At 47.0% G+C, this 144,179-nt stretch overlaps 1 protein-coding gene across 9 annotated transcripts; it reads right to left on the reverse strand.

Moving 5' to 3' along the window:
* Nucleotides 1-1,264: 1,264 nt before the first annotated feature.
* Nucleotides 1,265-84,668, reverse strand: TACC1 (transforming acidic coiled-coil containing protein 1). Of its 9 annotated transcripts, none has more exons than XM_012762996.3 (14): nucleotides 54,808-55,315; nucleotides 53,745-53,860; nucleotides 33,125-34,196; nucleotides 29,563-29,598; nucleotides 28,226-28,286; nucleotides 26,071-26,278; nucleotides 22,661-22,707; nucleotides 16,463-16,618; nucleotides 15,007-15,083; nucleotides 13,585-13,628; nucleotides 11,737-11,897; nucleotides 10,453-10,559; nucleotides 7,238-7,358; nucleotides 1,265-6,086 (listed from the first exon to the last, which is right to left on the reverse strand). In XM_012762996.3, the coding sequence occupies exons 1-14, from the start codon at nucleotides 54,966-54,968 to the stop codon at nucleotides 6,018-6,020; spliced, it is 2,436 nt and encodes an 811-aa protein (XP_012618450.2). In that variant the 5' UTR covers nucleotides 54,969-55,315; the 3' UTR covers nucleotides 1,265-6,017. The 9 variants fall into 9 exon arrangements, with proteins under 9 accessions (XP_012618450.2, XP_075853229.1, XP_075853230.1 ...); XM_075997114.1 differs by having other exon boundaries at nucleotides 26,158-26,278; nucleotides 54,808-55,314; XM_075997115.1 differs by lacking the exons at nucleotides 29,563-29,598; nucleotides 54,808-55,315 and adding an exon at nucleotides 84,438-84,668.
* Nucleotides 84,669-144,179: the final 59,511 nt, after the last annotated feature.

A 144,179-nucleotide genomic window follows, 5' to 3' on the forward strand; every position in this document is an offset into this window, starting at 1 on the left:
ACACAGTCTTGGCGCCATCACTGCTCTACGACTCAGTTTCCATTGTAAAAGGACTTAAGTTGGCTAGATCAGGTTTGTTCATACTTTGACCCCCAGCCACAGCAAGAAATTCATTTTTTGTCATGACCTAACAGGACACATGTTTATATCTGAAACAAATTTCATGAAGCAATACTTATGCTTAACTTGTGCAGGGCCCTCTGATATTTGCTGTCAGTTTGTCTTATTAAAATATTTTTTTTTCCCTTCTCTCATATTTTTTTTTTATTTTGGCATATTATGGGGGTACAGATTTTAAGGTTTCAATAAATGCCCATTTCCCCCCTCCCTTATTAAAATATTGATTGCTACTAACTAAACGGATGCCATGATCCCCTATTTGTGTAAAAAGCCTGAAAAACACTGGTGCTTTTAAATTCTCTAAGAATAAAATTCTCCAAGAGAGTAGCAAGCAAGGTAAATTTCCACCTTATTCTTCCTGACGATTCTCTGAAAGAGATTTCGACTATCTTTAGCATTTTGCAAATGTCAGTGCGACCTCCATTGTGATTTCATAAGATTGTCTCTTGGCAGTTCAGCAGCACACGGGTGACAAGTATTCCTTTCAGGAACTTTGTAGGCTGCAATGTCTTATGATGCAGCAAATAGCAATCATGCCCTGATTTGCCATCCACTTAGCAGATGAGCACCTAAGTTGTAAAACGGAATCTTAACTATCCTCTTATGATATGACCCATGAAATTTCCTGCCGGCTCCCCTACCCCTTTAAGTGGAGAGTTGGCCTGGCCAGTGTTGAAAAAGTTTTTCTCGGTACTGTATTAACCTGGAAGAAACATAAAACGTCAACTATTTTCTGTGGGCTGCTCTGCAGTGTTTACACAGTACTGGCTTATCCTGTGTCCTTCAATGAGTCAGAAAGCTTGGGGTGACTTACATTCTTATGACTTACTTGAAATTTGCCAGGGCAGACAACCAGTCTCTAAGCAAAACCAAGGAGCACCAAGCTAAAAACTTTGTTTGCACAGATGTAAAGGCCTGGAAATTTGGATGGCTAGGTCTGAATTTCAAAGTTTGTTTGTTTTAATTACACACTCAACCACATGCATAAAACCCCATGAAATGAGTGTGGAGAAAATGTCATCTTTTCTATTTTTAGGCTGAAATAGGGAGCTCATGGAAGTGAGGCTGCCATAAATTTTCACACTCGGGGATAAAACGACTTATATAACCAGGAAAACTACCGACACCACACACACCCTGAATCTAACAGTGGTAAACAGTTTTTATTCAGGCAATGAAACATGGAAAAAAATATATTAGTAATCATTATAATAATTTGTGTGAGTATAACTTTTACAAATATTTACTTGACATATAAAAAGGGAAATTACTGTGCATAAAAAATCTATGTAGATGACTGTTCCACACGCCGCACTCCTGACCGCAGAGGCCAGTGCAGCGCCGTCTCTGCGGACGGGAGGCTCCTCACTCGCTCCGCGGCGCCCGCGGGGCACGGTGGAAGCAGATGTGCAATGGACAGTGACTCGTTGGCACGCGGTACAAGGGGATCTATTGGCAAACACACACTCGCTAACAGCAACACTGAGAAGTTGGCTGCCGCCTCTGGGGTGGAAAGGAAACGCTCGGATCCTCTCCCGACGCGGGGAAGGGCTGAGGCTGTGGCGTGGCTACCTACACGCTGCCCTGTGTCTGGACTGGGGGCGCTTTCAGAGTCCGAAACTTCCGTATGTCCATTTGAAAATCCTTTCATGAATATAGATTATCGGTTAACGATGTGATTAGGAAATACTTTTCTGGAGTCTGTTTCAGACACCACTGAAAGGCAGGGGGCAGAAAGAGGCCTCTTGCGGGCTCTAAAGTGAAGGACCGACACAGGGAAGGTTCGGTTCGGGCCACTCCTCAGCTCTGAGCCTGCCTCCTGTGCGCGCTGAAGCCCGGTACACACGCCACAGCCAGCACTGCACGCAATGTCTCCGTGTCAGGACTGTAACCAGAATATACATTTATATAACAGCTGTAACCATATTACAGTTAATAAAGTCATTCCTTAGGAATCTTTTTTGTCCAAATCTAACTGCATGCTAAGAGGCACAGAAATGGGATTGCATTTGGACGAAAAAACTATGAAAAGTGCAATCTTTAGTCTCCCGAATGCAAGCTCTGGCGCCAGGGAGTGGGTCTTCACTGGGGAACGCTCCCATCTGCATTAGCTTCCAGAGGACAGCCTTGGAGATAAGACTCAGTCTCTTTAACTTGACTACACGGGAGACTCAAGGATTTAGTGGTAAATTGCTTTTTAAAAATAACTGGAATCTGGAGGCCAGTCAAACCTTTTTGGATAGATGTCTCCTCAAAATACTTCTTTATTAAAATATTTGAAGATGACTTCTTAGACCTTTGGCTTGACATTCTGGGATTCCCAGACTATATTTGTTCTTTAATAAGCAAATAATGTTATCTTTTCAATTCTTCAGAATATATACATCTTTACTTTAAAATCCTTTTCGTGAATCATTTAATATCTTTCAACACCTCATTTCTCTTTTCCCAAGAGAATACGGTCGGAAACACAGGTCTGAGGGCAAGCTCACAGTCCCACAACTACAAAGAGACAACAGGCATGAACAATTCATGAGACGGCTACCAATTCAAGTGAAAAACCAAAAGGAAATAAAGGGGAGCTTTGGAACTTTTACTCCACTAAAAATGGATGTGCTGAATCACGTCCAACTCAGTGTACACAGGACTTACCAATGCTTTGCTCTTAAAAAAAACCCCTTTGTGAGCTTTAGAGCCACCGCCGAGCCCTTTGCTACCTTGACTGAAAGTAAGTGCTTCAATCTGGCCACTTCAGTCAGCCCAGGCACGCTGGGGGCCGTTATTCTCCCTGTTTATAGTTAGAACTAACTCAAGCTGTCTAACAAATATCTAAGTATCTGTGTGGAGTTACACAAAGTATGGGACAGGCAGAAAGGGGAACTGGCGGGAGAGGAAATTCAATGTGCGCTTTCCTCCAAAACCAAACACAAGCCTCCCTTAGATTCCACACCATCGGGAAGGCTGCCAAATCCTCAGTTTCTCACCGCCATGGGCTTCTGTGCTTCCTAATTTGGGCTGAGTCTGAAGGAGCTAGAAGCCACGTGAGAAAACTAGGCTTCTCAATATTTCCAGAACAGTCTGACAGAACGAAAGGTTTGGGTAGGTCACCGGCTTCAGGGAGCTTCTCCAAATAAAGTCAGTCTCGGGAGCTCTGACTGTAGCTGACAGTCGAGCCAGGCCAATGGGAAACTGCAGTCTGACTCCCAGCAAATCCTCCAACTGAAGCACTGTCAGACAAAGGCCGTCTATGCTTTGGCAAAGTCAAAAGCTAGAGAGATGCCTCCGAATCCTGACCAGAGTCTCAGAAAAAACACCTAATATTCCCAAATCGCTGCCCCAGCCAGCAGCTTCCTGCCATTTCCCTTTTTGGAACAGGGTTTTTATTGCCTCGCAAACTAAGTGGCCGTCACATGTGTTAAAGCAAATTCTATATTATAATCTTACTCTCCGGAGTTCTAAAAAGGTTTTTTTTTCCATTTTTTAAGAAAAACACACACGTTTCATACTGCCCAGTGCTTAATCTTGACTTACCAGCTGTAAAAGCTGCATTTCTTCCCTAACTGGAGAGTGTCCATTTATTAAGTTAGAACGGTGGACCTTTCCTTGTAACGGTCGTGGCCGAGGAGCTGGCGGCAGACACAACTTAGCAAGGGCCTTGGTACACCTCGTGTGTCAGCTCCCCTCAGTAAGGTGGAGTTTTTAAGGTGTCTTTTCTACCAGTATGCTGGGGAAGGATTGTTGTTACTCTGTTTTAACACATGGCTACTTTCTTTATACACAATAAACTTAAAAAGAGGACTAAGGATTTATAGTGGAGACCACTACATGCCTTTCATACTTAAAGCAGATCAGTATAAAACAAGTAAACATGGACATGTCACCAAAATACAGCAGCAAAAAGGTTTAGCAATCAAGGTTTCTTTTTGCAAAACACAAGATTAATTTCCTTAGTAGTAGAGGACTTAGAAAAGAAATCAGTTACACCAGCAGGAGACACTTGTACTTGATACTATGACTATTAGTACAGCATTCACATTAAACCACAGTGAACTGCTTTCAAAGCCCAAATGATTGTCAAGCCAATTCTCAAACCACAGATACTTTCTGTTGTTCTTTTTTGTACAAAATGTTAAGACAATAGGCTTTAAAATACAGCCTAAGCACCAATTATGATAAATGCATATTGGTAAAACGTGACTTCTGGCTTTAAAAGACATTATTGACCTCCCTGGGGCTAAAGATTGCACCCATGTGAATAATACACTGCTAAAGAAAAATTCATTTTTTAAGATCTATAGAGGTTCTCCACTAGGCACAATTCATTGCTGAAGTTGGATCATGCAACAGTTTTACAAGAAGAGTAGGAAAACATACATGTACTGAATATAGTGCATATCACTTTATGGAGGACTTTCAGGGTGTAAGATTAAGACAAAAGAGTGCTTTAGAACACTTGCATGGATTTGGTTTTGCCTGTCAAATGGAAGGGAATTCACTGGCATTACATGGAAAATTTTCATTTTAGGGTTAATGTCCCACCACTCTGAAATGAGTCCAGTAAGAGTCGAGGAATTTGGTTTTGTTAGTAAAGGCCTTCTCCCTGCACTCCCCTCCCCAGTATTCAAATTGTGTTTTGTTCAAAAATACTCAAAATGAGCTGATTTCTGGAGTGGTTCACATCATTTTTTACTGCCTGCTTTGTTAAAAATTCTATCTTAAATTGGAAAGGATATTTTTGCTTTTTTTTTTTAAATACCTGAAGAATAATGCATCACACTTATTAAAAAAACAACTGTTCTTTCACCTTATAATTGGTAATAGGGCTACAGTTACCTTTTCGTTAAGATCACCTTTTACTAGTAGACTTTCTTTGCCTATTTAAAACAGAAAGATAACAAAGATTAAATGTTGATTTTGCATCAACAAATGGAAGCGGAGGAGACTAAATGACGGAAGGGCAGATTCAGCAAACCCCAGTACTGAGGGAGTCCCATACTGCTGTTCATGCAGAAAGGAGACACCGCGACTCCCAGTCTGGGGACTAAGCCCAAAGGGCTGTGGCCATCAAGGCCGGGGAATGTCCCAATACCAGAGCAAAAAAATGTCCTGGCAAAGTCCTCCCCAGATGTGAAAGCCTAAGTCTTCGGTCTTCACATCCTTAATCCCCCCAAAGTCTTAAGCTGGCATTCTGAGCCAGGACTCTATTTAGTTCTGGCTCAGAATTCAAGGAAACACGGTCTTCTGTAGGGAAGTTCTTATTTGACTATGCTTCAGGGGAAAAAGCAGCAGCATATGCAAATATATACGTCTGTGTGTGAGCGTGTGGACGTAAAAGGGCAACCAGAGCCCCTTCTTGTTTATAGACTGGAAGTAACAACAGGCCAAACTATCTGCTTAAATAAAACCACTGATACTGAGAATTAAAAGATTATTCTGAGAGTATGTATCTGAGTGAAGAATAAAATAAAAAAAAGAAAATGAAAAGATTAAACAAATAGGTCACAAAAATAATCAGACGGGTGGTAGAGAAAGTTGATCCCAAACAGGAGCCACAGAACCATAAATTTAACATACTTGGAAAAGTAAAGATGACTTTAAAACAAACTGAAGGTAGAGAAATCACAAACCCAAACCCAGCAGCCTGTCTCACTGAGCCTGCAGACAGGGAACTGAGACCATAGCATTGTCGGACCACGCTCCTCGCGAGACTGTGCAACACTCTAGGGTTCCTTCCAGGCTATTGCATCGGCAGCAAAGCAGGACAGGCAGCAGTAGGCATGTGCTTTTTTTAGTTTTTTTTTTCTCTGCAAAGGGACAATTATTCCTGGATAAGGCAAGATAATTGTGGTCACGAGAGAAGCAGCCAAATGCAGATCTGTTGAGCTAACAGGGGAATGTCAGTCAGTCTTTCCCAGCTTTGCGATCAGCTCGTCACAGATTTTTGTCAGTTCTTCGATTTCTTGGTTCTGAAAGACAAATGATATGATTATGCAAGGCCACTCTGTATTCTGAGACAACAGCAACTGTAGCGAAATAGTCCCAACACTGGCTATGTCCCACCTAGACAATCTAATTCAGTGATTTTTAACTTTTCTACATCAAGGATCCTTTATAGAAAGGAAAGCTACCTCCTCCCCTGGAAAATATTCTTTTACTCACCAAATTATGCTTAAATTGAGGACATGGTGAGGACAGTCACAGACCTCAGGAGCTTACCCATGAACCTCTTAGATCCCATATTTTCTTGTTATCATAGGAATTACCTGGGGTACTTGCTAAAAACACCAGTATCTGGGTCTCACTCAACCCACCAGCATCTCCAGGGACCTGAGATTCTGGAGTCTGCATATCCCAGGGAACACTGCTTTAGGGGCTATCAGACCCCATGATAAAAACTGCCGCTCTTGCTGAATGGATGTCACAGGCATGAGTACATAATTGGAGACATTAGTAAGAAACACTGGAGACATATAAAAAAAGAAGACTGCTGAGTAGTGAAAAATAGGGATTATTGCTACCACTGATTTTCATTTATCTATAGCAGTTTTGCAACGTGCAGCACTACTGATGTTTTGGGATGGGTATGTCTTTGTTGGGAAGCGGGTGTCCCGTATGTTGCAGGATGTTTAACAAGACCCCTGGTCTCCCCACTAGATGCTAGTAGCATCTCCCAGTTGTGACAATCAAAGAAATAAATATTCAGATATTGCCTAATGTCTCCTGGAGGGCAAACCTGCCCCCAACTGAGAACCACTGGCTGAAACCAATGAAGGAGGAAGATGGTTTCATATACTGCTTAAAGAACAAAAAGAAAGAAAAGCAGCCTCATGACCCTAATCAAGAAGTGTGGGATGCCCTGGACTTCAGTTACAACGCAACTTCCTCTCTGTACCTGCCAGGGACGATCCCCACACAGTAGGCCTGGATGTTTACTGATTGGACTTGTCTCCACCGAATCAGTTCAGAGGAGCTAGACTGAAGTGTCCGAGTAAAAAGGCAAGGCCTCTTGCATCAGGATCACAAGCTAAGTACACTAAGGACCGAAGCTAGCCTAGTCCCTGCTGAAGAGGAAAAGCAAGCGTCTCTGCGGCCGTCCAGACCAAAGCCCTTTCTGTACCTTCTGCTGAAGGGCCCTTTCCAGGGACTCCACCTTCATCTGCTCTTTCCGGAGTCCAGCGTGGAGAGCTGCACTCTCAGCCTTTGCTTTTGTCCGAACCTGAGCAATCTCTTCATTGGCTCTGTGTGTGGTTGTGTTGGTAGATAAAGAGACAAAAAGCACATGGTTATCATCACAGCTGGAGTCAGGACACTAACCGCTGACACCTGTGAGGCACAGGCCCAAAAGCGCTGACAGCACGATTAAGAGAACATGAATTGGTGACCTAAGTATTAATAATTAAATTTTCATTTATAAAAGTTCAGTTTGCAGACAACTGCCAAGGAAGTCTCCATGGCACGAACCGATGGCAGAATCAATCTCAAGGGTTACAATGGCTTCTAAAAGCCACATTTCACTAAAATGGAATCGCAGAACAGCTCCTAAAACAACCAGATTTTTTTAACCCAGTACAATAATGGGCTGGATCATTTCAGGATTATCACAGTTAAGGTGTCAGGATACTAACCACTGATGTCTGTGAGGCAGACCTAAAAGAAGTGACTTTATTAATGAGATGCAAAGGAAATCTTAAAAACCATAAATACCAGTTGATAAACAGCCAGTTAACTGATGAAAGGACACTAAAACCTCACTGGTAATCAGTGGCATGTAAATTAAAATGATAAACTTTTAAAATTTATCCAATTGGCAGAAATTAACGGAGGTCTTCTTGCCCTGTGTTGGCCAAAATACAAGAAAACAGGCCATATGCCGACAGGAGGGATGAAAACTGGCACTGCCTTTGGGGAGGGCGACGTGATGGAGACTAGGACAATTTAAAATGGACACAGTCTCCGACCAGCAACTCCATTTCAGTTATTGTTTCATAGGAATACACCCACCTGGCACAACAGTGAGTGCATAAGAATGTTCACTGCAAACTGGTTTGCAATGGAAAAAATGTTTGAAACTATCTAAATGCCCATCAATAAAGAAATGCTATAGTCCTATGCCCTAATAAAAACATTTAGATTGAGTTGTGTGTTCTAACATGAAAAAATGGCTATGTTATAATATTAAGGAAATTTATATGACTTCAATATAATATTTTTTTCAAGTAAAAAACAAAATGTTTGGCCGGGCGCTGTGGCTCACGCCTGTAATCCTAGCTCTTGGGAGGCCGAGGCGGGCGGATTGCTCAAGGTCAGGAGTTCAAAACCAGCCTGAGCAAGAGCGAGACCCCGTCTCTACTATAAATAGAAAGAAATTAATTGGCCAACTGATATATATATAAAAAAAAAATTAGCCGGGCATGGTGGCGCATGCCTGTAGTCCCAGCTACCCAGGAGGCTGAGGCAGAAGGATCACTTGAGCCCAGGAGTTTGAGGTTGCTGTGAGCTAGGCTGACGCCACGGCACTCACTCTAGCCTGGGCAACAAAGCGAGACTCTGTCTCAAAAAAAAAAAAAAACAAAAAACAAAAAACAAAAAAAAAACAAAATGTTTGAAACCATCTTGGAGTATTGTAAAGACACAAAGAAAACACCAGAGGGATATACAATAACCTGTGTATAGTGTGTAGAAGGACATACATCACCTCTGTAGAAATATACAATGAACCTAATTACACTATTATGGGAGTGGGAAGGGGAAAGGGGACTTAAGAGTTTTTACAAATAGAAATACAGGCCCAGCGTGGTGGCTCATGCCTGTAATCCCAGTGCTCTGGGAGGCCAAGGCGGGAGGATCATTTGAACTCAGGAGTTCAAGACCAGCCTGAACAAGAGTGAGATCCCGTCTCTACTAAAAATAGAAAGAAATTAGCTGGACAACTAAAAATATATAGGAGAAAAAAATTAGCCGGGCATGGTGGCGCATGCCTGTAGTCCCAGCTACTCGGGAGGCTGAGGCAGGAGGATTGCTTGAGCACTCAGGAGTTTGAGGTTGCTGTGAGCTAGGCTGACGCCACGGCACTTTAGCCAGGGCAACAGAGTGAGACTATGTCTCAAAAAACAAAGCAAAACAAATAGAAATATAGGCAGTAAAATGTACAAGTTGTGTATTTTACTTAAACAATAAAATTGGATACCATTCCCTAGGATAAATTCCAAATGTACTGAAATTAAAGATTAATAAAATTAAGCCATAAGGAAAAGCTGGGAGAACATTTTCTATCTAGCATGGGAAGATTCTGTAGAAGAAATGACTAATAAATCTCAGTGCATAAAAATAAATTTCTGCATACTAAAAAACACCATGGGCAGAGCCAAAAGATAAGTGATGAAAACTGGAAAAATTATTCAAAATTCGTATCACAAAGGGCTGGTTTCCCTAATATATAAACCGACAATAGAAAAATGGGCAAAGAATAGTCATTCACAGTAAAGCAAATATATGAATAAATAAATGTTGAAATTTTTTCAATTTCACTCATAAATTCAAATCAACATTTATCAAAATGTCAAATAAAATAATGCTCTGTTGCTTGCCAGAAATAAATAAACAAACAAACAAAAGCCTACACTGAAATACCATTTTTATTTAAGATTTGCAGAAAACCAAAAAGTTGATCTATTGGCAAGGCTGTAGGGAAAAGAGATGCTTTCATACGTTGTGTGGGGGGTCTATATTTATAAAGGTTCGATGAGGCCAATTTGACAATATTTACCATAATTATAAATTCATATATTCTTTGGTCAAGCAATTCCTTTTCTATCACATAGATCATAAAGACAAATCACGTGCATACAAAATGATTACCAAGGTTATTTACTGCAGTGTTGTCTGTGGCAGCAAAAGATTTTAATTGACCTTGGTTAAAGAAACAATAAATTCAAACACTGGAATACCATGTGGCTACTGAAAAAATGAGGAAGATCCTCATGGATTGACATGGAAACATTTTCAAAATTATATTGTTAAGCAAAAGAAGTGAGGCATGCTGTCATATGTATAAAAAAGAAAAGGAAAGAGGAAGGAAAAACAGAGATCAACGACAGTGATTACTTGAGGTGTGGAGAGAGGTAGGAGCCTAGTGAAGGGTGAGGGGTGGGAGAGAGATATCATATGCCTTTTGATACTTTTTTAACGTTGCAACCACGTAAAGATGGTTCAAACAATGAAATAAAACATACGCATACAAATACAACCCAGACTTGCAAACAATGAATTTTTTTTGCCTTTGTCAATCTGCCTACATCATGAAAAGTGAAATGCCAGTGTATAAGCTCATACTTGTCTAGTTTTTCTTCAGCATGGATTTTGAGGGCCTGATACCGCTGTTCCTCTTGTTTAACTCTGGCCAAGTAATCCTGAGCACATTTTTTCAAGGCTTCTTCATTCTGTTCCAAAGTAAAAATTTAAATTAAACAGGTCATTTTGTTTCTTGTACTAGCAATCTACCATGCATCAGAGTTTTCATTTTTTAAAAACTGGGTAAACCAAATTAATTCAGATGCCTTTAATTTACACTATGTGGGAAGCTGAAATAAGCACATGTAATTCTCACTGCAGAAATTCCACATAGTTTCTTCACATATTAATTTTCAATACCTTGCAGTAAGTTCAGTCATATCCATACACCTACTTTAGGAAAGCAGTTATTCAAAAGTAAATGACAGGCCGGGCTCAGTGGCTCAAGCCTGTAATCCTAGCACTCTGGGAGGCCAAGGTGGGAGGACTGCTCAAGGTCAAGAGTTTGAAATCAGGCAGAGTAAGAGCGAGATCCCATCTCTACTATAAATAGAAAGAAATTAATTGATCAACTAAAAATATATATACAAAAAAAAAAAAATTAGCCAGGCATGGTGGCGTATGCCTGTAGTCTTAGCTACTTGGGAGGCTAAGGCAGGAGGATAGCTTGAGCCCAGGAGATTGAGGTTGCTGTGAGCTAGGCTGACAGCCATGGCACTCTAGCCCGGGCAACAGAGTGAGACTCTGTCTCAAAAAAAAAAAAAAAAGTAAATGACATTTTTGACTCCATATTAGACAAACTGGCCAGTCTCATTTTAATTTTAATATGAATATAAAGAAATTTCACTGCTATAAATGTCATATTGATACTGTGCAATTAAACTAAATCAATATGCTTATATTTAAGTTTGAAATATTATACTTAATTTCTTCTAGAATATGCACCTTGAATTTTTCAGCGATATGGAATCCCTTCTACTTCTACTAATACTCGAAAGGAGAACATTTCTAGAATGTTCTAGAAATGAACATTTCTAGAATTCTACATCCTGAGGGTTCTAGCCCTTGCACCCCACATCGCACTCTGGTTGCATCTGGGGTTACTGCCTTGACTCGCTAGAGGAACGACCAAGACATACCACCCAGTAGGCCAGACGCCTGGAAACAGAAAAAATCCAGCTTCCCTGGAATAGAAGACACAGGCTGGCAGGGCCCAGAACTCTGTTTAAAAGCACCCCTACCCCCACCTCTGGCATCTGTGTTTGATGATCCATCACCAAAAAAATACACTACTGGCCAGGAGGTAGAAGGAAACAAACACACTACCTTCTTGAACCCTTCCAGAACGCCTTTCAGGTTCTCGTATCTCCTGAAGAGATCAGAAAGGGACCTTTCCACAGAGTTGAGGTCAGCCAGGGCCTGTTCCTTCTCCATGGTCAGCTGCTGGAAGCTCTTCTGAGAGGTCATATTTGTCCTTTGTTCATCTTCTGGGAATCACAAGTCAGAAGTAATGGCATGTTTATTCAATGAATGGTTAACAGCTGCTCTCCGCGAGCCGAGCAGTGCTGTCCCAGTGGGGACACAGCCCTGGACGGAACAAAGTTCCCACTCTCAAGGACTAACACACTAGGGGGGGAGAAGCATGGTGACAAATGACGGGGAAAAACAAGCCAGGGCAAGAGGGGGGTGCTATTTATGGAGTGGCCTCTCTCAGGGTAGACACTTGAGGAGAGGCGAGAAAGAACGGAGGGTGGGATCCACGCAGCCACCTGGGAGGAGAACGTTACACAGACAGGGAACAGAGTGGCAGAGACTGGGAAGGCCCAGCTGAGGTGGGTGGCAGCAAACAGCACTGCAGGGCTCAAGCGCAGAAAGACCAGACTTCGATTCAGGGAGGCAGTTCTCACAACACAGACTAAAAGAGGCTCTGCACCGAACGCAGGAGGACTAGTCAGCACTGATCTGGTGCGCCGCGAATCTGATGCAGGGAAACTGCAACGTGCGGTAGGGCAAGGCCGTGCACCGGAACAAAGGACCCCTTTTCCCCGAGCGGGCCTGAGCGACATGGCAAGGTGACCGACACGCAGTACTGCATGAGGGCTTGTCACGTGATACAGGTGTCTGCTAGCTCTAAAGTAAACCTAACGACAGTTGGTTCTCATTATTTGCAGTCTGTATTTGCGATTTTGCCTACTTGCTAAAATTTATTTGTAACCCCAAAATCAATACTCGTGGGCTCATGCAGTCATTCGTGGACCTACACAGAGCAGAGAAGATATTTAGTCACCTGACGTGCACATTCTCAGATGAGGTGATGTTCTCCCTTGTTTCATGTTATAACAAGTGTCCTTTTTGTGGTCTATGCAGTGCCACATTTTTTGCATTTTTATTGTTTTGGTCGGTAATCTAACCGTTGATGCCCCTAAGAGTAGTGCTGAAGTGCTGTCCAGTGTTCCTAAGCACAAGAAGGCTCCATAATGTGTCTTAAAATACATGTGTTAGAAGGCTTTGTTCAGACATGACTTAGAGTGCTGCTGACTGTTAATGAATCAAAAATATGCACCAATTAAGGTGTTTCTAAACAGAAACACACATAGGACAAGGTTATATACTGATCAACCTGATGAAGATGTTGTGACCAGAGGCTCACGACATAACCCTGTACTTCCCCCAGGAGAAATGGTTCAGTATTTGCTAATTCAGTGTTTGTAGCAACTTCAGAGAACATACCATGGATAATGAGACTTGACTATATCTAAGTGACAAACTGAATTTTGTATTTTGATTTGAAAATCACCCACAGATCTCCCTATGTTCTGAATGTTTATGTTCCTCCCCCCAAATTTCTATGTTGACACCTAATCCTCATGTACTAGTGTTAAGGGGGGGGGACTTTGGGGAGGTGATTAAGTCATGAGGGCTCTGCTACCTTTTATAAGGATTAGCACCCTTATAAAAGGGACCCCAAGAGCTAGCTACCCCTTCTAAGAGGAATGGGCCCTCCCCAGACACCAAACCTGCTAGTGCCTTGATCTGGAACTTCCCAGCCTCCAGAACTGTGAGAAATAAACGTTTATTGTTTATAAGCCACCCAGTTTATAGCATTTTCTTATAGCAGCCCACACAGACTAAGACAGATTCTACAGTTCATATCCTAGAAACTTTTCTCCTTACCAATCATTTGAGCAATAGTCTTTTCATATTCAGCTACAATTTTCCTAAATAAGAAAAAAAAGAATTTATTAGAAGAGAATTTTTAGACAATTGAAGTTAGAGAAATGCTGCCCCAAACAATTAAACACATTGACATATACTGACAAATTTATATAACCCATTTATCTGCTTTGGAGGTGCTCTCTCTCTCTTTTCACATCATATACGGTTTATTAAAGTTCAAAAAGGTTTTTCTTAAGATTTTATGTTTAATAAGTCTTTTACTCTATTTATAGAAACTGCTTCCACTTTCTCCTTGCACCTATTTGTTTGATTATCTCGACAGCTTAATTCCACTTAGACTAATCAATTGTTAACAAATTAAGTTAAAGACATTATTTCAGGCTCTTCCTAAGAGATCTGATCTGACTTCAGGCTTTCCTGGCCCCAGTCCACCTTTCGGGTTCTCTGTCCCCTCTGATTCAGTAATGTTTTATTTTATATCCTAATTCTAAGTCTTTCACTTATTCAATGACTTTAAAGATCACCCTCATGTTAACCTTTCTCCTAGTGAAGCACAACAACGCCCTTCTGATCTTGTCCAGTGCTGGGCGCTTCCTGGTGGCCCTGCAGTGAGACGTGTCACCCCCTCGCCCAGCCCTCGCTGCTGGTGCCCACCCCTGCCATGCAGCATCCAGCCACTTACGAGGGATGGCTACCGTAAGCTAAGGGCCGGGGATGTCCCTTCCTCTCCAAGCCCAGCACAGGCCTTATGCACAGGAAATGTGTAAAAACTAAATAATACAAGAGCCAAAATTTAGAGTAGACATATTTAAAATGTGTCTTAATCATTCAAGTGCTGACTATAAAGTGTGTGAGCTCTCTAAGCTCTTTTTCCTTCTCTTCTTCGATGCCATCTTTTGTCACTGCACAGCTCATAACTCTAGGGAGTGAGCAGGAAAAATAAAAAGATTTCCATTTAAAGTCCATCAGTTTTGTTTCTTGTTAACAAGCTTTTTATTATATAATCTATTTGGTGGTTATATCATTTGAAGCTACCAAATATAATTAATTTTTTAAAAGTATTATGGATTTCAATGCCTCTATCATTGAACACATCAATAAATCTTATTATTTTGTATTCCAAATGGATATTTTTGTATAAATTTCTGCCAATTCTTTTAAGAAGACCAGAATTATGTGGTTTCTGCTTATATGCAATGTTCTGAACAACCCAAGATAAACTACACTATTTTATTATAATAATGGATGGGTAAATAACTCATGAAATGATATTCTCAATCATAAAGTAAGGTGTAAACAGCAAAACCCTCAGGGTCAACAGCTGGTTCTGTGGTAAGCAAACATTTTCATCACATTGTCTGCATTAAATAAGACAATGCATAAAAGTATCCAACCCCTCCCCCAAACTTCCGTTCTAACCTCATCTCCAAGACTTCTTGTCGGGTCTCTTCATACTTTTTCTTCCATTCATTTGCTTCAATCTCTTTAGTGATGATCTAGAGTATAATACAGCTTGGTTTTACCTAATCGATCCATTATAGTTTGAATTTAAGATTGAGACAGAAATCAGCACACCACCGGGTCTAAGGCTGACAGTCTACATTAGGAGTACAAAACCTCAACGCTGTTCTCATTCACAAGATTCTGGTGGCCTCCTTACCATTGCTCCAAGTTCTGACGACAGGACTAGCTGACATCCAACCTGATGCTATTTCATAAAGCTTTGAAAGCCCTAGAGTCGAGTGCTTAATCACTCTCACCATATTGTAAAAGTAAAATTGCCACCCCGTCTAAAAAAAAAAGGTGGAATCATTAAGAAACACACAAACACATAAAATACAGCACAGAAATATGACAGAAGAGGGAGGTAACACAATAGTACACAGTCATGCTAGCACATAACAATGCCTTTCATAGTTTTCAGATCACTCAGGAATGGCTAAGGAGTGATATATTTTGAACAGAGGCTGTTTAAAAGATTCACAATACAGGAATTTGAGAGTTGAACTGTTTAACCCTTTGCACTTGGATGTCAAGTGTGACGACATGGTCAGCAAAAATTGGAGAGATTAAAATTACTCTTTGAGAAACCAGCCTGAGCAAGAGCAAGACCCCATCTCTGCTATAAATAGAAAGAAATTAATTGGCCAACTAATATATATAGAAAAAGAAATTAGCCGGGCATGGTGGCGCATGCCTGTAGTCCCAGCTACTCGGGAGGCTGAGGCAGTAGGATTGCTTGAGCCCAGGAGTTTGAGGTTACTGTGAGCTAGGCTGACGCCAGGGCACTCACTCTAGCCTGGGCAACAAAGTGAGACTCTGTCTCAAAAAAAAAAAAAATTACTCTTTGAATGTATCAATAATTTGAAATATAAAAAAATCCAAATAAATAAGTTTATATGAAAAGAAACTCCAGTTTTTTATTCTACTGCCGCACTTTGTAAAATCTGGGGTATTTAAAAAATTAAATCCCGAGTAGAATAAAGGAATCGAGTAAAAAGCTAGCGAATGCAAAGGGTTAATTAAAGAATAGATAAAAGGAGGAAATGACTTCATATCACTGCAAAGAATTTAAGGAATTTGGGGACATAAGCATATATTCTCTATAAATAAAATAAAAGCACATGTCAAGGCTGAAAGATAAAGAAGGTACAAATATTCTTAAGAGTATTTTAGATTGTCAACTCTCTTCCCCGGACACGAGAGTCAGGGCTCCGGCATGGAGGCTGGGCTTCACAGGGAGCCCTTTGTAAGAGAGCGGAGGAGACTCGCATGCCTGGCCTGGCCGACAGGGCCCACAGAGATGGGATCTGCCTGCTGGCACGCGGGCCTCACAAAGAAACGTGCTGATAAGCAGACCGACAAGGACCTTTACCTCCTCTCTGATCAAGGTGAGCACAGCCGTCTTATCGGACTCGCTGAGGCAGATCCCGCCCAGGGGGCTCTCCCCGCCACACGACACCGACACCGGAGACACCGGAGACACGGGAGCGGGAGCCTTCTCCGCGGTGGTGGCGGACTCCAGCTGTCCCTGTGGGGAAAGGGTCACATTTAGTACACCAGCCCCAAACTCCTTTCACTACCTTCGTCAGTACTAAATTGATCACACCCTTTAAAAATATTTTTGAAGGAAAAAAAAAATAGCAGGGGGGAAGCTTTAGAGAAAAACCACATCTAATTACAGCACTACACAGAGAAAACTATTAGAATGAGTTTCAGGGGGGTCCTAACTTCTATTGAACAGATAACCTGGAGACGTTTTCTTCGAATCCAAACAGGAGAAAGTTCCCTTATCACAGTGGTCAGTCACCAAAGAATCACATGCATAAAATATAAAAACATCCACGGTTAATGTCTCATTTTCTGGGAGTTTCTAGGGGTGATGTCTTTCATGTAAATGGAACTTTAAAAAAAAAAAAGCAGCAGCTGTCCCTTTTACATATGGATGCTTTGTATGTATCTTTATTTAGCTGCTTTGGATGGAAACGTCTCTAAAATGTATTAATAGCTTTTAGGCCTTAAGAGGCAGAAACGGCAAAGATACCTGAACTCTGACCCCAGCCTTGCCCCAGATGATTCGGATCACTGTGAACTTGACTGCTCTGCAGCGACGTCCTGCTGCCACCAGGTGTACGCCAGGCCAGCGTTTGCCCGCACGCAAACGGCCAGCGGCACAAGGCCTGGGCCTGGTTTGTTTGTGGTCCTTCCTTGCTAGTAAGTTTCCCGCTCCCCTGGCAGCACTTAGTCTTCTGATGTGCCGGCTCACTTCTGTCCTAAACTCGGCTTCCAGAGGGCCGTCTGGCAAGCATTTTGTTTTGCACGAGAACGTGGACTCTGTACTATTTTCCTTTCTAAAAGGCATTTTTGGTGGCTATTTCCTCCCATGTCTGAGAAGTAAACTTTTTGCATAGATACGTGATCTAGTTGTTTGGGAACATTCAAAATGCCAACAACAGTGTCCTGGGAATAAACTTAATAATCTTAAATATGGGCATAACTGATCAATTAATTATTGATTATAATCAATCAGTTCTCTGGTATCTTGCTTGACCAGTCCAAAGTCAACCGAACAATGGCTTTTAAACTTTTCAGGGTCATTAAAGCCTCACCCTCTCTCTAGAAAGTGCTCAGAAACATACATATCATTTTAGCACAGACCTTAGCCATGGGCCTAATATAGAAACCCATCTTAGGCCACGGCAAAGGGACACACAAAAGCCACAAGCTGGCAGTGCCCAAGTTCCAGTAGCATTTGGGAGAGGGCAGCCCACTGCGCTGACAGAAGTCCAAGGTCCCCCCCCCCCCAACCTCCACCTTGGGACAGATCACTGGAACCAGAAGGCTCTCGTGGCGGGCAGCCTTTACAACAGATCCCACTACCCCTATGTCCAGTCCCTCTTGTGTAATCTCCTCCCTTTGGGTGTGGGCTGGACCTAGCGGCTCTCTAGAATGTGGCCTGAGTCACAGGATGTCACTTCTGAGATGAGTTACTCAAAGACTCAGCTTCCATGTTTGAGAAGCTGTGTGGAAAGGCCCACGTGCAAGGAACGGATGTCTCTGCCAGCAGCCAGTGAGGACCCAAGGCCGCAACAACCTTACGAGTCTGGCACTGCATCCACCCTGAGTCAGACCTGGAGACGACTGCAGCCCTGGTCAATACCCTGACTGCAGCCTGGGAGAGACGCTGAGTCAGAGGCACCCGGCAAGGTCCCAGTGTTCCTGACCCTCAGAAACAATGAGATGACAGAGTTGTTCTCCGGGTTTTAGAGTAGTTTGTTACATAGCAATAGATAGCTGACGTACGCCTGGACATTCGAATCATCTCATTAACTTCCTGAGCCTTGTTTCTTACCAAGACACTGGAACTGGCCTAAAGGCAAATGATACAGTAGGTCAAGACGACACATTTATTCACCCTGTCGTTACGTTTCTGACGCTAAAAAAAAATTAACACATTTCACAGTCTTTTGTGAGTTGTTTTAAGCCAGAGTCCCTGAGTTGAGTCAACTCTAGGAAACGGCCTCTCAGTGCTTCCCATGGCTGTTGTGTGAGTGAGAATTTGGGAAATTAGGCCCCCAACAATCTTCTTAGTAAGGAAAAGATCAATGTCTGTTATAAGGTTTAGCATTCACTCATTTGTTGAGTGGATAAATGAACTCAGTCCACCTGCTCGTTTAACAGCTTGACACTAACAGAGGTGGCGTCCAGAAGAGGCCAGCTCTGAGCTGCAGGTGGGGACCAGGCCGTGCACAGTGCTGGACGCATCCAGGCGAGTGGGCTCTTCGGTGTGCTGGCTCCCCGCTGTCACTCCCCCTGCCTGGCACATGCCACAAGCCCCACCACTCATAACACAACAGCTCCTATGAGGTGTAAGGGCAGGAAGTTGTGCCAAAGCCTATTTTAGCCACCTTTTCCTGTTTCCTGGGACTTAACTTTTCTATGTTCCTTAGTCCTCATACTGCTTATCAAACAGTGTAGAAAGTCTGCAGACTCTACCATCACAAAGAATCGGCCAGATGATCTCTCTAAGGGCTGGGAAATCTTTAATAAAGATGCTAAGTCCATCAATAATGTCCTTCCAAATGGGTCCCGTTTTGTGTCCCCTGGTCCTTCTCTCAGTTCCTCAAAACATTCACAATCGAGAACCAAGAAAGACTATAGACAACAGACATCAATGGATTCCTGGGTGCAAATTTACAATGAACGCAGACACTACAAAGTAATTCCCCTTGCTCCTGTCCTTGCAGCGGGAGAATGAGCATCACCTCATCACCTCACAATCTATCTGTGCCGAGTGTGGTTGTCCTGTCACTAGTCCTTGAACCCACTGGAACAGCACCAGCCCCAGCCACTCTAACAGGCTCGCTTGAAAAGCCAAATGAACTCAACTTTCAAGAAGTGTGAGATATCTTAAAAACATAATAAGCAGACTCCTAAGTGAAAAACATTGCAGACCAACAGCTGAAAAGCAAGATGAGACTTAATCTCCATCCCTGACTATTCTAACCATGGTCATTTTGTCCCAGCCCCACCCACCGCTGGGCATGAGACTACAGCAGGCATGCACTTCAGAGCTCACAGAGAGGCTTAAAGTAAATGCCAGATTAAACAGGTTTCTTTATTCAACATTTTGCATGTTGAAATTTCTTTTTCTTTTTCTTTTTTTTTTTTTTTTTGAGACAGAGTCTCACTTTGTTGCCCAGGCTAGAGTGAGTGCCATGGTGTCAGCCTAGCTCACAGCAACCTCAGACTCCTGGGCTCAAGCGATCCTCCTGCCTCAGCCTCCCGAGTAGCTGGGACTACAGGCATGCGCCACCATGCCTGCCTAATTTTTTTGTACATATATTTTAAGTTGGCCAATTAATTTATTTCTATTTATAGTAGAGATGGGGTCTTGCTCTTGCTCAGGCTGGTTTCGAACTCCTGACCTCGAGCAATCCGCCTGCCTCGGCCTCCCAGAGTGCTAGGATTACAGGCGTGAGCCACCATGCCTAGCCTGAAATTTCTTTATACAGTTATTCAATGTTCTAAGGAAGCAGGATTAATCTATCAGGAAGTTCAAATTAGGGTTACTTTTAAAAGATCACAGTATGCGATATGTTCCTTACCAGCTGACTCTAGGGACAAGTATCCTCCATTTGTTTTCACTTTCTTTCCCACCCATTTCCTATCAACACCCTGATAGCAGCCTAGTACTTTACAGCATGAATCTTTCATGTTATCATTTCATTCTATCCTCACAACCACTCTGATGAGGCAGATGGGTACTGCTCATTTTATGGATGAATTAAGTTGTGAATCAGGAACTTGAAACAGTTTGTTTTAAGAACCAAGTAAACCATCTGAATCTGTAGCCATGTAGATCAATGTTCTGTCTACTCAAAACACCCTTCTTAGGCTGGGCACGGTGGCTCACGCCTGTAATCCTAGCACTCTGGGAGGCCGAGGCGGGAGGATTGTTTGAGCTCAGGAGTTCGAGACCAGCCTGAGCAAGAGAGAGACCCAGTCTCTACCAAAAATAGAAAAAATTAGCCGGGCATGGTGGCGCATGCCTCTAGTCCCAGCTACTCGGGGGGCTGAGGCAGAAGGATCGCTTGAGCCCAGGAGTTTGAGGTTGCTGTGAGCTAGGCTGATGCCACGGCACTCTAGCCAGGGCAACAGAGTAAGACTGTCTCAAAAAACAAAAAAAACCAACACCCTTCTTCAATCATCCTGTGCTATTTTTACACACTGAAAATACTAGGAAGTACTCCTATAGTACCCAGAAAACTTCAAAAGAACTGGTTTCACAAAGCACACAACCAGGCTGTTTTGGTGTGGAATGTGGAGTTTCATCCTCTCGTGACAGCTGCGCTGGGATTAGATGACCTGACTTCCAAGAAGCTGAGATCCATTGAGTTTCTAGGCAAAAGTGATTCTGCCTGGAAACAAGTGTCACTGCTGTGTGAGGCCCTGAGGGGCAACGCTCTTGGTTCCCTACGTGGATGGGTGTGTTCTTCCTTTTGATGCCTTCCTCAGGCTGCCACCGGCTCCTTCCCGACCCAGCCCAAGAGGTTAGACCTCAACCTTCACATTGTGCCCACTCTCTATTCTCTAGAGAAATACTGTGGGTCATGGCCCAATAGTGAATCATGAAAACTATTTGGTGGCATAAGCAACCTGCATTAAAAAAATGAAACAGGCCGGGCGCGGTGGCTCACGCCTGTAATCCTAGCACTTTGGGAGGCCGAGGCGGGCGGATTGCTCAAGGTCAGGAGTTCGAAACCAGCCTGAGCGAGACCCCGTCTCTACCAAAAATAGAAAGAAATTAATTGACCAACTAAAAATATATATACAAAAAATTAGCCAGGCATGGTGGCGCGTGCCTGTGGTCCCAGCTACTCGGGAGGCTGAGGCAGTAGGATCGCTGAGCCCCGGAGATTGAGGTTGCTGTGAGCTAGGCTGACGCCACGGCACTCACTCTAGCCTGGGCAACAAAGTGAGACTCTGTCTCAAAAAAAAAAAAAAAAAAAAAAAAAAAAAAAAGAAACAATAGGAAATATGAGAGTGAATCACACGAAAAAAGGTAAATACCTGTTTTGTGCAATTCATTCTGTAAATATACAAGTACGTATGTTGTGACCTGTCATAGTGTGAGCTCCAGAAAAGTCTGGGATGGCTTTAATAGACTTGGGGACACAGGTGATAGTGGATCCTATGGGAGCCGGTTGTGATTGAAACACTTTACCTTGATCCACAGCAAAAACACATTTCATGTCTTGACCAATATATACAAGGCACCAGAAAAAGGACATCAGTGGGATAAATGATAAAATTTGAATAAGGTTAATATATTAAATAATAGGACTATATCACTGTTAAGTGTATTAGTGATTTGGATAACTGTCCTGTGACCATATAAAATGTTAATATTTGAGGAATATGGGTCAAAGATGTAAAAGAATTCTTTGTCCTATTTTTACAAATCTAAAACTAGTTGAAAATGAAATATTAATAAAAAATGTTTTGAATTAGCTCAGAATTGGCCTTCCCTAGTTCCCACAGCCCCTGAAACACATTCTACTACAACATTCACCACAAGGTATTATTGGTTTGCATTTTGTATTTACTATCAGTAGTTGTTCAACAGAAATATATTGGAAGCCATATATAATTGTAAATATTTCAGTAGCAATAAAAAAGTAAAATGAAAGAGGTAAAATTAATTTTGATAATAGTTTAGTTAACCCAATATATCCAAAATATTACCATATCAACATGTAGTCAATATAAAAAGTTACTGAGACATTTTATAGTCCTTTGTTATTTTTGTACTAAGTCTTCAAAAACTGGCTGTATGTGACATGTAAAGGACGCCTCAATTCAGACCAGCCACAGCTCAAGTGCTGAACAGCCACACGTGGCCAGTGTCTCCCATACAGAGCGCTGTGTAGACTCAGCTCCGCAAGTGAAGAAACTGTTTTATTTGTATTTTATCCCCATCACCTCACACTGACTAGAATTTATTTAATGAATTAACGTGGGATTCAAAACAAACGTGAGCTCCACACCACCCTCCGCATCCAGGACTCACGAGCACGGCAGCTCCGTCTTCCTCCGTCTTCTGGCTCGTCTCCATACCTAAAACACAGAAAGTCATTTTTACAGTTACCCTAAGAAGCTGGCTCCTTTCTTCTCTAGGGAAAGACTCTTGGAAACCCCGGCACAGGCTCAGAATGACTACGGACATACGAACAGCATTTTAGGATCTTAAAAGTTGTGCTGGCATTCTGCTGAGCACTGCGCAGCTCCGTGTTAAAAGTCCGTAATACTCAGAAGAAAGAACAGTGTCCGGTTAGTCAGCCATGAACAGACTGTCACTCTTCCACAGCGAGGCTGCCCCCGTCTGTCCACAAAAAGTTTGGCAAAGGGGTTGTACTAACCATGGGGTTGTATCAAGAGGAGGAAACCATCACACTGAATGCTATTTTATTATCGAGTCTGAGTGAATGTTAATTCCAGCCTGAAGGGTGCCCTCAATCTAATTACTATAGGAGACAGGATAATAAGCTTTACATTTCAAGCCTGCAAAACTACATGCATGATCCTCTCTACACCCTCCAAACCGGTCTCCTTGTCTCGGATCTATTTTCCACTCTACTAGGGTAGAAGGTAACATTTAAAATAACCAGAATATGCACTCAATAAGGAAAATGTAAAAATACAGAAAAACATACAAAACTTTAAAAGCTTCAATCCTCCATGTAGCAATAACTAATTACTACTTTAGTCAATAGCTAATTATTTAAAACATAAATGCGACCATCTCTCCCCTGCTCAAAAACTTTCAAAACCTTCCCCCTCTGCCACACCGACAGGATCAAGCCCAAATTCCTCAGTACGACCTTGCTTCCCACGTGCCCTATACTCACAGAAGGCTACTGGGCATGTTACTAACACGGCAGGCTCCTTCCCATTGCTGGGTGAGATCCTCCCTTCCTGGAGAACACCTACGTGTGTATCCATCAAGACCCAGCTCCAAGGTGACTCTCCCCAGGAAACGGTCTCTGATTCACTGAACAGAGCCAGTCAGGACCAGTTGCCGCCTGCACACCCCTGGGACCACAGCCTCTGCTCATTCTTGCAGTGCAGCTGGTAGGCTACAGTGTAACCGCTTGCTTCAATCTGTTCCGCTTTTTACTTTGAGGATAGCACTGTATCTAATTGAGCCCCGGCTCTCTACATAAATTTCTGTTGAGGGAATTTCTTCCAGTGAGGAAGAATATTAATTCAACAAATATTTATCATGTTCTTGTATCAGAGCCAATTCAAAGATGAACCTCTCTTAGTCTCTAACCTCAAGCAGCTTATTATAATCGTTATCTTTCTATAACCAACATGCTGCGCTGGGGGCTGTACAACAGGAAGGCTAAGGTGAAATGCGGCGGGGCTTAAAGCTCGCTTCGCAGGCCTGAAAGGACAGGCGGGATTTGCATTGGGCGTGGCAAAGAGATTTCAAATGGGAGAAATGAGTGCAGGTCTGAGTATCAGGATTGACCCGAGTAAGTGGGTAATAGGGCATCAAGTAGAATAGTCAACAAGGCCTTTGGGAAAGATGTCAGCACCAAGTTGCCTTGGAAGAATCAGGAACAATGCCTGGCACATTTATTTTACATCTGGAAGACTGAGACCTGGGGTGGGGGAGGAGGTGGAGGAGTGCAGAAAATAATTTGCTCAAAGTCCTGGCTTTCTACCTCCTTCCCTGGTTTGATTTCAGATCGTGACTTTTAAAATTTTAGACATAAAAATCCCACAAACTAAATTATGTGGCTTAAGAAGATCTAAGTTTTTAGTAACGTTCAATGTAGTCAGGAACAAAGTTCTCAACTTATTCATAAGTAACGTTTAAGGCCACAGGTGTAACTTGGGACTCAGAAGAAGGCCTTAGCTCTAGAATAATCTGAAGAGTCCTAAAGTAAGAGGCTTCAGGCCAGGCTAGTCCAGGTTCTCCATTAGAACGTTAAGAAGGATTTTACGGTGCACTGGTCAACTTCAACCTACCACCTCCATGACAGGAAAATCTGTAGCAGCCTAGTGTAATGAAAATAATCTCTTCACACTTTGGCACTGTGGTAAAAAGGCCATGGAACCAGACCTGTTTAGATTCAAACCCAGTTCTATCACTTACTAGTGATGGGGTTCAGAACACACTACCCCAAAATATGGCGTCTTGACATTTGAAGAAACAGCAGAAGAAGGAAGGTCTATTTGCTCTTTTCCTGACCTCCCCGCTAGAGCTAGAGCAGGCCATAAAGGAATCCTCTGACCTTCCTCTGAAAATAGGTAATAAGACCTTCATTCCAGAGGGCTCCTTCCTCCCTATAGGCAGAGGAAAAGAATGTCCTTATCCTGTCTGGGCACAGTGGCTCATGCCTGTAATCCTGGCTCTGGGAGGCCAAGGTGGGAGGATTGGCTGAGCACCGGAGTTGGAGACCAGCCTAGGCAAGAGTGAAACTCCATCTCTACTAAAAATAGAAAAACTAGTCGAGCATCATAGTGTGTGCCTGTAATCCCAGCTACTTGGGAGGCTGAGGAAGGAGGATTCCTTGAGCCCATGAGTTTGAAGTTGCTGTGAGCTACAATGATGCCATTGTACTCTACCCATCGACAAAGTGACTCTGTCTCACAAAAAAAAAAAAAAAAAAAGGAATGTCCTTATCTTGGAAGACAAAGAGACCAAACAGTAATCTGAACAGATAGGCCTTGCTAAACTCCCCCCAGTTCATTACCATTAGATCATACCCTTCTGTCCTCCAACTACACTTCTACACAACTGTCTCTTGGGGTCTTCATTTCCGAAGGTTCTCATGTCACATAGAACACATTAAATAAATCTGCATGATTTTCTCTTGTAGATCTGTCTTTGGTTATAGAGGTCTCAGCCAGTAAGCTTGCAATGGGTGAGGAAAACGATATCCCTCTCTTCTACCAGCCCAGTGGCCTTGATCATGCTACTTAACTTCTGTGCCTCACTTTGCTTCTCTGAAGAATGCAGAAAAGAGGACCCAGTGAGGACCAGTGAGTTAATAGATGCAAAACACTCAGAACAAAGACCTGCACAAAGTAAGGCACTATACATGCTAGTTATTATTATTATTTCTGTAAGTTAAACAAGTGTAATAATTATCACAAAAAAGTCAAATGTGTGACATATTTATAGGCCCCTATACTTTAAGATATGGCCCTATTAATATAAATTGATAAAGAAACACAAGTAGTTGCTCACATCCGTGTCTCCTGTACATCCTGCCACACTTATCCCAATGTCCCTGGTACTTTTTGCATCTCTTTTCTAGGTAAAGAAGCAAAGCGTAGATGAGCACCCTAAATCCATCCTGCAAGTGACCCAATTCTGTAATCTCTCTAAGGCGCCTGCTGCTGTATTAGGCTTTCAGGCATTTCCACGCTTATGTACATTAGAAGGATGAAGATGTGCTTCCATACCTGCTTCTGAGGATGAAAACGCATGACTTATGGCAGACACGGGAACATTGGAACATTCAAAGTACTCCAGGTCTTCCTCTGGCTCACCTTTCACCTCGGCCCCAGCCGGTTTCTGACCACATGACGTGGACGCCAGTTTCTCCTCGTCAGTAGCATGGCCGTCCCTATTAGAAATGTCTGAAATCTGGGAGATCACTGCTCCTTCATCCTGGGAAATGCAACAAAGATGCTGCCTTTAGGAAGGCGAACCATGGGGGAAAGTGACATGTCAGGAAGGGAGCAGAGCGGTCACAGTCCTGTACCGATATAGTTACCCACAGATCTGGTTATGAAGCGAGGATGAAGCTGGAGTCTTTCAACCATGAGGTGCTGTGTTTTGTAGAGCCTAACTTCTGTGATTTGGGTCTGAGATTTTAAAAAATGAGTTTTTCTAGCCTAAATTTATAAGCAGGCAGTTTAAATGGTACAAGACTGCGATTTTCAAATTTATTTGCTCATATATCTCCCAATTTTTTTTGAAAAATCCATGTACCCTGTTGTATTTTCAAATGACATCTAAGAACTTTTCGGTATAAGTTTAAATAATCACAAAGGATGTAATATCTGGCATATCCTAAATATTGAACTTGCTTAATGCAATTTAGTTACTCCAGTGATTTGATACACTGTGATCCATTTTAAAACTACGTGGGCTGAGCATGGTGGCTCATGGCTGTAATCCCACCCCTTTGGGAGGCCAAGGTGGGAGAATCACTTGAGGCCAGGAGTTCAAGACCACCCTGGGCAACAAAGAGAGATCCTATCTCTACAAAAACAACAACAACAACAACAAAACACATTAGCCAGGAGTGGTGGTGCATGCCTGTAGTCCCAGCTACTCAGGAGGCTGAGCTGGGAGGATCACTTGAACCCAGGAGTAGGAGGTTGCGGTGAGCTGTGATTGTGCCACTGCACTTCAGCCTGGGCAACAGAATGAGATCTTGTCTCAAAAAATAAACAAATAAAATAAAACCACACAAACAAGTTCTTTAATAGTCAGAAGTTTACATTATTCCTTTTTCTGTCTGAATTTGTATTTCTACTCCACTTCCATCAATAAATTAATCCAATCAAATATCTTTGTATGGCTGAAAGTCATTTTTTTTTTTTTTTTGAGACAGGGTCTCACTGTTGCCTGGGCTAGAAAGCTGTGGCCATTATCATAGCTCACAGCAAACTCAAATTCCTGGGCTCAAATAATCCTCCTCCTGCCTCAGCCTCCCAAGTACCTGTGACTACAGGCATACACTACTACATCCGGCTAATATTTCTATTTTTTATAGAGACAGGGTCTCACTGTGTTGCCCAGTCTGGTCTGGAACTTCTGGTCTCAAGTGATCCTCCCATCTCAGCCTCCCAAAGTGCTGGGATTGCAAGAGTGAGCCACTGCGCCCAGCCTGAAAGTCTTTTGAAGGTCTTTCTATCCTATTCTCTGTTAAAAAATTTTAAAAAAAAATTTTTTTTCTTTGACCATAAGTCTCAAGGTGTTAAAATTTTTCTTCTGGAGAGTTATTACATTTACTATTGCACAATTTATTTTCAAAATGTTACAAGTTTTTAGGTGGGCATGGTGGCATGTGCCTATCTCTTTTGAACCTCTTTTTAAGTAATATGCCAAAAAGTTCTATCATCAAAAATTATTTTTAATGACCTATCAGCCAATAACTCAGATCCTCCTATTTTGTTGAAAGCAATAAAAACTATCCGACTTTTAAAAAATGTATTCTCCAGGAAGCATGTGTGCCTGGCTTTCAGCCAGGGCTCTGCTTCCCAACCCCCCCAACCCTCCCAACCACCCATCCCCGCCAAAAAAAGCATTCTCCAGTTATTAGTGTCAATTACCTTCTCAGAACCCTTTGTTTGGTGCCACAGAGGTTTTCACACCCTGCAGTGATGCATCTTTGTAAGATTTAGAGTAGAAATTTTACAAAAAGAAAAGTGAAGAAAGGATCATTGTGAAAGGGCTCCCTTGTCTTCAGGGGCCTTCTTGGATGGTTTTAGGACATTAAGATACAAACATCCATTGGAAAGTCTAGAACCACCCTCTAGAGGGATGCAAACTCCAACTGGGGGACCACTGGTCTACGTGACATTCTGGTGACAGGCACAGACTTACCTGAGAACATGTATCCAAAGCAAGAGATGGAGTTTCATATTTCTTCACCTTACAGCCACTCCTGTAAAGAGGAAAAAAAAAAAAAACAAGCCAGTTTGGAATCACATCGACCACTTTCAAGGTATGAGATGGAGCAGACAGCAGTGTGTGCAGATAGAAGCCAAAGCATACAGCACGACACAAATCATACATCTACACGTCAGGGAGGCAGAGACACCTTTTATGCCTCTGAATCATCTCTCAAGAGATGGGTAAGCAAAGAACTACAGCTGGGCTCATTCTCGGAAAAGACCACCTTGCTTGCTTCTATGGGTAGTCAAACACCAGTATGCTAACGTCCACGTTTTTTTAATTACACACCATCAAAAGCCGTTCAGACACCATAACCTTAGCAGCTAGTCACATTCAGTTCTTCTGATCCTTGCTCAATTGGTTTTGATGTTCATTAGAAAAATCATCACGCTGGACCATTCTTTAAAAATTCTTTATTGCACTGAAAGCCACAGAAGTTGCATAAGACAGCTCCAGTCTAGACCTGTGTGCTAACAGAAAGAACTGTGGTCAACAGAAAGTATAAAAGTACAAGTATCTGAGTAAATCATTACCATTCCTATTAGATAGTAGATGAAAGGTGAACACCACGTACTGTGCAAAACCTAAAACTGGGCAAGCTTCGACCACCTGTTAGTTTTAGACTAGCACATAATTTGTGGTCATAGGACTAATTCGGATTCTGTTCTGTCTTAATAAACTTGAAATTTCCAGCAAAAATGCCACTTTGACCAAAAAAAGGGAAAAAATTACTTGCAAAATTTTTTCTTTTGTGAAAAAAAAATTAAAAGGCAAGCACATAAGTCACCAGAATGTGCATATGATCACCAGTTCATGCTCCCCTTTCCCTAATGCTCTTGCATAATGCCATCCTCTGCCACCAAGCTTGAATTGACTCAGTATTATTTATCACCTATTCCAAGTCACCAGTCTTATCCTATCAAAAAAGTCAATGATATCCAGTATTAAATAGCAGAGCAGTCCCTCAAACCACTGCTGTGTGATGATGTCGGGGCCAAGCCAGCTCTTGGTACTGTCAAAGCGCTACATGACACCCGCCAAGCCAGGGAGCGAGAGCTCTTGCACCTAAGGCGGGAAGGCGGAGCCCCACTCCTTCAGGTGCAGGCAATTGCAAGGCTAAGCTGACTCATGAAGTGGCAGATGAGATGCAAAAAATCATCAGAAAATTAAACTCAGAAATAGAAGCCAACATGCTATGGAGAGATGGCTGGGAGAGGAAACTGCCAGCAGTCCCAGGGACAAACAGAAACAGCAGGAGTACTTACAACAGAAAACAGAGAAATTTCACTTGTTCAGTAGTCCTGATGCACCAACAAAATTAGAGACAGGAAAGAGACAGACAGATGGAGAAAAAAATCATGTAAAGACTGGTTTATTTATCTCTAGTCTGGTAGATGCAAAAGCTGCACAGTTCTCTCTATGAGGTGAGATACAAACTAAAAATGTCATATTTATGAATGTTATCACTGGTGAGTGAATGATTAACAGGACCTCAACTATAATGGAGCGAGAGAGTGGTAGAAACACTCAGAAATGCCACCAATTCACATTTGTAGATGAAAAGTATCCTTCCAAATATCTGTGACTGAATAAAAACATTATTTCACTGCTGAGCATGCTTACTCTAAAATGTCTAGTCACCCATATCAAAGGCAGCGCATGAATAAAAACATAGCAGAAAATATATCTGGATGTCTCTACAATAGGTAGGTATCACTAAGAAGCATAAAATTATTTCACATAATTTATCTTATTTGGTATGCAAAATCTCAATCATACGCATCTTTTTTGAATCTCACGCAAAACTCCTAATTCTCCACTAGATTCCACCACCAAGTATGGGTGTTTTCAGTCTTTCCGATGCATGAAGGGATTTGCTAATCAAAATCCCAGCATTACACAAGAAGTCTAGAATTCCTTTCCTGTAGAAAGAACAAGGTGGACAAGAATTTTCATTGTGTGCCTAAAAAAAAAAAAAACCCTATGAAGTATACTAGATCAAAAAGTTCACTGGACAAAAATAGAATAGGAGGCAAATGCTGCTGAACATAAAGTACAGAGTAAACTTCCCTCTCTTTGGCCCAGATTGAATCTTACCTAACATGAATGCAGGGCTGCATGCAGAGGGAAGGAAGGCTCCCAAATGACTCACAATTCTGGCAGGCAGAAGCACCCCAGGTTTAGAGGGGGAAGGACCCGGCAGTGATGTGCCCACTACATACCCCACGCACTCTCTAGACAACATAGGTAACTAACTTTAAAGGACACAAAATAAGACCCCATTCGACAATATTTTTCAACAAACATTTAACTGTTCATATATAATCAAAGAACAGATCAAGCGCCACTAATGACACTTCATTCCCTTCAGAAATTTTGGGGGAATGTTCTGAGTCTGCCAAAGAACTGATTAGCATATGGTTCAACTTTCTTGGTCCTGAAATCCATCCTTCTGCTCTTTAAAACTCTGGGTATTTTCCTTTCCGCTGTCATTCACCTGCCATCTGGAGCTTTTCCCTAAGCCATAGTAATGCTGAAAAGTATTTCCCTGATTGATCTACAGTGACGCCTACAAAGGTGGTACATCTCATACTCCCTTTTCCTACTTCATCCTCCATGTCATTGGTTCTTCTTCATATCTAATTTTTAGTAAAAATGCCACCGGGTTGCGAAGGTATATACCATCATGTGCCACATAATGATGTTTCAGTCAATGACAATCTACATATACGTTGGGGGCAATAAGATTATAATGGAGTTGAAAAATTCCTATCACCTCGTGATATCTCGATGATCCTGACTCTGTGTAGGCCTATGCTAATGTGTGTGTGTCTTAGGTTTTAACAAAAAAGTTTAAAAAGTAAAAAAATAAGTAAAAAATTTTTAAAATACATAAAAGCTTATAGAATAAGGATATAAAAATATTTTTGTACAATGTGTTTGTGTTTTAAGCTAAATGTTATCACAAAAGTAAAAAAGTTTTTAAAGAAAATTTTATATAGTAAAAAAGCTATAATAATAGCCAGGCACAGTGGCCCACACTCGGAATCCCAGCACTACGGGAGGCCAAGGCAGGTTCACTTGAGGCCAGGAGTTTGAGACCAGCCTGGGCAACATAGCCAGACCCTGTCTCCAAAAAAAAAAAAAAAGAGTTATGATAAGCTAAAGTTAATTCATTAAAGAAAGACAAATTAAAAAAAAAATAAACAAATTTAGTGTAGCCTAAGTGTCCAGAGTTTGTAAAGTCTACAGTAGTGCACAGTACCATCCTAGGCTTCACATTCACTCGCTACTCACTAACTGACTCACCCAGAGCAACTTCCAGTCCTGCAAACTCCATTCATGGTTAAGTGCCCTATACAGGTACATCATTTTTTATTTTTCTTACCACATTTTATTGTACCTGTTCTACATTTAGATATGTTTAGATACACAAATGCTTACACTGTGGTACAACTGCCTACAGAACTCAGTGCAGTGACTTGCCGCACAGGTGCGGGGCCTGGGAGCAACAGGCTGCACTGTCTAGGTTTGTGTGAGTGCACCCTGTGAGGTTCGCACAGCCACAAAATCACCTCGCGACGCATTTCCCAGAACTATGCCCCGTTGCTAAACGGTCAACGACTGTATTGCAACCTACTCCACTTAAATTTTGTGATAAAGTAATCTTGTAACAAAGTTAAACTGAAACTTAACACGGAATGTGGCCCAAGGTGATCACCTGAGAACTCCAAGGACCTTGCAAAAGTCTATCTAGGTTTCCCAGGAGAAATGGGGGAGGGAGAGGAGACGGCACTTGACAAAAGACTAACCAACCAATTTAGTCAGATTTAACTATTTAAATTATTTTCGATCCTATTGAAAATTCACCTCCTTCCTGATCAGCCAGAAGATACACACAGAGATAAGAATTCTCATCAACTTTTAGTCAGAGGTTTGTTTCCAACAAAAATCACAGCTTTCTGTTTAAGTAAAAAGACTTCTCCTAGACCTTTTTGGTGCCAGGCGCACTGGCTCATGCCTGTAATCCTAGCACTCTGGGAGGCCGAGGTGGGCGGATTGCTCGAGATCAGGAGTTCAAAACTAGCCTGAGCGAGACCCCATCTCTACTAAAAATAGAAAGAAATTAATTGACCAACTAAAAATATACATACAAAAAATATGCCGGGCATGGTAGCACATGCCTGTAGTCCCAGCTACTCGAGACGCTGAGGCAGTAGGATTGCTTGAGCCCAGGAGTTTGAGGCTGCTGTGAGCTAGGCTGATGCCACGGCACTCACTCTAGCCTGGGCAACAAAGTGAGACTCTGTCTCAAAAAAAAAAAAAAAAAAAAAAGACCTTTTTAGAACATTTCCCACACATTATTGACACTAGACAGGTAATTTTTAGTCCTGGGATTTTTGTTTTATCCATAGAGAATATGAAGAAGGTGGTTAGCACTGACACTTGAATTCTGTATATAAAGTGTGATTCCTGAAAGCACAGCTAGGATTTCTGGAAACTATCAAATCTCTACTTGCCTATCTCATGCTACTTTTAAAAATAAAAACAAACCAAAAACAAACAAACAAACTTAAAAAACCCCACGCTAAACAGAATAAGCCAAGGATTCAGAAATAAGGCAGAAATCTCAAAAGGAAATCTCTGGTGTTTCTGATTCCACATAAGAGTTAAGCAAAATAGTGAAGACCGAAGTAAAAAGTCATGAGCTTTGCATCTGCCCCGCTGCTCTTCAAAGATCAAGTCAGTTCACCAAAACCAAAGCAGCAGGCTGCCAAACTCACATGGACCCACAGAGCACAATACCCAGCACCCTTCATCACTCACGTTATTAAACGCGACTTTGCCTTCTTGGGTGAGTCTAAGATTTCATTAACGTGATTACCAGTGGTAGAACAAAAGTCACTGCTTGTTAGAGTTGTAGTTGGCTTAAAGGGATCCATGGATTCGTCAAAGTTATCTGGGTCAAAGTGGTAGGAACCCTTAGAGGAGACGGGAGGGGAGTTCTGCAGGATGGAGCGGCTCCCAAAGGGATCAAAGCTGGGGTTGTCCCACTGACTGGGATCTAGTTTAGAAGACGCCTGAGAGACAGGTACTTCTCTTGGTGGGTCTGCAGGCTGCTCTACACCTGCTGGCTTACTGATGCCATCTTTTGGTATCTTGGGAGTCAGTTTGTTACCAAGTTTCCTGCCAAGTTTCCTTGGAAGGGCTTTCCTGGCCTCTGCATTTTCCACATCTTCTGTGTAATCAAACTCAAGCTTCAGAGGTGAGCTCCTTGCCTCCTCCGGTAGCTCGACCCCCAAATCACTGGTATCACTACTGAGGGAGCCTGAGATTTCTCCTAGCAAAGAAGGATCTGTGTTCCCATCCAGTTCTCCGGGATATTGGCAGGATGCCTTGGAGAGATGCGTGCCTTCCAAAGCAGTTTCAGGGTCTGAGAACTCTCCTCCAATTGTTTTCTTCCTTAGAGAGATGGGTTTGGGCTTTCTTAGTTTGCTTCTGCAGGGCACGGGCTCGGGACAGGAGCTTCCGGCCTTGAGATCAGCTTCTGTGGGTGCCTCAAGCGTAACCCCCATGCTGCCTTCTGTCATTGCCTGGTCCTGGATGGCGCCGGCTGCACTGGGGGGCAAGGCCTCACCTGAGACTGCAGTCACACAGCCATGAGCAGCTTTTGTTCCCTGAGCTGCCGGGAGGTCTGTGGAATTCTTGGTTTCTATTGAAAATGGCCTCACGACCAAAATTTTGCTAGTATCGTGTTCAGGTTCTTCTTTGAAATCCTTGACTAAGTGAGAACCAGCAGCCTGCTGAGATACCTCATTTTCTGAAGGTCTAGAACAATTCTCAGATGAACATTTTCCAACCACTTCAGCTACCAGTCGTTCATCAGCTTCTTGTGATTCTAAAACAAAACACAAAAGCCTTCTATGAAAGAATTATCTTTCTGGCATTCGTAAATATTCTCTACCACCTGAATTCACATAAACAAACAGCAAATCCTCCCCTTTTTGCTTTTACTAAGCACCTCCAAAATTCAGCAAGGATGGTGGCACAGGCTGAAAGAGAACAGCTGGCATATAGCCTAAAATCAATTTTCCTACCCCAAATTGTACATGTGCACTATTGAAGGGATGTGAATAACAAGTATGCCAGCAGAGCTATTTAGAAAAAGGCTAAATAGATCAAGAGTCTATTGCAGGCCAGGTGTGGTGGCTCACGCCTGTAATCCTAGTACTCTGGGAGGCCAAGGTGGGCGGATTTCTCGAAGTCAGGAGTTCAAAACCAGCTTGAGCAAGAGAGAGACCCTGTCTCTACTATAAATAGAAATTAATTGGCCGACTAATATATATAGAAAACATAGGCAGGCATGGTGGCACATGCCTGTAGTCCCAGCTACTGGGGAGGCTGAGGCAGTAGGATCGCTTGAGCCCAGGAGTTTGAGGCTGCTGTGAGCTAGGCTGACGCCACGGCACTCACTCTAGCCTGGGCAACAAAGCAAGACTCTGTCTCAAAAAAAAAAAAAAAAAAAGTCTATTGCAATGTATATAATATAGGTTAAACCTGGTCAGGAGGAATCTTTAGACACCAACAGCTTAGCTAGCTGTGGGGATGCTCATCGGCACAGAAACAAAAGGTTCCCAGGAATGGCTCAATAGCTTCAGGGTCAGAATTTTATGCAGTGAGCAGATCTGAGTCTTTGGATGTTAAATACACAACTTGAAGAAAGGGTTATGGGAACCCCCAATTTAAGGTCAGAGGTACCGAGGTACCGAGACTTGTGACTGGCTTCTGAAGTGGGGGCAGTCATGTGGGACTGAGCCCTTAACTTGTGGGGTCTATGCTAAAAACAGATGGTGTCAGAACTCAACTGCTGGACACTCGGTTGGTGTTGGAGAATCTGAAAACAAACGAAACAGGAAATCTGCTTTGAAACAATCACTACTTAATAAATAGGGTCACTGAAGTGTCTGAGCTTTTTTTTAAAAATGATATTTTTAAATATTTCAGTGTTATATTTTCTACCAAAAAGATTTAAACTTATGAGAGAAACCATTTTATGTACTTTTTCATGTCTAAAAACTTAATAAATTAAATCAATCATTAGATATTGTTAGTAACAGACCAGGGGTGGTGGCTCATGCCTGTAATCCTAACACTCTGGGAGGCCAAGGAGGAAGGATCGTTTGAGCTCAGGAGTTCGAGACTGGCCTAAGCAAGAGCAAGACCCTGTCTCTACTAAAAAAATGGAAAGAAGTTAGCTGGACAACTAAAAAAACTCATATATATATAAGTTAGCTGGGCATGGTGGCACGTGCCTGTAGTCCCAGCTACTCGGGAGGCTGAGGCAGAAGGATCGCTTGAGCCCAGGACTTTGAAATTGCTGTGAGCTAGGCTGATGCCAAGGCACTCTAGCTAGGGCAACAGAGTGAGACTGTTTCAAAAAAAAAGATATTGTTAGTAACAATTCTGAAACACGAACTCCCTTCTGCTCTTCTTTAAGACATCTGGAACACCAGCCTGAGAATGAGCAAGAGCAAGACCCCCGTGTCTCTTCTAAAAATAGAAATAAATTAACTGACCAACTAAGAATATATAGAAAAAATTAGCAGGGCATGGTGGTGCATGCTGTAGTCCCAGCTACTCAGGAGGCTGAGGCAGGAGGATTACTAAACCCAGGAGTTTGAGGTTGCTGTAAGCTAGTCTGATGCCACGGCACTCTAGCCGGGGCAACAGAGTGAGACTCTGTCTCAAAAAATAAAAATAAAAAAAGTAGGACATCTGGAATAGTTTAATTAAAGCATACACTCAGGTACTAAGCTGAACTGTTTAAAAATTTATTATTTGTAACTACTGACTTACATAAATCAAGGTTCTTTCAATAACATGTAACCCAAACACTATTGAAAAATAGATTTTAAGTAGACTCTAATTTAGTTATTTTGTATGTTTTAATCACATAAATCCCATTGTTTTTATTTTTATTTATTTTTTTTGAGACAGAGTCTCTCTTTGTTGCCCAGGCTAGAGTGCCGTGGCATCAGCCTAGCTCACAGCAACCTCAAACTCCTGGGCTCAAGCGATCCTACTGCCTCAGCCTCCCCAGTGGCTGGGACTACAGGCATGCACCACCATGCCCGGCTAATTTTTTCTATATATATTAGTTGGCCAATTAATTTATTTCTGTTTATAGTAGAGATGGGGTCTCGCTCTTGCTCAAGCTAGTTTCAAACTCCTGACCTCGAGCAATCCACCCGCCTCGGCCTCCCAGAGTGCTAAGATTACAGGTGTCTGGCCCCGAGCCACCATTTCTACACCTAGAAAACTATTTTGCATTAACAGATCAAGTGATATACAACATAACATGGTAGACACTCAGTAAAGTTATTGTTCCCCAACCTTTCAGTTCCCCATCCAAATTTTTCTTTGAATCATTTTACTATACATCAAATTGATGTACTAGAAGAATTTGTTACCCAAATAAATCATGATGGATTTGGTAAAATAAATATTCCACTTCTAAAATAGTGGTAATAAATGTGTAGAATTTATACTTAAAGTGATATTTGCCCCCAAATTAATTAGCCTATATTATTAATAAATGTTATGACAGGAAGTACCTCCTTTCATTTGCTGTGCATATGCTTTCCAACTAATTTTTGTGTTTTGTTTTTTTTTTTTTTTTGAGACAGAATCTCACTCTGTTGCCCAGGCTAGAGTGAGTGCCGTGGCGTCAGCCTAGCTCACAGCAACCTCAGACTCCTGGGCTCAAGCGATCCTCCTGCCTCAGCCTCCTGAGTAGCTAGGACTACAGGCATATGCCACCATGCCCAGCTAATTTTTTTTACATATATTTTTTTAGTTGGCCAATTAATTTCTATTTTTAGTAGAGACAGGGTCTCGCTCTTGCTCAGACTGGTTTCAAACTCCTGACTTTGAATGATCTACCGGCCTTGGCCCACAATAGTGCTAGGATTACAGGCGTGAGCCACCGCACCCAGCCCCAACTAATTTTTTTAATTTGGTTCTTTAGTTTTGGGGTCTACAGAGAGGTGCTTCTGGGCTGGCCATGGTAGCTTATGTTCCACTTTCTACTTATGTTTGAAACACTCTGATTATCTGAATTCTATTCTCTGGAACAGGGAATATAATTGCTTAACGACAGAGATACATTCTGAGAAACGTGTTGTTAGGTGATTCTGGTGCTGTGGGAACATCACAGAGTGCACTTACACAAACCTAGAAGGTGTAGCCTTCTAGACTCCTAGGCTATATGGTACAGCCTATTGCTGCTAGGCTACAAACCTGTACAGCAGGTGACTGCAATGAATATGGTAGGCAACTGCAACACAGTGGTATTTTGTATCTGACCACAGAAAAGGTACAGTAAAAATACAGTATTATGATCTTATAGGATCCTTTCACCAAGTTGATAGCCTGAAATTCTGGAGTGGGAGGGTGTACCTCCCAGGGACAGGGCTGGGCTGAAAGCTGAGGAGGAAGGAGGAGCACACTTCGCAGCCTAAAACAAAAGCTCTAGCCCCAGCCCTGCCCAGCCATTGTCTCTGAACACAGACAGCTTCTGCAGATTAAGGAGGGTCAGTGGCTGTCATCCCCTCACTCCATACCTACCAGGGATAGCTACAGATATGGAAACAAAGCAAAGGGCTTTGTGTGAAATAGCTTCTGCCCCACACAGTCCTCTTATTGGTGTTTGTGTCTGGAAATCGAGGTTGAAGCAGTGTTCACGTGGGTGTTACAGAAACCTTTTCTACTACACCAGAAAGCCTGCAGCCCTGCCCTTGTGGAACGGGGAAGGAAGACAGACACCCCTCATCTGGCTGCAGTTCTCAGGCTGAGCAGACGGCTGAGAGAGATCCGCTGGAAAGACACCTGCTCAGTCTTATTTCTTGGCCAGCTCAGGACAGGTACCAGGTAAATAAGCTTGCTAGCTAAATAAGTAGCTATACCTACTCACTGCAGACCCCACCTGAGTCTCTTCAGTCACCAACAGAAAGTCCTAACGGGGCGGAGGAAGATATTGCTCATTTACCTATTAAACCAATTTGGGTGCTGTGAGAATACAAAACAAGAAAAAACACAAACTAACCACATACCCCAAAAAGATGTCTGGGTAGGATTTTATTTGGCACTTGTGCTATCTATCAATCAGCAAGTATCCCGGTACCATCTCAACCCACATATCCAGTGCTGCCCTAAAACAGAACCTGGCATTCAAGTATCCCACAAGTAAATTTTAGTAAGAAGTAAAACACCCAGATTCTCCGTAGGCTCCAGTTCCCAATCTTCCACCAATTAAGAGGTCTAGCCACAGCTGTTGGTCCTTGCTTTCCATACTGTTATGTAACTAACCTACCTTTATGTGCCTTTCCATTTGCACAAAAATTTTGTATTCCCTAAAAATCTTCTTCCAGGGCACAGAAAAGCTCTCTCCCTAGAATGATGAGTTTTATTCTGACAAGCACAGCACTGCCTGTGGGCTTGGTGAACACAGACCTTTAGAGATTAGATCAGTAGATAAATTCAAAGCAAACACAGAGGAAATCCAAAAATAGACCAGCATTTCCATTTCTGCCACATTTGTTGCTGTTAATGAAACTCTTTCTTTCAATAATCAGCCTTCCCTAACTCTACAAGGTTGTGTGAATCACCCACAGGCTGCTCTTAAAACAGCAGATGCCTTTTATGCCTATGTGGGATAAAGACTATTCTCATGTAAAACAAGTTCTTCCCTCCCTCTCTGCAATATTTTTAAAAGAAAAGGCATGGAATGCCAGAATTTTAAGTACTGAGGTAAAAACAGCTTAACATTCTAGTTTGCACTCTAGTATGCTGAAAATATATTGGGTTAAAATACAAGTTTATGAAGAACCTTGAAAGCCTTAGAAGAGGGGAAACGTCATTATCACAAAGTATTTTTGAAACTTCAGAAAAACTTCGCCTAACATATACTGGAAGCTGCTTTTGCATGTAGAATCTCATTTAAGAGGAGATAAAACAACCACTTGGAAAACGATGTATAGATGTATATTAACACTTCCAATTGAGCATTATTCTCAAATATGCCTGGCTTCTCCCTCCCAGATCTTAACTTTGTGGGGAGATACTGCCTGTGAGCTCCTTTGAGATCTGTCCACCATGTCCTCTCCTTTAGCTTTTTGATGGGTTTCTAAATATCTGATATGACAATTGAGAAAGCTGTTGAAATGTGGACAAGCCTCCTGTATCTCACACACATACACATTGGTCTTTCTGAACTCAAAACCCACAACAATATCTCACATCCAGGTGACCAGGGTGGGGCCTCACCACCAGAAGGATCAGAACGTGGAACTTTCAGCCCTCCCTACACCCATTCCTGGAGAGGGGAAGGGGGCTGGAGATGGGGCTATAAAAACTCTAGAGCAAGCTGATGCAGAGGACTTCTGGGCTGGCGGACACTTAGAGCAGCTGAGAGGGTGACAGCCAGGAGGGTGGCAGCCGGTGAAGGGCACTGAAGCTCCTCACCCCTCCCCAGACCCTGTCCTGTGCATCTCTTCCATCTGGCTGTTCCTGAGCTGTATCCTTTATGGTAAACCAGTAAACATAAGTAAAGGATTTTCTTGAGTTCTGGGAGTCATTCTAGTGAATTATCAAACCTGGAGTTGGGGAGTATACCAGTATTGGAATGCCTCAATTTTTAACCAGGTTGGACAGAAGTGCAGGTGACCTGAGGGCCTGGGACTCTGACTGCTGTCTGAAGTGAAGGCAGTCTTATAAGACTGAGCCCTGAAACCTCCGTTAGAGTCTGATGTTAGAGTCCTAGCGTGAGAGTCTGATGCTAACTCTAGGTAGCTAGTAGCAGAAACCAATTTGATTGATTTGTCAAACACCCAGTTGGCACTGGAGAATTGGAGAACTGATATAGAAAAGGCACCATACATCCTGCAATGTACAAGTTAGCCCCAATTAAGTAGAGAAACACAGTCTATCTAAGAGCAATAATAAAGGCCTAGAATGCTTTTGTTAAGCATAAAAATATCTTCTGACGCCAAACCTAATCCCCGTCTACTAATTTCTTCTTTGTCTCCATTTCACTGCAGGACTCCCACCCCTGACCCCAGCCAGCCCTCCTCACCTTCTCCTCCCAAGACCCAGGGGCAGGATTTATACACACACACGGCCACACAGGCAGTGGAGCACATGCAGGGCACGGCTCAACCATGCTACAGTCTGCCAGTTAACTCTAGAGCTACCTTCATTAATCTGATTTCTCTTAATTCATAGGATGAACCTGAGATAACCCAAGTTTTGCTTTAATTGTCTTAGATTCTTGGAACACAAAGGAAGAAGGGCTCTGGGCTCAACACTTACAGTATGACAGAGCCAAGAATATTGCTCTATGTTGCCACAGCCACTGAGGGACAGGCAGGAGAGAGTCAGGACAGAAGAAGAGGGGCAGTCTCTAGGAACAAACTCCCCCACCCCCATGTCATGCTTCTGAGCACTCAGGAGACATAAGAAATCTGCACGCCCAAGCTGGGCCAGATACCTCAAACAGATGGGACTACTCCCCCATCACTGCTCTAATTCTGCCTCATTAGTGGGGGTGACCCACAGCTTCCCACAACCCCCTGGGTCATACTGTGTCTCATATTAAGCAAGCCTCTCACAACTAGAGGGTAGGACCCCTAGTGACCAAGGCACTGGCCTAGATTTCTGAACTCAAGACCAAGTGTGGGTCTCTGCTACTGAGGGCCACAAGAAAGATATGCAGAAGATGCTTCAAACTTTGCCCAGCACCAAGGGGAAATTTTACAAATGTATAAAAGCAATTGACTGTAAGCCACAGTACTGAGAAATTCTACATAGAGATCTAAACCAGATGTTCTGTCAGCACTCTGTAATTAAACTGGTAGCTTCCTCGGGACCGGAACCCCTAGAATCAAACCCACAGAATATTTTTAAAGATAATCATCCATGCAACCAACCACAGGTCCTTATGACCGGCAGCACATGCTGTGGTAGGCACAGGCACAAAGGAATCGCAATGCGTGCACACGGCCTATAGACCAGTTAAGGAGGCAAACGCCACATTCAAGTCCCTTCCGGAGAACAGCCAAGATCTGAATCGGGAGGGAACAGCTACCTCCTCCTCACTTTACTTCCGCCTGATGGTCTGCAACATGTTTTTACAAAGAAAACACTACCACTGCTGGACTTCTGACTGGGAGGGAATCAGTTTCTTACGTCACCAACTTCCCTTTCTAAATGGGTTACTTCCTTTTTGGATATGCCTTTATATTCAGCAGAAGAGAAATCTCTAGAAGCATTATATAAAATAGTTCTCTATTTTTGAAAGCCGTCAAGATTGTATTTTAAAAATAACCTTTATTATTGACTTAGAAGCAAAGTGGGAGCTGGGATGAATGAATGCAATGCATCTAAGGTACGGGCTACAGGAGAGGCTTAGGAAATCAGTGAATGGACCACGCTCAGCATTTCTTCAGAAAGGAAAGGAAACAGCTGCTCTCAGTGCTAGCAAGGAACTGAACTGAAACTGTTATACACTGCTGGCAGGAATGTAAGATGGTGCAGCCACTTTGGGAAATAGTTTGGCAGTTCTTCAAAATGTCAGACATAGGCCAGGCGTAGTGGCTCACACCTGTAATCCTAGCACTCTGGGAGGCCAAGGCAGGAGTATCTCTCAAGGTCAGGAGTTCAAGCCCTGCCTGAGCAAGAACAAGACCCCATCTCTACTAAAAATAGAAAAAATTAGCTGGGCATGGTGGCATGCGTCTCTAGTCCCAACTAGTTGGGAGACTGAGGCAAAAGGATTGCTTGAGCCCAGGAGTTTGAGGTTGCTGTGAGCTAGGCTGACACCATGGCACTCTAGCCTGGGCAATAAAGTAAGACTTTGTCTAAAAAAAAAAAAAAGAAAGAAAGAAAAGCAAGCAAGCGAAAAAAAAAAAAAATACAAAATGTCATAGAGTTACCATATGACCCAGGAATTCCACTCCTAGGTATATACGCAAAAGTAGTGAAAACATATATCCACGAACACAAATGCTCATAGCATTATTCATAATAGCTCCAAAGTGGAAATAACCCAAATGTCTGTCAACTGATGAATGGGTAAATAAAGTATTGTATATCCACACAAAGGAGTATTATTCGGCAATCAAAAATGAATGAAGTACTGATATGTTACAACCTAGCCAAACCTTGAAAACATTATGGCAGGTGAGCAGATCCAGCCATAAAAGACTACAGGTGTGTGATTCCACTTACATGAACTATCCAGAAAAAGCAAATCCACTGAAACACAAAACAGATCATAGTTGCCTAGGACTGAGGCAGGATGGGAGAGGAGTGCAGTGTGACTGCTAATGTGCGTAGGGTTTCTTGCTTGTGGGGGTGGATAAAACGTTCTAAAAATTAGATTGGGGTACTAGTTGTACAACTCTTGATATACTAAAAACCACTGAATTATATACCTTTTAAATAGGGAAATGCATGGCATGTAAACTACAGTTCAATAAAACTGGGTTTTTTTGTTTGTTTTTTTAAACAACAGAGGCTCAGACCCCAGGGTACTAGAGCAGGAGCAGTGTCCTGTGATTTCTAATAAAATGTGCCACTGCACCACACAGACTTACACTTCAGAGACTAATTAATCTCTTATATTGCATCACCTGGAGAGACACACACTTGAGAGAGGCGGTAGATCTCATCACCACATCAACATTGGATTTTAAATTTCTCTTAAGGAAGCCCATACTGTGCTAAATTCTATTTACAGAAAGAGGTGAAAAAATGACATCACCCCTCTCGCCTACAGCAAGATACAGCCTAGTGCAGTATATGGAACATCCTGGAGATACAACAATTGTCAAGCCCCAAAGTTGTTTCTGTTTTACTTTCTTTGGGGATGGGGGGGGGCGCGAAGTTTTTCTTTTTTTTTTTCATTCTCATTTTTAACACTTATTCCTTTTAACATTTGACTTCTGGATTTTGCTGCTAAAACTTCTTGGGAAGTCAAGGAGGCCAAGAGATCTGGGAAACAGAGCCTGGCCAGCTCCCCCAGACCCTGAGTGCACAGGGGCCTTATTCCATGCTCCCCACTGTTCCTTATTCTGTGCTCCCCGCTGTGTTCCTGAAGCACAAGCCGAGAGCCCAGAACGCCAAGAACAGCATCGATGCTCAGATACACAAAGCACTCCCTGCTCGAATGATTATCTTTTTATACAGAAAAACAGCATAAATGAGTAGTGAGAGGCAGTCCAGCTCCACACTAAGGTTAACTGCAGAAAGGACCAACTCGTTCTCCCCTCCTCCTCCACGTGCGCCCTGGTCCTGCCTCCCACCCTGTCCTCTCCCACACTGAATCCCCGGCTTCGGGGGGACACAAGTGTGTTCTGGCACCACCGTCTGCTCAAATAGTCTGACCCGAAGAGACTGTTCATCACACACATTAGCATGCAGGCGACTGCCCAGAATTTGAGAGGTGTTTTTTTCCAGTTTCACATCTCTGGGTTCCCAGTCCCTCTGATTCTCCTACAGCTGAAATGTATTTGATATATGTACGTTCTCAGCCACTTAGTCAAGGGCATCAGCCTCAAAACAGAGAAGGAGAAACAATTTATCGTCCAAGGATGGAACAACCGTACACGAAGGCCTTTTCCAGGAATGCTGGGTGGATCCTAAGGATGTGGGCTGCACAGCTCACATTTCCCGACAGCCGCTGGGTCCAGGCTACCCAGAAGCATGGGGGGGCGGTGTTCCAAGTGAGTGAGTCAAGGCAGAACATCCTCTTAGGTACATCATAATTTTAAGATGTCTCACCAACCAAAGCAGAAAAACACCGCACACACGCACGCGAACACACACACACACACACACACACTCTGATAGAACAGAGACAACAAACTAACTGTTCAGACCCTTCCTTCCCACCCTCCAACAAAACATCAAATGTAGAGATTACCCAGGAGGCTAAGGGACGACGCATTTACCTGCCTTTTGTAAGAGACAGGGTACCTACCGGCTGCCCTGCTGCTCTCCTGAGATAAGCTTCTAACTCCTCAGAGAGGCTCCCTCTAAAACCTAAAGACTCTATGGGTAAAGAATAATCTGGAAAACTACTCGATAAACTGAAATAGCTTGTACTAAGGATGAAGAAAGCACTCTGAACTTCCAAAACAGCACTTTATGCTATTTCATTTAAAAGAGACCCCCCAACTCTAACCTCTGGAGGTCACAATCATAAGGAAAGAGGTGGGGCCCACTCATCAGGAGGTGTCCACCCGCCAGGAGCCACAGCCTTCTCCAGAGAAGCCAAGCCCAACAGTGAGCATGTCTCCTCACTCATGAGATGGCCCTGGGTTCCGGGACCACCTGCATTTGTTTGAGGTTGCAAACAGAGTAGAAATCCCCCACCACCGACAGAAATCGTGACTGGTGGGTCCTCCCCACAGGACTACTCTTCCATCCCAAAACTATTCAGCAGGAAGAGCAAGGGGAGAAAGCGCACGTGCTAACAGATGGGCCTCCTCTGCCGGGATCCGACATTGTGTAACTTCAGCCTGTTACTGCCAAACAACCATAATGTGCATCTCTTCAGAAATAATTACTGGAGAATTCAAAATACCAACTGCCTCTCTCACAAAGTAGCAACCACCCACACAGAGCTGAGACACTGGTGCTGGATAAAGAAAAAGAGGGAGGAGTGTTCAGCAAGAGAGGGGCCTCCACACAACGACAGCAGCCACCAAGCGGGGTACCCTCACATCTGCGGTAGGATCATGACCCTGGTCGGGGATGTGTCGTTTCTCCTGCCACTCCAGCTACTGCACTCTAAGATATGGGGTGGCAGGGTCAGGCACGATGGCTCACGCCTGTAATTCTAGCACTCTGGGAGACCAAGGCAGGAGGATCACTTGAGGTCAGGAGTTCGAGACCAACCTGAGCAAGAGCAAGACACTGTCTCTACAAAAAAAAAAAAAAAAATGGCATGGCAGGAAGGGGTGGGGAGGTAGTGAAGAGCCCACAAAGGAAGAAAACCCTGGGAAAAGCTTTGTAGTCAATGAAATGAAACCCTTTGGTACAAGTTTTTTAAAAAGTAGACAAAGGGGAGGGGAGGGGAGGCAAGGGCAATATATATAACCTTAACAACACTTGTACCCCCATAATATGATGAAATAAAACAAAAAAATAGACAAGGACCTTGTGATAGCCAGCCTCCAAGATGGCTCCAGTGAGCCTCACCGTTTGGTTTTCATGTCCTTGGACTAACATATGTAACCAAAAGGACACCGTGGAAAAAATGTCACCTCTGAAGCTAAGTCATAAAAGTCATTGTGGCTTCCATCCTGCTTGCTCTTGTGCCACTCGCTCTGGGGGCAGCCAGCTGCCGTGCTCCGAGGACACTCACGCAGCCCTGCAGAGTGTTCCACGCGGTGAAGAACTGAGCCTCACCAACAGGCAGCTGCGACTGGTCAGGAGGATGAGTGAGCCTCTCCTCCTTGGGAGAGGACCCTCCAGCCTCAGTCAAGTCTCCAAACAACCGCAGTCCCAGCCAACATCGAGACTTGGTCCTCACAAGTGACCCCAGCCAGACCACCCAGCTAAGTTGCTCCCAAATTCCTCACCTACAAAGACTGTGTGAAATAAATGTTTATTGTTTTAAGTTTTGGAGTCATTTGCTATGCAGCAATAGATCACCAACACGGGCCCCTTAAAAACTCCTCTATCTACTACAAAGCAGGTGCAGTCCTCGGAGGCTGCACACATCTCCATGCACCAGCCTCTTCTCACCCATGCCTGACTCAGGTGGAGAAGGAAAGCAAGAGCTAGCACTGAATTTGTCCTTTCCTTTATTTTTCACTGACGAGCTAAAGTTAAGCACTAAGCAAAACATTTTCAATTCCATTGCACTGCTTACCCAGTGATGATTTTTGCTCCTATTAATCTACATCTAAATTGTGCTGCAAGCTTCCAAACTTCTGACGTTCAAAATTCCTAAAATACGTTTTATACTTCAGACATTATATGCCAAGTTAACACATGTGGAAGATGTATCCCCTGTGTTTTTTTTTAAACTGCTATGACTTAACAGGATACTTACTTAAGAGGATGCTTTCCCCCACCACACACCCTGTTCTGGCAACATTTTAAGAATCTTTATTTCCTCTGATAAATGTTCTCTTCAGACAGTGAAGAGAGAGATTCGTGAATTTCCTGGAGAGAAAAGCTGGATAACATGTTCCAAAAGGCTTGGGTCAGGATCTGTAATCTTGAGAGCTGAATTCAAGACCAAGACCCAATACTAGCAGTAAAAGGCTCTGGCCTCAATTTCCCAATCTGTGAAATGGAAACCACATGTGTCCCATCTCACAGCATCATTGTTATAAAAATCAAATAAGATGCTGTAAACAAAAATTTCTTGCTTCCAATACATCTAATAAATAAATACAGCTGAAACAGAAAGGGGGTGATCTGGCAGGTGGCAGTCTTACAGAAGGAAAGATGGAGACCAATCAATCATTTATTGTTATATTTCTAGCAATGACATAAGAAAGAGGCTATGTGGACTGGCTAGGAGAGTGCCTACATCTGCCAAACAGAACTGTCAAACACTTTTCATTTGCGAATTAATAAAATATTCCTACCATTCCCATTCCCTTGTGAGGCTGGGGCTCCAATCACATTTGTGTGAACTTGTAAAACTAGGCTCATGTACGCTGACAGGTGAAGGTGAGATCTTGAACCAACAAGCAGAAAAGTCTTTCTAGACCCAACTTTAAACAGTCACCAGGCAATTTAGCAACCCTTGGTTATCAAATCCCCACTGAGATGGCTATTTTGGGGGATAAACCACACTTTCCTGTCACTGGGTTTAGGAGATTGTGACAAAATGTTTTATACCCCCAAGGTTTCCCATGATCAGAGTTACTGGTCACCTGAAAAACATACAATGACTACTCTTTAAATGTTTGAATGGCTTTAGACTACAGCCATTTTTCATGTGGGGCATTAACTGGCAGCAGTAGAATTTTAGACAGGACTACCCCTGCCCCAGAGGTGGAAAATGCCTCTGCCACAAGAATCAAAGTGAGTTATACTGCTTTATGTGATGCTCAGGTATGCAATTCCGAAATGAGTTTAATCATTATAGTATTTCTTAAAAATGTCTTTATTTTATTATTCATCTTAAAAGAAAAATCCAATGTGACAGTTACCAACACCTCTATTTTCTTCAGGTAGGCTTTGCTGCCCTGCCTTGGAGGTTTTTATTCAAACACTATTGCTCTTCTGTGGTTATGTACTCTCTCGAGTCTCTGCTGGAAAAACTATATTTTTCCCCCCAGAAGACATTCTCTTGGGTGAAGTACTATATAGAAGTAGAGGTGTGGCCGGGCACAGTGGCTCACGCCTATAATCCTAGCACTCTGGGAGGCAGAGGCCAGAGGATTGCTCAAGGTCAGGAGTTCGAGACCAGCCTAAGCAAGAGCAAGACCCCCATCTCTACTAAAAATAGAAAGAAACTGGCCAGACAACTAAAAATATATAGAAAAAAATTAGCTGGGCATGGTGATACATGCCTGTAGTCCAAGCTACTCGGGAGGCTGAGGGAAAACGATTGCTAGAGCCCAGGAGTTTGAGGTTGCTGTGAGCTAGGCTGATTAATGCCAGGGCACTCTAGCCCGGGCAACAGAGCAAGACTCTGTCTCCAAAAAAAAGAGTAGAGGTGCTTCCCACTCGGCTTATTTCTTGTAATAAATAAAACAACAACAAAAAAAACATGGTTCTGATCCCATTTATTAAATCAGGGGTTGTCAAACTTTTTAAACAGGGGGCCACAGTTCACTGTCCCTCAGACCACTGGAAAGCTGGACTATAGTTTAAAAAAAACTATGAACAAATTCCTATGCACACTGCACATATCTTATTTTGAAGTAAAAAAACAAACGGGCAAAAACACCCGCATGTGACCCGCAGGCCATAGTTTGAGGACGCCTGTATTAAGTAGTTGGAATCTCCAACTTGAGATCTAGACACATGGAAAGAATGGAACAATATCATGCTCCTAAGGTTTTCAAGTCTTAAATATCTTAAAACTGAATCATATAAAAATTAAACTGTGAAAGAGCCAATCACAACAAAAAATAAGAAATTAAAAAGCATTAGCCCAGGATGCTGTTGAAGGAGCCACATGGGTTGGACTGTTGGACTAGGCAGCATTAAGGGTCCTTATTGGTCCCATTATTTCTAGAAAACTCTAATACAGCAATTTCTAGTTAAGGGCAGGGAGAGGATATGAAACTAAGTTCCTAGGAAAACATACTTGTAGATTTAAATGGAACACTTCAATATGCTTCTAATGAAAAATGTGCACATAGTATTTTCTTAAATACATAACCCAAAACCTTAGAATTAAAAATCAAAAGCTCAGATTTCAACAAGACCCCCAGTCTAGGTCTTTTACATATACATATATATATGTATGGTCTAAAACATTCCAATAAATATACCATATTAACTTCTTAAGAGATCTGCACAAATAAACTCTCAAACACCCAAAGTTACATTAACGGGCAAAAGTTACAAGTCTGTTTATTTGTACTTATATTAAATGATTCGAACATTTTCCCCATTCTTCCTTTATTTCCTTAAGTAATTTTTATTACTTCTTAGATCCTTTAGTTAACTGAAAATCAGGTACACTGACAGACTAATTAACATCATCTCCATTCTGCAAAGCACATAGCCAGCCCACGTCAGTGTCGCCCTTCGCCTCCCGACCACACACACATGGCACCCAGTGTCCACAGTTCATTTGTTCATTAGTTACGGCCTTGCTACCTTTTTTCTTTATTCTTAAAGTCATCATCCAAAATTACTTAAACTTTATAGTTTTACTGAAACTTGTCATAAGTACAGATATAGGCTGGCAAACTTTTCCTGTAAAGGACCAGACAGTAAATATTTTAGGCTGTTGCCAGACATTTGGTCTCTGTTCCAAGTACTCAACCCTGCTCTGCAGTGTGAACGCAGCCATAATCAACACCTAAACAAATGAGCATGGCTGTCTTCCCATGAACTTTATTTATAGGCTCTGAAATTTGCATTTCATATAATTTTCATATATCACAAATTTGTTTTCAACCATTTAAAAATATAAAACCCATACAATAACAGGTGGCAGGCCAGATTTGGCCTTTGAGCCACAGTTTGCTAGAGGACCAAAACTGGGTCAACAAACAACTCTGCATTCCCCATAAGGCCTACAGCAGTAAATACCTGTGGATTGGACTCATTTATCCCTTTCCTTCTTTCTGGAGAACTATAGTATGTTTTTAAATACCTAGGCATACATTAACACATCAAACTGGATAGGTTTAACTAGTTGTTCCTCAGGTAATGGGAGAGCTTCTATATTAATTAAGATTCTCTTTCTCAAGCCAAGATAACAATCTGTAAATAAATGTGTATGTGCTTGAGGGGGAGGAGAAACTCAAATGGCAGATAACATCCACTGCAGTTTTTGTGCCTAAAACAGTGAACAAAACCCTGAATCTCCTATAAGCACCAAAAAAAAAAGGATGTTTCTCCACCAATATATTTTATTTCCCAGCAAAGAGAAAGAACAATATAACAATAGCAACTTTAAACATCTTTTGTGGGAGAAGGCAGACAGATAGTAAATATGGAACTTCCAGCCCAAATTTACAGCCATCGATCTGGTATTTTCAAGAAATCTCTTTGGCTAGACTTTTATTTTACCAAGTAGTCTGGTAAAATTTTACCAGCCTCTATCTGTGGCTTTAAAACAAACAAACAAAAAAACCAAATTACAATCTTATCCACTATTTAATTCCTGGCACACAAAGCTTAGGAAGAGGCATTATAGAGTTTAGATACTGTAAGTTTCTAAAATAGTTCCAATAAAAAGAAAAGTTATTTCAAAATAGATTTAGATGTTTCCCTGAGTTCAAAGAATTATATGGAAGTCAGCATGGAGTCATGGGCATGGTATATGGGATAGAGCCCACATATTTGAGGTCCATTATATACCAAGAAGCCAGAATCTATTTTTTTATTTTTTTATTTAATTTAATTTATTTTATTTTATTTTAGAGACAGTCTCACTTTGTTGCTCAGGCTAGAGTGAGTGCCGTGGCGTCAGCCTAGCTCACAGCAACCTCAAACTCCTGGGCTCAAGCAATCCTCCTGCCTCAGTCTCCCGAGTAGCTGGGACTACAGGCACGCACCACCATGCCCAGCTAATTTTTTCTATATATATTAGTTGGCCAATTAATTTCTTTCTATTTTTATAGTAGAGATGGGGTCTTGCTCTTGCTCAGGCTGGTTTCGAACTCCTGACCTCCAGCAATCCGCTCCCCTCGGCCTCCCAGAGTGCTAGGATTACAGGCATGAGCCACCGCACTCGGCCAAAGCCAGAATCTTTATACATGTTAACTCCAACTCCTGACTGGCTCACGACTCATGAATGATTTAGTCTTATATCATCTATAACTGCTGTCCAACCATGTCCTGGAACCACAGAACTATGAAAGACTAACTTTCTCAGGGAAAAAACAATCAATAATTTGGGGAGAAAGGGAACCATCCAGTCCCTCAAGATTAAACTTCAACATGAAATGAATCCTAAAGAATTTTTGCCCACTGAAATCTTCCCTGGTCAGACCTGTACTTTGGTTGAATACATGACAAGGGCATCAACAAGACTCTGGACTGGCTCCCGATGTGTGGAAGGAGCCCAGGAAGGCAGGATACTACAGGCGGATGAGCAATCATCCTGTTGTTTAAAGATCCTAAATTGAAAGACTTTGAAATAGGCAGGGTTGTTTCCTAGACTGTACACCATCCCTCCACCCCCCAATTACAGTCTGCAATCATGAACTACACCACAGAGCTTTCCTCATCTACAACTCTCTAAAAGGAAAACATTTAAAAGTTTTCCTTTTAGAGAGAATGAAAAAGAGTGTGAGAGTCACTGGCACAGGAAGTACGAAACAATCAGGTCTCTGTGGTTTTCGGGGCCTAGGCCATCCAAGGCCTCTATTCAGTTGGCAAAGAATCTGGCAATATGAATCCGTCCAGCAACTGACAAAATGATAAGAAAGGGCCACCCAAGCTGACGGCAATTCAAAGAGGCTTTCAAACAGCTATTTAACATGTGTCTTAGGAGCTTTATTTAAATTTGATGGGAAAGCCACCAAATAGTTCTTTTCAGCTTTAAAATCTCCCCTCTGATCTGCCAATCTTTAGAGAAGAAAAGGGAAGCTATGATGAACAAGTGGTGTCTCCGTCACTGGGAGTCTACACAGCTATGTGCCACACACAAGTTCTCCACTATATAAACTTGTCTGGTCCCATGTTATCCTTGTCTAGAACAACGACAAAACGCACCCCAGGGCGGGTTGAGGCGACTGCTGAATTCTCAGCAGGATAAGCACAGCATAGAGCTCTCAATTTAAAGCAAAAACAAATCACAAAAGCTGATGTCATTTTATCAATAATTCCAGCTCCATTACGCAGTTCATAACCAGAGTGACTTGACTGCCCTAGGCAACCTGTGAAGAAATTACTAAGCAATAAAATACAGTAACTTGGGAAAGGAGAAAGTCACAGTCAGTTAACAAATTAGGTAACTAGATAACTGGGAGCTGGCTCTATCCACCACTGTAGGGTGACAGTGTCAGACACAGGAATAGAGAAGCCACATAAAAAGGACATCTATCCTAGAGTCCCCTCTCCATACAGCAGCCAGTGAGCCTTTTCAAAAGGAAGTCAAAGCCTCTGCTCAAAGCCCTCTGTTGTGGGTTAAACTGTGTCTCTTTTTTAAAAGACACGTTACAGCCCTAACTCCTGGTACCTGTGAATGTGACCTTATTTGGAAACATTATCTTTGGAGATATAATCAAGGTAAGATGAGGTCAGACCACATTAGGGTGGGCCCTAACTTTAATGATTGGCCTCCTTATAGGAAGACCACGTAAAGACACAGGGGCACACAGGGAGAAGACCACCGTGTGACAGAGCAAAGGAATGTAGTTCTGCTACCACGAGCCAAAGAGCACCAAGGATCGCAGACAATCACCAGAAGCTACAAGAGGCAAGGAAGAGTTCTTCCTTAGGCCTTCGGAGGGAGCATGGCCCTCCCGACACCTTGATTTCAGACTTCGAGGTCTGAATTGAGTTCTCCAGAATTGTAAGAGAATAAATTCAGCTTGCGGTCCTTAGTTACGGCTTACCTAGGAAAGTAATACACCCACCAATGGCTTTCCACCTCACTCAGAAAGCAAATCATAAATCATCATTACAATATTGGGCCTCGTCTTGCTCCCTGCCTAGTCACTCCACTCTGGCCACACTGGCTGGTCCTCAAACATGCCATGAGCCCTCCCACCAGAGGGCCTCACCGGTGGCAGGCTGGTCCTGCCTCAGACCTTTGCAGATGCCATTCCCTCTGCTGGAAGGTTCTTTCCCCAAGAATCTACATGGACTGCTCCCTCAATCCCCCTTCAGGTCTTTGCTTGAGTCACTGTGTCACTAATCCTTCCCTAACTCCCTTCAGCATTCCCTATCCCCACTCCATGTTCCCTATTCCCTCTTTTCCTGCTTTATTTTTCTCCGTAATTCTTAACTCAAGTTGACATAAATATTTTTTAACCCTTAAAAAGGTTCATTCATCTCCTTCCCTGTTAGCTCAGTGACAGAAGGATTTCACTGCTGAATCACAGAGCACTCTATTTATGTACTGAATAAACAAATGAATTCTATTGGAACAGGTGAAATTTTACTCAGAACTGGCTACGTGACAAAAAAGGTTTCTGCTAATTAAGTGGGACAGCCAAAGCTCCTGTAGATGAAGGGCAGGCTCAAGGCTGGGCCCTCAGGGGCTGGGAGAGGATCTGTGACCAGGTTTTCTTAGGCAGACTGAAGGGCTCCCACCAGCCCTGCGTGGAGGTGCCAGATAAGCAATTTGAAGCAGCTTCTTAAGGTTCCGCCCCATCAAAAAAAGGTCAACTCTTACCTATAATTTTTGTCTCTAGCCACACCCTGGTAGAAAGCAACTTAGCCTGAGGAATTTGTGAAGCCAAATGTAAACAGAACCCTACCACAGTGCATTATTATACACATCTTTATTTTCTAGGGGCTGAGGAACGTCTGGTAATGATAATCTCACACTGCAAATGTCAAATTCTACTCAGGGAAGAAAGCCTCTGATCACCACACTCCCTTTAAAAAAAATAAAAACATCTTTCAAATAAGCCAGGAGCTTTAAAACAGCTCTTTCTGAGTAAGGAGACAATCCGAACCCTTTTAAATGGTTCTAAACTAACACTTCCCTCCCCCTCTTCCTTTATTTACATTTTTCACAACCTTAAAATAAAAGAAGCAGAAAATTAAAGTTTTTCTTTACCTTGGGTTTTGGTCCCGGGTCCTGCCAATCCTAGTGACGAGTCACAGGATTCCTTGAGAGGCGATCTGATTGGGGTTTCAGCTTCAGGGGTCTCAAAATTACCTTCAGAATCCGAGCTGCCAAAGGGGAAAAATGAGGAATTACCACTTTCAACGGTATCTCTGACACCCTTTAAAACCTATCTATATCCACAAAGTCCAGCATGGTTGTCTAACTTTACAACCAATTGATCCTCAGCACAGACCGGTCGGCAGAAGGCGGGTTTTTAGCAGGGCCCTCCGTAGGTTCCCAGTCTGGCATCCTATCTCTGAACTCTCCTCCATTCTGTGGAGCTTTCCTCCAGCACCATTTATTTTTGAGGTCATCCTTCTCTCCGATACCGGAAAAAATGCACTTTCCCAACAGACCGCCTTTTTCACCACAAGAGCCCCTTCCCAGAGGCTTTTAAAAAATTAACGCTGGACCCACCCCAAAACTAAAGCCCATTCTAGCCATTCCTTTTTGCTCGGCAGGCCTCTACCTGCGTGGAACTCACTGGGCCAGAGACCAGGAATGCGGTCACCTGCCTTCCGCAATCACAAGGGTGACAGCTCTGGCAGAGACCACCATTCCTCACCAGCTGCCAGGGGCCTGTCATCACGCGACTTTCTTGACCGCGGCTGCGTTTTGGGGACACAGTGGGGCCCCGGGAGGGCCCGAAGCCCCACCGGGTGCGGTCAGTGACGCGACCCTCCCCGGCGGTGTGCGTGTACCGGGGCGCGCACGGGCCGGCGGGTCGAAGCTCACAGAAAGTGACCGAGGTGGACGGGGATGCGGAGAGACTGCGGATGCCGGGTCGCCTTTGGAAAGCGCCCCAAGCGAAACTGGGGGGTGCGGAAAAGACGCGGACGACCGAACGCCCCGAACTTCCGAATGCACGGCGGGGACCCGGCCACGGCGGGCACGCAGCCATTGCCACGGACACGGACGCGCGGGCGGCGACACACACACGCACACAGCGAGCCGCGGATGGGTGGATGGTGACGGCGGCGGCCGGACCCTCGCGGGGATGCTGCGTACTTGCCTGAAACTCAGGGATTTGGTCTCCGCCTGCGAGTCCTCCTCCTCGGGGTCGCCCTCGGGCCCAGCGGCCTCGTCGTCCCCGGCGCCCCCGCCGCGCACCGCGGACCACGTCCATTTCGCCCACTGCACGGGGGACAGGATCTGCCAGGGGCTGAACGCCATGAGCGGCTCCGGCTCCCGGGGGCAGGGGACGCGGGGAGCCTTTTTCCCTTTCAAAATGGAGGGAACGGTGACAGGCGCCAGCGAGCGTCTCCGGCCGCGGCGCGGATGTGGTAAACGCGCGCCGTCGGGGGCGCGGGCGGAGCGCTTCCTCCCGCCGGCGGAGCGCCGCTGCGTCCTCGTCCTCCTCGCCCACGGCGCGACGCGGCGGCCCGCGCCCGGCTCCTCCGCCGCGAAGACGCCTCCCCGGGGCCTCCTCAGGGCCCCGGCCCGCGGCTCCGGCGGCTCGGCTCGGCGGCTCGCGCTCCCGGGCCTGGCGCGCGCCTCCCAGCCGGCGGGGGCGCGTCAGCGGCGCGGGGCCGCGCCCCGGGAGCCGCCCCCTCGGACCGTACTACCCGCGCGCGCGGGGGGGCGGCGCCTTTGAAGCCGCGCGCGCGCGCCCGGCCGCCCCCGCCGCGGCGCCGCGCTGGTCGCGCCCCGGCCGCGGGAAGGGCCTCGCGCCGGGCGGAGGACCCGGCGCCCCCCGCGCGCGCGCGCGCGCCGCTCCGCGGGCGTCAGGGCCGGGGAAGATCCGTTTCTGAGGGCGTGTGCGGCGCTTTTCCTCCTGCTCTGTCATTTTTTTACGTTTTCGTCTTGCCACTGGGAATGAATGGCATTGATGATAGTGGACTGCACAGAAGTTAAGCCCCTCGTCGAAAAAACAACAACTTTGAGGCCGTTGCGGACTGGTGTTTTCAGCGTGGAAGACCCAGCCTGTTCATCTTCATCCCTGTCACTCCCAGGATTTAGAAATCCCTCAGCAGCAGTGCAGGGTGGGGGTGGGGAAACTGGAATTTAAGATGCCTTAAATTTAAGATGCCCACCCCAAACCGCACTCGGGGACTCCAAGTGAGCGGCCTGGTCTTGGGCCAAAGGGCGCCAAAATGGCCCTGTGACATTAAATGGCCCTGTGACATTACGGCCTGATGGGCTTCCCATTCTCCTTTTTGAGGCTTTCTTTTCCTAACTTCTAAGTCTTCGATTTCTGACTTTGCTTGCTACTTCTGTAGTAAGCCAAGAAGAGGCCTGGTGACATCTTTACCGTTTGAAGGCAAAGGGAAATAGCAGACTTTCTTCGTTTTTCATTAAGGGATTTCATTGAGGGATTGCTTCTCTCAAAACCACCCATTCACCACCCTCTTCCAAGAGAATCCGCTGCCTCAAATGCCAGGCTCAACCATCTCCTGGCCTGGATGAGGCGTTTCTTGTGCTATTGGGATTCCCCAGCTTTGGGGTGAAATCTGTGAGGCGCTGCAGGTTCCCACAGAGAGGGCAGCTCAAAATCTGCGTGCTGAAACTTGCGAGACACTGGCCCTCTCCTCTGAAAGGAGTCTGCACATACATTGCAGATGACCAAACCGACCCTCTCCTCTGAAAGGAGTTGGCACGTACATTGCAGATGAATCATGACTATCTCACGCATTCGATAATGAAAACAGAAGTAAAAATAACACAGGATAAGGCTTGGCTGGTAGTCTTACCATAAGGAAAGGGCAAGAATCCCTCTAGAAAAAAGAAAGGATTGGGATGCTTTAGAATGCATTCCCACTTCTTCCCGTGACACAATTGTTATGAGTGTTCTAGGGATTACAAAAAGGCGAAGGAGGCAGGAGGGCCACATGAAATATACCACAACACCATCCAACTGTTTGTATTTTTAGGTTTACGCTCACCAAGTAAACCTTCAGGTTATACGGTCCCCTGGGCTCCTGATTTGACACAAGTGTTCTGTTGCCAGGAAATATTACTGCAGTAAATCAGTAACTGGCATCCACTAGGTCCTGTTCATTCTTCCTCCTGAATAGTTCTCTAATCTTTTCATTCCTCTGCATCCCCGTTGTGACTGACTTAGTTCCCACACTCCCCCTTTTTCATAGATACACTGCAAATGACTCCCACCTGCTTCTGTCTCTGAGCGCTTTCTCACCTGGGGTCACCCCTGCCTGGCTGATCTGTGACTTGTGCTCTAATCTTGCTGTTCCTGCTCCCCCTTATTCCTGCCCTTTTGAATTCCTAGCTGGAAATCAGTAGGGAATTGGTTGTGAGCCTTTAATATGCCCAAGAATCATCTAGGAGAGCTTCTTAAAAAAACAAAGAAACACTAATGCGAACTGCCAGCAGGATATGGAAGTCTTTGTGTTGACCTGTTGTCCTGGGAAATTTGGGAAACAATGCCTAGCTTGAACCAACCAATTGCTGCTTCAGGAACAATCTCCCTTTGCCTGCAGAATTCAGCACATTCCTCAAGGAACGTCTACCCCACCCTGCCCATGCTCCCAGTCCTCGGCTGTCCACGTGCCCCTCATTGCCTAGCTCAGTGTCTACTCTGGAGAAGCAGGCTGATGGTCCCTCCTTTCTTTCATGTCTGTACCCAGAACATTCATAGAGACTGTTACTGTGGCCTTAGACAGTTTTGGAAGTGAAAGGAAGCATTCTTAACAGTTACACTCAGACAACAGGCATAAACCAGGGCTGTCTCAGGAAGACCAGGATGTAAGGTCACTCTACACTTAGCACACTATATATAACATACTTATTTCAAATCTGTCCCATAGCCTTCTAAAGGGCAGGGACTTTCCCCAGAGATTAGGACAAGGCCACACACTCAGTAAGTGTGCAAAAAAATAAAAAAGTGAATATTCTAGTTTATAAATCGTCCTTGTGAGTTTGGCTAGGGTGACATAAATTCCTAAAGCCTGACTCCTCCTGGAAAAATACAAGTTTCTAGACCAGCAAAGCACAGAATCCAGGACTAGTGATAGCCCCAGGAAGATAAAGCCTGACCTACATGGCAACTTCTTGAAACTAGGAAAGCAAATGCCCAGGTTTCTGAAAGTCACTCCTCTGCAAGTTCTTGAACTTAGTGTGAGCAGCAACAAAGTAGGTAACTACTCCATAGCTTGAACTGATTTTGTTTTCCAGAAGTGCAGTGAAGAGGTTGTCAATATTCTTGTGATTCTGGAAAAGAATGGGCATTGTTTGAAAATAGATATCCTAACCAAGGTAAACCACAATTTTGCTCCTATGACCTCAGCCTCACCAAACAGAATATCTGCAAATATATAACCAAGTAACCAAATGAAACGTATTTGTCTTGGAAATGACCTTAAGCACAGAAAAGGCCCATCTGTTCTCTTCATTCCTCTGCCTCTTGCCCTTCTCAGAAGCTTTGGATCAATACACCATAAAAATAAAAAATGTGTTACTACAGTTGACCCATGAACAATGTAGGGGTGAGGGGCACTGACCCTGGCGCAGTAAAAAACTGCACCCCCTGAGTCCCCCAAAACTTAACTAATATCCTCCTATGGACCAGAAGCCTCACCAATAACATAAACAGTCAATTGACCTGTATTTTGTATGCTATGCATATTATATACTGTATTCTTACAATAAAATAAGCTAGAGAAAAGAAAATCATCAGGAAGAAAAATCTTTTTACTATTCATTAAGTGGAAGTGCATCATAAAGGTCTTCACCCTCACAGTCTTCCCGCTGAGTAGGCTGACAAGGAGGAAGAGGAAGGGTTGGTCTCGCCTCAGGGGTGGCAGAGACAGAAGCCGGGTAGGGGGTGGAAGGGGAGGGGGGAGAGGCAGGCAACACTGCTGTAATTTTTCTTGAAAAAAAATCATATAAATGGACCAGCACAGTTCAAACCCGTGTTGTTCAAGAGTCAACTGTACCTTGAAACACTCCACAAACGGTGGCCAGACCAGGCACACACCTTACAGCTAATCAGTGCTCCGGAGAGGCCTGCAAAATGAGTCTCTCTGATACAAACGCAATAAACTATATGAGTAAGCAAACTGCAACGGGCTGACAAAGACTCTTTGCTTCGCCTGACCCTAGTCAGGCTCCACCAAGTCCTCTAAGCCTTGACCTTGGGCTTCGCTGTCTGCCCTTGTGAATTCCAGTTTTATCAAGGATCCTGCTGCGTCAGTTCAGGGAGGGTCCCCCACCCTTGTTATCACCCACCCTGGCCTGCCTTCAGCAGGAATCCCATCAAGTCCCTTCCCCTGATGCCTCCCTCAGTGGTTTTCCATCCAGGGACTCCCACCTGGATCCTTGGCTATAAATCCCCATCTGTCTTAGTGATTAGAGTTCAGCCAGCTCTCTCTCCACTGCAAAACCCCATTTTGGTAGTCTCTTCTTAAATGAAATCTTCCTTATTTAACAAGCGTCATGAAAAATCTTTCTTTAACAAGGCAGACCACTCTCTACTGAGTAGCACAGCTACCGTGTGGTGTGTGACAGGAAGAGAGGGGCAGAGGCAGGCTGGGGCCACGCTGTGAGGGTCCTGTGCACTTGTGAAGGAGTCAGCCCCTGTTCCCAGGTAGGGGAGCAAACACAAATGCCCACCTAGGTAACGGAAGGGAGTGAAAAGCCCTGGGTGTTACCCGGAGGACCCTGCCATGGCTAAGGGACAGTCCTGCCCGGTCCCTACTGCCCAGCGTTGCCATACAGCAACCTTCCATGCAAAATGGAAATCCTGGATAAGAAATCTTCCAGTATTATAAATGTTCTTAGAAATTTAAATTGTTTAAACCTTGTGTGACTGCAGGGCAAACAAAAGTTATCTGTGTGCCTCAGACCGCCCAGGATGGGCAAAGGGAGTCGTCAATTAGTGTCTGTCTCATGCCACTTGTTCCACAGGCATCTGAACTGTAAGCAGGTCACGCAGTGAGGACTGAACTCGGATCTTTTTCTTTTGCTAAAAACTCCTTCCTAAGGAGGCCAGCTGGGGCAGGCTGACAAATGGTAAATTCCCACTAAGCACCAACCTGATTCTGGTATGGCATTAACATCACCTAAAAGATAAGAAGCCCCAGTCTTAACTCAAGCATGGTAGCAGATGCCTATCATACACTTTAAAATACCTTAAAGCATCCTAGCAGGCTAAAGCATCCTAGCAGGCGCCTATTATAAATTTAAAACATCCTCCGGTCTGGACCTCCCAGAGTGCTCACACCCTTATCTTAAAATAAGCATATCCTTTCTGGTCTTCTAGATAAAGTCTAACTCTCAGCCAATTGCCAGCCAAAGAATCTTTAAACCCACCTATAACCTGTAAGCCCCCCCCCCACTTGGAGATGTCCCACTTTTTTGGGCCAAACCAATGTATGCCTCTCATGTATTGATTTGTGACTTTGCCCCTGTATCTCTGAAAATGTGTAAAACTGAACTGTAACCCAGCCACAGCGAGCCCACTTGCTCAAGGCCTCTTGGCAGTGGCTCTGGGTCATGGTCCTCAAATTTGGCTCAGAATAAATCTCTTTAAAATTATTTTACAGAGTTCGGCTTTTTTCTGTTGACAGCAGGATGCGAACACCATTACAATGGAAGGAAGAGAAAACCGCTTCTGTTTCTACAACGGAAACTGAGTTTCTGGCAGCCGGTGAAAAGAGCAGGCATTTGTGTATGAGAGTGGGGGAGGGAAGGAGGGCTGTCGGGCCAGCAAGGCCCTAGGGAATCAGATAGATAAGTAACCGCTGGGAAAACAGAAAGGCCAGGCCAGCAGGAAACCCTATGTACCTGTATTTTCTAACCTAAGAATCTGATGAGCAAAATATACATCTAATTTATGTAACTGAAACAGCACATGGCAACTAGGTTTAGGCATCTCAGTGGAACTTCAGCAGAACATCTCCTGCTCCCCAACCCTGCTTCCTGAGCCATCCAGGGCACTGGATGAGTTTTCTAAGACACAGTGGGGAATTCCCTGATTGAGTTTAAAAACCTTCAACCCTTAGCTTTTTTCCCCCTTAAATATTTAAATATAGAAGGTCTCTATACATAGGGAAATTGTGTAGCTAAATGTACCTTTATTTACATAATATTCATTATAAAACTTTACAAAATTTTTCCTTCATATGGAGACTTTGGGACACCCTGTAGTATCCTAAGTCAGTTAAGACATCACAGTCTTAACCTTACAAGATCACATGTTATCCTAGTTATCCTTTACCTGTAGGCTATAATCACCTATAGAATTATGATCTTCCCTCCACTTTAGTGACCTAAACACTCTAAAGTCAGGGAATTTGTACTATGCCTTATGCTGAAAATGATATCGTAAAGAAAAGCTCATTTCTGATTTTTTTTTTTAAAGAAAAGTTACAGTTAATACTCTTTCAAAACTCCAGGAAGATTAACAGGGAACCAGAGTACATGCATTAAAGGCTTGGCAAAGCCCCCTCCTGGGGCCTGCTCAAGACCCTCGCCCAGGCTTTGCTCTGGGAACAACTCTCGTCACATCCACCCTCTGATCTGTTTCATTCTGTATCACAAAGAGAAGTTTGATTTCTCCAGAAAGTATGCCATTCTACCTAGGTAACAGATGAGACCTACAGTAGAACTGCCATATAGCAAGAGTTGTACTGTGTCAGCTTTCAGAGAAGCTGGGGAAAAAAATAAATGAATTGTATGATGTTTACACTAAACTAGTGTCCTTAAAAAGCCAGTTCTACGAGGTTCTCTCTCATCCCTATGAAACACCATGACTATATGTTTACCAACTTTATAAAAAAGTTAATTTTGGTTCTCTAAGTGTAAGAGTATTAAAGAAGCAGTTGTTGAGTGCAGAAGATACCAACAGTTAGGTCAGTCTGTTTATTCTAATGAGGAAAATAACATCATCCCTAACTTGTCCCACCAACTACCATGAACCCAAAGTTGAAAACAAGAAATCGACTTAAAGCATGGACTACCTTTAAATTTAGAAATATTCTATTCAGTAGGCATGCTTGGTCTTTCCTGCTAAACAACACTATTGTACGTACAGAGCCTGTTAAACAGGAATATCATCTTGGAAGATTACTCTTAAATGATTTTGCACATTTTGTGTCCTTCTGTTGAACTCAGATTCCTTCTGAGCAAATCAGGCGTTAAAAAAGAGTCCAAGTCCAAGAGCTTTACACTGACAGCCTCAGACAAGAAAGCCATCTGAATCCTTCTCCACCTTTTTTTATAAATTAAAGTTTCTAATCAGGAACATTGCTCCAAATTTGAGATAGCTGCTTTACTTCACTCACCTGGGCTGGAGGGAGGGTGGAATCTAAGGCTCGAGTGAAAGAGGCTGAAGGAATTTAGGAAAGTGAAATAGAAGAATATTCCTTCTTCTGCAGCCATTTTAGTCCTTTCTCCTCCACCTCACCTCCAAAATGAAATAAATTTCCCAAAGATTAGAAGAACATTTATCATATGGCCTAGATTTTCTGAGACTATCTTGATACCAAAAATTCTATTGACTATTCTCATAAATACATTTATGAGTCTTCATGAGACCACATGTCCCCATTTTTGATTTATGAGACACTGTCTCTAGGATGTTAGAAGGAAACATATTGGGATTGCAGATGGGAAGGGCAGCAGAGATTCACTGGTAGGAGGGTGTGGGGAGAAAGGTCCACCCAGAAGAACAAAACCACAAAGAGCTTCCCAAAATAACTGTGACACCCATTCCACCTTGACCCTTACCGTGATTCGGAGGGATCTCATTATAGTAACTCATGTATTTATGACCGGTAATCTTCCTGCATTTCTAACAGATAAAAAGATGGGAATCTAAGAAGCAAATTCCATGACATGATATGCAGCCTCCTGTAAATTCCAGCTTTTATCTCTTTGGAGTAAAAGTTTAACTATTTTTTTTTTGAGACAGAGTCTCACTTTGTTTCCCATGCTAGAGTGAGTGCTGTGGTGTCAGCCCAGTTCACAGCAACCTCAATCTCCTGGGCTCAAGCGATCCTCCTGCCTCAGACTCCCGAGTAGCTGGGACTACAGGCATGCACCACCATGCCCGGCTAACTTTTTCTAGATATATTAATTGGCCAATTAATTTCTTTCTATTTATAGTAGAGATGGGGGTCTCGCTCTTGCTCAGGCTGGCCTCGAACTGCTGACCTCGAGCAATCGGCCCGCCTCGGCCTCCCAGAGAGCTAGGATTACAGGCGTGAGCCACCGCGCCCAGCCAAGTTTAACTATTAATATCATATTTTGGTCCTAAAATTACAGGCATGTGAAAATTGAAGGAAAATAGGTCCTTTTATTTCTGTTGTATACAAAGCAGAGAGGGGAAATGTATCCTTTTTATGTGTGCTAATTTGTTTAAATTGAAATATTAACAAATCACTCATTTTCTGACTGATAAATATAAGCTAAAAGACTAGCTGAATACACAGAAAGACATAACAGTGTTCTAGGTTGGTAAAACAATATTGTAAAGATGGCAATACTACCCAATTAACTTGAAGGGGTTGATTTGATTTCAGTCAAAATTCCCAGAGGATTTTTCTTAGAACGTCAATATTTTTCAAAAGTTAATCTGGAAAAATAAACTGGTGAACATATTTTAGATGAGGAAAAAAACAAACAAACAATAACAACTAAGAGTTAAGAAGGGGATTAGTCCTACAAGATATTAAGACAAGTTTATGCAAAAATAGGCAGATCCTTGCTGTTTCTGTAAAACAGAATAAGAAGCCCAGAAAAAGATCCTACGAGATATGGGAATTTATTGCATGATAAAGAAGATATCACCATATATAGAGAAAAGAAAGATTATTTATAATAATAAACGGTTAGAGAATAATTAGTTGGCAATGGGGGAAAAAGATCAAGTAAAACCCTTACCTCAGAGCATATACCAAGATAAATTCCAGATGGATTAGATGGCTAAATAATAAAAATCAAACAGTTGGGGAGAAAACAATCTAGAAGCAACAGAATCTGTCAAAGCTCTGTAGGAAGGATGACGGTCCAATCTGGAAGTAATTAATGAAATCACACACAAAATAAAGAATGCAGATTTGGCTACATTAGAAAAGTAAAGCTTCTAACTGTGAACCTTCAAATTAAAAGGCAAACAACAGGCTGGGGAAAAACAAAGGCTGGTAGTGTTACTACCTAAAGAACTCGTGCAAACCAGTAAGATCGTTCAAACCCCAACAGAAAAGTGAACAGTTATACCTGCTTACGGTGTGTCAGACACTGTGCTAAGCACTTTACATGAATTATCTCATTTAATTCCCACTCCCGTAAGCCCATATTCTCATGAGGGAAGTATCATTGCCCTTTTGTTATTGTTGTTTAACAGGTTAAATTGGCTACATTTTCAACCTCTAGAGCAGATGCTGTTGATCTGGGCTTAGCAAGCAAGGCTTTGGGAAGACGCCGGTCTCCCTGAAATTACAGGCAGAAGTACGTGTTTGTGCACGTCTCCACCCAACTCTCCTCTTCCTCCTCTTCCCCATATACAGCCAAGCTCCACTCTGGGACTGTGTTTCAGGCTTATTAAGATTAATTTTTCAAATCTGAAAGTGGCACAAATAGAAGATTATTCAACGACAAGGAAGTCCTGGCCAAAGGGGCCCTTATCCAGAAAACTCAGACCTCCCAGAAATTGACCTAAGCAGCAGCAAGCTCTGATGACACACAGATGGTGCAACAGGGAGACAAGGAGGCGACACTGCTCACGGCTGCAGGCAGGTGTGCTCTTCCCCGAATGCCCAGGGAGAGCCCGGGCATTGGGCAGCCTATGGGTTTCTTCTGAGCGCTATCTGGTGCCCACAGCGTGAAACCCTCAGTGCAGGGAGGCATTTGCCTGTTGAGTCAAGGTACCATCAAACAAGAGATTTTCGCAGGGACTCCTACTGATACAAATGAGAGTCCTCAAAGGCGCACAAAATTGGGTGGAGCATAAAAGGTGTATTTTCTGTGGGAGATGTAAAAGGGCTAATTCCAGCATCCCTCTCCTTGGGGTGCGCTCTCTTTTGGTGTACTTCCCTTTAGGGTGGTTTCTTCCAAGAAACTACGTTGTCGTTGTCGAGTAGTTTTGGCCAAACTATGTTGGCCAAACGGACCATTAGGGAGCCTCTCCCCATCTGGGAAAAGTAGGCACATTGGTGGGGTTTAGTGGGGAAAGGAGGCATGGAACAGGTTGTCAAGGGCTGATTTTGTGAAGCAGGAAGCTTAAGAATTTGGGGAGCCCTATGGAAAATGTCGGGTGACTCCTTGGGCCAGCCCTGCGTGCGGCAGGTTGGAGGGGGCAGGCTGCTGAAGCCACCCCGTGTGATACATTACGGCAAAGCTGCTTGCATGATCCTGATTGGGTAATTTTTGAATCCCACTGTTTTTTGATTGGATATTAAAGCTTGTTGTTGATTGGATGTTAAAGCTTGATGTTGATTGGATGTCAAAGTTTGTAGTTGATTGGACTCTTTTTGAGCCCTACCAAGGGTATAAAAGCAGAAGGAGAACAAGGAAGTAGGGGGCAGAAGGGAAGAAGATGGGAAGAGAGCTGTAGCACTAGGTGTGCTGATCCTGCTATAGAAGAATAAAGGCTGTTCTCCGATTCTTCACGTGCCACTCGGTTCTTTCCCTGGTCAAATGAACAAGAGCTGTAACACTAGCTGTAACACATTGCCGCAATATGAATACAGTGCTAGAGCCAAACCAGAGATGTAGGAAGGGGCCTCGCCCCTTTTAAGCTGTAACTTCATGTTAAATTTGACTCTGCCCGGAGGGCAAAAGAATCCTTGTGGTTCAGGAGTGGTCTAACTGGCTTCAGACTGGTAAGTGAAAATACCGATTTATGGAGGGAGGGGGTCACGCTGACCTTTATCTGCTCAGAGGAAACAAAAAAATTCACTGTTGGAAACTTGATAAAACTGTCAAAAGATATAATCTCCCACACAGACTGTGCGACAGAACTCATGGCTGTGTTCCTTCTGTGCCATTTGTAAACACACACACACACAATTTAAATTAAGATAAAAAAGAAAAACTACACTGTTTCTTCAGCGTTGTGTGCCTTAGGCACCACTGCCCTTTGAATTTCTACTGCAGTAGAGTCTAATTCCCCTCCCTCCCCACCCCAGCATCCATTATTTCCCTATTTTGTCTGGAAAAGAAACCTCTTGAGTTTTCGAGGGCCACCCAGCTAGAGCACACATTTCCTGGCCTTCTTAGCAGCTGGTGTGGCCTCAAGACTCAGTTCTGACCTGTGGACTATAACTGCAAGGGCTAAGTGCAAATTTGGGGCAATGTCTTTTTGTTTTGTTTTGTTTTTTGGAGAAGAGTCTCCTCTGTTGCTCTGTTGCCCAGGGCTGGAGTTACCTGGCGTCAGCCTAGCTCACAGCAACCTCCAACTCCTGGGCTCAAGCCATCCTCCTGCCTCAGCCTCCCAAGTAGCTGGGACTACAGGCGCTCGCCACCACACAGGGCTAATTTGTTTTCTATTTTCAGTCGCCCGGCTAATTTTTTCTATTTTTAGTAGAGAGACAGGGTCTCACGCTTGCTCAGGCTGGTCCTTCAACTCCTGGGCTCAAGCAGTCTTCCTGCCTCATCCTCCCAGAGTGCCAGGATTACAGGCTTAAGCCACTGTGCCCAGCCTGGGGGCAATGTCTTTGAAAAGAAAACTGGATGTCCTACATCTCCTGGCTGAAGTTGAGCCAGCTTCCGTGGTATGGGGGACAGGGACACTGGGGACAGCGTGGAACAGTAGGACAAGCCAGGCTGACCCGTGGAGCAGACAACCCACTGCCCTAGAGCAACAGCTGCCTGAGCACGGTTCTACGTGAGTGAAATACAAGTCTATCTTCTTTGCACTACTGTGTCACGAGATCTTTTTGTCACAGCAGCCTCACCTGGCTCCTAACATTACAGCCTCCTCTGGGGCATTTCAGCCTCTCAGCTCCCTTAGATGAAGGTACAGGAAGAACCTGCCTTAAATTTCAGTCCACGTGATTGTGAACAGGATCATATTAAGGTCCCTTCAAAAATTCATTTTATACAGGTTGAGCATTCCTGATCTGAAAATCTGAAGTGATCCAAAATCCAAAATTTTTGAGCACCAACATGACAACACAGTGGAAAATTCCATACCTGACCTCAGGTCACAGTCAAAATGCAGTCAAAACTTTGTTTCATGCACCAAAATTATTTAAAATATTATATAAAGTTACCTTCAGGCTATGTGTAATGAATTTCATGTTTAGACTTGGGTCCCAGCCCCAAGATATCTTATTTTGAATTAGACAGTTGCTGCTTCTTTTTTTTTGAGACAGAGTCTTACTCTGTTGCCCATGCTAGAGTGCTGTGGCGTCAGCCTAGCTCACAGCAACCTCCAACTCCTGGGCTCAAGAGATCCTCCTGCCTCAGCCTCCCAAGTAGCTGAGACTACAGGTATGCGCCACCACGCCCGGCTAATTTTGTCTATATATGTTTTTAGTTGGCCAATTAATTTCTTTCTGTTTCTAGTAGAGATGGGGGTCTCTCTCTTGCTCAGGCTGGTTTTGAACTCCTGACCTTAAGCGATCCTCCCGCCTCAGCCTCCCAGAGTGCTAGGATTACAGGCACCCGGCAGACAGTTGCCTTTTTATTTTGTTGTGTTTCGCTTTGTTTTTTAGAGACAGGGTCTTGCTACATCACTCAGGCTGGAGTGCAGTGGTGCGATCACAGCCCACTGCAGCCTCAAACTCTGGGCTGAAGCGATCCTCCTGCCTCAGCCTCCCAAAGTGCTGGGATTACAGGTGTGAACCACTGCACCCAGCCACAATTGCATCTTTAAAGATGACTGGTGTGGGCAAAAAAGCTGCACAGTATAGGGAGCCAATATTTAGGTTCCTACAAAGGCCAAGTCTTCCAGGTAGAATGTATTTAGATATAGTGTGAAAAATATTATCTTCTTTGGGGAGATTTCCTTGAAATAACAGGGTTTTATAAATTCAGAAATACTATATAATACACTTTAAAAGGCAACATGGGCCGGGCACGGTGGCTCACGCCTGTAATCCTAGCACTCTGGGAAGCCGAGGCAGGTGGATAGCTCAAGGTCAGGAGTTCAAAACCAGCCGGAGCAGGAGCGAGACCCCATCTCTACCAAAAAAGAAATTAATTGGCCAACTAAAAATACATAGAAAAAATTAGCCGGGCATGGTGGTGCATGCCTGTAGTCCCAGCTACTCGGGAGGCTGAGGCAAGAGGATTGCTTGAGCCCAGGAGTTTAAGGTTGCTGTGAGCTAGGCTGATGCCACGGCACTCACTCTAGCCTGGGCAACAGAGTGAGACTCTGTCTCAAAAAAAAAGGCAACATGAATTATTTTATAAAACAGATAATTCTTTTGTATGCAAATAATGTTATGCACTGTTTTAGAAGTGTTTTAAATACCTTTATTGTTTAAGGCAAAATAATACATCCGTACATTCATTCATTCATTCTACAAATTTCACAAATGACCAAGCTTGGCTAGCTTCTGTGAAAGACCGTGTTGAACGAAACAGACCCGGGTCCCTGTCCTCATGGAGCTGCAGGGAGAACGGTCTCCTGGAGACCCCAGGAGGGAAGGAGCCTCTGCAAGCGCAGTTAAAGCCAAGCCATGAGAGGGAGGAGTGAGCTGCGCAGGCTGATGACATCAGAAAAGCACTAGGGCCTAGTGCACCAGGTTAAGGACGATTGTCTTAGAAAATGTGAAATTCTGACAACACAGAAAAGTTCAAAGAAGAATAGAAAACTTACTCATATAGTCTTGCCGTTGATAAATAGCCACTGTTAATATATTGGTGAGCAATAGCCCTTTTTTATATTTTTCAAAGCACTTTTTCACATCTAGAATCAAATTACCTGTATTCTTCTACTTATAATCTATCTTTCTTTTGTAAAACAAAAAGCACCTTATCTAGCTTGTCTGTCTCCTCAATAAAATCTGAGGATAATGATTAAGCAAAATACTGCAAATCAGTCTCTTACATAGACACAAGCATGTACTTATGTGGATGGACAGAAGAATGGATAGACAGAGGGGTGGATAGATATTTTACACAAAGAGGACTTAAATATACACATCATCCTCTGCTAGAAGTGAAGACTTACTCACAGTCCTCCTGTTTTCATTATAACATTCTCCTCCCCAGAGGAGGAAGACAGAACCAGGATGTGTAGCCAAGACCGTCTCTGACCGCTCACTGGGATCACCTTCCCTGCAGAGACCAAGTGTTCTGACCTCCTTCTTTTAGCGGCATCACATGCCTTTGTGTGTCGGAGCATACTCTGCCTGACTTGCTCCCCACAAGGGACATTTAACGGGTTCACTGTTTCTCATCATAAATGCAATCGTGACGAATAATCCTATGCACGTGCATCTTTTCATACACATGATTTCTTACAGTAAAATCCTAGAAGTGGGATTTTAGTGTCAAATGCACATTTTGTATGTTGATACATACGGCCAAAGTGCCCTCCAGCAATGTCATACTAATTCACATTTTTAATGAGACAGCCTTTTGCCTAAACCTTAATCAATACCAAGTTCAATCAATCTTTTAAAACTTTGCCTAATGGGTAGAAATGATAAGCCACCACTAATTTTTGGTTTAATTTGAACACATGGATTATTTATGAAGTCTAAACATCTTTTAATGCATTTACTGAACCCTTGCCTGACTTCCTTCCTTCTTCCTTCCTTTCCTTTTTTTGTAAATGGAGTATTTAAGTCCTTTACCTTAAATCAGTAGTACCAAATGTGTGGTCCCAGGAACAGCAGCAACAGAGTCATCTACGAACACATTAGAAATGCAAATTCTTTTTTTTTTCCTTTTGTGGAGACAGGGTTCTCACTATGTTGTCCAGGTTGGTCTCAAACACCTGGCCTCAAGCTATCCTCCTACTTCTACCTCCCAAAGTGCTAGGATGACAGGTGTGAGCCACTATGCCCAGCAAAAAATGCAAATTCTGAACCTCAGCTCTGTTGAATCAGAAAGTTGGGGTGGGCCCAGCCATCTGTGTTACAGTAAACCCCCCCACCCCCTAACCCCCACCCCCGTGGTGCCCACGCACACGGAAGTGCCTTAAATCACTGGGTTTTTATTTTCAGTCACATTGGAGACCCTCACTTCCTATACAGGAAACGTGTCTCCAACATCAGCATCCAATTTGGAGACAAAAAGCTTTTTTGATGAGCAGCAAGTTCAATATGTCCTCCTCAAAATGGCATTTACGGACGTGAGCATCATTTATTATTTCCCTTCATCCACGGTATTCTGAATCACTTCAACAAAACTCTTAGAGTCCGTGGTGTCACCGACGACACCACGCTCCTAACAGCCAAATCACAGCTCTAAGTGGGATTTCCCACGCGAGTCTGCCCAACACCGTTCCCTCATCTGAGGCCCACGATCCGCATCTCCTTTGGACCTCTAGGGGCACGTCCTGGTGGCATCCTCCACTCCCACGCAGGCTGGGAAAGTGACTGGGGCCTGACTAACAGCATCTCCCCCCCTCCCCTTCTCAATGTAACAGTTGGCTCAGCCAAGGGCACAAGACCCAAGCCCATCCAATTTTTGTCTCCTGACAACCTCGCCCACCTTTTCCCACCACTACCCCTCCTGAGTCTTATGTCAAATCTAGGGCCCCGTGGCAGGATCCCAAAGAAAATTCGGCGTCCCCGGCGTGAGAGCCCTGCCCACCCGAGCCACTGCCAGGAGAAATGACCTCTCCCGTGGCCACCCCAGTGGGCCCAGCCGGAATCCCAGGGGACGGGGCTGAGCCCATTTTAATGTTATCAGCGCCCAGTATAGACAGAAACGGGGCTCCGCACTGGGGCCGGCCAACACGACGGGCACTTCTGGATTAGGCGTCCTTAAATACAACGATCCCTGTATTTAAGATGCTCTGTGAGCCCCAAAGTGGACAACTGGTAGAGACATTTCGGGGGGTGCCAGGAAGGGATACACGCGGAGATCACGTGGGGACAGTCTTCAGCCTCACCCCACAGCTCCTGGTACCTGCGTTTGGCAAAAGCTGCCTGCGGCGACAGTGCCAGGCTTCACCCTCCCTCGCCGGCACCATCAAGCTCTTCAGGCCACACCTGAAGGACGCCCCTGACTAGTTCTCAGAGATGCTCAAGTGACTCCGTGCACCGCAGTCTTTCTTTTCTCCCTTGAGAGGATCACCTTCCCTCCCCCCCAAAATAAAGACACTCAGGATCATTTTATCTTCAGCCACGCACACTTTAATCAGCGTCTGCGGAGGGCTCTCGGGCGGGGCGGGCCCGCCAGGCGCCGGCTTCCTCTCCGGGTCCCACACGCACGCCCCCTGGCGCGCCACACGCAGCGTCCGCCGAGCCCATCCGCCTCACGTACCCCGCGCCGCCGAGAGTGGAAGACAGCGCCACTGCGACCAAAAAAGGAAGCAACACGGTTCGGCTCCCACAGAGGGGTTCGAACCTGTGAAGGGGGAGGCGCGGACGGGGGCGGGAGGGGGAGGGGGAGGGGAGGCCACGGCGGGGCGCTGCGGACCCGCTACCCAGAAGTGGGGCGAAACCCGCTCGCCTCCCGGTCTCCCGAGCACTCGGAGCAGGACGGGCCCGGGGAGATATTTTCACGCCATTAAACAATACAGCATGAAAAAAAAAACATTTCTCACGGCCCCTGCTTGGCAAGGGCCGTGAGAAAGCCTGGATGCGACACTGTGGGCGCGCGTGTTCACGCAGCACGGGACAGCCCCACCGGGCCCCGCGGCTCCGCAGGGGACGCCGCAGTCCGCAGGGCTGCGGGCCGCGTGAGGACGGGTGTGGGGCGGTCAGGCCGGCAGGGCGGTGTGCGCGCACGTTCACACACACACAGACTCTCACACACACGGTCACGCACACCACACAGGGTCACACACACACCTCCCCCACAGCCTCACACACGCTCCACACACCCCGCTCACACGCAGTCTCAGCTACACGTACACACATCACACACACACCTCCCTTCCCCCCCGCAGTCCTGCATACACACAGTCACACACACACACCACACACGGTCACACACACACCTCCCCCACAGCCTCACACACGCTCCACACACCCCGCTCACACGCAGTCTCACCTACACATACACACATCACACACACACCTCCCTTCCCCCCGCAGTCCTGCATACACACAGTCACACACACACACCACACACGGTCACACACACACCTCCCCCACAGCCTCACACACGCTCCACACACCCCGCTCACACGCAGTCTCACCTACACATACACACATCACACACACACCTCCCTTCCCCCCGCAGTCCTGCATACACACAGTCACACACACACACCACACACGGTCACACACACACCCCCACAGCCTCACACACGCTCTACACACCCCGCTCACACGCAGTCTCACCTACACATACACACATCACACACACACCTCCCTTCCCCCCGCAGTCCTGCATACACACAGTCACACACACACACCACACACAGTCACACACACACCACACACAGTCACACACACCTCCCCCACAGCCTCACACACGCTCCACACACCCTGCTCACACGCAGTCTCACCTACACATACACACATCACACACACACCTCCCTTCCCCCCCCCGCAGTCCTGCATACACACAGTCACACACACACCACACACACAGTCACACACACACCAGTCACACACACCACACAGAGTCACACACATACCACACCTCCCCGAGTCTCACAAACACACACCGCCTCCCCACACACACAGTCTCACACACACATCACGTGACTGTCCCACGGACTCATGCTCTCCCGCACACGCACTCCCCACATCTCACACGCTCCTCAGGCGCGTCAGTCCCAACTCGAGACTTCCTCCTCAGCCCCATGGCCATTCATACAAGGGCGTGGAGTCAAACAAGACGAATAATAATTATTAAAGGGTATAAAAACAACTCTTATTTAAAAGAAAAAAAAAGACCACGAGCCGGGAAAGGACTGCCCGGTAAAAAACACAAAGAGGAGCCAGGAAGCACAGGCCTCGCGCAGCGAAGACTGAGAGACCAGCCACGCGAGCGCTGCGCCCGCCTGGGCTCCGCTCCCTGCCACGCTCCTCTGCGGCCGGAGAAGCCTTGCTCAGTACGTGCGGGCTCTCTGTGAACAAAGCCTTCACGCGCTGTACAAGATTTGCCAGCCAGGATCTCTGGGACAGTATGTCCCACACACATATGTCCCTGTCACACATTCAATCAACAAACTTTTTGTGAAAAATTCTTCGAAATGGTTATTTTCTACAAATACAAAAAGGCACAACGAGCCCCCTCTGCCTCCGACACAGGGTGTTTTATACTGCCATTCAACCGGCGAATAGCGAGGAACAAACTCGAAGGAGAAGGGAGACTTCCATCTTCTCAGAAGCCACAAAAAGTTTCCTCTGAATCGTGGGATTTGGAGGGAAAAGAAACGCCCCTGAGGGGTAGGATCCGAGCCAGCAGAAGGAAACGGAAGTGTCACACAATTCAATTTTATCTCCCCCCTGTTCTATTTTCTTTTCTCCTACACACACTACAAATGAGCAACCAAGTGGTTCTTCTCATTTTATGCCACCAGCAAAGGGGCGGGAAGAGGAAATGGTCTTGCTCACCCCTCGGGCCAACCTAGGCCCCAAAACTAAGCGGATGGCGGATGGCGCCCCCTGGTGGTAGGACTGGGGCGCAGGACCTCCTCCCTGGCAGGAAGCAGGAAGGGGATGAAACCCAGTGAAGGAGACCCGCCCCAGACGACACCATCTCTGTCTCTCTTCCTTCCCCCGTTACTGCCAGCTACTCCTGACGTGAGCACATCTCTTAGTTCCACTCTCGTCCTCAAGAGAACCTGCCGACCTCCACTTTGGGTTATCAACTGTAAAGGTGGCCCATGGAATGTATTCAGGGCTTGATGTGTGGCCCCAAATGTCATCGCTATGGCCCTCTGGACGCGTATTAGGAACCGTGGCTTCACACACACCTGGTCCAGAAGTACCACAGTCTGAATATATCATTTAGTCAACAAAAGGGTTCCAGAGCCTTCTGAGGCCAGTGGACAAGCAGGTCTGCAAAGGCAAAGGAAATGTCAGTCATCTTCCTACCTTCATGTCTTGCCCAAGCCTTCCCAGTTTTGTTTTCTCAAACCCCCTATTTGGGAGCAATTCTGATGTAGCCATAGAAACGTAACATTTCACAGTTGTTAGGAAAGTAAGACTCACAGACAAAAATACTTCAGCAAAGAAACCCGGGAGAGGCATTCTGTCTGCTCTGTGTAAATGCAATACAGTGTGTGTGAGTCTTTGTCTACAGAAGGGGCTGGACAATGTTTTCTCAAACATTTACTTCCCTGAACTATGTTATCAGTAGGGAACAAGCCATAAAAACTCACTTTCTAGCAGAGAAACAGAAGCTGCCACTGGTTAATGAGACGCCTGGGTGGCACTCTGGAAATGACTAGAAATTTCCACTCTGGAAATGACTAGAAATTTTGTCTCCTCTGCTTCAGCTAGGGTCATCAGAACCGAATCCAAGCTCCCCCATTTCCTAGCTCTGTGGCCTTAGTTTCTCAATTTTTCCAGGCTTCAGTTTCTTCATCTGTAAAATAGAAATAATATCTACTTCACAGGCTCCATGAAAACATTAAATGAGATAATGGATAGATTTCAGGGTCACCGACACTCCTAACTTTTATATATTGTGTATATTTGTATTTTCTTTTCTTTACATTTTTTTATTTTAACAAACAGGGTCTCACTCTGTTTTCCATACTGGAGTGCAGTGGCCCAATCATAGCTCACTTGTAACACTGAATTCCTGGACTCAAGTGATCCTCCTCCCTCAACCTCCGAAGCAGCTAGGACTGTAAGTGCATGCCACCATGCTCGGCCCATTTTTTTCCATGTTTTCCTAGAGACAAGAGTCTTGCTATGTTGCCCAGGCTGGTCTCAAACTCTTGGCCTCAAGCAATCCTCCCGCCTTGGCCTCCCAAAGAGCTGGGATTACAGGTGTGAGCCACCAGGCCCAGCTGCATGTGTACTTTCATGTGGGCCAGAAACATTTTATTACATTATCAAGGGATCTGTGACCCGAACAAGCTTTTAGAGCTATTGCTCTAAAGCAAAGCATCTTTGCAAGACTCCTGGGAGCTCTCAACCTTCCCGGTGACAACCATTCCTTAGCTGCTGTCAGGCTTTTACTAGGACATGGAATATGAGACAGATATATGGGTTTTCTCAGAAACAGAATGATCCTGCTTTCAGAAAATGGATATGACTCTACAGTTTCTATGTATAACGACACTCCCAAATGTAAGAAAGCTAAATATAATTTCTTTTGCCTAGAATTGTTACTAATAACATATGCAGCAGACATACCAATAAGACTGATGAAGGCAAAAACTGTACTGTGTACAAGCAAAAAAAAGGAAAATTACATTCAAAGTACCCTTAACAAGTAAGACTTCTGAGAATGCAGAAACATCAAAGCGAGCCACTCTTGTGGTTAGTAGCTCTCCAAGGTTACCAAGCCTCCACAGGTAAAAGAGCAGGAAGACAAAGGAAGAGTAGAGACCAGTGGTTTATCATTTGCCATCCCTTATATTAAATCTGCGAGTATTTTAATATCATATTATTTCAAAAAATAAAGTCTGTCCCTGAAAAATGAAAGCCTGACTGACGGAGCATGCACATGACCCAAGAGCATCTGAAGGTGCCACCGTTTTGGCAGAGGAAGCGAAAGTGCTTAAAATATAACCTCAAGATGGATGGGAAATGGATCAGGACAGTAAAAAACCTTTGAGAAAAGCTCCGTTATGAATGTCCTTTTTTTCCAAGCTGCACACATCCATTCACAAGATCACCTCCGCTTGTCTGACTCTCTGGCATATGTCCTGCCCCGATATTACAAAAATATTCAGATTTGTATGCATTTATAAATGCTTTCCTCTTCTCATGTAAATTCCCACATTCATAATAACATTCACAGTGCCTGATCAGAAGGAGGCAGTCAATTAACATGTGTTGAATAAATGAGAATGAAATGAAAAAGAATAACATTTGTTCAATGAATGAGAACAAGGAGAAAAATAGCCAAGGGCTAAACAGAAAGAAAGAGAGGTTATAATATTGAATTTTTAAAATTGTGGTAAGAGAAAGTATTCCTTAATACTTAATCCTATTGCTGGAGTAACTGCTTAGCCGTTTTGAAAAAAATAATGTTAGAGCCTCACTAGTGATTCTAGAAATTTCAGATAGACTAAATGGGTTATTATAAAGAAAAGGAAGTCATAAAACAACTAGAAGAAAAAAGTTCTCTCATCTTGGGATAGCAAAGAGCATAAAAGCTAAAGAAGAAATCCTAGGCCGGACGAGGTGGCTCACGCCTGTAATCCTAGCACTCTGGGAGGCCGAGGCGGGCAGATTGCTTGAGGTTGGGAGTTCGAAACCAGCCTGAGCAAGAGTGAGACCCCGTCTCTACTATAAATAGAAAGAAATTAATTGGCCAACTAATATACACAGAAAAAATTAGCCAGGCATGGTGGCACATGCCTGTAGTCCCAGCTACTCAGGAGGCTGTGGCAGCAGGATTGCTTGAGCCCAGGAGTTTGAGGTTGCTGTGAGCTAGGCTGATGCCACAGCACTCACTCTAGCCTGGGCAACAAAGCAAGACTCTGTCTCAAGAAAAAAAAAAAAAAAGAAATCCTAAAGTAAAACATGACAGGTTTATTTATGTTAAAAATGAACATGATTACTAGGGGGATTTTTTGTTTGTATTTTTCGAGATAGAGTCTCACTCTGTCACCTAGGCTAGAATGCAGTGGCACCATAGTAGCTCACTGCAACCTCAAAGTCCTGGGCTGAAGTGATCCTCCTGCCTAAGCCTCCCAAGTAGCTGGGACCACAGGAGTGCACCACCATGCCTGGCTAATTTTTCTATTTTTAGTAGAGATGGGGTCTTGCTTTTGCTCAGGCTGGTCTCAAACTTCTGGCCACAAGGGAGTTGACTGCTAGGCCTCCCAGAGTGATATGATTACCGGTATGAGCCACCATGCCCGGTCTATGACTACTAAATTTTTATGTGATATTCTGGCTGGGAATCCTGGAACAGAAAAAGGACATCAGGCAAAAACTAAGGAAACCTTAATAAAGTATGGACTATAGTTAATAATAATATATGAACATCGATTTTTGAGTTGGAGAATAGAAAAAACAGTTTGTGTTTTTTACACAGAACAGTATTCTGGATTTCCTAAATTTTCAGATATTCTTTTTTAAAATGTGCTTTCTGATTATAAAAAGAGTATGTGTTTGTCTTAGAAAATCAGAAGAACAAAATGTTTATATATGCTACTGAATTACTAATAAACAAAAATGGAAAATCAAGCCCACCCCCCCACCCCCCCGGTTAAGCAGCCCAGGGTGAGCAGTTAGGTGCTGGGGAAAACCACAGTGAGCTGCGGTTTTAAGCACCCCGTCATTAGGTTGAGCCCGTCTTGAGAAAACTTCTCCCCACTTGAGTCCAGGGCTGCCGCCAGGACTTGGCCGACCCCTCAGCTGGAGGTCCCCATCTGTGGCTCCTGAAACCACGGCTGCACTCCCACCCAGCACCTGCCAGCCCTCGTCCACCTCTCCGGACCCACTCTTCCCAGGCCCCAGGCCCCTCCACCTCCACCTGCCCCGCACACCACCCCACACCACCCGCACGCACCTGCTCCCCTCTCACTCGGAAAGTCTGTGCCTGACTTCCCTACCCTGCAACTCACTCGCTGACTCGCTGTCAAGGGTCAGTTTCTTTCTGGAAACTGCGAGAGATCCGTCTCATTTCTCAGCCTCTGACCGCCACACACAGGGATGCTCAGCCTCCTGCCTGCCTCTCAGGGGCCTCTCAGGACTCCTCTTTGGAGTCTCAGTGCCGGAATGTCTGGCTCACAGCAGCTTCTCAGCAGATACCTCGGGGTGAAAAGGCTGGCTGGAGCAGGGAGGAGGGGATGGCAGGGAGTGAGAATTTCGGGGGCAGCACACCACCACCCGAAGGCAGGCAAGGCCACTGACTGTTCCCAGCCAAGGAAAAAATGTCCCAGAGAGAGCAAAAAGACAAAAAAAGGAAAATCCTCAAGAGACCCCAAACAAGCCAAATGATTTTGAAGAAGAACAAAGTTGAAAGACTCATCCTTCCCGATCTCAAAACTTACTACAAAATTACAGTCATCCAAAGTGTGATACTGAGGCCGGGCACAGTGGCTCACGCCTGTAATCCCAGCACTCTGGGAGGCGGGAGGATTGCTCAAGGTCAGGAGTTCGAGACCAGCCTGAGCAAGAGCGAGACCCTGTCTCTACCAAAAATAGAAAGAAGTTAATTGGACAGCTAAAAATATACAGAAAAAATTAGCCGGGCATGGTGGCGCATGCCTATAGTCCCAGCTACTCGAGAGGCTGAGGCAGGAGGATTGCTTGAGCCCAGGAGTTTGAGGTTGCTGTGAGTGAGGCTGACACCACGGCACTCTAGCCCGGGCAAGACAGTGAGACTCTGTCTCAAAAATAAAAAACAAAAAAATCCAAAACTGGTCAAAGCACTTAATAGACAGCCAAAGAGGACATACAAATTGCCAACAAGCACAATTACTAATCATTAGGAAAATCCAAATCAAAACTAACTGAGATAGCACTTCATACTCATTGGGACGGCCATTTAGACAACAGAAAATAACAAATGTGGGTGAGGATGTGGGGAAATTGAAACCTTCACGCATTATTTGTGAGAATAAAAAATGGTATAGCCACTATGAAAAACAATTGTTTTTATTTTTGTTTTTTTTAAAGACAGGGACTTGCTCCATCACTGAGGCTAGAGTGCAGTGGCACGATCATAGCTCACTGTAACCTTCAATTCCTTGGCTCAAACAATCCTCCTACCTCAGTCCCCCCAAGTAGCTGGTACTCCAGGCACAGGCCACCACGCCCAGCTAATTCTTTCTAATTTTTTGTAGAGACAGGGGTCTTGATTTTGCTCAGGCTGGTCTCGAACTCCTTAGCTCAAGTGATCCTCCCCACTTGGCCTCCCAAAGTGCTGGCATTACAGGCATAAGCCACCATGTCCTGCCAGAAAACAGTTTTGTGGTTCTTCAAAAGTTAAACAGAAAGTTACCATACTCAAAAGAACTGAAAGCAGAGACTCATAGATACTTGTACCAACATTCAAAGCAGAGTTATTCACAATAGCCAGAAAGTGGAGGCAACTCAAGTGTCCTTCACAGATGAATGGATAAACAGAGTGTGGTACAGATACACAGTGGAATACTATTCAGCTACAAAGAGGAATGGAATTCTGATACATGCTGTAACATGGATGAACCTTGAAAACAGCATGCTAGGCAAAGAAAGTCAGATGCAAAAGAACAAATATTCTGTGATTACACTTATATTAATACAAGGGACCTAGAATAGATAAATAGAAACAGAAAGTAGAACAAAAGTTAGGTAAGAGGGGCGTGGGGAGCTCAGCAAGTACAGAATTTCTGTTGGGGAGGATGAACAAGTTCTGGCTATGGATAGTGGTGATGGTCACACAATGTACTTAATGTCACTGAATTGTACATGTTAAAATGGCTAAAATGGTAAATTTTATGTTACATGTATTTCACTACAATGAAAAATTACAAAAAAAAGTACCCCACCATAGCCAAAGTGAGCCTCCTCAGAAGGTGGATCTCCCAGTTCCATGGCCTTGCAGATGGCACGGCTCATTCCTCGCCCTGGTTTTAACCAGTTTATTATGCACCCCACAGCCCCCTCTGGCTACTAACCAACTCAGACTCCAGATAATCCACTTCCTTAGCTCAGAACACCAGCAGCTGCACCGTTTTTTCCTTTCTTTTCTCTTCTTAACTTTTAATACTTGAACCATGTACCAGCTGGGAGAAGCTGTGGGTGGGGCGTAGAGTAGCATTCTTTTTTTGGGGGGACAGAGTCTCCCTCTGTCGCCCGGGCTAGAGTGCCGTAGCATCAGCCTTACTCACAGCAACCTCACACTCCTGGGCTCAAGCGATCCTCCTGCCTCAGCCTCCTGAGTAGCTGGGACTACAGGCATGCGCCACCGCGCCCGGCTAATTTTTTCTATTTTAATTGCTTGGCTAATTTCTTTCTATTTTTTAGTAGAAACAGGGTCTGCTCTTGTGGAGGCTGGTCTCTAACTCCTGACCTCAAGCAATCTACCCACCTCGGCCTCCCAGAGTGCTAGGATTGCAAGCGTGAGCCACCGCGCCAGGCCCAGAGTAGCATTCTTGATAATCTATCTCACTTTTTCATGATTTGCAGAGGATTTTTCTTCCCTTATTAACTCTTTACCAGCCAACTTTTCCTAAAAATTATATATTGCCACATCTCTTGGGCCCCTTCTCCAGTTAAATACTTTAATTCTTCTAACTTTTCATAATATAGCTGATTTTTCTGGGTCTTTTCCACAAACTTTCTCTCTCGTAATTATGCACTAAAACATTTTTTTTTTTTTTTGAGACGAGAGTCTCACTCTGTCACCTAGGCTAGGGTGCTGTGGCGTCAGCCTCGCTCACAGCAACCTCCAACTCCTGGGCTCAGGCAATCCTCCTGCCTCAGCCTCCCAAGTAGCTGGGACTACAGGCATGTGCCACAATGCCAGCTAATTTTTTTCTATATATTTTTAGCTGTCCAATTAACTTCTTTCTATTTTTAGTAGAGACGGAGTCTCGCTCTTGCACAGGCTGGTCTCGAACTCCTGAGCTTAAGCAATCCTCTCGCCTCAGCCTCCCAGAGTGCTAGGATTACAGGCGTGAGCCACCGCGCCCGGCCTATACACTAAAACTTTTTACACGGACATTTAAAAAACTTCTATAGCAAAGGGGAACCAACACGTTTTTAATGACAATAAAAATGGTGTGGTGAGTAGGTAGTGAACCATATTATGATTTTTAAAATCAATGGATTTCAGAAATGTTGCTCCTTAAGTTTACTTATTTTGAGCCATGTTTTCTTCTAAACCTCAAAGCCAGCACCTCCCTCTTCATATCAGGGACATATGTCCCCCAGTGACTTGCTCATCAAGAGGCACTCTAGCTTAGCTGTTGCTGACTCTGCAGTCCACTAGAACATTGTGTAGCCTGCGTCTAATTTACACCGTCAGAGAGACACACAGCAAAATCATTTAAGACTTCAGAAACTCCTACCTTTGCTACTGACTGATTCCATTATGCTATATTCCAAAGGCAAACAAAGATTGGACTAGAAATTTAACTAGTAAGAACTGACAACAGGTGCACATCTCACATTCCAGGCAGATAAGCCAAACAAGCACAGATCTATCAACTGCACACATACTCCCCGATGAAGCACGGGCTTTGCTTTATGCCATTCTTCAAATCTCTCTCAAAAATTATTCACTACTCTTAGAAAACCTGCCTTGGCCACACTGCCAAAAATAAACAGCTAAGAAATCAGTGATTTCAGACATGTCATCGGACTACTGTATTCCCAAATACAGTTCTAACCTCTTGGTAGTACAACCGTTCTGGAAAATAGAAATCAACTGAGGAAAAAATTAACTCAGAAAGTTATCGCCTTGCTTCTCTAAGAGGCCTTGTAGAATTAGCACACAAATCAACCTCCCCTTCAGAAGACAGGCCGCCTTACTCATGAAGGTATCTCCCAAAGAGCCCAGCATAGTATCTGCTTCATAGATGCACGCACATATAACCGTATTAATAATAATTCATGTATTTAGTACTAGGTGCCAGGTACTGTGCTAATAATGTGCACCACTTCAAAAGTTAGGTATGATTATTGCAATTCTAAACATGGAGAAGTTTGCCCAACTGAGGAGTTAAACAACTGTATCTCCAGTGCTTCCTAAAAACTAAGCTTGGAAGCAATCCAGTTGAAATTCAGCCTAGTCTTAATCACAATCCTGTGCAGCCTCCTTGAATAAATGATGTGAAATTTCCCCTAGCTTTTATCAAAGCCAGCTCATGCGTTTCCTTGGGTTTACAGAAGATTGGCTGCTGCGATTTCCAACAATAGTTGAGTTTTATCTTAAAAATCAGACATTTCTTTTCATGTACATTCATACTCTATATTTCACAACAGAGCTCTTGCAAGAGAGATTTAGCAGATTACTTTCACACCTCATTAAGTTATTTTGAAATACAAACTGTGGACATTCCGAAACACAATTTCTCCCTTAAAAGACAAAGACCAGTATCAATGCATTATATGTGTGCAAGTTTCAGGTTTCTTTTTTTAAAGGAACAATAGATCTCAAAAATGCCACAGCCTGAGTAGGAGAGCTTCCTTGAGGGCGGTGTTATCCGCCACGGCCATATGTCCGGCAGGAAGTCTGCAAGTCAGTGACATTGACAACGAATCCCCCACTTTCTTGTACCCTGGAGAGACTTGCGGCTTGGATATCTGAACAAGGCAGGCCTTGGATTAAAAGCCTACTCTTTTGCTCTCCACGTGTGTTACAAAGGGTGTGGAATCTCACATGTCTAAAGTCTTTCACTCGAGCATGCCAGGTGGCTTGCAAAAAAGCTGACTCATCAAGCAGAACCTGACGCTCTGATGAGACCTTAATCTCCGCACGGTCTACATGTGTTATGTGCTGCTTAGTGTGTCCACTTGAGTAGAGGAGGGCTGTGTTCCCAGGCAAAGACCTTGCATTCCATCGTTTTTAGGCAAGCTTTGCAAAATACACAAGGTACACCCAGAACCTCATTGGAGGGAGAGAGAGACCCTCTATCTATTGCCAAGCCACTGGCTAATTTCACGGTTGATCGATTGACACCCTAACCAGGCCTGAGCCGGGCACTGCATGCCGAGCTCGTTTCCTCGGCATGCTGTCAGTGAGTGCGCCCATTATCTGCTTTCAAGCTACACAGCGAAGCTGGCCACACGTTCACAGAAACTAAATGGTCAACTTTCACCCTTGGCTAAAACAGCACACGGCTCACAGATAAAGCTATAACTTGAGAGTCATTATCTACACAATCTCATGTCACTCAAAACAGCCTGTGAAGTAAGGATCGTGGTCATTTCCGTTTCACAAATGAGGAAACTGAGGCACGGGGAGGTTAAGGAGCAGGCAAAAGATCTCCAGCTATTAAGGAACAGAGCCTAGAACTAAAACCACCGCTGTCTGCCTCCAAAACTCTCAACTTCACCCGAATGTTATGCTGCCTCTTATGTTTGTTTTTTAAGAGTTACAACAATTTTGGCAACTTCATCTTATGAGATGACTGCTAATGCAGAGTTCCCCAATTCCGGGAAAATTAAAGAAAAAAAGAGGGGTGTGTTCTTCCAATGAGACAAATGTTTGGTTGTTTTGTGGGACAGTCCCAACTCTCGAGCGGGAGGCAGCTGCAGCGTGAGCTCTGGAATCAGACAACGGGGGTCAACTACTTTCTAGCTGTGTGAGCTTACCCAAGTTACTTGACCTCTCTGTGCTTCAGTTTCCTCACCGGTAAAAAGAAAACAATAATAGAAACTAACTCAGTGTTTTGGGGGATTAAATAACGCAGGGTATGTGGAAGCATTCTGCACACCTTACGTGGGGTCAATAAATCTCAGCTATTCTCATCATTAATAAGCTGCCTGAACTAGATTTAGATGTGAGATCTAAACATTAGGAGGCACGGCTAACACAGCCAGCGTGTGGGTGCGCCCGAAGCCACTATGCCTTGAAAAGATGGCCCAAAAGCCCTCCCACGGTTCAGGCCGCCTGAAGGACGGGTAAGTGTATCTTTCTCAAACTAAGCAGCTTTAACGTTTGCTGAATTAAAATGAGAAGGATGGATTCCTTGGCACTGACTCACCCCCAAGACACACAGCCACCCTAAAAAGTTTTGATCTAAACGTCTAAAGACTATCTGGGTTCTAACACCGTTATCCGCGCACCCTTCTCTGTCCAGAGGCACTGCCATCTCTGGAACCGTGAGACTTGCTCTCAATCACGTCCTCTAAAAATGTCCCTTCCCGGCTAGCATTACGCACAGTACTTGGTGTCCCCAGTTGTTGCTGTCCCAGAACAAAAGCCTAATTGCTGCTGCTACAATACCGGCCTTTTTCTGAGATCATCGTGAAGCCCTCGGAGCCAACGAGAGAGGGAGGAGTTCTCCCAAGCAGCCGGCGCGGGGCAAAATTCCTGGCGCCTGGAGCCAGCGGAGCCGAGTTTTCCTTTATCGTGGAGGAGACTCGGCTCCCTTGCTAAGATCGACCGACGCCTCCACGCACACGTGGATAGCTCCGCCTCGCGAACGCGTCCGAGCCCTTCAGGACACGTGCGTTCTCCCGCTCGCGCGAACCGGTCCCGCAAACTCGGGCCCCTTCTCCGGCCGGCGCCAGCGGGACGGGCGGGCGGGCGCAGGACCCGGGCCCCGCGGGACGGCCCGGCCGGAGGGGTCCTGGCGGGGCGCGCGCCCCCAGCGCCCGCAGGGCGAGGCTCGGGAGGGAGGTCCCCGCAGGGCGAGGCTCGGGAGGGAGGTCCCCGCAGGGCGAGGCTCGGGAGGGAGGTCCCCGCAGGCCAGACCCCAGCGCCCGCGCCGCGAGCGGGACCCTTCCCAGCCCTGGGACTGGACGGCGCCGTGCGCCCCCACCCGCGCGCACGCGACCCCCAAGCGGGCGCCCAGGGGGCTCTGCGACTCACGCGGTCTCTCGGGGTCTCGGGGGCGTCTCCCCGGCGGGTGCCCGCGCCCTCGGGGTCTGCGAGTGGGAGGCTCCCATCACTCCGAACTTGGCGCCCGGCTGCGCCCGCCAGTGCCCCGCGCGGAGCAGGGCGGGCAGCAGGAGGGGTGGCGCGGGCGGGCGGGGACCGGGAGCCCAGCCTCGGGGCCCGGCCGCCGGGAGAGCCGCGGCAGGAGCTTGCAAAAGTAGCTGCCAACTTCCCCGCCAGCTGCAGGGCCCGGCCGGGGACAGGCGAGCGCCGCGGCCACGCCCCGGGCGCGCGGAGCTGCGGAGGGCGCCTCGCCGACACGCAGGGCAGCAGGTGGCGGGGCGGGCCGGCGGGGCCGCGCGGGGGCCGGCAGGGCGGTGTGCGCGTGCACCCCCACCCCATCCCCCCACCCCGCGGCCCTCCGGGGCGTGGCCTCCCCGCGCGCTGGGCGGCCCGCACTGAGCTGCGCGCCCGGCGCTGCCTCGGCCACTGTGCGGCTCGGTGCTAGTCCTTGCGCCCTCTGCTTCTCCGCCTGGCGCGTGAGGGAGCACGTCCTTCGCTTCTCCGAATGTCGCCTTCGCCTGGAACAGCCAGGGACTGGGTTCTCCAAACTCCGTCTCAGGAAAGCATGCGCCTCTCCCTCCCGCGTCCTCTGCGATCCAGCCACGTCTGGGGACTCCCTTTGCTTCCCCTCACCCAGCCCCTCCTCTGCAGCCATCTGTCCTCATCCCAGCGCCCCCACCCCAACAGATCGGAACGCCCTTTCTGCCAGCCCCGTGCACCCTTCCAGACCCAACTCCGACCTCCCTTCTGTGACACCGTCCTGCATCCTGACGTTGACACAGGTGCCCCCTCCCTGCCTGTGCCCCTCGCTGGGACTGAGCTCCCCGACGGCGGGATTTGTCCTGTTCTCGCCAGTCCTCCAAGATGCCTGGCACCTGGTGGACACTCGTATTGTTTTGTTTTGTCTTGTTTTGTTTTGGGGACAGAGTCTCGCTTTGTTGCCCAGGCTAGAGTGAGTGCCGCGGAGTCAGCCTGGCTCACAGCAACCTCAAACTCCTGGGCTCAAGCGATCCTCCTGCCTCAGCCTCCCGAGTAACTAGGACTACAGGCATGCGCCACCATGCCCAGCTCATTTTTTCTATATATATTAGTTGGCCAACTAATTTCTGATTATAGTAGAGATGGGGTCTCGCTCTTGCTCAGGCTGGTTTCGAACTCCTTATGTACAGCAATCCGCCCGCCTCGGCCTCCCAGAGTGCTAGGATGACAGGCGTGAGCCACCGCCCGGCCCTCGTATTGCTGATAGATGCATTTGTTCTACACGCACGTGACCACTTGTCTTCCCAGTGCTACCAAGGCCTTTGTCATTTGCTCTAGCAAAGCATTTACCAATCTTATTTTGCAATTATGTCTTCACTTGTCTGTCTTTCCACCAGAATGTGAGTTCTTTAATGGCAGGAACGCTCCTTATCTCTGTATCTTCGCTTAGCACCTGGCACAGTGCTTGGCTCATGGTTTATGTACAATAAATATTTGCTATGCAATAAATATTTGCTAAATGAATGAATGAGTCAGTGGCTAGGCACACAGAATTGTCTTTAACATTAACGTCTTTCTTAACCGGAAGCTATAGTAGAATGCAGATGTATGTGGCTACATTTTAATTTTTCCAGAAAGAATCAGAGAACTCATAAAAGAGACATATTTGCAACAGATCTTTTGCGTGTGTCAAATTTTGACACATTTTTGCACATTATCTTCACTCTCCTTAGCCTGGTCCTAAGGTCCAGGATGGCAGACATATATAAGCAGAGTATTTGGGGGGGGGGTAGGAAAACAAACACTAATTATTAAAAGTGTAGTGAGACAGGAATTGAGATTTTTTGTGGGAAGAATTTCAAACAGCTAAAGATAAGTTGACTCTTGGCAGATAATTTTTTTCAAGTTCAAATTCTCCACACATTCTGTCTGGAATACTTGGGTGATGTGATGGAAGTGCCATTGATAATGCAAACATAACCCTGTCAGAGCCGTGGTTCCCACCAGAGGAACTCTCAGCCTCTCCCTGTGGGAAGGGTCTTCATTCTCAGCAGGTCATGCTAAGGAGAAACAGGAGGGATGGGCGACAGGAGAAGAGCGTGGGAATGGGAAGGTTTTCTTTCTTGGGTAGACAAGATGGGCTGTTGGAAAGAGTTTTATTATTATTAGTGCAGAAGGGCACAGGGGAGTGCCACTAAAATGCTTTAAAAAAAAAAAAAAGAGTATTTCCACAGAGATGGTACTAGTTTGCAGTAGAAAAAAAAGAAAGAAAAGAAAGAAAATAAAAATTAAAAGAAAAATAAAAACAAGAAAAGACTAAAGCCCACACCGTCCTGTGTTGCAGAGGAGACAAGAGGAAAAAAGGACTCTGCAATATAATGTGAAAGATTGTCTGCGTGGGGCCAGAGGGCATCTCCGCAAAGATGCTTGCTTGTGTGTTGACTGGTGTCGCTCTGTGTTTATTGGGTTCGAAGCCCTGGCTGGTACAGAGACACGGGCAGCTGGGGCTTCAGACCAGGGGGAGGGAAGACTGTGAAGGGAAGTTTTAACTTTAAGAAGTACATTTATGAGGGCTTTTCAGGAAAAATGCTCAAGACAAACCTGAGATCCCCAGACACCCCTCTAACCCCAACATGTAATAATTTGTCCTTCTCATGGAAGCAAAACCAAGATCTATTTCTCTATCTGGAGACTGGCTGCAGATCAACAACAAAAGTATAGATTATGGGATATCTGCAGTTCTTCTTCCTTAATGTTCCTTGGTTTAAAATCCTTCTTGCTTTATATTGTTAGGGACCGGCTTCCTGCACCCCGCCAGGCAGACGAACAAAGACACCAAGGATGCAATCACTCAAGAGGAGCTTTATTTTCTGGCTAGCCAGGGTCCAGGCCCTAGAGTGCCAGCGCAGTGGCCGCTCTTACAGGCAAGGACCCCGACCTGAATTGCGGGGTGCCTTTTATCCCCCCCAAAGGGCCCTAGCAAGGCACAAACTAATTACGCGCTGGCCATGAGCTGACCTTTGAAGTGATTAATTTTCTTTGAATTCTGCGCGATCCCTGCGCATCCCACCTCCCTTTTGCCTTTCTTCACAACCCAAGAGATAACTGGAGGTATGAGTATAAACAGATGTGTGCTGTTCGCTAATTGCCTCACCCTGCTTCACACGAAGGGGGGGGAAATACCTTTCTTGTTGTGCCACTGAGACGCCGCCGAAGGGCCATCGAGGCGCCCCCACAATATATTTCAATTAAAAACCAAAAAACTTCCTAATAATAATAAAGTATTGTTACTGTGCAATCACAATTTTTTATTATTATTATATTTTTCTTTTAAGTTGGGGTCTTGCTGTGTTGCCCAGGCTGACCTCGAACTCCTGGGCTCAAGTGATCCTCCTGCCTCAGCCTCCCAAGTAGCTGGGGCTACAGGTGCCCACCACTACAGCCAGCTAATTTTTCTGCTTTTTGTGCAGACGAGGTCTCACTCTTGCTCAGGCTGGTCTCAAACTCCTGACCTCAAGCAATCCTCCTGCTTCAGTCTCACAAAGTGCTAGGATTACAGGTGTGAGCCACCCCACCCAGTGCAAACCTTCAATTTGTAAAAAAAAAAAAATGTGGTATCTGAAAAGTGCAATGAAGCAAAGCACAACAAAATGAGCTGTGCCTGCACAAACGAGCAAAATGAAGCATGGAAAGGATAGACATGCCCAAGGCCACGTAACTAGGAAACAGCAAAGCTAGATTCAAAGCCAGGTAGCTAGCTCCAGAGCCGCAGCACAGGGCCTACCTATGCTATACTGCCTTCGTTCTTACACTGCACACCCCATTTTACGATAAGCTCCACTTTAGGGAAGTGAGTGTTGTATCCAGTATTTAAACCCAATCATCTAGACTACAAACCTTATGCTCCACATGGATTTTCCCCCCCAGCAATCACGCCAAATGAGTATTACCCCTCAAAGTAGCCACCTTGGTAACTTACATGCTTATCTCAGGGGCCGTATTATCGACCCTCATTTGGAAATTATTTAACACATCGACTGCCAAACTATAAAAATTTTTTTTTCCTTGGAGCCACAGTGTTTTATTACAAAAACAGAACAAAAGCTTCAGAAACAAAATGATCCTTTCTAATGTAATGAAAAAAATTGTTATTTTTCATTGTTTTCTGTGCGTGAGTTATATGCAACTTGAAAAATAGTTCAAGCAGCTCCCAGGGTAAAGAGAGGTGTGAATTACATGTGCTTCAGGAGGCCCCAGTGTGGCAGTTTGGGGAGGTGGAGCCGAGTGGGAGGTGTTTGGGTCCTGGCAGAGGATCCCTCATGAATAGATGAATGACCTCCCTTGGAGCTGAGTGAGTTCTCTGTTAGTTCCCTCTAGAGCCAGTTGTTAAAAAGAGCCTGCACCTTCCTGCTCTCTCTCTTGTTCCTTCTTGCCACATGGTCTCTGCACATGCTAGATCCTCCCACCACAAGTGGCAGCAGTCTGATGCCTTCACCAGATGTCCAGTCTTGAACCTTCCAGCCAGCAGAATCATAAGCCAAATAAACCTTTTTTCCTTATAAATTATCCAGCCTCAGGTATTCCATTTTTTTTTTTTTTTTTGAGACAGAGTCTCACTTTGTTGCCTGGGCTAGATTGAGTGCCGTGGCGTCAGCCTAGCTCACAGCAACCTCAAACTCCTGGGCTCAAGCCATCCTCCTGCCTCAGCCTCCCCAGTAGCTGGGACTACAGGCATGCGCCACCATGCCCGGCTAATTTTTTCTATATGTTTTCAGTTGTCTGGCTAATTTCTTCTAATTTGGTCTGTAGTTCTTTTTTCTTAAGGTATCTTTGTTTGGTTTTGGAATCAAGATAATACTGGAATCATAAAATGATACCTCTTCTTTTATTTTCTGAAACAGTTTTTGCAGGAATGGAATCATTTCTTCCATAAATGTTTGATAGAATTCACCAGTGAGGCCATCTAAAAGGTTTTAAGTTACAAATTCGATTTCTCTAATTGATATAGGGCTGTTCAAGCTTTCTATTTCTTCTTGGGTGAGCTTAATAATTTATATCTTTCCCAAAATGTGTCCATTTCATCTAAGTGGTCACATTTAATGGCATAAAGTTATTCATAACAATAATGGACTATTATTCTTCCAATATCTCAAGGATCAGTAGTGGTGCCCCCTCTTTCATTCCAGATATTGGTGATTTCTTTTTTTCTTCAGTCAGGCTTGAGATTTACCAATTTTATTAGTTTTTTCAAAGGACCAGCTTCTGGCTTTATTGATTTTTCTTTTTCTTTTTTTTCTGTTCTCTATTTCATTGATTTCTGCTATTACTTTTATTATTTCCTTCCTTCTAGTTGCTTTGGGTTTAATTTACTCTTCTTTTTCTAGACTTTATTTTATTTTATGAGACAAAGTCTCACTCTTGCTGCCCCGGCTAGAGTGCCGTAGTGTCAGCCTAGCTCACAGCAACCTCAAACTCCTGGGCTCAAGCAATCCTTCTGCCTCAGCCTCCTGAGTAGCTGGGACTACAGGCATGTGCCACCATGCCCGGCTAATTTTTTCTATATATTTTTAGTTGGCCAATTAATTTCTTTTTATTTATAGTAGAGACGGGGGTCTCGCTCTTGCTCAGGCTGGTCTGGAACTCCTGATCTCAAACGATCCGCCCACCTCCGCCTCCCAGAGTGCTAGGATTACAGGCGTGAGCCACCGTGCCTGGCCTTTTTCTAGACTTTAAAGGTGAAAATTAAGATAATTAATTTGAGACTCTTTTTCCTCTCATAGGCTTTCAAAGCTACACATTTCCCTTTAAGTGTTATGTTAGCTACATCCCTCGAATTTTGATATATTGTACTTTTATCATTCAGTGCAAAATACTGTCAATCTGTCTTGTGATTTCTTCTTCAACCCAAGGAATATTTAGAGATGTATTGTTTAGTTTCCAAAAATTTGGGATCTTCCTAGTTATCTTATTGTTTTTAGTTTCTAATTTAATTTCATTGTGGTCGGAGAACAAATTATTTGATTTCAACCTTTTAAAATTTATTAAAACTTTTTTATGGTCCACAATATGGTCTATCCTGGTAAACACACCATGTGCATTTGAAAAGAATGTGCACTTTGCTGCTGTCTAGTGAAATGTTCTATAAACATCAATTAGGTCAAGGTGATTGATAGTGTTGTTCAGATTTCCTGTCTTTGCTGATTTTCTTTTAGCTTCTGAGAGACATTAAGATTTCCAATTATGATTGCTGACTTCTTCCTTTAACTCTATCAATTTTTGCTTCCTGTATCTCGAAGCTGTTATTGGACACCAATTTGTGACTTTCATGTCATCTTGATCAATTAGCTATCATCCTGACATGCCCTTCTTTATCTTTGGTAATACATTTTGTTTAGAAATCTATTCTAATCTGATACCAATATAGCCATTCCAGCCTTCTTGTGCTTACTATTTACATGATTTATCTTTTTCTATCTATCTATACTTGATTTCCTTCTGCCTTTATATTCAAAGTACGTCTTAGAAGAGGCTTATATTAGTTTTTTGGTTTTTTTTAATGGACTTTATTTTTTAAAGGAGTTGTAGGTTCAGAGCTAAATTGAGATGAAAATGCAGAGCATTCCCAAATACCCCCTACCTCTGACACTCACACAGCCTCCTGCTGTGACAGCTGCACCAGAGTGGCGCCTCTGTTACAATCAATGAGCCTGCACTGAGGCTTCCTTATCACCCAAAGCCCGCATTTTACATCAGGGTTTGCTCTGGGTATTGTACCTTCTATGAGTTTTCGCAAACGTATAATGACATGTTTCCACCATTATATTAATAGTATCCTACAGAACAGTTTCACTCTTCTAAAAATCCTCTGCGCTGTACCTGTTCATCCCTCCCGTCCTGCCAACCCCTGGCAACCACTGCTCTTCTTATTGTCTCCACAGTTTTGCCTTTTCAGAATGTCACATAGTTGGAATCATAGAGTATACAGCCTTTTCAGATTGGCATTTTTCACTTGGTAATATGCACTTAAGCTTTCTCTGTGTCTTTTCATGGCTTGACAGCTCATTTCTTTTTTAGCACTGAATAATATGCCATTGTCTGGGTGCATCACAGTTTAGCCGTTTGCCTACCGAAGGACATCTTGGTTGCTTCCAAGGTTTGGCAACTATGAATAAAGCCGCTATAAACATCCGTGTGCAAGTTATTGCATGGACATAAATTTTAAGCTCATCTGTGTAAATACCAAGGAGTGAGATTGCTGGATTATATGGTAAGAGTATGTTTAGTTTTGCAAGAACTGCCAAAACTGTCTTCCTAAGTGGCTGCACCATTTTGCATTCCCAGCAGCAATGGATGAGAGTTGCTGTTCTACATCCTTACCAGCATTGGATGTTGTTAGTGTTTTCAATTTTGGCCATCCTATTAGGTGTGTAGTGTTCTCTCATTGTTGTTTTAATTTACAATTCCCTAATAGCATAAAATGTTAAACATCTTTTTGTAAGTTTATTTGGCATTTGTATATCTTCTTTGGTGAGGTGTTAAATTTGTTTTTGTATCTATTTAAAACCAATCATCTATCTTAGTGTTTTAATTAGATTGTTTAGTTCATTAACTTTTAATGTAATTATTGATATGGTTGGGTATGGGTCTATCATTTTTGCTTTGTTTTCAGTTGTCTCCTCTGACATTTATTTCTCCATGTCTCATTTCTCACCGTTTAAAAATTACTTAATATTTTAAAAATTATTCTATTTAAATTTTCCTAATGCTTTTTAGCCATAGTCTTTGCCTTATGTTTAGTGGTTGATCTATAATTACAAAATACATCACAGCCCATTCACAATAGATAATGTACTTCTTCATGTAAATTCTACAGCTTAAAGGTACAATTTCTTAAATACAAAATTTATCAGAAGGCGTTAACAGGTAAATGAGTATGTTAAAGGAAAGAATAAGTAAACGTTAAGATAGGTCAATCAAAATTACTCAAAATTGATACCAGAAAGGAAAAAGATTTAAAATAAGATGGACAAAATCTCAAGGACTTGTTAAATGATATCAGACAAACATACATGTAATTGGAATCTCAGAAGGAGAGAAGAAAATGGAGTAGAAAAAATATTTGAAAAAATAACAAAACACTTCCCAAACGTAATAAAAATCAGAAATTTGCAGATACAAGATACTAGATAAACACTAAGTAGAATAAACATGAACTCTACTCCAAGATACATGGAAGTCAAACTGATATAAATCTTGAAGGCAGAAAGACAGCAATAAAGAAAAGCAATTTCCATTGGATTCTTTATTGTATCTATTCTCTGCTGAAACGTCCCATTTCTCTGCTGAGATTATGATTCATCAAAAACAAGTTTTTTTTCTTAATTTTTAAAAATTTCACTGAAAATAGCTATAAAGTCCTTTAAAACTACAAAAACACTTTAAAACCCTTGCCTTTTTTTTTTTTTTTTTTTTTTTTTTTGAGACAGAGTCTCACTCTGTTGCCCAGGCTAGAGTGAGTGCCATGGCGTCAGCCTAGCTCACAGCAACCTCAAACTCCTGGGCTCAAGCGATCCTCCTGCCTCAGCCTCCCGAGTAGCTGGGACTACAGGCATGTAGTCCCATGAGCTGGGACTACAGGCATGTAGCCACCATGCCCGGCTAATTTTTTTTATATATTAGTTGGCCAATTAATTTCTTTCTATTTATAGTAGAGACGGGGGTCTTGCTCTTGCTCAGGCTGGTTTCGAACTCCTGACCTCGAGCAGTCTGCCTGCCTCAGCCTCTCAGAGTGCTAGAATGACAGGCATGAGCCACCCCACCCGGCCTGGACTATTTTTAAAGATCAAAGAATACTAAAAATATTTTGCTATGGGCCCTGAGGGCAATTTTAAGGAATAAGAGCCAAAGGAGTTGGGCAACTGGAGCATCACTGCACAGCTGGGATAAGTTTGCAATCTCTCAAGGTAATAGAGACCAATATTTCCTAATATCTGTTCTCTCTCTCTCTCAGTAAAACAAGCAAAACAAGAAACAACCCAGGTTTTTAGCCAGGCATGTGGCTACTGTGAACAAAAACTACATCTCCCAGTCTCTATGACACCCAGGTGTGGCCCTGTTACTAAGTTTTAATCAATGGGATGAAATAGAAGTGTGGAGTTCAACTTCCAGGAGGGACAATTAATGGGGAATGGAGAGGTGACACCTTTTTGGGCCCTTTTCTTCCCCCTGCTGGCTAAAATGCTGATGGATAGCTGAATGCAAGTAGCTGTAATTAATCTTGAGGTAAAAGCCATGTGCTGAGGTTGCAGGAGCCTGAATCCCTGACACCACAGAGCCTTTGAACCTGCCCTGGACTGCTCACCTATAGATTTCTTTTATGTGTGGGAAAAATAAATTCATATATCATTTAGGCTGGGCACAGTGGCTTACACCTATAATCCTAGCACCCTGTCCAGAGGCCAAGGCAGGAGGATTGCTTGAGGCCAGGAGTTCGAGACCAGTCTGAGCAACATAGTGAGACCCCCCACCTCCACAAAAAAATAGAAAAATTAGCTGGGCATGGTGGTGAGAGCCTGTAGTCACAGCTTCTCAGGAGGCTGAGGAAGGAAGATCGCTTGAGTCCAGGAGTTGGAGGTTGCTGTGAGCTATGATGCTGTCACTGCACTGTAGCCTGGGCAACAGAGTGATACTCTGTTTCAAAAAACAAACAAACTAACAAACAAAAAAAACTTATATATCATTTAGCCACTGTTATTTTGAGTTTCTATAAGATTCAGCCAGATCAAATCCTAATCAATACTCTGACCATTACACTGGGGAGAAAAGGAGTTCCATTATCTTGTAGTCAAACCACCTTTACTTGCAAGGACTGTATTACTTGGCAGCCTTGCCTGCAGCCGCTCCACCCTGCTCCATAAATAAGGAGTGCTGTGTAAGCAGTCCTAACCCTGACACTTCCCAGGCCTCAAGTTCATCTCCATCTGGAACTGTCCATAAAACCGTCCCCTAAGCTCCCACCCCAGCCATTATTGCCAAGCAGATCCACCCCTATTCCAAATAAATCCCCTCTGGCAGAATGTTTCCATCCTCTTCCCCCTCAAAGCTGTCCTGAGTTATTAGTGCATTCATTCATTCATTCATTCATTCATTCCACAAATGCATATTGAATACCTGCTTGGGTATCTGTCTTGCTCTGAATTCATCTTCGCGAAGAGGTTGGATGAGACGGGAGTTTTCCAAATTGTGCTACCAGCCACCAGATGACGCTCCCATAAATCCAAACCCTCGCTCACTCCATCTCCCATTATTGTTCTGGCACCACCTGAACACAACACAATTCAAAAATAGGAAGCCGATTCATAGAATAGAGCTGGGAAGGCCCCAAGAGGCCATCTAGTTCCGCCCTCCTATGTGAATATAAGAAGGCAGAGGCCCTGAGGTGGCAGACTACGGTAGAGACCTGCCCGAGGTCACGCAGACAGTGGCCCGGCCAGGAGGAACCTGGACTCAGATTTCTCCACCCCCACCCCGTCCTTTGTTCTTTCCTGGATCATTCTTTCCTTCATTCGGGCTTAATGTAAATACAAAGATTATATGTCTGTTATTTTCGTTAGAAAACTTTTTACTTTAAAATCCATCCCAGTTATCAAAGAGAGGATTGTCTTTGCATTTGTACTCTGAACACGCCAGCCACCAAGTCCAGCGCCTTTTCTCTGGCCTTGGAACCCCTGGGACCTGGAGAATTAAGTCAGGTGAGAGTCACATGCTTACTTGCAAGGCAAGTCTGCAGAGCCAGCTTCCAGCCAAATGCCCTTTGCCTAAGGCTTGTTCCCACAAACTTCTCTACAATTCCACCAGCCACTGTATGGGCGACTATTCTCCAACGCCTTGTGCTAGCAAAGCCGAATTCTGGCCAAAAACCAACAACAACAACAAAAAAAACAAAACAAAAAACTGTCTTTGTTCCGGTTTCAAGGTGATGCGACTGTCACTTATAATAAGTAGGCAGCTTCCAGAAGACATCCAGGGCTCCAACCTTCGACCTTGCTCTCCTGCTGTGAACACAGCTGCCAGTGCCGCTTCAGTCTGCAGTTTCAGCAGGAGGAACAAAGCACTTGTTTTTCATAAGCTTCTTTTGTTTTGTATTTCATTTACTTGTCATTTCTATTCCTACATAATGGTGTGCCCTTTATGAGTGTTTTATTGAATTTTTTTTTTAAAGCAGGCTATTTTTTGTGCCCTGTCATTGTTTTCAGAGACAAAAATCTGCCCAGAATTCATACATCCTGGACTTAGTGACCCACAAGTGCCTTCTTGAACTTTCGCTACCTGTTTGGGTCTCATCCAGCTTTGGGGGAGTGACCTGGAACAACCTTTGGGTATTTAAACAGGATTCTAAGCCCACTGACCGGTCCGGGGTGTGGCAGGGTGGGGACAACCCATTCACCAGTGTTTTATCTCCACTCTCCACCCAGCAGGTTCTGGTTTTGGTCATTCCACCGAGAAGAGCCAAAGTGGACAGAAAAAACAGAAGGCTGGCAAGAATCCCGAGGGCCTGGGTTCAAGGAAGCGCTTCAGTTTGTGAGCCTTTGGAATTAAAACCAGTATGCACAGTTTATTGTGTAAAAATAGCATCATGGATATAAAAAAAAACCACTACTGTTCTCCAGCTGGGCAAACAGGGTCTATGAAGCCTGAAAACGCTGCAAAGAAGCAGCAAACATTCAAAGGAAATCTCTAAAGGCAGACAAAGTAAAACAAGTTCTTTTGGCTTAGAAGTTAAGGCTGTCCTTAGAGGCCATGTAGAGACCTTAATTATTTACCTTAGGACACTCGGGAGCCAGAAATAGCTGCCAAGTTGCAAAAAAAAAACAAAAACAAAAAAAACCAACAAACAATAAAAGCAGGCTTTTAACCTCAAGCAGATTAAATAAAAGGTAGAACAAAACACCAGAGCCATTCTTTCTTCAGGAAGCCTGAAAGTTTTCTATTTTCCTGCAGGGAAAGACCAGAACTGCAGGGGAATGACTCTGCAGCTGCCCGTGGAAATCCAGGGCAACCACGAGCAAGGGAGTTAGGAGGGAAGAAAATAAAAATGTCGTTTCTTGCCAGGTGTGGTATGTGCATAGATCAGGAGCAAGTGCTGCTGTTTTGCTTTCTCCGTGTTACAAGGAGGGAACACTTCAGACAAGGATTCGGCTTGTACAGTCTTAACTTTGAAAGTTTCCAGTTTCTTGCTTGTAGTCACAAACTTTTTATTGATATCTATGTTCAACTCCTTGATCCATATTGCTATGGGTGCTGTAACCACTTTTTTTTTTTTTTTTTTTTTTTTTTTTTTTTTTTTTTTAGCATCTAGGATCTAAAAGGGTGTGGACAGCAGAAGTGAGAGCCACAGACATTGTCTTCTAGCTCCTCTGCCCCTCTACAAATGGTCCCTGGGCAAAAGGAGGTGTTCTGACATAACAGGGTGTATGTAGACAGTCAATGCAAGAAGGAGGCCGAGGTCTGAGCAGGGTGGGCTGAATGTGAGCAATGGAATACCTGGGTTCGCTGAACCGAAGCAGGATCAGGGGCGGTCACAGGACCCAAGAACTGGAAGGAGCCAGTGGGAGCCTCTGGTCCCAAATCCCACCCAATGGCAGATCCTCTGCTCAAGACTCCTGACCAGTGGCCCGCCAACCTCTGCCTGGAATTTCCAAAGATATTTCTGGCACGCCCAGAGTGGCAGCACTCAGATGCCTGTGCAAGAAAGGATTTAGCAAGCAAGCTGCAAGGAATGTGGTTAGCTGATAACCGCCAGCTGTCCGTGCCTCCGTGGTCTGTCTCAGCTCTGGTGACATCTTCTCTGGCAGTCCCCAGACGGTGGCCTAGCAAGGCAGCAGTACAAAGGCCTGGCCATCGTTGCCCAAGAGGGGACTCCGGGAAGGGGCAGTCTTTGCTTTGGAGCTCCCCACGAGGCCGGCTGAGACTTTGGCAGACCTGCACCACAGCCTGAAGCTCTCCTGCCCAATCTTGCTTTCGCTCCCTTTTCTTCCCCAGGTGTTGTTCCTCAAGAAGCCTTAACACGTGAAGCACAGGGGACTTTCTACGGCATGAAACTGTTCTAGGTGATATGATGACGGTGGAAACATGACATCTGTCAAAACCCATGGAACTTTATAGCACGGATGTACGCAAATTAAAGAAAAGTCATTTAGGAGGGTCAGGGGATCCCTGGATGGAATGCAGACTGGACAAAATAATCTAACCGAATCACAAATGTACGAAACAACCTCACTAAAGATAGCGTAGGGAGAACGATGCTGACTCGGGTGCCTTTGGGAACGAGTGGAGTCTGTTAAGAGGAAAGGCAAAAGAAACTGCACATAAGCACTACAATCTACTTGATGAAGGTGTTTCCCATAGGGGCGCATGCTGACAATTCTAATACCATTATACATGTACACTGCAATCAAACGACTAAAACAGTGGATGGCAGGTGGTGGGAGCCACGTTTCTCACTGTTGGAGAAGTTACAAGTAAGCAAGGGGAGGTCTAGACTGATCCTGTAGTCAAGGCTTAGAGTTGGAGACATCAGTACAATATAAATCCATGTTTAGCTTAATATATATATATATATATATATATATATATTTTTTTTTTTTTTGGAGACAGAGTCTCACTTTGTTGCCCAGGCTAGAGTGAGTGCCGTGGCGTCAGCCTGGCTCACAGCAACCTCAATCTCCGGGGCTCAGTGATCCTACTGCCTCAGCCTCCCGAGTAGCTGGGACTACAGGCATGCACCACCATGCCCAGCTGACTTTTTGCATATATATTTTTAGTTGGTCAATTAATTTATTTCTATTTTTGGTAGAGACGGAGTCTTGCTCAGGCTGGTTTCGAACTCCTGACCTCGAGCAATCCGCCCGCCTCGGCCTCCCAGAGTGCTAGGATGACAGGCGTGAGCCACCGCGCCCGGCCTACCTTAATTGTTAATGGGGTTTGGTCAAGGGCTTTTGAGATGGCGAGGTTATGCCGTGGACCTTGAATACAATCCTAAGCACCATTATCAAGGGAAGCAGAGGAAGAGCTCTCCAAAGAGGAGGAGGCAATGTGACTCTGAGGAGGTAAGTAGTGAAGCAGTGTGGCCACAAGGAGTGCTGGCAGCCACCAGAAGCCGAAAGGAGCGAGGCCCGGACTGTCTCCCGCGGCCTCCGAGGGAGCACGGCCCTGCTGACACCTGTCAAGTGCAGTGACGCTGATTTTGGACTTCGGGGCTCCAGCACTGTGAGAGAATACATTTCTGCTGTTTTAGGGCCACCAAGTGTGTGGCCACTTGTCACAGCAGCCACGGGACACCAGCACACCCACTTCCCAAAATTCAGGTACCTCTTCCTTTCACACAGACTCTTCTCTTTCTTTCTTTCTTTTTTTTTTTTTTTTGAGACAGAGTCTCACTTTGTGGCCCAGCCTAGAGTGAGTGCCGTGGCATCAGCCTGGCTCACAGCAACCTCAATCTCCTGGGCTCAAGCGATCCTCCTGCCTCAGCCTCCCGAGTAGCTGGGACCACAGGCATGCGCCACCATGCCCGGCTGGTTTTTTCTATATATATTAGTTGGCCAATTAATTTGTTTCTATTTATAGTAGAGACGGGGTCTCGCTCTTGCTCAGGCTGGTTTCGAACTCCTGACCTCGAGCAATGCGCCCGCCTCGGCCTCCCAGAGTGCTAGGATGACAGGCGTGAGCCACCGTGCCCGGGGCCCAGATTCTTCTCTTTCGATAGTAAACAAAACCATCCCTGCGTGTCAGCCAGGATGCTGGCAGGTAACCCTTTGCAATCCGAGAGTTCAATAAAGGGCCTGTTTACAAAAGTCTGAGCAGGGTTTGGGAGACAGCAAGAGACGGTGCAGTAGCCCAGGGCCTGGGGTCAAGGGGGAGGGGGGGGAGATGCTGTCACTGTCCCGGGCCTGAAGCGCCAGGCTGCTGATGGGAGGTGTAGCCTTGAGTCGGAGGTCGCGGCCAGCCCGCGGCAGCAGCAGCAGGAAAGGAGCCAGCGCAACTGCAGACAGCTTTGGAGAGGTGGACTAAAGATATAAGACTAAAATTTTTTAAAAAGAAAAAAAGAAAGGAGCGAGCGCAGCAAACCCTTCCCAGTGTGCTTCCCTCCCTCTGACTTCCCTCTGCGTGCGCCCTCCACTAGCTGGATCCAACCGGAAGCCAGAGAGGCGAGGGAGCCGGCCGGCCAGCCTCCTGGGCACAGCGGAGTGGAGACGGCGCAGGGACGGGTCATAAGCGCCAACGGCGACACCCAGCACCCACGGAACCGGTTCCTTCTCGAGACTGTCCACACACGCCAGCTTGGCTTTATGAAACTCTGTGACCCTGGGCAACTCACCGCCTCTCTGGGCCTCATTCTCCAAAGCTGGAAGACGAGAGGTTTGGGACAGAGAGCGAGATCCCCCCCAGCTCCGGTGCTCGCGATGTCAGAAGCGGACTGAACGCCTTCCCAGGCTGGGCTGAGGCCTGCTCAAGTCCCGACAGCTCCTCACTTCCTGCAGCGCACGTGCCTGGCCCTTCCCCTGCAGAGACATGTCTCCGCGTCTGTCCAAGCGCGCCTTGTGCGACGGGGCCACTCCAGGACAGGGGCAGGCTGTGCTCACGTGCGGCGCGGGCGTGCTGGGAAGGGAACGGTGACGCGCTGACAGCCAGCCTCCAGAGGCGGGGAGGCGGCCAGTGGGCGCACCTGCGTGTTCCCTGGAGAGAATTCCAGGGTGCCTCGGCAGCTGGCCACAGCCGGGGCAGCCCTCGGGCCGGCAGACCAGTCAAAGCCTCGGCTGCCAGCTGCCTCACAGGTGGTAATGATTAGCCAGAAAGTCAGACTGTGGAAAGTTCCAAGGGTCCAGGAGAGTCCGGTGTTGAACAACAACTGAGCCCTGCTTTGCCCCGTTGGTGCCTTTTGTTGTGTGTTGTGTCTGCTTTTTTCAACGCTCTGGCCTGCTAGTATCTCTTTGGAATCTCCTTTTCAAAACAGAGGGTGAGGCCGAGAAGAGAGCACCTTCGCTGCCTCCCCAGAGCTGAGGGCGCAGAAGGTACAGAAGCCACCTCCTCTCCCCACCCTCATATGTCTTGTGTGGGCTGGGTAAGGGGACAAGCTACAGACTTTTCTATTTTTTTTTTTTTTTTGAGACAGAGTCTCGCTCTGTTGCCCAGGCTAGAGTGAGTGCCGTGGCAAGTCAGCCTAGCTCACAGCAACCTCAAACTCCTGGGCTCAAGCGATCCTCCTGCCTCAGCCTCCCGAGTAGCTGGGACTACAGGCATGTGCCACCATGCCCAGCTAATTTTTTCTATATATATATCAGATGGCCAATTAATTTCTTTCTATTTATAGTAGAGACGGGGTCTCACTCTTGCTCAGGCTGGTTTCGAACTCCTGACCTCAAGCGATCCGCCCGCCTCGGCCTCCCAGAGTGCTGGGATGACAGGCATGAGCCACCACGCCTGGCCAGTAACAGACTTCTCTCCCTTCCCTCAATCACCTCCCCCCTCCCCCCAGTTAATAAATTAGGACCCTGTGTAATGACTGCTGGGCCCCAAGGAGTGCTGTTTTATAGCATGTGATGCGGCCAGGAGGGCTAAGGAGGACCTAGTTTCCGAAATCCTTAAAACCCTCCCCAAACTGCCAACTAACTCCTAAAGTCCACTGCCGCCCTGTTTCCAGCAAAACAGCTGATTCTTGTTATAAACGCACCCACACTTGGGCGGCGTGCACTGTCACAGGGCCCGGTGGGCGAAGGGCCTAGAGGCGTCACAAGATGAGGGAGGAAGGGGACTGGAATGTGGGGATGGCCGAGCAGCAGGCGGAGGGAGAGCCTCGGCCGCCAGGGAAGAGAGCAGGACAAGAGAAGGGGCTCTGGGCACTGAGGCATGGCATCTCACACTTCACACCGTCGCCTGCAGCTGCCCCTGTTGGGTTGATGCCATAACTGACCTGAAAGTTCAGGCAAGCAGCATCCCCAACAGGTAGCACGTCAAAAGCTTGCGACGCGGGCCCTGGGACCCTCTGGAGGGAGCCCGCCTTTCCAGCCGCGGAGCAGGAACCACTGGGGACTGCGGAGGGAGCCTGCCCGGGAGCCCACCTGCTCCAAGCGCATCTCCTGTTCGCTGTCACCGGGGAGCCCAGACGTCTCCCCGCAGAGCTGCACCAGCGCGTGGATTTACTAGCCACTTTCAGACGGTCTGCTAAAATCGAGCAACGGTCAAAGGGGGTTCTGATGGACAAAAAATAAATAAATAAAAAATAAGAGGATCAATTCTGGATATGGGATACTGAGGGTATCAGAGGCGGAGCAGGGCCGGGTGGGGAGTCCACAGCGGAGACCTCCCCTGTCTAGTCAGGGAGGGAGGAATGGGGTGCACGGAGAAGAGCCGAGAAGACAACTTGCTTCCGGACCATGCCCACCCACACCTGCAGCCCAGCCACCTGGGGCAGTTCCCTTGCGGAGAGGATGCAATTGTGCAGCGCCCCCTGCCGGGCGCCCTGTGCACCTTCCTGCCCTGTTCTCCAAAGTGCCCCAGAGTGCGGCGCTCAGGCGCTCAGACGTGGGGTGGGGTGGGAGGGGGGTATGGCTGGGTCCATCAACTTCCACACACAGTACTCTTCAAACACACACACAGAAGTGGCTCAAGTCAGGGAGGATTCGATTCACTAGAACTATAATGTCAAGTTTGAGCACCCACGCCCCGATGAGAGCATCCTGAATTAGAGTCCCAACTCCAGCACTTAGCAGCTGCCTGCCGATGTGCACCCCACCTCCTCCTCCAAACCCTGCCACCCTCACGTGCAGACTGGGATGACAGCAGTGCTCACCTGGCGGGCAGGCCTGAGGACTGAACAAATGAAAGAGGCACAGGAAACACTCAGCACAATGCCTGGCTAGTAGTAGGAGGTGCTCAGTCAGCACCAGTCATTGATTTATTTCTCACCTACTGGGACTTCCAGTAAGAGCTGGCAAACGGACGCGCACTAGCTTCACGATCACTATCCATTTAATCCAGACTTAGGCTGTGCTCGCAAATTTGTTCTTTGAGGAAGCCAGAACATTTCTTTTGTAAGTCATGATCTTCTTGCTGTGTGCTTTTTTCTGTCAGCTATATTTAGGTCTTAAATTTTATATCTCAATTTAAAATCCTTCCAAAAGTACAAGGGGTTCAGCCAATTCCATTTACACACACACACACACACACACACACACAAAAAACCACTCAAGATTGTTTTGTTTTTTTATAACAATAGGTCAAAGGAGGGACTAATTTCTATTACTACAAAGGTAAATAAATTATACTTACTCCATTTAATCGGAGGATCTAATTTGGCAACTAATGACTAGTTTTCCAGCTTTATGTCTTTAACCTCTGGGAAGACACCTAAACTCTTTCCTGTAGGGGCTTGGCTGTCTCTTGGGGCCCTTCATAGCTGGGGGTCCAGGCCCAATCCTCCTCCCCGGCTCAAAGTGAAATGACAGTACATTTGCTGGTATCCATTTTATAGTTTCAAACACCAGCTACTTCTTACTTCCAGACTGCCACCCAGCTGCTTTTCCTTAGGTTAATTCAACAACCTCTTTTACACACAATAACATATTTGTCCTTTGGTTTTTTTGAGACAGAGTCTCGCTTTGTTGCCCAGGCTAGAGTGAGTGCCGTGGCGTCAGCCTAGCTCACAGCAACCTCAATCTCCTGGCCTCAAGTGATCCTCCTGCCTCAGCCTCCAAGTGGCTGGCACTACAGGCATGTGCCACCATGCCCGGCTAATTTTTTCTGTATATTTTAGTTGGCCAATTAATTTCTTTCTATTTTTAGTAGAGACGGGGGTCTCGCTCTTGCTCAGGCTGGTTTCGAACTCCTGACCTCGAGCAATCCGCCCGCCTCGGCCTCCCAGAGAGCTAGGATGACAGGTGTTAGCCGCCTGGCCAACGTATTCATTGAGTGCTTACTATATGCCAAACACAGTTCTAAATGCTTTATGTGGATTAAGTCATTTTATCTTCATAATAATCTTTGTGAAATAGGTACTGTTATTATCAATATCACCCCTCTCCATGGGAAGCTAAGGCACAGAGGGTTATGTCATTTGCCCAAGATGACCTAGCCAATATGTGGCAGAGCTGAGACTGGAACCCAGGCAGTTTGGCCACAGAGCCTGGCTCTTTCCTGTTAAACCACATGACCTCTCAGACAGGAAGTGAAGTTTATCAGGGATGCAGTTTGGACAGAAATCCCAGCGCCACTTAATCACAGGGGCGCTCTTCCTTCCATAGAACATTCTGTCCCGGCCCTGGGACTCTGCTCCTCCCAGACTGTTCCCCGGGGGCATTGTTCACTAAAACAGGAAAGAACCACACTCACAACAACGATGTCAAACAGGCTGCGGAAATATCCAGGGCAGTGTGGTGGCTCAGAGGCAGGAGGATGGGGCTCCAATCCTCCCTTTGGCACTAACTGGCTGGGCGCCCTCGGGCCAGTCACTCAATGTCCCTCCCTTTGGATCCCACCTGGCAGAGTGGGGACCACACCGAGAGCCACTGTACAGGGCTTCCGTGAGGATGACAGGAGCTAACCTGCGTAATGCGGTCAGCATAGCGCCTGGCTCAATAAGTGAGCTGTTAATCGTTAAGGAAGATCAATAATTAGCTACGATGAGCGTCGACCACATGGCCCATAACCGAGAGCTCAGTGGAGAAGGGCACGTTCGGAAGAGAGGCGGCGAGAGGCCAGGTTGTAACATAAGCTCTTTGGGGCTCTGCCCTTTGTTAAGTCCCTGCAGGCTGCCCGAGCTGGCCCAGCCCAGTCCCCCGAGCCTGGCTGGCACGCCACCTCCAGTGGTCCCTGGGACAGGAGTTGATCATTAAAGGAGGCGGGTGGGAGGGCAGGGCCAACTGAGAGCCTAGACAGGGGAAGTGAGAAAACCTCTGAACACCAACTCCGTCCCCGTCCCCCCCCCCAGCAGTCATTTTCAACGCAGGCCAGCAGTTCTGAAAATGTTTTAACAATTCTCTTTCAACAAAAAACCTCAACATAAAAGTCAGGTAAGTGGCCGGGCACGGTGGCTCACGCCTGTCATCCTAGCACTCTGGGAGGCCGAGGCGGGCAGATTGCTAGAGGTCGGGAGTTCAAAACCAGCATGAGCAAGAGCGAGACCCCCGGTCTCTACTATAAATAGAAAGAAATTAATTGGCCAACTAATATATATATAGAAAAAAAAATGAGCCGGGCATGGTGGTGCATGCCTGTAGTCCCAGCAACTTGGGAGGCTGAGGCAGGAGGATCGCTTGATCCCAGGAGTTGGAGGTTGCTGTGAGCGAGGCTGACGCCACGGCACTCACTCTAGCCTGGGCAACAGAGCAAGACTCTTGTCTCAAAAAATAAATAAATAAATAAAAGTCAGGTAAGGGCGGAGCACCTTGGTGGCAGTGGGAAGAGGAAGCCCCTAAGGGCATCCATGGGCTCCATGTGAACTTCTCCCCAAAGGGGACCCCGAGACCCTTTGGGAGATCAATGATGTCTTTGTCGCAGCCCTAAAGACGTTTTCTAAGAGAAACGAGCGTACCTAAGATGTGAACGCCGCCTGCAGGGAGCTGAGTCCAGTGGGAAGGCAGCCACAGCCTCCCCTGGCTGACAAGGTGCAAGTCCTAGCAGGGCCCCGCTGCCACCTCCTGCAGAACTCGCAGGCTGTCCAGGTGAAAGGGATCCCTCGGCGGCTACACTGCACCCTACAGTGACCAGGAAGAGCGTGCCCGCACTGGGCACCTGCCCCAGTACAATCATCTTCCAAAATTAATTTACCTCTCACACCGCCGCTGAGAGCTGGAGTTATTATTATTCTATTGTACAGATGAGGAAACTGAGGCTGAGGGCGTTTCACTTGTCCCGAGTCACCCGAGATTCAAACCCGTCCATTAGGTTCCAGAGCATAGCAGCACAGACGCACGGCCGAGGCTGCCTCGCTTCAGACCTCTGCCTCCTCCGACACTTACTAGCTGTGCCTCTAGCCTCAGTTTCCGCATCTGTAAAACGGGCACGGATCATGATAATATCTACCACCCTTAGCATGGCACCTGGCAGGTGGCACGTGCACCGTGTCAACATCACTGTGCTGTAGCAGGTAATCACTATCCTGTTCTATGTGCTTCCTCATTTATTCAGCCTGTTGGAGACCAGTGCAAGGCCAATATACGGGAAAGGAACAAAGTGCGTGGGACAGACAGCAGGAGCCCTAGGGGTTCAGAGAAAGGCCACTAGAAACGCCTCACTGGCGACTGCTTCATAATTTTCCAGTGCTCTCTGCACGGAAGCCACGCTGAGTCCTGCGAGCCAGCCCAGTGTCAGCAGGTGTATTGCCAAGGCCAGCCTTCCAGCCACCAAGTGCTGGGAGCAAGTTCCTAACAAAGCCGGGCGCCACAAGCAGGCGTCTGGGTTGGCCAGTTGGCGCCCCAGGGGCAAAGTTCCAGGCCGCACCTGGGCTCCATGGGCAACCTCACAGCACTGGCACCCGAGGGCCTGCGCCCCACCCCCACCCCCACCCCCACCCCCACGGCTGGAGAAACAACTGACGCTTAAGTCCCCAAGGCAGGCGGTGGGGGCAGGGAAGGGCGGAGCACCCTGGGCCACAAGGACACACCGGTGAGGTCCTGGGAAACAGCAGGGCCCTGGCTCATCGCGGTGAAAGCGCCTTTCCCAGACCTTCCCCTGTCACTTCTCCCTCAACCCATTCCACGGGCGCCCGAAGGTGTTGGCCACTGCTCTCCCACATTTCAGGGACTGGGGCGGAGGGAACGTGAGAAGCGGAGAGATCGGGGGCTTCGCACCGTCCACGTCCCAGAATTCTGCCAGGAAAACTTCCCCGCCAAACCCCACGCGCTCGCGACGCGCGGGCATGGAGCTAGCCGCGGGAAGGGGCAAAGGGACGCCCGCCCCGGCCAGTCCTCGCGCCCACGCGGGCCCTGGTCGCCGCCCCGCCGCCCACCTGCCCCGCCCCACCTGCCGCCCCCAACCTGCCGCCCCCCACCTGCCCCGCCCCACCTGCCACACCCCACCTGTCCCGCCCCACCTGTCCCGCCCCACCTGCGGCGCCTCACCTGCCGCCCCCCACCTGCCGAGCCCCACCTGCCGCGCCCTACCTGTACCGCCCCACCTGCCGCGCCCCACCTGTCGCGCCCTACCTGTCCCGCCCCACCTGCCGCGCCCACCTGCCGCGCCCTACCTGCCGTGCCCCACCTGCCGCGCCCACCTGCCGCGCCCTACCTGCCGTGCCCCACCTGCCGCGCCCACCTGCCGCGCCCCACCTTCCCCGCCCCTCCTGCCCCGCCCCACCTGCCCCGCCCCACCTGCCACGCCCTACCTGTACCGCCCCACCTGCCGCGCCCCACCTGCCGCGCCCCACCTGTCGCGCCCTACCTGTTCCGCCCCACCTGCCGCGCCCACCTGCCGCGCCCTACCTGCCCCGCCCCTCCTGCCCCGCCCCACCTGCCGCGCCCTACCTGCCCCGCCCCTCCTGCCCCGCCCCACCTGCCCCGCCCCTCCTGCCCCGCCCCACCTGCCGCGCCCTACCTGCTGCGCTGCCCCGCGCCCTGGCCCCGCGCCCCTGCAGCGGCGACTGCACTTGCCGGGCGCTGCGGGCGGAGCTGCGGGCCGAGGCGGGAGGGCGGTCTCCGACCGCGCCGTCCAGGCGGGGGGACGTCCGTGGCTCCGGTGCCCGCGGCTCCCGCGCGGTGCAGACGCGGGACGGGAAGGCCAGGCGCGCCCGCCCCGCTCTGCCCGCTCCGCCCGGCTGAGCCCCGCGGGTTCCGCCGCCGCCTTGTCCTTTCCCTCCGGCGCTGTAGTTTTTTCCCTTAATGGAACGTCAGCTTCGTTCTTGACGTGCTGGAAACGTTTCCCTCTGCCTAAACTTGGCTCAGGAGCGCGGTGTGCTTGTGAGAGAACGTCTCCTATTACAAAGTTCAGTCTAAAAAAAAAAAAAAGAGAGCTGTTTTGCCAACTTTTGTACTGGGAACATTTTTTGTTTCCCCTCCTGGTCTTCTGGATTCCAAGAAACATACACACCCACATCCCTCTGACTGGTGGGTTGTTTTTTTTTTTTCCTTCTAATTGAAAAATAACAACTATTAAATAGCTGGTAAAAGATTGCAGGGAAGATGTCCTTAAACTGTGAGCTCAATAAACACACAAACAAACAAATATGTTTTAAACAATAAATTTTTTTAAAAGTCTGTGGGCGCACAGGGCTGCCCAGTTCAGCCTTGCCTTGTTGTGTGTGTGTGTGTGGGGGGGTGCCTAAGGAGGGGTTGGTGTGGTCTCCAAGGCCCTCTCTTAGTTCTAGGTCTTTCTATGATGGTCACACAGGAATTGGCTTCCTTTCCCAAACTGGGGTCCTGTTCCACCCTACAAACTCTGTCTCCTATCCCGAGACAGGAGCCCACGACCCCTGGTTGTGATTTTTGGAGGTGGGTAGGGGGATGAAGTGCAGACGGCTGAGGGGCTGATTGTAAGATTCAGCTGTTGGTAATCGCCCAGGTGGTGGCATGTCTGTGAACTGTCAAATGCCACCACAAATTGGGAAACTTTCGGGTATTGGTTGACCCCGGCAATAAAAACATGGTAGTTCTCTCACTGTGCTAATTGGGATTTGTTCACAAACAGGAAATGAGAACGTCTCCTCTGTTCTACGTATTAAGAGAAGGTGGACATTAAACAAATTAATAGTGTAAGCAAGATTGTATTATAAAAAAAATATTTTTTTTGCCTATTCATCAGGTTAGAAAGTTTCAACTGTTTTTAGAAGTATCCTTCATGCACAGAAATTATACTGTGTGCGTAATAGACTAAGGCTAGCAATTTCTAGATTGTTGAGTTGATGTACTGATTACATATTATTTTCACCTAGTTGGTAAAGCAAGACTGACCTAGGTGATATTTTTCTGTTCTAGCATGAGTTTTGCACCTGAACTTGAAAATAACTGAAATGCATTTATATTCTGAAATTTAGAGATTCTGTCATTTCAAAATTGTTTTTGTGTGGAGAAAATACTAACCCATCATTAAAAGTATTTAATTAGATGTCTACTTTATACCCTAACATATCTAAGCATAATATTAAAAATAAACTTAGAACTCTATTTTTCTTTCTTCCTTCCGTTTTTTTTTTTTTTTTTTTGAGACAATCTTGCTCTGTCACCCAGGCTACAGTGTCGTGGCATCAGCCTAGCTCACAGCAACCTCAAACTCCTGGGCTCAAGGGATCCTCCTGCCTCAACCTCCCAAGTAGCTGGGACTACAGGCATGTGCCACCATGCCTGGCTAATTTTTTTTTTCTTTCTGTTTTTAGTTGCCTGGCTAATTTTTTCTATTTTTTAGTAGAGATGGGGTCTCCCTCTTGCTCAGGCTGGTCTCAAATTCCTGACCTCAAGTGATCCTCCTGTCTCCGTCTCCCAGAGTGCTAGGATTATAAGCATGAGCCACCAGCCCAGCCCACAGAACTCTCTCATTTGGTTTTTGTTCTCAAATGATCTCAAGAACTCTGAAAAGGAGACAGACTGAGTCTACTTGATATCTAACCAATAGACAACCTACATTTTAAAAACATGCATTATGCCCCATGTAAGGGCAAAAGTCTAATGCCACAGACTTGAAGGGTATACGGCTCACTGGGTGTGGCTTGCCAGAGATGTGGGGATGTAGCCAAGCAGTGTCAGTAGGGTGGTACTTCTAATTCTTACCCTGAGAGCAAGATTCAGTAGATTAGTCACCTCTTTTCAATGGTTAAATTAGTTGTTTTGATATCATGAATATATACACAGGTATAACAATCTCACATCGGACAGCAAAAGACAGAGCAGAAGGTGAGATGCAAATCCAGGCTTTTCAAGGTTAAAGGTGAACAGTATTTCATAGAAGGCCAAATCTTGGATTGGCTCGTGGAGGAGGGATCACACCGAGTTTAGCTAGCTACGTAGCGTTGACTGGCTGCCTGCTGTGTGGGCCGGGTCTGTTTGCAGCCTCCTCAGATAGAAAACAATTTTTCTCACAGCAACTCTGTAAGGTATTGTTGCTGTCATTTCACTTGTCCTCAAACTGTGAGCTCAATAAATAAATATTTTTTTTTTAAATAAAATTTTTGAAAAAGCCTGTGGGCTCACAGGGTGCCGCCCAGTTCCGCCATGTCTATGCTATGTTCGTGGCGTGTGGTAACGGGGGTTGGTGTGGTCTCCAAGGCCCTCTCTTAGTTCAGTGTTAAGGTTGTTCACGATAGGAGATTTGGGGTTTTATTTTAAGATTCATTTTATTCATGATGCCCGTCTAGTCTTGCAACTCCCTCCCATGTTCCACGTTACAACTGCAAATACCATGGATGTATTCATTCCAGTCAATAAATATTTAATGATTATCAGTGTGCACAGCACTGGGCCAGGGTACCAAGGCTCCAACCCTGCACGTAGGGATGTTTGTATTCTAGTAGGGAGAGGAACAAACATACCTGTATCATTTGACCCAAGAGTTCCATTCCTAGGTATATGCCTAAGAGGAATGAAAACAAACAGGCCCACACAAAAGCCTGTACACAAATGTCCACATCAGTATTATTCATAATAGCTGCTTGTGGAAACAACCCAAATGTTCATCAACTGATGGGCGAATAAACAAAATGTGGTGTATGCATACTATGGAATATTATTCAGCCATAAAAGGAAATGAAGTACTGATACATGCTACAGCACAGATGAGCCTTGAAACCGCTATGCTAAGTGAAAGAAGCCAGTCACAAAAGACCAGATATCATACCATCCGTTTTTATGAAATGTCCAGAATGGGCAAATCTATAGAGACAGAAAGTAGATTAGCAGTTGCCAGGAGCAGGGGACATTTGAAGGGTCAGCTAAAGGCTTCAAGGTTTCTTTTGGGAATAATAAAAACTCTAAAATTGATTGTGGAAAAGGTTGCACAACTTTTGTGAATAGGCTAAAAACCACCGAACTGTACATTTCAAATGAGTGAATTTAGGGTGTCTGAATTACATCCAAATAAATCTGCTGCAAAAACAAAACACATACCTGAAAAAAATAACGGTCTGTGTTTATTCTGTAACCCGCTCCAACTTCCAAAATGCCACGTGCCATGCAGCAGTTTCTTGTTTTCTTGACTTATTCACTTTTGAGGATTCATTTTGAGAAATTCAAGAAACTGAGAAAAGAAAAGACGATATGGGAGATTCGAGGAAAGAACCATCTCTTGCAGGAACAGGTTATTCTATATATTGTGACTATCACATTCTTCGAGGAGCTCCCTTCTTTGGGGAAACACGCATCCCCGAGGTCTCCCCATCCTGCCTTCTACCAAAATACATATTCCAAAGAGAGTTTTTCGAAGTGTAATCACACTGAGAATTAGAAGCCTGACAATGATTACTATATTTGCATATAATTAATGAACAAATTTATGAAATAAATTCACTCTAATTTTCAATTTCTCGAAAATGCCCAGACTCTTACTTTATTCTGTTGTAGGTACGTTGGGAGGTGCAGGAGCTGAGAGTCCAGGAGAGAAAGCTGAGAAACAAATCCAGTAGCAGTTCCCGGAGCTCCAAGGGGATGTACAGGCACAGGAAGGGCCCCGAGGGGGAGGGAGGAGCGTGCCGGGGAGGGCAGGCCACCCGGAGCGGCAGGCCTCTGTGGTCAGTGGAGGTTTGAAGCAGACCGTAGTGTTTGAGAAGATGTATTCTGGCGGTACTGGGAATGGTGCAACTAGCACTTTCGCTACCGAATTCCTGGCAATTGGATGAAAGATTTCATTATTGTTACTGAACTATCATTTGCACGGTCGCAGAAAGGAAAGACAATTCTGCTGCTCTTCTTTAGGGAGACCGCTACCAGGACGGTTAACTACTGCTGGGGACAGGGAGCAGGGCCCGATGTCATTGTTGTGTGTGTCCAGTAGGTGGAGGCATTGCTGTTCGAGAAAGAAAAGTCATCGCTCCAAACTTGGTCTTCCCTGAGCCCAGAAGGGACTGCCTTTTTTTGCTCCTTTTTTTTTTTTCTTGTAGCTGGGCAACAGGCAAGCAGCCAGAATTTTCCAGCAGAAGGAGCATGAGCTTTGGAGTCAGACACATCTACGTCCCAATCTGGACTTCTGCCCTCAGCCGAGTGACCTTGGGGACATCACTCCACCTCTCTGAACTTCAGTTCGCTCATCCCAAAAGTGAGGATTTCGCAGGTCCACCACCCTTTGTCCACATTTCCAAACTTCCAAGCTCTGAAAGCCAGAAGCATTACATAACCCACGGGTCCTCAGGACCCGACCCGAACTGACCTAACGTGTTGCGTTATGCTACTTAGTGTGACTGTTCTCACACTTTGCGGCAGAAAAGGGTCTATGTGTTCCATTACAAAGTGTTCCCCCGGCCCGTGAGGGTCTGATATAATACAATGTATACTGTAATGTGTTACTTTTCTAAAATCTGAGAAGATTCCGAATCCTGAAACATGCTTGGCTTCAGGGCAGGAGATTATGGGTCTGAAATACTGTCTGGAAGGGGTGTTGCAAGGATGAAAGGAGGCGATTTGCCTGCGGCACCTGCACCATCTCTGGCCCCCTAGGGCTCCCCTCCCCCACCCACGCCTATCAGATTTGGCGTCTGGCAGGGGGAGAGAGAGCCTGGGTGGGGAGGGGGACAAGCAAAGAATCCCTCTTGATGCATTCATATCATTGTTCGTTGAACAAACACATATTAAGCACCTACTTACTATGAGCCAGATACTTTGCAATTAACAAGCTTATGGTCTTCTGCTGAGCCCGTGCACACTAGGGGCAAAGCCAGGGACTGTCTTGGCTTCCACATACTCTTCAGGCTGGCAGGAGGCCAGAGGGCGACTGGATAAGGCAAAGGTAAGAGACGGAGGGAGGCGGCTGCCGCAGGTGCTGCTAAAAGGAAGATCCTGCTCGTAGGTAGACTCAGCCCACGCTGCGGCTGCCTTTTCAACCCGGCCCTTTTTACACTGGCCTTGATTCTCGCTCCGAAGATTTCATCTGTTCAAAACTTCTGCCGTGGGGTAGGGATGGCTGACGGAGGCAGAGGGCAGAAGGGGGACTTGACTTCACTCACACCCGGACGCTCCTCAAGTCTCGGGAGTCAGCAGCAGGAAGCCTGGGGCAGTCGTTCTGCTGCCAGTGTCCCCCTCACCCTGCTTTATTTATTTATTTATTTATTTATTTATTTTTGAGACAGAGTCTCTCTGTTGCCCAGGCTAGAGTGAGTGCCGTGGCGTCAGCCTCACTCACAGCAACCTCAATCTCCCGGGCTCAAGCGATCCTCCTGCCTCAGCCTCCCGAGTAGCTGGGACTACAGGCATGCGCCGCCATGCCCGGCTTATGTTTTTTGTATATATTTTTAGTTGGTCAATTAGTTTCTTTCTATTTTTAGTGGAGATGGGGTCCCGCTCAGGCTGGTTTTGAACTCCTGACCTCAAGCGATCCTCCAGCCTCGGCCTCCCAGAGTGCTAGGACTACAGGCGTGAGCCACCGCGCCCAGCCTCACCCTGCTTTTGATTCGTCCCCATACCGGGGCCTGCCTCCTTCTCCGTCCCCTGTCTACGCTCCAAGAATTGGACAACTAATATTTATAGAAAAAATCAGCCGGGCATGGTGGCATATGCCTGTAGTCCCAGCTACTCGGGAGGCTGAGGCAGGAGGATCGCTTGAGCCCAGGAGTTTGAGGTTGCTGTGAGCTAGGCTGACGCCACGGCACTCACTCTAGCCTAGGCAACAGAGTGAGACTCTGTCTCAAAAAAAATAAAAATAAAAATAAAAAATAAATGTTGGTCAATTAAATGAATGGTGGTGGAGATCGATACTATTGTATTAATGAAAGACCTTGGAGCTCTTGGGAGGTATGAGGAGGTTCTACATAGCAGAAAGTGACATAAATCTGCAGCCACTGCAAGAAGAAATCTGAGACCTATTTTAATGTCAGGTCCTTGCCCTGCATAACCCATTACTTCGTCCCTGGGGCAGAGGCTGAGCTCGTGGGAAGCACACTGGGCTGGAAGTCTCAAAGCCTGGGCTCCAACCCACCTCTATGAGCAGCCAGCCGTGTGATCAGCTGTGTGTCACATGTCAGCGTCACCCGTACTTCTCTTATCCAGGCAGCAAAGAGGTGGAGCAGCCAACCCCTAACGTCCCTTCCTGTTCTAACATTCTGTGACTTTATTTTGGATGCATAGGGCTCTGACAAGGCATGATGACATCTAACCAAACTTGCTATTTCTAAAAATAGGATGTAGATGTGAACGTGCACCAGAGTGTGAACAAAGTCAGGGATCATGGACAATGATGCCACGGTGAGGGGCGGTGGTGGACTGCTCTTCTACCTTGCAGATTGATTCCTCTTCTGTCTTCAAGAAGTCCTGTTTTAAAATTAAGATTCTTAGCCAGGTGTGGTGGCTCACACCTGTAATCCAAGCACTGTGGGAGGCTGCGGTGGGAGGATCACTTGAGGCTGGAAGTTCAAGACCAACTTAAGCAATATGACAAAATCCCATCTCTACAAAAAAAGAAAAAAGAAAAATTAGCTGGGCATGGTGACCCCATGCACCTGTAGTCCCAGCTACTTGGAAGGCTGAAGCAGGAGGATCACTGGAGCCCAGGAGCTTGAGAGTGTGAGGTTGTAGTGAGCTATGATGACGCCACTGCACTCTAGTCTGAGCAACAGAGCAAGACCCTGTCTCAAAAAAACAAAAAATGAATTAAGATTCTTCTGGGTCCCATTGGTTAATCCTGACAACCATAGGATTTCAAGGCTGGACAAGAGGTAACACTTCAGTTATCTTGCCAAAACCTTGCAGGGGTTGCTGACAAGCAACTGGATGGGACAGGCTGCGACTGGCACCTGGGTGATAAGCCCCGGTGAGAACTGCAGGCTGTTCACAGGGGTGTAGGAAGGCGCTGTAGTAAAATCTCTCCTGCCTCGTCAGTTTCTGGTCATTGTCAGCAACCCTTACCCTTGTGCGAAAGCAGAGCTTCTGTCCCAAATACAGGGCCGAGGGATTCTGTCCTTTCTCTGGGCTTCTCTTCACCAATCTCTCACTTGCAGAAGCCCAAGACCTAGGTGCCTTCTCTCCTTCCCCACCTCTAACACCCAGTCCGTAGTAAATCCATCCCCAACCTGCCACGCCTCACCACGCCCACTGCCGACACTCGGAGGACAGTCACTGTCGCCAGAACTAAAGCCACCGCCTCCTGTTGGGGCCCTAGCCCCCCTCTCGTAGACCCGAGACCACGCTCCACGCGGCAGCCAGACGCAGCTTATCTTCCCCGGCTGAAAAGCCCCCGTGGCGTCCCAGGGCTAAGGCAGGAAAACCCAAACTCCTCACCATGAGGGCGAGGGCGGTGCCCACCTCTCCACCTTCTCCTGCCGTACCCCAGCCACTCTGGCCTTTCTGTCTCGCAAACACGACACGCAGGTTGCTGTTTCAGGGCCTTTGGATGTGTTATTGCCTCCTCCCCTAGATCTTGTGTGATCCCCAGGCCCGCCCCCTAACATTAGTGGGTGCCAGGGACAAGAGTATGAATGGAAACCCATACACCGAATCTCTATGGTTTGTTTTTGCTTTTTTTTTTTAGACAGGGTCTCACTCTGTTGCCCAGGCTGGAGTGCAGGGGGGTGATCACAGCTCACCGAACCCTCAAACTCCTGGGCTCAAGAGATCCTCCTGCCTCAGCCTCCTTAGGAGCTGGGACTACAGGTGCATGTACCATGCCTGCCTAATTTTTCTTTTTTGTAGAGATAGGGTCTCGCTATGCTGCTCACGCTGGATCTCTAAGTATTTAAAAGTTATCAATCACACTAAAATCTATTACATAAAATACGTTCTATCCTTCTACTATGATAAATTGCCTTCATAATGACAAAATTGAAAGATATGTGTAAATGTATGGTTTTTATGACCACAAGTGAGCAAAATATAAAAGACAATTGAATTTATTACTGTGCATATTTGAGTGTTTTATGTTGATTGGTGATATTTGAATGAGTAATAAAATAAAATACATTATTTATAGATTTCTATATGTTTATTCTACAAGCTTCATTTTTTGCTTTCATTTAAGAGAAATCTCTAATATAATCATTTTCAAATAATTTGTGTTCTAGGTGAGATGATTTAAAATATTTTTTAAACGTTATTGTCCTTAAAGTGTACAAAGTTCAAATATACTATCAATATATAATATATAATATAATATACTATTATTTAAAAATAACTGAAAGTAAATATAAAAAATTAAAAATTAAAATGGCTTTCATCTATGCCTTCAAAAATTATTTTTATCAGGTATTCAAAATTATTTGCAATTTTAAAAATGCATATTCTAATTAGTGAACATGAAAAATTTAAACTAGAATGATTTATGTAAAGCTGAAAAACTTTTTGGAATATTTAGCTAAATTATATTAAATATTCTTTTTTTTTTTTTGAGACAGAGCCTCACTTTGTTGCCCAGGCTAGAGTGAGTGCCCTGGCATCAGCCTAGCTCACAGCAACCTCACACTCCTGGGCTCAAGCAATCCTCCTGCCTCAGCCTCCCGAGTAGCTGGGACTACAGGCATGCGCCACCATGCCTGGCTAATTTTTTCTATATATGTTAGTTGGCCAATTAATTTCTTTCTATTTATAGTAGAGACGGGGTCTCACGCTCTTGCTCAGGCTGGTTTCGAACTCCTGACCTCGATCAATCCGCCCACCTCGGCCTCCCTAAATATTCTTAGTTTTAAAAAGATTCTCAATTTCCACGTTCAATGTCCATCTGGTTGTCAAGGTAAAGAATTGGTAGGTTTCCAGCATTTTGCATCTAAACCAACATGCATGCACACTTAAGAGAAACATAAACTATTTAACACTGCAAAACATGCCTCTGGCCCCGCGTGCAGATGTTGCAAACACCACTCTCGGCCTTGGGCAGTTCCAGACCACAAGGAAGAGCAGCAGCAAGGGACGCTCAGAACCCCGGGAAGCAGTTCTTCTCTATGCAGCTATCTGTTCCGTGGACGCTGTCGGAGAAGAACGGTCGCACGAATTAATTAACCTGTCCCTTCTCTTACCTGACTTGCAAATTCTCTCCTTACTCATCTGTGTCTGACTTTGGTAACACCACCACCCACAACCCTGGCAGCTCTCAGAGGAGGTGTCTGAACAGTGTTGGACAATCAGAGCACTTGGAGTCCTCCGAACCCCGGGGCCCAGGGGTTCCCGGGGTCCCCAGGGTAGCTCTGTCCACGAGGTCACTGCCTTCTTCCCTGTCTCACGGGGCACCCCCCTACTGGAAAACCTTCCCTGACCACCCTGAATAACTGAAGTGGCGCCTGCCTCCCCACCCCGGCCATCCTGGATGCTCTAGTGCCACAGGATCTCTTCGTAGCAACGAACGCTTTCTGAAATCACATTATGTGCTGTGTGTTGGTGGTTTATGATCGTCCTCTATCTGCCATAGACTCCGTCATGCCCTCAGGCCCTCAATAACTATTTGTTAGCGATTGAACATCTCTTGCCGTGAAATTCCAGAGGCATTACAGCAATGTCCGTTTACGTGTGTGATGGTGTCACGCTTACGAGCCTATGAAGGACAAAGGGAATGGCTGGGGCTAAGAGAGGGTTGGAGCTGGGACTTGAACCCAGTCTCCTATCTGCAAAATTAGGGTTCTGTCCCCTGCACCACTAGAGAGAACAAGGAGCCTTAAGGGTTTAGCCATGGTGACCAGCCATACACACATCTTCCACTAGAGGGCAGTGGCTGCGCGCACATGGACAGGGGACCGATTTGGACCACTAGACCATGGTGCCCATGTCTTCACCTAGGTTTTGGGTGTGGTCGGGACATTCTGACCACACCAAGACAATCGTACCAGCTCCATAGATCTTATTAGCTCTGTGTGTTTCTAGAAAGTCTGGAACTTCGTGGACGGACCTCTTGCCTTCACCCGGACTTCTTCCAAGTAGAAGGTTAGAATTTAAAGCCAATACAACCATTTGTTTCTTTCTGCCCGCAGAAACCTTATTACCAGTGCTTCTCAATCTTGACACTACTGACGTTTTGGACCAGAACATTGTTTTGCTGGGGGGGGGGGGGCTGTGCCGTGCATCGTAGCACCATCCCTGGCCTGTGCAGCTCCTTGCTGGTAGAACTCACAACCCAAAATGTCTACAGACATCACCAAATGTTCAGGGCTGGGGTGGGTGCGGGCAAGGTAACAAAATTAAAAATCGCCCTGGTTTGAGAACCACTGCCTCATCTTTATAAAAAACAAAAACCAAACCACCCAGGGAATAGATGTCATGGAGTCTAGCCACGGATTGTGCTGCAGGAGACAGCCGAGGAGGAATTCACAAATGTTCCCAACACAGGATCTTGTGATTTCCATGTAAATGCCTTTTCTTCCAGTGACATTTAATTTTTTATCATCTCCAAATGGTAATCGTTTGCAAATTAAGTGGTGTTTATCCTCCTGGCTATGAACTCTAAACGAGTGCAGGGGTTTTTTTTTTTTATTGTTTTTGTTTCTTTACTTTTTTTTTTTTTTCTTAGTCTGCACAGTTCTCAGTCCCTAAGAGCCATTTATCTCCCTTTTATTGTTCTGTTCCTCACTTGGCTTCCCCTCCACCAGACAGGCTTAATAACTGGCAATCATCACATCGCAGGGCAAGGCAGCCGGCAGCCACCCCCACAACGGGGGAACCGGAGCCCAAAAGCTCTGGAACCATTGCTTCTTTTGTTTTCCCAGACAGACTCCAGTTTTGTCTCTTGGCTCTCCCTGAATAAAGAGAATCTTAAAACATCATGTGGCTGCAAATGGCTTCGTATAAGCTGGAAAGCAGCAGTAAACAGGAAGTCACGGCAAAGGAGAAATAAAAGTGATCAATCAATTAGGCCGTTAGAATGACTTAACCCCCCCCACACACACACCGCCACCACCCCCAAGGCATCTTTGGGGAAACTGGGCTGCATTCATCAGGCCTGGGCAGGCAGGCCGGGGGCAGAGCCGCCAGGAGGGGGCCCTGCAGAGAGCCAGCAGGGAGGGGAGTGCCAAACCACCGCGAGAGCCAAGGATCTGCCAGGGGAGGCACAGCAATGTGGCCCACATGCAGCGCGCAAGTCATCGCAGCCAGGTTGCAGGCCTTACAGGGCAAGCTTTTATCCTGCCCTGGAGTCAGATGAGAGGCCACACTGTGGGCAAAGAGCACACGTGCCCTGGCATTCCTGCCCCACACCTGGCTGCTCTTGTTGTACCCGGGACTGTCACATCCAGAAAAGGACCCCATGGCATTCTGGAGACGTGGGGGGGGGGCACTGAGATTCCCTCTTCGTGGGAACCCGCTGCCCTTCCCAGCCACCACCCAGCGCCTGCGGCTGGCACGCCCGGGATCCTGGCCCTGCCAAGCCCCTCAGAAGGGGCCCATCATTACCCCGCCCAGCGGTCTTCCTGAGAACAGCATCACGGGGAACTGGGGGAAGGAGCTAGTGACTTCTTAGACTTCGATCTTAAAGGGACACCTCCCAAAACTGAGAGAGAGAAAGAGAGACAGTGAGGTATGAGGCTCTCGGTGTCTCATTCCACAAGGATGATCGGACTGTACAGACAGGGATGTAGAAGACAAAGGGGGGTGGGATGGAGGATGTAGCAAAGCAGTGTGAGGCCAGAAGATGAGAAACACACGCTGAGGCCAGTTTCCGAGGCCGCCGGGGGGAGGCAGCGTACGCAGCGCATGGAATACGCCACAGAGAAAGTGACTCCCTCTGCAATCCCAGTTCCTCTAGTCCAGCCTCTATTTTGTCACAGGCTACACTGCAAATGTCGCCCAGGCTAGAGTGAGTGCCGTGGCGTCAGCCTGGCTCACAGCAACCTCAAACTCCTGGGCTCAAGCGATCCTCCTGCCTCAGCCTCCCGAGTAGCTGGGACTACAGGCACGCTCCACCGTGCCCGGCTGATTTTTTCTATATATATTAGTTGGCCAATTAATTTCTTTCTATTTATAGTAGAAATAGAAGTGGAAGTGGCCCGGGGTCTGTCCCCAGGCCAGAGGTTCAGCCGTGATCGCGGGAGGCCTGCGTTTTCCATACAGACTACGCAGGACAGGAGCAAAACAACAGGATGGTGGCAGAGCTCCGCCCTTCACGCTCCTGAACTGGAGACCGCTCCCGAACAGGTTGTCCTGCAACAGCTGACGCCCTTGCGACCAGATCCCCAGAGCGTCAGAGATCCGGGTCAGGTGTGCAGAGGTGGCGGGTCCCCAGCGTCTGTTCACGCAAAGGCCCAGCTTCTGGAAACGCTCTTGCACTCTGGGCCCCGGCTCCCGTAACCGAGCGGCTCGCGGGAAGCACCACGGCTGCTCTCCCCCCCGCAGGACGCCTCCTCCCAGCCGCTCGGACCTCTCAGCCCCGCCGGCCTCTGGTGATTCTCCGTCTTCTCTAAAGCAGGAGCCACAATGCTCTGACCACAATGCAGACTCTGCAGCAGGCTGGGCGCGGTGGCTCACGCCTGTCACCCTAGCACTCTGGGAGGCCCAGGCGGGCAGATTGCTCGAGGTCGGGAGTTCGAAGCCAGCCTGAGCAAGAGCGAGACCCCGTCTCTACTATAAATAGAAAGAAATTAATTGGCCAACTAATATATATATATATAGAAAAAATGAGCCAGGCATGGTGGCACATGCCTGTAGTCCCAGCTACTCGGGAGGCTGAGGCAGGAGGATCGCTTGAGCCCAGGAGTTTGAGGTTGCTGTGAGCTAGGCTGACGCCATGGGACTCACTCTAGCCTGGGCAATAAAGCAAGACTCTGTCTCAAAAACAAAAACAAAAAAAATGAAACTATAAAAGCACACACATATTCATTATAGAAAATGTATAAAATAGGCTGAGCATGGCAGCTCATGCCCGTAATCCCAGCACTGTGGGAAGCTGAGGTGGGAGGACTGCTTGAGGCCAGGAATTTGAGATCAGCCTGGGCAACATAGTGAGACCTCATCTCTAAAATAAATTTTTTTAAAATTTTGCTGGGCATGGTGGTTCGTGCCTATAGTCCCAGCTACTCGGGAGGCTGAGGCAGGAGGATAATTTGAGCCCAGGAGTTTGAGGCTGCTGTGAGCTGTGGTTGTGCCCCAGCCTGGGTGACAGAGTGAGACTCTGTCTCTGAGAAAAAAAAAAAAAAAGAGAGAGAGAGAAAAGAATAAAGAAGGAAATTTAAATCACAGGTAATCTATTCCCAGACATTAGTGAGCACACAGAATACTTAATTATAAACTGCATAAGTGCCATGAAGGAACGGACCAGTAAGAGGATAAATCAGGGAGGGCCGATCTAGAACAGCGGTGGCCTCTCCTAGGCTGTGACATTCAGGCTGAGACCGGAAGGACGAGGAGGGCTGACACGCATGAAGAGAGGGAGGAAGCATGTAACAGGCAGGCGTATGTTAAAGAATGAGTGTCTTAAAAAAAAAATCATACAAATATAAGACGAACATCTGTTGAAGATTTTAAGTAATTAATTAATGAGGTGAGCTCTTACAACCTGTTCAAAGGGAAATTCAAAGCACCACACTTACTGGGGCGGTCAGGGCTGCCGAGGGGGTGGGTGCAGATGGGTTGCCCCCCACTGGAAAGAATCTGTCGGCTCATGAAAAATCATCGTGTGCGTCACTCTCAGTTACCCACAACATGCAGAGTTGTGGACCAGCGCAGAGGACGAAAGACGGCGGTGACCGGGGTGGGTGAGTCAGGGTGCCCACAAACTCCCGCCCGCTCCTATTTCAAAGCCTCTCACAGTTTGTCCTGGCATGTGCAAATGTCCTGGGGACAAGACAAGCTTGACAGAACTGGAAGAGGGGGGCGCTGCTGGCGTGAAGCGGCAGGATTAGAGCAGGTGAGGTAGGGCTCATGGGGTGCGTTCCCATGTCTAGCTTGCTCCTTGTATGTGCGCGTGTGTGCATGTGCGTGTATATATGCACATGTGTGTATGTGCGCGTGTGTGTATGTGTGCATGTGTGTGCATGTGTGTATGCATGTGTGCGTGTGTGTCTGTGTGTGCATGTGTGTATGTGTGTATGTGTGCATGTGTGTATGCATGTGTGCGTGTGTGTCTGTGCATGCATGTGTGTATGTGTGTGCATGTGTGTATGTATGTGTGTGCATGTGTGTATGCATGTGTGTGTACGTGCGTGTGTGTCTGTGTGTGTGTGTGTGAAGGTAAAGCTTTCTTTTTGTTTTTAAGATAGTTTTAGGTTCACGGGGAAACTGAGAGGGAGGTGCAGGGGTGTGCCGTGTACCCCCGCCCCGTCCCCCACCAGAGCGGTGGTTACCATGGACACGTCGCGGTCGCCCAGAGTCCACGTTTACATCCGGGTGACTCTCGGGCTGTCCGTCCTGTGGGTCTGGACACTCGGGGAAACCCTCTGTGCTCTGCCTGCTCGCCCCCCGCCCCGTGCCCTCCGACCCTGTCTCCACCGAACACCGCAGCACGAGCTGTCCCCACGCCGCCAGCCGTCCTGGAGCAGCGCGGTTGGTGCTGGCCGAGCCCCGGCCCTGGGCTGGGCGCCCGGGATGCGGGCCCAAGCCCTCCGTCCGGTCCGTTGGGGTCGTTCCCACTCAGAGCCCCGCACGTGGGGCTTTGCGCTCGCGGGTCTCTGGCCGTGTCCTCAGGGCGGGCGCACTGCTCAGAGTGGAAAGTCCAGAGCGAAGACCAGTCCGAGACCTTCGGACCCGCCGGGCCTGGCGTAACCGTGGGGCCTGCAGTGGCAGAGGGGCAGGGGCTGGGCTCCAGAGGTCAGTTTGGGGTCACAGCTGGGAGCTGATGGCTAAGGCCGTGAGGAGGGGCTGCGGGAGGTCACCGAGGCTGGCAGGACACCCACGCCCAGGGGCGCACACACACACGCACATGCACACACACGCGGGTAAGCGCGACAGAGAAGGGAGGGAGCCGTGTCCCCGGCTGTTAAGCAGTGTCAGTCGGATCCCGCCCTCTGTCCAGAAAGGCCAGGACGGAAGGGGCAAACCATGGGGTTTGGCCAGAAGCAGCTCACAGTGACCTCCAGGCCGAGGGTGCCAGGAGCACGGTGGGGGCGGAAGTCGGCGGTTAAGGGAACGGGAGAGGGAGGCATTGAGTGCCGGCCACACTGGGCAAGATTTAGGCAGCGCGAGGAAGAGAAAAGTCTGGAACTCAGCTGGAAAGGAGGGCGGAGCCTTGTTTCCGCGAGTGTGTGTCTTGTCCCTGCTCCAAGCCGGCCGCTCCCGGCCGCTGCCCACATCCTCCGCCACAGCTTCCTCCGCTTGTTTTCCAACCCCAAGTGTTTTCTCAGCCTCGGAGGGGATCGTGTGGCTTCCCGGGACGAGCAGGGAACCCGGAGGCTGGCACGCAGGAAGTGCTTGCTAAGTGTCGCCATTGCTGTCCATTAAGAGTCCTCAGGAACAAACATACAAACGAAGGGGACAAACGCGGAGCAGGTGGCCTGAAAGTGGGAGTGAGATGAAAGAGAGGGCGCTGTCCTTAGCGGGGCACCAGCAGAAGCACAACAGGCCATTTCACCTTTCCTGGGCCTTAACTCCAGACCTGCTAGCGCTGTCGCCTGCGTGAGGCTCCCCGAAGGAGGCTGCGTTTTGTCAGTCTGCCTTGGGCTTTGAGGCTCTCTCGTCAGGGATTTCTTTCTGCATTCTCCTTGGTGGCTTTGGGGTCAGCCTGAGCTTTAGGTCTGGCCCTGCCCTGGGCGCTGCAGCAGGGGGGACCCAGGGGGACTCTCCGGAGTTCCAGGTCTGGGGAGAGCGGGCGCCCGGGAGGGAGTTGAGCGCAGGGGAAGGTGCGAGAGGGTGGCACAGGAGGGGACAAGAGGAGCCTCCCGGCCCAAGTCTTCAGGAGGAGGCTGTGAGCGAAACCCCAGCCATCCCCCCGCAGGGAAGAGCTGGCAGAGCGGAGACGACGACGGGAACAGGAACCGTGTGGGCTGAGAAGCGGAGGAGGCAGGTGCAGCCTTTCCTGCCGAGCACGGTGACAGAATTGCCCCGGTGACAGAATTGCCCCGTGCCACCACGAGCTGTGCAGAAGGAGACAATCAGTTTATTTATTTCGTCTGCACCTCTGCCAGCCTCCCCGGCCCTCCTCGCCCTCCGGTTAGAAGGCAAAAAAAGGGACTAACTGTCCGAGATAGTTTAAGGCCTCCGTAATTGAACGGTGCCTTTGGGTGGAGCTCACTGTCTCGTGGATAAAAATGCTCCCGGCCCGGCCCCTCCCTCCGCGACGGCTGCCTGGGGTGTCGCTCCTCAGCTCTGTCTGGGAGGTGCGGTGGCTCTCGAGAGGGAGGGCTCGGATGCGTCCTCAGATACGTTCTCTGAGGTTCCGGAGCTTTCTTTCCTGTGTCTCCCGGGCCACCAGGTGACACAGAGGCTGTTGCGCGTGTGCTCTGGCCTCTCTCTTGGCTTGCCCGGAGCGCGGAGCACTCCCAGATAAGAGGATTGAGCCTCGCCGTGGCTCTCCTGGTGCTGCAGGAGCCGGGAGGACTGACTGACGGCGACTGTCCTCGGGTCCCCGTGCGGTGATTCCACTCTGCCCGGTGGCGATTCCTGTCATCGCTGGTTGTGTTTCTTTTTTGGGAGCAGAAGCCCTGCTGTGACAAAAGCCGACCACCTCACTGTTTGATTCGATAACCGGGCTAAATGTCGCCTGTGGGGTGATGGGGGGGACGCCCCCGTTAAGGCTGCCCATGGAACGAGACAGGAGCCCCCGGAATCCCTCTGCGTTAACTGGCGTGTCCGACCCAAATTGTGCGGAGCGACCCGTTGTTTTGGAGTCCTGTGGAGGTGGCGTTTGTAGCCAGGCCTGAAAACCTCGAAGAGAGGCCTGCGATTTCAAACCTTCTATTTTTTTTTTTTTTGAGACAGAGTCTCACTCTGTTGCCCAGGCTAGAGCGAGTGCCGTGGCATCAGCCTCGCTCACAGCAACCTCACACTCCTGGGCTCAAGTGATCCTCCTGCCTCAGCCTCCCGAGTAGCTGGGACTACAGGCATGTGCCACCATGCCCGGCTCATTTTTTCTATATATACATTAGTTGGCCAATTAATGTCTTTCTATTTATAGTAGAGACGGGGTCTCGCTCTTGCTCAGGCTGGTTTTGAACTCCTGACCTCGAGCGATCCCCTGCCTCGGCCTCCCAGAGTGCTGGGATTACAGGCGTGAGGCACCGCGCCCGGCCGATTTCAAACCCTCTGAACTCTGTGTTCAACGAGTATGGAAAGTGTCGGCCGTGGAGATGGCCGGGGTCGCTGGGGGAAATGTTGCCAAAAGAGAGACTTCCGGTTCTCAGCTTCCTGTGCCGTATGTGGTGAGGTGACAGGGGCTGTCTGCATGGGGGCGCCACAGCCGGTGAAAGCAAATACGGTCCTCAGCCACCAACCCCAGGCCAAAGGATAGTTGCTGACAAAGAGCCAAGGGGACCAGGCTCCTAGGAACCCAAACAGCACACAACGGGGGGAAGCCGCCCTTGGGCCCGGAGCTTCCTTCTGTTTAGGAGGAGGAAAACTAGGCCTGAAGGAAAGTGTTCCTGAAGCAGCAGTGTTGACATTAACAGATCCCATCTGGAAGTCGAGAAAACTCGAGATTTTGTTTTCACAGATTTGTGCTGAAAACCATCTCCAGCCAGGGAGCCTTAGACCCCAGCAGTCTCCAGCGGGGCACTAAGATATAAACAATCGTTTAGCAAACCCTGGAGTCCAAGTGAGGGATGAAGGCTGTGTCTGCTCTTTATTTAAATCAAGAGATGAGGTCGGATAGGACCAAGATGTGATAGTTTGTGGCGATGCATTTTAAGTAATTTTTAACCTTCCGAGACAGGCAAAATGTATCTTCATGACTCTTCACTCCTTCTTCGAGGATCTAGTGTCTTCACCCTGGCCCCCTATTTAATCACTCTCTCTGCGCCCCACCCCCTGCAATACTGCCTTTCGTGGGGGACAATGATTCAATGCGGGAGAATGATTTGATGGGTTTGTTAGCCCTTTTCCCCAATTACCCTGCCCTCTCCCCATATTTGCATCTTAACAGGGCTTTCTGGTGATCACACTGTGATTCTAGAAGAATTGTCTGAACTGTGGGAATTTGAGGCAGCGATCTGGTGGGCCGTGCGTGGGGTGCGTCTTGGGAGTGGGGAGACCTCTCAAATGGCCAATCTGCAGACAGTCACCTGCACTGGAGCTGGCTGGAGCTTCCTTCGCTGGGCCTCCTCCTGGCTCCTGCCACATCCTGGCTGGCGCTGAGCAGGGACGTGGGCAAAAGCCTTGCTTTCCTGCCTGGCGCAGGGCATGCGCTGTTCCGTGCTGTTGGCTGAGAGCAGAGAGTACAGGTTTTCCCGGGTAGCTGGGTGAAAAACAGGCCCCATGCAGAATTCTCTGTGCTCGTTCCCTGCCTGCCTGCATGTAGCTGTTTCCAGACAAATTTCCCGACCTGAAGACCTCACTTCTCGGAGACGCCCAGGCCTGGCTTCCCTCTCTCTGGCCCTCCACTGAACTGGGACTGGGCACGATTGCAATTCCACGGCTGACCAGATGCTCTCGGTGCTTCCTGCTGCCCCACGCCGGCCTGTGGGTCATTCCTGTGCGAAGGAAGGTCACGGGCTTGTTAATTAGCTGGAAAGCAAAGACAGACAGGATACGAATGTTCCTAGAAAGAGACTAGCGTAGTGTGACGTCAGTACTGTGTCCAGTTACTAGCAGTGATTATGGCTGTTCCCCCTTCCTGCTTCCTGAGGACAACGGTTCAGCACGACCCTGAGCACAATTAAAGCGAACTGCGCTAGACAGAGCCGAGGTTAAGGGGGGTGGACTTCAGAGCCATAGCACACCGAGTTTTCATTTGACCTCTCAAGGAGGGGGCTTGCGAAACTAAAAGTGAGAACACACAGAATTTGCTAGTTTTATTTTTATTTGTATGCAACACATACATTTGCATGATATTTCATTTCTGGCAGTTTTGCATTCATAAATTTCATTTGAGTCTTACCAGAATCGTTTGAGGTAGATAAGGTGGGAATTAATATTTCTCTTTGATGAATGAGATATCTGAGGCTCACAGAGCTACTGCAGGTAGTGACCAAAGTAGGACTAATCCCAGGTTTCCTGGCCCACAGACCCTGATTTTATTGTATCAAATCACTTCTTATTAAAGACCCAGAAAGAGCTGTGGGGTGGTCAAAACCTATCAAATCTGCTCAGATGGACATATGCTTTTCCCCCTGTCTAGCATCCCTTCCTTTGGGAATCACCCTGCCCCCAATTCCTTAATACTCATTTAGATTGGCTGTGGTGAAACCTATTATGTCCCTATCTGAAGATATGGAACTAAGGCTTGGCCAATCAGAGTTTTCCATTATCCTGGCCATTGGCTCAGGTTTAAGCACAAGACCTAAGCTAGCCAATCACAATCTTCTCTGGGATTTTTGTTAAAGCTCTTGGAAAGATACACAGTACACTCTTTTTCTGGGTCCTTACTGACATAAAGCAAGAATCTGTCTGGGAGTGCAGGCAAGCAGAGGCAACCAGAGCAGAGTGACGGGGAGAGGGAGTCTTTATGTTTTTGTGTTTTTTTTTTTTTTATTATTATTAGAACCATTGAGTCCAGCTGTGCCTGAAACTCTTCAGTGAGCCAATAAATTCCTCTTTTGCTTAAGCCAATTGGAGTTGTGTTTATGACGCTTGCAAATGAAAGGAGTTATTGACTAATAAAACTGCCATTTCTGTCTCTCCCAGAATTAGGAAATACCTCTCTGCAGCCATTTGTTTGCAGTATGCTTCATTCCTTCCCACAAAAAATAGAGGTAGCTAATAAAAATACATGGAGAAAATAGGCAAAAGAGTAAGTTTGATACATGAAATATACATCAGATATATGTATAGCAAATCTTTATACTAAATTGACAACATTGTATTTTAAATTATAATACTGAGTATTATTGAGGGTGCTGGGAAATGGACACTGCTGGAAAAATTACAAATTGACTCGAATTTTCGGGAGAGAAATTTGACAATGCTTGTTCATATCCAATGCTTGCCTTTGTATAACCAACCAATCTTCTTTTAGGAAATAATTAAATACATAAGGATGTATTCTAAGATTTAGCTATAAGAATGATTGTTATTATCACCAAAAGTTGGAAAGTAGCCTGAATATCCGATAAGTTATAGGTCAAAAAATGATATGTCTACCCATTGGAATATTGTTCCTTTATTAAAATAATGATGTGTACTTTTACATTTATCGACCTGGAATAATATTCATATATTGCGGAATAGCTTTGGACTAGCGCATTTAAATTTTCCCTAGGCTGCAGCAAGATTCCAATGAATAGATCACTCTTGATCCCATAGCCTTACCCAAAAAAGCCTATTTATTGGTTGTGGCAATTAAAAAGGGAGAAGTATAGAAGTGGCAAAAATTTGCCCCTCTGTTCTTAAAATTTAAGCATTCTTGCTTGGGTAAAATTTGGTTGTCCATAGATACGAGGTTAATTGTCTCCTGTTGGACCATGTGCTAGCTGTACACTCTCCATTTTTCAAACGTTTGACTAGTACTGGGAGATTATTCACTGGCATTGAGTCGGGTTTCAAAGCATCATCTATACTTGGCCAACGGCCACCAAAATTTATATATGCTCAAACCAGTGGTCTATGAGAAGAAAATGTTCAAAGTTCTATTTATGGTTAACCCTTTTTATAAAGTTTTCTCTTTCTGATATGTTTTATAATGTACATAATACAAAAGGATAGTGTATAGCAAAGATCGCTAAAATGGTTTTTGGTGGTAAAGATGTGTTCTTGTTGTCTACTGCTGTATAACAAACAAACTGAAATCTCTGTAGCTTAAGACATGATTTTATCTTGTTCACAGTCCTGTGGATCAAAAATCTGTGAAGGGCGGCTTATCTTTGTTCCAAGTGGCATCAATTGGAGCGGCTCAACTAGGTCTGGGAGACCCTCTTCCAAGGTGGCTTACTCATACGGTAGCAAGGTGGTGCTGGCTATTGCTTGGGAGCTCAGCCAGGGCTGCTGGCTGGGGGAGTCTCAGTTCTTTTTTGCATGGTTTCGCTAATGGGCTGCTTGGGCTTCCTCACAAAATGGTGGCTGGCGTCCAAGAGACAGGAAGTAGGGTCTGCCAGTCTCTTAAGGCCTGGAGCAAGAAGGTGCTACAGTGTGGTTTCCATTGTATTCTATTGGTCAAAGCAGTTCAAGATCCCATCCAAGATTCAAGAGGTTAAAGATGTAGACCCCCATCTCTCAATGAGTTGCCTGTCAAAGAATTTGCGGCCATCTTTAATCTGCCACATAGCACGTGACCAAAAATGGCTGAAGACCACTAATTGGGACAAACAAAATATGTACCAGCTGCCCCCCATCTGGGGCTCAGCCCTCTTCTATAAGGAATTCCTGGCTGTCAGAAGTCGATCTGCTCCACTAATGCAGCTCTCAAAGCTCTTTCGTGAGAAGTGAGGCTCAGACTTTTCTCTTAATGGCTTGTTTACTCTATAGTCAGAAGAACACATGTGGGACAGTGTGGGGGAAACTGGTCTATTATTGGTGCCACTGCTTTATCTTAATAAAACAGAGTTTGTCCCGGCGCGGTGGCTCACGCCTGTGATCCTAACACTCTGGGAGGCCGAGGCGGGCGGATTGGTCGAGGTCAGGAGTTCGAAACCAGCCTGAGCAAGAGCAAGACCCTGTCTCTACTACAAATAGAAAGAAATTAATTGGCCAACTAATATATATATAGAAAAAATTAGCCAGGCATGGTGGTGCATTCCCAGCTACTCGGGAGGCTGAGGCAGGAGGATCTCTTGAGCCCAGGAGTGTGAGGCTGCTGTGAGCTAGGCTGACGCCACGGCACTCACTCTAGCCTGGGCAACAAAGTGAGACTCTGTCTCAAAAAATAAAAAAATAAAAAAAAATAAAATAAAATAAAACAGATTTTGACCAACAGTAGAAATAAAATACTTATCTAGTCAGGTCTTGGTGACCTGTACAAAATTTTCTCTTTTACACAGTATCCCTTAAACCAAAACATATTGAATATCAACCTAAACACAATCAGAAGGACTTTCAGGAGTCGAAGGGGCATAATTGAGACAGTGGTCTACCAGCAATCTCCCCGGGCCCAGACTGACACTTGGCTATTCCTTTCTTATCAATCACAGTAAAATACGCACAAACGGAACTTTGAGATTTCTCCTATATAACAGGACGTACTCTTGAGGAAAATAAAGTCGGTTACTAAAAAACAGTACAAATTGGTTTTTGCAAGGAAATGTGTATGAGAGACAGGAGTAAATTCATTCATTGTTTTCAATCCTGACCCTGCCCTTGAGGGGCAAGAGCCTGCGGCTTCCAGAGCAGGGCGACGGGTGAGGGTGCAAATCAGAAAAGGGGAGACAGTTGACAATTGTCTTTCACGAGAATGGAAGAGATGACTGCAGGAGGCAAAAGGACAGGGATAATTTTGCTACGCGAGCTGCAGGGGGCTTCCTCTGGGTGGCCACAGACCTTCAGTAAAACTGCATCCCGGTATTTGGCCATTTTTCTGGTGTTGGGTTGTATTACTCTGGGGAATGATTCCGGGGATGTTGATACACACGCAAGGTAGACACAGGCCGGTCACCCGAGAGGAACGACTGAATAGAAAAAGTCCAAGACGGACTCATACCGAATCACGAATATCTCCGGGAAGTAGATTACGAATGATATTTATTTTATTCCTCCTTCATTTTTGTAGTCTTAAATTTTTCTACTAGTTGGGTCGCTCAGAGGAAATTATTTTGAAACGTACACGGACGTTGTACCCAGACAGCTCCGTGTTGTTAGAACTCAACTCCACCACTTCTTAAGCTCGTGCTTTTGGTCAAGTTCCTTCACCTTTTTAAGCCTCAGCTTCCTAACTTGTGTGAAAAGGATAAAATGAGTCCTTTCCTTTTGGTGGTTGTGATGATAAAATGAAATAATTCGTGCTAAGTCCCTTGAATGGTGCCTTAGAACTGAGTAGACATACGATAAATGGTGAAAATTATTATTTTTGGTAATAACTAAAAGTTTGCTGGTGCTTCTCGGCTGCTGAAAATGACTAGCTTTTTCCGCTCGCTGCTGAGGAGCTGTGGCGGCCTCTGGCTGTGTCTGTACCCTCTAAAGAACCAGCGGGGTCAGTTCAGCCGAGTTTTACCCCTGTCACCACAAGTCATCATCAACAAAAACCGCTTTGAGCACCTACTGTGTGCCGGTCATTTAAGTCCTCTGGAAGTTAGTCACAGTGGATGCGGCCTCCCTCTCGGTGCTAGGTCAATCCTGGCCCCCAAAAGCTCAAGCGTTTCAGCCCCTAAATTAAAACCACGTTAAGGGCGGGCTATAATTAGAACTGGGCCCACATGTTCTTAATTCCCGGCGAAGAACACACATCACATCCCAGGGCTTGCGCACCAGCCCAAGCGCTCTGATGTGGGGTTTGGGTTCCTTAGCTCTGTCATGTGACAGGCTTTCTGATGTGGTTTCTGTTCCAGTAAGTTAAACTCTGGCATCTCAGAACGGGCCCAGCCTGCCACGCTGAAGAGGGATTCTGAGCACAGACCCCTGCCTGCAGGCAGTGGGACCGCGGACCACCACGGGGCACCCAGCCAGGGCCGTTCCGTGTGGCAGGGCCCCAGGAAACTAGGGTTTCCTAGTTGCTGCCCCAGAGCTGGCCATCCGAAACAGCGCTCCTCAAAACAGTTTTTGGTCTCCGTCCTCTTCAGTGGGAGAAAAAAAACCAACAACAACCCTCTGCACCCTGCTCGAGGCCACACAGGCGAGCTGGTGAGGAGTCACGGGACGTCTACGCCGGCCTGGGTGCGGCCTGCCCTGTGGTGCCTGGTATTTATTCATTGCATGAAGTAAATAAATAATTTATGCCCAAAACAAAGGCTCAGGCTCGGCGATCGGCATCTGGTTCTCCTCTCTGTGCGGGCACAGAGAGGACCCGCCTTCCCAGCCCCCTCGGGTGGGGCTAGGTGACCGCACGCCAGTGGGATGGGAGCGGAGGTGACACCTGTCGCTCCTAGGCTGAAGCCCTGGAGCACAGAGGAGCGCGGGAGAGGTCCGGTCCGCGGAGGGGACGGAAGGAGTCGTGTGTTCCAGAGGTTGCAGGTGTGGAAGGTGGAGCCTCCAGCAGCCTGGATCCTTGAGTGACTGATGGAGCAGAATTCCCCCCCCCCACGCACGCGCATGTGCGCGCACACACACGCACACACACACGCATGCACGCACACGCGTACACGCATGCACATGCATGCACAAATGCACGCTCGCGCGCACACACACACACACACACCCTTGATTTGCAATGTAGCATGTGCAAAAAATAAACTTTTTGTGTTCAACTTTGGGGGTCTGGGGGCAATTTGTTATCAAAGCACAACTAGCCTACCCTAACTAACACACGCATCTCGTAAACACTCGTCACGTAGGGACCGGCCTGCGGGCCATCTGTGGGACCTGTCGCTGGGAGGAGGTCGAGGCTGTGGACAGTGAGCGATAGAGGACAAAAGGCACGCTGCCTTCACGGAGGGTCAGCCGTCCCAGTCACCACGTTCGAGGGGCCTGGAACGGCAACGTCAGGCCCGGGGTGGCGGGAGGCAGAAGGAAGCCTCCAGGTGGCACTCGGTCTCGGGATGCGCTCATCCCAGGCACGCCAGAGTCCAGACCCAGGTCAGCCCAGCGGGCCAACCCAACACCCAAAGAGGGACCACATTCCCAGCAGGCTGTTCATCCTGGCCCCATTGGTTCCAATCCCGAGTCAGCTGGTGGCGTGTTTTCAGGGCCCAGAAAGTGAAGGAAGCTTCACAAGTCACTGCAAATGCACAGGACGTTGGACAGTGAGGGGCCTGCCTCTCCTTTGACCCCGAGTGCCAATCACCCGCTCGGGAGCTAAGCCCTGCTCCACCCCCACCTGGGGCCCTTCGCAGCCGCCGTGAGGAAGACCCTGACAGGCACCGCGTGAGAGGACACTGGGCTGCTCGACCCGTTTCCAAACCACAAGTGACCCGTGCCCTACCTAAAGCCACCGCCGTTTTTCAGTAAACTGGACAGAGAGAGACCTGGGACAGGAATGAGGAGAGCCTTTTTCCTCTTGTCATCTTGATGATGTGGTTTGCGGTGACCGAAAGACAAGATGGGCATCTCTCTTCTGCCCCGCTGGCCTGAAAGGAGGCGGCATTCGGCCCACAGCAGAGCGACGAGGCACGCCACCAACCTCCTCGCAGCGCCAAATGGTCTTATCGAAGCTGGAAGGTGGGTAACCTTCCCATGCCTCCCTGGCCTGGAATGGCGGAAGGATTTGGACTCCTGTCTAAAACTGTCTTTGCAGAAATCTTCTTCTCTGAATCAGCGGAGAACGCAGAGCCCAGAGCCTGGCAGTGTCGAGATGGAAGAGTTCATAGGGTCGTATTTTGCTCCTTTGCAGAACTTTTATGCTAAAGTCTCTCAGGGTTTTTAATTTTTATAAGGTAATTATTTTCAAAGTCAAAACGGTGCAGTTTCCCCTCACTGAAAACCTCCTGCTGCAAGATAAATGGGACCCCGTTAGAAATCACTCATCACTCTGCTTCGTCTACCCTGCGCCGTGCTGGCCAGGCTAGCTCAGACGTCGAAAACCATGGCTTCATCTCCAGGTACGCTGCTGCAGCATAATTAAATCAGATGTTAACGCGGTGAGTCCATTTAAACAGGGATAAATTCAAAATGCAAGCACGTTTTTACTTTGATCATAATGCACTTGAAAACGCCCGTGCTTGTAGAGTAGAAGGCAGGTTTCTGACCCTGCCTCCCTCCGCTTTGACTAAACAGAGGATTTGGAGAGGTTTGAATAGTGTCAGTTGAAAAATCCATGGCAATAACCAACCTGGACGTTCCCTACCTTTCAAATGCACATCCATGTCACTAAAAGTGTACTTCAACTGTGAGTTCCACATGTCACCTCGGTACTCCGTGAAGCGAAAGATAAAGCCGCACATTCTGAAACGTACCGCAGTTGCATTTTATTTTTCAGGCAATATGATTTTCCTGTGCTTTAATTCCCAGGTGTGACTTGTAGTCGTGCAAGGATTACCGGAAGCCGGACGTGGCGGGCGGAGGCCCTGCTCGGAGCCCCAAGGCCGGATGCAAAAGCAGAGCCAATGACGCCTGTCATTATTGCCACAGGTCGGGAGGAGCGAGGCCAAGGACAGGCCATGGTTTATGGGGCTGCAGGTGGTACCCTGTGGCTGGAAAAGGTACCCCTGACTTTAGCTTGGCCCCGTGCTGAGGGTAGCACAGTGACCGCCAGAGGTGGATCCATTCGGGCGCTCATAGCAAGCGCTGTGAGCTCAGCTTGGGCCCTTTCCCCAGGCAACAGTTAGAATTTTCAATACTTCAATTGAGCTCTTAGGTAAATACAGGTGATCTCCAAAAAAAAATTACAACTGCACAAATAATGCAAGGGAGGGAGAGGCTTGCGGTTCAAGTGACATCTCCTCGTACGCCAGGGGAAGGTGACGCCGACTTAAAGTCTCTGTCCCACTCCGGTCCAAGGTCATCAGAGAACTGTGTGCTGCGACGGAGCGTGGAGATACTGCAGACAGAGCCTCGCCGCGCTCACGGAACGAGTGGCTCGGCTGGCTGCCCGGCGCGCCACACCTGATTGAAGGGTGCCCCGAACTCCGCTCCCGCCTGCCAGCCCCTGGGCGCTGAGACTGACGTGCAGAGTGGCAGAACAAACCCTGGGCAGCTGGCGGTCGAGTCACAATTGGCCTCAGTCCTGCCTTTCAAAGCTTTGTTGTCTTATGAGCCATCCATACGGATGACACGTCACTGCAGGGCCAGGCAGGGCCGGGGGCGGCCCTCACCTTCCAGGAGCCGCGGCTCACGGTGGATGGACGCTCTTTGCCGTTGACGAGGCTCCCCCGCCTCTCCCAGCCCCTCCCTGTCGGTCGGCCCAACGAAAATAAGAAAATAAACGTGCGGAGCTCAACAGTGACTCCATTCAGGGTGACTGCCACCCCTTTCCACAGCCCAGGCCAACGCAAAGTAACTCAAGACTTCCTTCTCTTTATTGGACCACAGAACAACCGCTTTGGCGATTAAAGCCTGGAACCTGTGCAGGTAGCATTTCATGGAACGCCATTTTCAGGGATGGTGAAAGCATCCCCGACGAATCGGGTGTTTATTTTGACCATCACACATAAATGAAGTATGGGTTCTGGATACACCGATGATGATGATAAGTGATGAATACCTTTCCTGTGTAAAGCATTTATGGTTTACAAAATACTTTCACGTGAATGATCTCCTTACAGTCGGAAGGTGGGACATGCGTTATTGTTACGTTAATTGCATGAGGAAACTGAGACTTCTCGGAGGTTAAAAATTCTGCCCTGAGTAGCAGATTCGGCATTGCTTGTACGATCAGCACCAGGACTCCAACTCCCGTACTTTTTCCAACTCGCTCCACTGTCTCTACCAAAAACAAACAAACAAACAAACAAACAAAAAACCTTTCCCTTTGTTGAATACTTTAAATTTTATAGATTGTCTTAGTACTCATTGTTTTATTTGATGGGAACAATACATAGCGCACACTTGTTGAATCATTGCTAAGTTGAGTCACTGTGTTGAGTATGAAACGCTCAACACAAATTATCTCACTTATGAGGCAGGTGCAGTTGTCCCCGTCTTTGTGGATGAGGAAAGCAAGGCACAGAGAGGTTCTGTAATCTGCCTAAACCACACAGCTCGTGGGCGGTGGAGCGGAGATCTGAACGGAGGCGGCGTGGCCCCAGGGCCCAGCCTGCAGCGCCGGGCGGCCTCTCGCTCCCACCCCGCCTGGGGGAGCGGCACGTTTGCGGCTTCTCCAAGCGGTGACTGAAGCGGGTGGTGGGCGGAACCGTCCTCGCTGCCGAGATTTCGGGCATCGGGTGGGTGCACGCCGACTGTGCTAGCGGGGAGATCAAGTTCGCTAGGTGCGGCTCTGCCCCGGCCCCACTGTGCGGGCACAGCCCCGCCTCCCGGCCGGCTGCACCCCCTCCATGGGGCACCTCCGACCCAAAGCCATCGAGTCCCTTCTCCCTCGCTTCTCGTACCCGCAAGTTACCAGGACTTCCTTTCGCCTCCTTGTCTGTGCTTCTAGGACTTTTGCTTTGTCCTCTTCTTTCCTATTGCCACCACCACAGTCCTGTCGAATGACCAGACAGTAGCTGTCTTGTCCTCAGTCGTCCTAAAAGCTCAGGGGCCTCATCGCATGGCGTGCTGTGGGCCTCCGGTGGCACCCACCGCTGCCACGATCGCCTGTTTCTCCCACCCCCCGTTCTCCCTTCTGTCCTGCAGAGCAGGTCCCCGCACCATCCTCAGACCGTGTCCGCCTTCTCGCCTCTGTGCCTTCACCATTGGCTCCCTCGTAAGTCCCCTCTCTTCTCTTGCGCTTGTCCCGGTAGAGACCTGCCTCCAGTCTTCCATGAATCGTCTCAGACTTGTCTTTCTTCTTGAATGCTTTTTGTTGTTGTTGTTGAGACAGAGTCTCGCTTTGTTGCCCAGGCTAGAGTGAGTGCCGTGGTGTCAGCCTAGCTCACAGCAACCTCGAACTCCTGGGCTCAAGCAATCCTCCTGCCTCAGCCTCCCGAGTAGCTGGGACTACAGGCATGTGCCACCATGCCTGGCTAATTTTCTCTCTCTCTCTCTCTCTCTATATATATATATTAGTTGGGCAATTAATTTCTTTCTATTTATAGTAGAGACGGGGTCTCGCTCTTGCTCAGGCTGGTTTCGAACTCCTAACCTTGAGCAATCCGCCCGCCTCGGCCTCCCAGAGTGCTAGGATGACAGGCGTGAGCCACCGTGCCCGGCCTCTTCTTGAAGTATTATTGTTCCTTTAGAAGGTGCCACAGAGCTTAGTGTTTAATCTGTTTTCTGTTTGTCTCTATTCACCTCCTTCATACAAAGGCTGGTTCACTTTCTTTGGTAGACTTCTTGTTCATGCGCTTTCTTGGCAGCTGAGAACCCAACTGCCCCGATTCCTATCGCGGTCCAGGGTAGCTGGTTCTCTCAGGAGGCACGATTAAAAAGGGGTAGGCTGGGCATGGTGGCTCACGCCTGTAATCCTAGCACTCTGGGAGGCTGAGGCAGGAGGACAGCTTGAGGTCAGGAGTTTGAGACCAGCCTGAGCAAGAGCGAGACCCTGTCTCTGCTAAAAATAGAAAAAATTAGATGGGTGTGGTGGTGCACACCTGCAGTCCCAGCTACTCGGGAGGCTGAGGCAGGAGGATCACTTGAGCCCAGGAGTTTGAGGTTGCTGTGAGCTAGGCTGACGCCATGGCACACCTAGCCCAGGCGACAGAACAAGACTCTATCTCAAAAAAAAAAAAAAAGAAAAAAAAAAAAAGAAAATTAAAAAAAATAAAAGTAAAAAAATAAAAAAAGAGGTAGAGGTGAGGATGAAGGAAGTCATTGAAGTGAAAGACCACAGCAAGCAGAATCTGATTTATGAGGATATCCAAAATCCATGGATGCTAAGTCCCTGATATAAAATGATATATTTGCATATAACTTATGCACAGCCTCCTGTATGCTCTAAATCATCTCTAGATTGCTATAATGCCTATGTAATACAATGTAAATGCTGTATAAATAGTTGTTATGCTTACTGGTTTTTTTGTTTTGTTTTGTTTTGTTTTGAGCCAGAGTCTCACTTTGTTGCCCAGGCTAGAGTGAGTGCCGTGGCATCAGCCTAGCTCACAGCAACCTCACACTCCTGGGCTCAAGCAATCCTCCTGCCTCAGCCTCCTGAGTAGCTGGGACTACAGGCATGCACCACCATGCCCGGCTAAGTTTTTTTTTGTATATATATTTTTAGTTGGTCAATTAATTTCTTTCTATTTTTTAGTAGAGATGGGGTCTCGCTCAGGGTGGTTTCAAACTCCTGACCTCGAGCAATCCGCCCGCCTCAGCCTCCCAGAGTGCTAGGATTACAGGCGTGAGCCACCATGCCCGGCTTGCTGACTATTTTTATTTGTATTATTTTTATTGTTATCGTTTAATTTTAATTTTTTACGTTTTCAGTCCCCGCTGCTTGAACCCGCAGACGAGAAACCCACAACGTGTGCGGCCATCTAACGCAGCGCATTAGAAAGCGGAAAGTGGCTCACGGCAGCTGTCTCGGAATAACTCATGAAACGGTTTTACCGGGAGTCGTGGGCGCTGCTAAGCTTCGTTCAGAGTCGACACGTGAAATGGCCACTCATCAAAGCGAAACTTGCCCTGGCCAACTTCTGAGGGGCTAGCACTTTGAAGACATAATCGTGACAATAGCAGAGGTAGAATGCATGCAGCACTTGGAAAGTGTGTCGTCCTAGGAGCCAAACCCTTTCGAGTGGGAAGGAGTTCTGCTTGAAACAGGGATAGCGTTCTTGGAATAATAATAACATGCTTTTCTCTTTTGTGTTTCACTGACCGACCTACCTTTCAGCCTCCTTCCCATTTTCCCAGAGGCTGATGTCTACCTTTAGATTTCTGCAGCGTGAATGCAACAACAAAAAAAGTTAATATTGAGGTTTTTCACAACCAAAAATAAGATTTTAATAGAAATAATAATTGCAAAAGCTATTAATCCTAGGCTTTGTGGAGAGAGAAATGGGAGTTTCCAGATTTCTGTGGGTCCCACGTAGCATACAAGAAACAAGCCTGTGAGCGGGACTCTGATGTCAGAGTCATTTCCATCCCTGCAGGAATGGCTGTTTATGGTAACCGGGCGGGGAGGCGGGGCACTTTGGGGTAAGAGGAGGATGATAAACTGCAGGGGCAGGAGGCCTGCCCATTTCTGGTCCCAAGGGAACCATGAGAAGGAGAGGGGAGACAGACGCTGGAGAGACACATGGATGTTGATATTCGGTCTCTGCGCTGCCCAGAGGGGAAGGTGTGTTAGATAAGTTAAAAGGAGTCCTTTCCCCCGATTTCATACCGTAGACTCTGCAGGGAAACACGGGGCTCCCGGGCCAGTCTGGGAGCGGCCCGGTCAGAGGGAACTCATCAGCACCGCGTGGGCAGGCGGTGGGCGGGCTGGAGTCCAGCTTTCCCAACCTGCCCCCGGTTCCTGTGTGGTGTGGAAAGAGCCCAGGACCTCCTGCCTGGGCCCTGGAGGGGTGGGGCACAGATGCTGGCTGAGTCTGGCCGGAGAACTGGCCAGAGAGGAAGACTGTGGTGGGGCAAGATGGTTCTGTGGCCAACGGCTGCAGAATGACCCGCCTGGGCCCTGGCCAGGGGCCCGCAGCAAGGGAGGGGCAAGGGGACCACACTAGGACAAAGGGAGGCTGGGCTGTGACTCAGGCAAGAGAGAAGATGAACCACTCACACCCAAACCCCAGTCTTCGGCGCAGACGCTGGCAGAGTGCCAAGGAATGGGACACGCCGCATGGCAGTGGTCACCAGTCCAGGCAGTGGCCCGGGTCAGCCACCCTACAGCGGGCACCGTGAGGATGCAGAAGACACCACGTGGCATGGAGCTTGCCCTCCTTGCGTGCCCGTGCGCCATCTTGGTGAGGGAAGGGAGGGAGGGGGACAGCTGAGACGCTGGGCATTTCTCCAAAGGAGACATCTCAAGGAATCCATCCCAGAGCCTGAGACTGGGCCGAGATTAGGGTACATTTGGCTTCCCGCGTCACAGTGGGCTGGGAGCTGGTGGGGAAAAGTCGGAGTTTTCTACGGTGCTCCGTGCTCCACCCTGAGTGGGGCGAGTGCCTTGGTGACCCGCGGCGCGGTCTAAACGCCTCCTGTGCGAAGGGCGGGAAGAGGCTCCTCTGGACCTCGAGCCACGGCGGGAGATGGCCGTGTCCGTCTGACACATGCAGGGGCCAAGGCCCGGCTGGGAGGGCCCCGAGGCAGCTGGGGGGCAAAACTGCGGTGGGGGCTCGGGCCCGCAGCGCCACCCCCCTCCCGCGGGGCCGTGAGTGTCTCCGACCACTGCACAGAGGCTCTGGACGACAGCGACAACAGCGGGAGGCTTTGTGCTCAGACGCGCACCTTCTGTCTCCCGTCTCCTGTGTTCCGGCCCCGCCACGTCTTCCGGGCCTCCTTCCGGAGAAGCCCACGGCCGGAGATGTTCCCTTGGCACGGTGGCGCCCGGGGGTGGCGCGGCGCTACGCTCCTGTCATTGCGCCAAATGTTCCAAATGGCACCGAGCTGACAGGACAGCCACTGAGAACACAATGTCTCTTTTTCCTCCTTCATTTTCTTTCTCCCAAGGATTACCCAAGATTGAAACCTTTATTGGCTGCAGTTTTCATCCATCTGCGAAATCACGCATCAGAAAGAGAAAGGGGTTGGCGACCACTCCCGTCCCCCCCCCCATGTCACTTACCTGACGTTAGCCAGATGCGGGCACGGCTCGTCTCTGCCCCACGTGCTCTGCGCAAGGATGCAGGAGAGGAGCCCGCGGAGCTGCGGTCTCTGTCCCCTGCTTTCTCTCTCTGTCTCCCCCCTCTTTTCTTTTTCTCATCCTAGGACCGGATATACAAGTTCCAGAAGAGGAACACACATCCCCAGAGTTTGAACTCAAATCTGGAATTCATATCCTCTGCAAATGTACTTTACTAAAAGGCAGGGATCGGGAAAAGTTTTGGAATTACTATATTGGAGAGGCTGATTGTGTACAGAGGACTTGGAATTAGGGATGATTTTGGACATACCGTGCAGGCAGCTAGCTCTGTGGACGAATGGGAAAACGGGGCCTTTGGCGCCAGTCCCATCCCAAAGACTTTCAGACCGGCCTTCAAGAGCGTGTTCCCAAGTGTGAAAAGAAAGCAGGGAAGTGCAAATACACCCATGCGTCTATAATTATCACAATCAGGTGAGCTGAGACTTTTTTTTTTTTTTTTTCAGGAACTGAACCGAATTCCAGGCATCACACTGTCGGCTTGAGATTAATCTTCGTAAAATCTGCTTGCTGACACTTCTGATATTTAGTGCGACCTCAGGTGGCTGCCAGGGGTGGAAAGGTGTGAGAAGTTGTGCGTGTGCATGCCTGTGTGTGTGTGTGCGCGCGCACATGTGTGTGTGCGAAGCAGCTGAAATGTTAGCTGAGGCCCAGGATGGGAACCAACCGCAGCTTCAACTACAAGGGAGGGAGCCAGGCGAGGCCACGCAGACCCCACTGGGGCAGGCTGCGGCCCGTCCAACCGGCCGTGCTCTGGACGGGGAACCAGGAACGCGTCCGTTGTCCCCTCAAGGCCTGGGTGGTTTTCTGCCAGTAAACCGTCTCCGGACAGTTTCCCCCCTGGGTCTGGCATCGCGTCGTCCCGAATAGCGCCCGAGCTCGCGGCACTGCTGTGATGAAAACCACCGCGTCGTGAGAGTCGGCCAACTCAGCCGCGGGACAGGGTGGCTTGGGGCTCGCATTCTGGTGACAAAGGAGGAGCCGAGCCCTTTAGCCTGTCACAGACAGCGGGGAGCCCCTCCCCACCTACAGGAAGCCCCAAGACTCTGAGAGGTCCCAGAAGGACAGAGGAGGGCCCGATGTTTCTGGGCTCATTTAAAGAGGAGCCATCGCCGTGTGTGCTAGAAGGCTGGGAGGGAAAAGGTGGGAATGTCGGCCGTGCCACTCCCGGTGGACCTCGAGCCAGCTTCCGCCACCGCTCACGTTGGCTGCTCAAGCCCCATCGCCCCTCCCCCCGCTCGCTGTTCCCATGCCCTATTTCTCCCGGTGCTTTCATCTGAAATGTCCCCTTTTTCGGGACATAAGGGAAGGCCCTGTGAACATTTGGATGGCCAAGGTCCCTGACCTTTTGCGCTGGCTGTCTCTCTAAAACGTTTGCGTTGCTGTCTTAGTGACAGCAGCTGTAGAGGGGAGTTTGCAGTCCCCCCCCCAGCCCCCAGTGGCTCCCGGAGAAGCAGCAGCGGGATCACTCCCCACGTCCCCCTGCCTTCTGGAGGGGTGCGGGTCTGCACCCCACGCAGACCCCCCCCCCCGGGTCCTGGCCTCCCGAGAGAGAGGGACGTGGGCCGGAGCCCGTGCCCACGGCTCTGCAGGAAGGGTGGCTGCTGGCACCCCAGGCTTCCTGCCTGGACCAGTGACAAGACGCTGCTGACGCCCCCCCTCCCCCGCAGGGAGGTGGTTTGGAATGTTTGTCCTGCAAACTCTTAGGTGGCTGTGTTCCGTTCCACCGGAGGTCGTGCGGCTTAGAGGGGAAAGATGCCTCTCTGCGGGTGGCTGAGGTCACGGCCACACAGCCGGGCAGCCGCGTCGGCAGAGCCCCTCTCTGCAGAGAGGCCGGGAGCCGACGACGGGACATGACGTTGGCTGTCAAGCGCAGAGGGGTGTGGCACCAAGAGCCAGGGGACCTGGGATGCGCAGGCACTTGGCCATGGGGACGTCTCCCATGAGAAGGCGCAGACCCGAAACGACACTCGCTTCCTGAAGAGCTAGCTCCTTCCAGAATCCTCCTGTGCCAGAGCGTTCTAGGGAGGTTGCTCCCCACGGGCTCCTGGTAGCCGCGTTTTTCATCACTCGGCGTGGGCGGCGGGTCTGTCCCCCTCCCTTCAGCTCGGGTCATCCTGTCGTCTGTTTATAAAAGCCAAAAACTTCCCCCAAGTGCACCGGAACCGTCAGGCCGGGCGCGGCCAGAAGGACTGTGCCGGCTGCCGCGCAGCCACGTGGGCAGGGCTGCGGCCCTGACCCCGGCTCTGGGAGCCGCTTTGCCCCGTGGTCTCCCTGCTGCTGCGAGCGCCAGGGACAGGAACTCGGCCCCCCACCCTCCACCTCTCAGCCCGGTCACTCCCGTCCTCTTGGCTTTTTTCTTTTAAAATTGAAGTATAATTCACATAAGGTGAAATGCACTAATCTTTTTTGGGCTTTTTGTTTTTTGTTGAGACAGAGTCTCGCTTTTTGCCCAGGCTAGAGTGAGTGCCGTGGCGTCAGCCTAGCTCACAGCAACCTCAAACTCCTGGGCTCAAGTGATCCTCCTGCCTCAGCCTCCAGAGTAGCTGGGACTACAGGCATCCACCACCATGCCCGGCTCATTTTTTCTCTATATTTATTAGCTGACCAACTAATTTCTTTCTATTTATAGTAGAGACGGGGTCTCGCTCTTGCTCAGGCTGGTTTCAAACTCCTGACCTCAAGCGATCCTCCCGCCTCGGCCTTCCAGAGTGCTAGGATGACAGGCATGAGCCACCTCGCCCAGCCTCCAGTGCCTCCTTTTAAAAAGTTGTCAACTTGAAGCTCAGAAGGGTCGAGCAATTTGCTCCTGGCCACACAGCCAGCAGGGAGTGGTTCGATGGCCGGAATCTAGCAGTTCCAGTCTTGCTGTCCATGCTCTTCCCTCTGCCCGGGCTTTGTTAGCAACGCAAGCACGGCGTTTTCAGGAGAGCACCAAGCTGTGCCCCGCTGGAGTGAGAGCCGGTCAGGATGCAGACCACACACGGTCAGAGGGTCAGAGGGGCAGGTGCGTGGAGACCGCCTCTATCCTGCGTACACTCAGTCCGGGTTCTAGATTCCAGGCCACTTCTCACCTGGGGGGGTCGCCCCTGCCTAGCAAGCTCGTGGCATGTGCTCTCTCCCTCCCTCTTGTGTCCCTAAAAGCAAGTGAGCAGTGGACAGCCTGCACCAGCCTGCAGGCTTAGCGCGCCCGAGGACCGTCCCCAGAGCTGTCAGCACGGCCGATTCTCAGGCCAGCTGTGCTTCGGTAATGGCCTGTGAGAGGCGCTCTCTTTCTATGTCCTCCACCCAGGAAGTAGGTAACATTCAGCAGTTCCCACAGTTCCACCCCTCTCAACACCAGACCCTTCATTGCCTGGAAGAGCCCTCTTCCTTAACTGCTTCCTTCCCTGTCATCGCTGCCCGCCTGGTCCCTAGAGCGCTGGGTTTCTTTAGATCCTGATTCTACCATTCGATTTGTTCGTCTAATCTCTCCTCCTTTCCTGAATTGTCCCTTAAGCCCTAGATGACCTTACTGTTGCCGGTCATTTAACACGGCCCACCCACGCCGAGCAGCCCTCCAAACACACCCTCTGCCGAAAACCCTCCCGCAGCTCCGCGGAGTAAAGTCCAAAGTGTCTGACTCCTGCTTACCTGCCGGTTCCACCACCCAACTGCCCCAGACGTCCCCTCTCCTTCCTCCACGGTTGTCCTGCTGTCTTCGCATCTTCTCGCATATGCAAGCTCTGCTCCCTCTGCCCGGAAAAGGCCTGCCCGTGGGCCCACCTAAGTTCTCAGGACTCACATCGAAGGTCCCTGCCTTAGGAAACATCTGGGCCTCTCCCGACAAGCCCCTGCCCCCACCCCAGTGGGCCGCTCCTTCTTCTGTGGCCGTGTCTTCTGTCCCCGACCAAACAGGAGCCGCGGGTCTCCAGAACCTGCGTGGGGTGGGGTTTGGGTGCACATTGTGGGGCCGAGGGTAGGGCTGTTTTGTTTGTTTGTTTTGTTTTGAGACAGAGTCTCACTTTGTTGCCCAGGCTAGAGTGAGTGCCGTGGCGTCAGCCTAGCTCACAGCAACCTCAGACTCCTGGGCTCCAGCGATCCTCCTGCCTCAGCCTCCCGAGTAGCTGGGACTGCAGGCATGCGCTACCATGGCCGGCTCATTGTTTTCTATATATATTAGTTGGTCAATTAATTTCT

The sequence above is a fragment of the Microcebus murinus genome, chromosome 24 (genome assembly GCF_040939455.1).
Source record: "Microcebus murinus isolate Inina chromosome 24, M.murinus_Inina_mat1.0, whole genome shotgun sequence".
Lineage (NCBI taxonomy): Eukaryota > Metazoa > Chordata > Mammalia > Primates > Cheirogaleidae > Microcebus > Microcebus murinus.

What these genes read in the sequence shown, in the direction of transcription:
- TACC1 (XM_012762996.3), bottom strand. Translation starts at nt 54,968, where the DNA reads ATGGCGTTCAGCCCCTGGCAGATCCTGTCCCCCGTGCAGTGGGCGAAA. An exon ending in CTTTGGATACATGTTCTCAG is followed by an intron (nt 26,279 to 28,225) that starts GTAAGTCTGTGC and finishes TGCATTTCCCAG; the next exon opens with GATGAAGGAGCAGTGATCTC. An exon ending in GTTTTCATCCTCAGAAGCAG is followed by an intron (nt 22,708 to 26,070) that starts GTATGGAAGCAC and finishes TCTGTGTTTTAG; the next exon opens with GTATGGAGACGAGCCAGAAG.